We start from the raw sequence: 144,179 nt of genomic DNA, 5'->3' as shown, positions 1-144,179 counted from the left end.
CACAGAGGTTTCCTGTCCTATCAATCTTCTCATCAAAAAACCTTCCATAAACCTCACAGCAAGAAAATAAGTTACAGAAGAAGTGCTTTTTTCACTTCAGTTTTTTAGTCTTTGTTCTTTAAGTTGCATTTAGTCTTTGTTCTTTAAGTTGCATTAGAAGAAATATTAGACATAAAATTCAAACTATAATGACACAGCACATGATCATCTGTCTGTTTCAGCTATCCAACTGTCTTTTTTTCCTCTCAGATCTGCTAATATCAGTTAATTTACATACATTTTTGAAACATAAGTAATTACTTGCAGTGTTCGTTGTTATGTTGGGAACTAACTACCCAGACATTAAACATTTCACTTGTGGAATTTCCATATCATTCAATGGAAATACAAAGGCAACAATATCTACCTTCTACCTTTTTACACCACTAATATGAAGCTTAAATATATACATGACGAGGCAGACTTTGCCTTTCCCCTGGTATTTTCACTTCTTTTTTACATTATGAGGATTCATGAAATGCATGTAATAACATAATCTGTATCTCTGAAATACCTGAAAGAGGAGTAATTTTCTGAGTGGAAATCTCTAATCTTTCTGACTGTCACAGTCCTAACACAAAAGAAGCTGCTTTTCCCCTCCCCCACTCAATTAAATGAATACAACGTCTTTAAAGAATGCACAAGTAGGTTTGGGAAAATTGTATTAGTTTTAACTTTTATGAACTTTAAATTCATATTCTAGACAACACATTTTCAACCAAATAACTATTATTTTCAATCTTATTTTTAAAAAGTTCCTTTCAATTTTCCAGAGCTTGCAAAAGGAGAAGCAAAATTGAATGGTCAGAAGAGAGTCTACAGAAATTTTTCTTGAAGGAGGAAAAGAGCATCCAATGTCATAGAATTATAGAATGACCTGAGCTCGAAGAGACCTTAAAGATCATCTCGTTCCAAACCCCCTGCCATGGGCAGGTACACATTTCACCAGACCATGTTGCTCATAGCTCCATCCACCTGGCCTTAAACACTTCCAGGGGTAGGGCATTCACAATTTCTGTCCTTGGAACAGAGTTAATAATTTTAATTTTCTACTTTAAAAAAATAAATTCCAAAGCAGAAGTAGTAAAGGAGCTGAACAGCAAACTGAACTGAAAGGTTTCAACACAAGTCTGCCTACATTAGTGAGGGGGTTCAGCTCACCTTTGGAAGCTCCACTTGCTACTTCCCCTGCTCCTTATAGACAAACACTCAGAACAAACTCATCCCTAAATGGATCAAAGGCAGTGGCATAATGCCATACCGAGGCTGACCCTGCCTATTCCATACAGCCAGCCAGGCTGGACTTCTCACCCCATGAACATTTTCCATTCCTTGAAGCCAGTGAGAAGCCAGGAACAGTTCAGCCACTGAAAAAGCTGTATTACTGAACCTGCAAGCCCCACGTCACCCCAATATCATCTTCTGCAGCTCACCTCTCTTGCTGGCACTGGTGCCAGCCACAGCCCTTCCTCCTGCCACCACCACAGCCCATCACCTGATACAATTCCCCCACCTCAGAGGGGACCAGCAGGGATGGTTACAGCAGAATCTCAAGATGATGGAAGAAGGATGGAGCTGCTTAGTGGGACTGGAGACAAGGAGAAAGAAAGATCAAAGAACAATTTTGAGAGTGTCAAAACCACTTCATTCTGGAAAGAAATGTACTAATAACACAAGAAAGTATTACAGATGTATTATTCCAGGTGTTCTGTTGTCAAATTAACTCCCTAGCTGACATACAATGCTTGTATAGCGCACCAAGTGAGAGCTGGGTTTTTTTTAAACCACCATGAAGTGAAAATCTAAGGTATACAAATCAAAGTGCAGCAACCATCTTAACCATTCGCATTTTCAAACACAAAGAATAGTTAAGGAGCTGTTTTCTTAAGCAGTGCTCTTGATTGATGGGCTACATGGAATAAGAGTCTATTCTCTGTCTCTGGAAATAGAAATGTTTATTTTGCAGTTACTATGATTTCTAGCCTTCACAGCTGAAGTCTACAAGAGAAGCTTGCCCAAAATGAAATGTTTCTATCCTTCTCCTGAAATCTCTCATCTCACGGGCCTGTGAAATATTATTCCCTCCTGTATTAAGAAAATACAATGACAAAATATTGATTATATATACATTTTTATATATATATATATCCAGCTAATAAGAAGCATGACAAAGTGTAAACACAGGGACAAATCCAAATAATTTTTCCCTCTCTAAATCCTTTTTCTGCTACACTATAACATAGTCCACCACTCAGCAAAATATAAAATGCAACAAGCATTTTTAGTGAGTCAACATGCAATTTTACTTAGCGATCTAAACACACAGTCAGTAGTGACTTGAACCCTTCTAAGCTGCCACAAGTACATCTAGCTGCATAGAAGCCAAAACTTTCATATTCCTGGTCTTCAGCTATCCTATCCCAGCCAAAAAATTACACATATGATGTCGAATAAATATTCAGATAGAAATTTCCATTTTAGAAGGATAATTCTTTTTGGTAATTGATCCCGTGCAGAGCTATGGCTGACATACAAAATTCATTGCAAACCATTTACACACACTACCCCATTTTCATTTGGGAAAAAAAAATAGAAATATGGTGATAATGGACTATTTTAAGAAGCAGAATTGGGGGTAGGGAAGGAACACTTAGTTTAACTGGATTTAAAAAGCACTTTAAAGCTATATAACATGTAAAAACCAACCACTTTTTAATAATATCAGGTCTTTGATACAGGGTAAAGCATAAATAATATTTGTCAGAAAGATTCTCACTGCCTCCACTTTTTTCAAAATATTTTATTGTATCCGTGTTTTACAATTAACATTCCTGTGGTTGTGGGGGCACCTAGTGGCAAACTGAACACATTTATGTATAAAGTAGCTGATCATCAATTATCAGAAACCTGTTTTATTTTCAGGGAACTATTCTCTTACTTGAATAAAAAAAACACTCTTTGTGTAAGATCAACTTCAACACAAAGTGACATCAAGAAATAACAGCTGGACATAACACACTGGCAACTTCACTGACTCCCCCTCCCTTCCTTCTCCTGTCTGATATGTGTCTACAGGAGCTGAAAAATAGACTTTGAAAATAAAATCCCTTTTTATCCTATATGCCCTGTCAGAATTCATTACTCTCTGAGCAGCTTCTTTTAGACATTTCACATGAGAAGGGCTTAATGTTTAATGCTAAACTTACTTATTTGAAGGTATTTCATGCTACACTGGATTTGGATTTAGCAGAGGGATCTGACAGAGCAGTAAAATCACAATACAAGCAGAACATAGCAATTCAACATACAGCAGGATCAAAATGCAAATATCATTTATATCACTGGTCCTTATATGGTTGTTATGATGGCACTGGGTATCCCAACACACCAGGAGGGAATATTTATATTGAATCCAGCTGAAGCCTATTTCTGTCTAAGCCCATTCTATTGCCTGTGAGTTTTTATATTCTATTAGGAACTTACACCCTTCCTCCATGCTAGTCAGGCTAGCTCAGGAAAACTCTCACATTCTCCATTAACTTGGGAAGAAAATAAAATAAAATATTCAATTACACAACCAGTTGATCCACTCAACAGGTACAGTCAGCTGATCTAAACCAAAGTTCACCCTCCAGTCCTCCTCATGCTGACCTAAAATCAACTTTCTCTGAAATAGCTGTGGTCACTCCTTGCTTTCTTCCCTGAGCTACGTGAGCCAATTGCCTGCACCCACCTCATCTGAGTAGTCTTCCACAGCAGCATGATTGTTGTTCAGTGATGCCACCATCTCTTTTTCCTTGCCTCCATTAGGAGGGGACCATACAGGGGCAGATTGCCAATTATGTCAAAGCTGCACTCAGATACCGTGAGGAGATCATCTGAAAAAACAGTTTTCTCTTTCATCCCAAAATGAAACATAATTTACGCAATAGGTACAAAGTTCAGGAGCAGTTTTTCATTTGCAGGAGTTTCCTAAAATTAAAAAAGAGAGATATTTAAAAATATTTCCTCATTTCAAAAATTTTATATGAACAGTGAATGCCTCTCTGGAGGTTTCAAGGTTTGTTTCATCATATTCAAATTCTACATGCAGCTTTCCAATAAGCTTCTTCAGTTGTCTTCCTTAAGGCTTTCTCCCTAATCAGTTGAGCAGATTCGTCTGTCAAATTATTTTTCCCTTCCTCGTTTCTGACCAAAGCCCATATGAAAAAAAAACCAGTCAAGTAGTCTGGCTAAGTCTTCATTCTACAGAGCAAAATCCCAGTGCTCCCAGAGATGCACCATACAAGCATGTTTTACTTGCGCCTCACAGAATCCTTGGCACTAAGTTTTGTCCTGCACTTTATTTGATGGCACATTCTGGATGCCAAAGACACTGACATTTTGATTATTAATATTTTACTACTCAGAAGCCTCATGCTCTAGCCTTATCATTACAGCACTAATTCACAAATGCCAGCTCTAACTACATTTTTTGGGTTGGTTTGGGGTTTTTTTGCTTGTTTTTTTTACCTAGATATATCCAGCAGGAAGAAATATCTTCACACCATCCCCACTGGGCTGTGCAGATCCTGAACAGAGTCTTCAAGGCTAGTAGTAGGCAGTGCAGCTCCTCTCTAGAGAATTGGAGAAACAAACAAAGAAAGCAGATTTTTCCATGGGACTACAGCACAGTTTTATGATGCTTAGGAACAGAAAAGACAAGGTAAATTTGCAATCTAAATCCAAATAAAACTCTGTCTTTTGATCTTGTACTGGTGCCTCATGGGGTACACCTGCAGAAGTCAGATGCTTCCCTAGGAGTCAGTAATCACCTCCCAGCAGCCACAGAGCTCTGACCATTCAACCTGCTCCTCACAAGAAAGAAGAGACACTGATCCTACTACCCTCAATGACCTCATGTAGCTCAGTCACCAACATCATTTTGACTAACTCTTATCAGCTGGATCTCATTATCAGCTACAGAGAAAGTTCACTGAACTAATTATAGATAGCAGATAGGAATCACTTATTCATCTTTTTGTCAGGATACAGAAATGTTGTGCAACTCTGTTGCTGTAATGTAAGTTTCTCTCTCCACAGAACTGCACGTTTTGACATATCTCACTTAAGCCGGCAAAATTTTTTTTATGTACAGAAATGGAATCTTTTGTTCAAATTATTCTATCAAAACTATCTCTCACCAATACAATGAAGCACTAGAAACTTTATCTAGGACTTTTCCAGAAAAACTGACTACACTCAAGTGCTAAAAATCACAAAGTCAGTCTTCTCCAGCCCACATTAGGAGACCATAAGTGAGTAAACTTATTAACATAAACAAACACAGGAAGAGATTAGTCAATTAGTCAACCTGATTTTCAGTGTTTATACAGCTGTAAGGCAGTAATTTCCATGCATGGATGAAATAACTAAGATATGCTCAGCCAGAGAGGGATGGCCATAAATGTACAAAATACAAATATTTGAGTGAAAATTTTGCTATAGTTTATATATATAAAGACACTGCATTACCTCATCTGTGGCAATTAAACTGTTTTTGTGTCACTATTGCAGTGCTGAAAAGATAGCATTACTCTCAAAGTGACCTGAAAAATACCTGCTGTACAGTTAAAGTATTAGAATTAGCTCTTTCCCAGATTATTTGAATCAGAGGGATATCCTTTCACAATGGCAACAGAAAAGTGAAGTATTATTTTTACCTATTATGATGTACAAGTGCGGAAAACCACAGGAAATGAAAATTATAAAACAGATGGACAAATTTAGACAATTTACTGACATACCACAGAAATTTCAAATGTATCCACAGGGTCTCTATTCAGTATTACTAAAAAGTGTTTTGTCATTGTCATCTTTTCATCTTTATTTGTCCATATCTAGATCTATTTTCTCTGTTTAAGTGACGGATCTCTCTTATACCCTCTGCATTGTCCTCATGCTACAGTCTTATCATTTCAATACAGAAAGCATACAAGATAAAGTTGACTTTCATCATCCAAAACTAGGATACCATGATTTTTGAAGACCACAGATCAATAAGGCATTCTGGTAAGACTTATTTTCAGCACTGAGGAGTTATTCTGGAGCATTCATTCACACGTGGATCAGGTCATGTCCTAAAATGCCTTAAAAAAGGTTATAGAACTTCACTTTTCTCTCATGAACAGTCATCTGTATTTATTGTTACTCCAGAAAGTCCAGCTAAGTTCACCCATGTCAGAACATAATAAGTCCTCTCCAGGTTCAGGGAATTTGTGCATCTAGCACAATATTCTGTCTCAGAAAACAACAACAGGAGATTTCAGGGGAGGAGACAAGCCTGAAAACTTTCTTGTGTCTGCTTCCCCTCTACTTTCCCACAACTTTCCTGCAACTACTATATTTATAATACTAGAAGGTGCACCCTTATCTAGTCTCTTATTTTCCATTAGAATAACTCTTTTCTATAAATCTGCCTAATTTTTTTTAACTCATACCTTCTGCTTCTACAGCCTTCTGTGGTAGCAACATTCAGAAGCTTACTGCCTCATGTATAAAGAATTGCTTTCTTCTACCTGTTCAAATCAACCTTTTCTAGTTTAAGTGCCCTCTAATTCTTGTATTGTGGGTCTTGAAGAATAACATCTCCAAATTCAACTTCCTCCTAAGCCTTCTCTAAACTGAGAGGTCCCTGTCTTTCCTCATTGCCTTTTTCTAAATGTTCTTGACCCCTTACAGAACTTCAACTCTGTCTTGATCTTCATGTCTTCCTTGATACTCAATATCTTGCTGACCATTTTGGTTGCTGCTGCATTTTAAGACAATGATTTCAGATAACTTTAAAAATTACTCTAAGATATTTGTTCTTAATTGTAAATCTCAATTCAAAATTTGATACTGTGTCAACCTGTATGCGTTCCTTATATTACTTACCTTAAAGTAGTTCAAAGTGAACCTCAGCTGCCACATTTTGTCCAATCTCTGTTTTGTAACATCTTACTCGAAGCCCTTGCCACTGACACAGCATTTGGCTGTCCAGCGAAGTATCTGCTGCACTTTGTACAATAAATCTAGCAGCCTTCATTCTGCTGGCAGGACTTTTAACTGCTTACTGAGCTAAAAATTTATTAGGTTTTGGAACTCCTTATAAATTTCATTTCTCTTTAGAAGTTATGCTTAGGATTGTTATGCTCTTAGCCAGCTCTACACTGACTGGGTTAGCTACTAATACATGGGACATATCTGATCATATCAAGACAACAAGGATAGGCTGATCTGAGTTGTTCTGGACCTTCACCAATACATGCTTCCAGTGCAAACTGCCCATTTTGTTGACCTTTGTTCTTACCTGGGCATGGTAAGGCTTCATCCCTTTATAAAGGTCTTTCTAAGTCTGTTCACACCCTTTTTGCACAGCCTTGAGAGGCAGGCACACAGAAAACCTTCAGATATTTGCCTCTAGCAAACCTGCCAACTGCTCTTCCAACTTGTAGCACTGTATATACTCCTTGAGTTCTCCTGTACTTCAAGGAGTTCTTCCTTCTGTCCCTGCTGAGCAAAGCTACTGTGCAGACTGCCTGGCTAGCTATGGTTTCATCATCACTCAGCTACTGCTTTTTATCATTGTCTGAATAAGCTTAACATTTCCTCTTAGAGGGTTCCTTAACTCAGAGACAGGGGAGCCTAGTTCCAGCTATCACTCATCTTACCTAAACATCTGCCAAAAATTGGTCACAGCTTTGCCATTTAAATTAATTATCATTCAACAGTTAACATAATTAACAGAGATACAAGCAATCTACAGCCTGAAGATGAGCTGACATTTCAGCTTCTATACCTTCCTTCCTGGGCCGAGTTAAGCATTGCCCACAATCAGCCTGCCTCATTTTGAAATGTCTTTGAGACTAACATGGTTCACTCAGAAAGGTTTGTCTATGTGATCTTAAAATAAATGTTGACATTTTCTTCAGGATTTATGTCAACCAGGTGCCAGCCATCAGTTTCTGGCTTCCCTCTCCCATTGATACAGACCTTTTCTAATCAGCAAATATCTGAAGTCCATCAACCTACAAGTCTGTATGCCTGTGTGACACATTGTCTTCTTATAGCACCTTTTCCTTCTGGCACTGTACATGCGTGGAAAAGGCCAGGATCTAAGATGCAGAAAGTGAATGTGCAAATATAAAGGAGTATTATTTCAGGGAAGAAGTAGTGAATGTGAACTAAGATCCCTTTGATTTAAGCACATTGTGGGAGAATAGGTGGAATCACAGAAAACTACTCTCAGCCATGCAACCTGGGAGCAGAAAATGGAAACTCCTAGCAAAAGATGTTGTCTCAAGGAAGCTTTTGTAAATGCAGACAACTGACACAGACAGGTTTTACTAGAAGAGGATTAGAAATATCAGGTTGGCCAAAGCACATATTCATATCCAGAGGAGAAAAGTTTGCAGTCAGCCATTAAAGAGATGTGTATGTGTCAGACAGAGGAAGAACATGCTTCCAATTTCTTGCTTATAATCTGTTTCTGTCGAACACACAGATGGATCGTTACTGGGTTGCAACTGAAGACAAAAGGACAAGAGTTGCCTAAATTTGAAATCACCTGACATGTTCCTAGGGCACATTTTATAAAATTAATGTGACGTTTTCTGTTGACTAAATCTTCCAGCAAATTTTCTTGCCCCACTGAAAGGGAAATAATCTGCTACAAGAGAGTAAAGGTAAAATATTGATCCTTAGGTCCTCAACTTACTGACATTTAACTCCATCCCTATATGTTTTCCTAACTGTAGTACTGAGAGCTACCAAAAATGATAAACTTGTATGTGTGCAGGTAGTATTAGATTTTATGCCATTGTTTGAAACCTTTAAAGTCTAATTGAAATTATATTATTTGTAGATTTTAAAAGAGAAATACATAACCTTCATTTAAAACTGCCCTAGGAAAAAAGGTGTCATCTTAAGAACATATTTTTCACTAATTTAAGTAAAGAGGGAAGCAGGAAGTGAGGAAAAATAAGTGATTTTTTCCAGTAAACATTACATTTTCAAGGAAAAATAAACCAACCAGGTTTAAGTTTTTTAAAACATTAAAAAATAGATTAGTTCCTTTTGTTTTCAACTAATTTTGAAATTGATTTATTATCAAAGTCTTGTGGTTTATTTTGTTAAAATATATCATTTCATCATGAAACTTATTAACAAAGCCCTGAATCCTGCAAAGATTTATGTACATGCTTAGGGTTACAATATTTGGCTATTCTCATTGACTTTGATAAACCTTTTCAATATCCTCGATTTTCTGTGTCTACACGCAATATATATTTCAGTTTGTGAATGTAAACTTTCTCTTCTTACATTTTTAAATTTTCTGCCTCTCTCCAGTGTTAATCTTTCCAATTGTGAAGCTGGATAAGTCTATGCATCACTTTTTTTCTCCCCTCTAGAACCTTCCCAGAAGAACTAATGTAAATCAGAGAAGGAGCAGACAAATAAAGGATAATTTCTCTAACACTGACAATGATCTAAGAATACTGTCAGCAATACCTATAGGATTAAACAATGCCTTTGTGAGTAAATTCAGCAGCCCAATCATTCTGTCTCAGACCTAAAGCTGCAGCCTCCTTAGTTATTTATAAAACAAACACAAAACCAAACACAAAGATTTTTGTCCTCAATTTTTGCAGTAAGATATGGATCTATGGAAGTTAAAAATACATATAATATATACCTTATATTTCAGATATATTATATCTTTCTTTAAAAATTGATTTCATGTAACTCACATGGTGTTTTTGAGTAACAAAATAACTACTGTACTATTTCCAGGGGAAAAAGTACTACTATCCCCATTTGTCCGCTTAAACAAGATTATTTCACTTGCCACCTTTTGGTAAGATTGCTTCACTCAGAAAAAAAAAAAAAAAGAGAGAGAGAAAGAGAAGATACAGTCAGGTTCATAACTTTTGCAGGGAAGTAGAGACACTGTATCTTAGTACAGTCTTCCTACATCTTTATATTACCTCTTTAGCCATTGCTGTTTTCAATTTCAGGTTTATGGTTTATACTGGTTTTATATGGTTTTTGAGGTGGTACAAATGAAAGACATACCACACATAAGTAAACAAAAGAACATGCCAACATTTGAAAAAAAGCTTCAAGTTGAGACTAAAAACATAAGATGAAATAAAATTAGTAGCTTTTAGTTCAATTTAAGTCAAATCAATTAAGACTGGATTACAGGAAGATTGGATTTCCAGAAGTGTTTGAACAATGCTCTCAGGCACATGGTGTGATTGTTGGGGTGTCCTGTGCAGGGCCAGGAGCTGGACTCGATGATCCTGATGGGTCCCTTCCATCTCAGAGTATTCTATGACTCTACATTTCTATTTTTTTCTAATTATTGGTCTGACATGCAAATTCCTTATTTTGTATGCATAGTACACAGAACTCCTCATGTGAAACAGAAAATACAGACAAAAGATTCTCTCTTTAAATGTAGAAGATCAAAACTATAAAGGTTTAACAGGAAGAACATGAATTCTTTTTAAAGATTTCCTTAATGAAATTCTATTTAAAGACTTTTTACCATTTTTGTATTGAGAAGCCTGCTTTTGTCTAGTTTTTAAGTGGCCAACACAAAAAATACAAATATTTGAAAATAAAACCAGATTTTATAGTACAGTATCTCTTGTATTCTGTGCTATTCAAAGTATCATTCTGTAGCTTATCTTCTTAGCATTCAAACATCTTATACATAACAATAATAATGGCATCCTAAAAATCTACACAAACAGTTGGATTTGTCTTCTACTTGAAGACATTTTATTCTCTTTTTTTCATATTATATTTTATTTCATTCACACTGAGTGATTTCTGGCACACATCACCTTCTTTGAGACAGAAGGGATATCATGACTGAGTCATTTCTGCCAGTGAAAACTTTCTAAGAGAAGGTCTGTTCACTAGCCATTTGTTTTATTAACATTCTTTGTGGGTTACTTATAGATGAGGAAAGTCAGGCAGAATCGTGGATGTTATTGCAACAACCCTCAGCCACTGCAATGGATCTCATTACAGTATCAGTTAAACTAATTTTTAGGAATTTGCACAGCTGCAGTGAGTTTTGGGGGGCTACAACATAATAACTAGATGTTTATTTCAATCACTAGCTTCACATCCACAATGTGGGACCTGAGCACAAAATTACAGCTGAGTAAGAACAGTTGAAAGTCACTCCAACGTGGTGAGCAGTCATAGTATCTGTAGTCACAGTCGTATCAGTAGTTCTCCAGAGTCATGATTTATATATGTCTAATCATTTTCAGTAGATATTCAGGCCGAACGAAGTACAGCAAATTGAAATGAACTGACAGTTGTCTTGCTCTGTAAGTTGCCCTTTATATGCTTTGAACCTGGTCTCTGATGCCAATTAGAAAGTACTACTAACGCCTAAACAGGAAGACATCCAAAACAGTCAATGTTATTTCTCAGTATCATAGTTTGGACACCTTGGACATAATGAAGAGACTTAACTGCTAGGAAATTACGATTACTACTAGCATCTCTAGGGAAGAGACAAGAGTCATAGATCTTCATTTGCTGGATGAAAAATTGAAATGGTGTAAACACTGCTAAAATAGTAAATTTTTGCTTCTCTTTTTTTTTTTCAAATTGTATTGCAGTGACTTAGTGATATAAGAAATCACTCTGCTTCGGCATCCGTATAACTGTCTATTTTATCTGGAGTATTGTATCTGCACAGAAACTGTAAGAGAATAAAAGAGTAATAAAGGGGTGGAGGAGGTTTGCTTTCTTTTTATTTACTTCAGTAGTATTTGACTATTCACTGGGCTGCTTTTTATGTACTAAACTTTGCAGACCATGTCAAGGCAGCTTGCAAACATCTCATTTTTTATTTAGGCAATGTATGCTTAATGACTTTTGTGTCTGAAGTTTCATCTGAATTAAATTGTGTGTAATGCCAGCCTTGGTTTCATTTCATTTGGAATCTGGCAGAAAAGAAGTCACAGAGGGGAAAACAACAACAGCTCACATTCTTGGTTTATGTCCTTTCTCCCAGCCACATTTGAGGCAGACTATGAATTAATTATGAGTCCATATGAAGCCAATAACTTTGTGACTGAGGTTTTTACGTATTCTGATGTTTTATTACAATATTATACTCTGTGATTGTATTTCCCTTGTTTTTGCTTACATTCAGAGTTGCAAAGATCTACGTGCTTGTGTTTCTCAGGGTTTTTTTTAAACAGATGAGTTATTTGAACGTAGTTAATTTTAGTGCTAAATATGTTCATTTGGTACACATTCAAGCAGTTGCTCTGAAAAAACAAAATTAATAATACCAAAGGGGAATTCTGAATAGCTTATTTAGATCTAAAAATTGCTATTCCCCTGCAGGTCCAAATGAGCTATGGGAATTAATACTTTCTTTATCTCTGGAAATAAATAAAGACCTGTGACATTAATTATGGATATCTTTATGGAAAGTATAGATCAAAAGAGAGTATATACAAATAATTATACAGCAAATATATTCAATACCATCCCAGAAACAAATGTTAATCACATTGTAACTTCACAAGACAGCAATAAAAAATTAGAAAGTTATTGTTAAAAAAGAACATGAATCATTGAATAAATTATCACAGTGTTACAATGTTTGTTACAATACAGAGAAATACTGGAGACTTGTGTCCAAAATCTCAGAGGCAGGTTACGTGCTTAGTATGCAAGTCTATTTACTCAGAAGGGTTTCAACCCTTAGAAGTAATTTTCTCACAGCCCACCAAAACATCTTCATCTAAAAGAGGTAGCAATATCATTATAAAATCTAACAGAAAGAATATTGAGTTTACATGGGGTATCGCCGTGTCTCTGCAACATCAGGCCCTGCTCAGATTCTCTGCCTTGTCTCCCACAGTCAGCTCCTCCTCGGCGCACTCTGGTACCATGACTCTCTGCGCAGGGCTTCAGCGAGAGAGCACAGCTTTGCGGCCAAGGCTTAAACCTGACAAGAATACTGTTGTTAAGATGAAAGAAAGTTAGTGAGCTGAAGTCACTTCATATAATAAAATTAAAAAAGGAGTGGACCTGTTGAGATAGTGAGTGGCTCAAGGATTCAGGAGGAAAAATACTCACATGAAAGGATATAAAGCTCCTTAGCTGTGTTTCTCCTGTTTTCATTGTGCATAGTAAAAGACCTCAAACAAAAGTGACTTAGTGAGCCGGATTACAGATAAGATCCTACCATAACCTGCGTAGGATTTCAAGACTTGGCAAGCATTTGAGTTTGACATAAGCTAAATGTAACATTTGATATCCTGTCTTACTGAGGAGGTATGATTTAGACATCCTTTTTGAGCTTAGTTTCATAAATTTAAGTTCTGTCTCAAGGAAAGGATAGCTTTGATTTTTAAAGAGAAGCACTAATAACATTAGAATGCCACAATGCTAAAAACAGCATCTTGCCCAACCTGTCAAGGACCATATAGCAAAGGACAAAGAACAGCTTTGCAATAAGATGCCATGAAAACACAGGATTGTGCTTGAAGGTGGTATGGAAGAAAATTACACTGAAAAATGCCTTAACTGTCTGAAATAAAGAGGATTTTTTATCCAAGTTTAAAATATGCCTGTATATTATTTTCCAAAAGCTGAAATAACATGCCAGAAGATTCAACTCACAACCATAACAGCCTAGACAATGTTTAGGTGGCCCCATATAGTAGGATCGAAGGGGGCAAAATATTTCATATTTTGGCCAAAAAACCCTTCCTGGTTGATGTATTTGATTTTGTCAAGAAGCTTTGAAAGTGCAAATGAGCCACTGAAAAATTCAAAATCTCAAACCTTTGAATTCAAAAAGTGACTTAGAAGTGAGCTAGAAAAAAGTTCTTATGAAGGAATTTTCAGAAGTGCAGAGATGGGCCAGCAAGGAACTCAGCGATTTATGAGGAAAATACTGAGATAAAAGGGTAAAATCTTCAAGGGGAAAAAAAATGAATGCAGAGAATAAGACAGCAACTCAACAGCGTGAAGAATTAGCCTATGCAAAAGGGCCTCTACTTCCCCCACTTGAGAGGCAAGTGTTGGATTGGCAGACTTCTTCATTGGATGTGATGAGTATATTAATACTCAGCCTCCTAACCAATTAATCTTAGCTATCTAGCTCTCTGTCTTGCTGAACCACCAATAAGCAATTGCTGCACATCCTCTCTGTGACTGGTAAAAGATCCCAAAGTGACTCAAAGTGAGTGGAAAGAGAACTCTCAGCAGAGTGTGCTAGTGACCTGGCCAAAACTTATTTTCTCAGAAGTTATCTCTGCATTTAAAAAAACATGAAATAATAAAGCCATATTTTCCATATATATATTTTTTGCAGCTGTTGGGAAATAATCTGAGAAAGCAGTAGCACACTGTCACTACGTTATCCTCCTACAGCAGTCAGGCTTTGAAAATTGATTGATTAGCTCTTATCAGTCCGTTCAGAGAGTGCTGAAAAATGTTAGTGGATTATTTTCCAGATAAGATTCTACTTTCTGAAATTTAAACAGAATCATGTCTTTTGCTGAAGAATGGTCTGACTTCAGCACTGAAACTCCATGGAGTAAACAGAGATTAGATGTATTTTTTGTTTCCCACCATCTCTAGATCTGGGCTCCAACTAAACTTGGAATTTTTAAATTTACTCTCTAAAATTCTTAAGTTCCAAGTCTCCCAACATATGGTATAAAGATACTCATCAGCCTTCATAATCTACCCCAAGACAATGCACCCTATAGTTCAGGAGTTTGAGTGTGTGAAGTTACTGACATGTGCAGATTGGCTTAATGGGGCCTTGAGGGGGAGCCATAGGAGGAGTGGCTGAGGTCACTTGGTCTGTTCAGCCTGGAGGAGAGGAGACTGAGGGGACACCTCACTACAGTCTACAGTTTCCTCATGAGGGGAAGAGCAGGGGCAGGCACTGATCTCTTCTCTGTGGTGACAGTGACAGGACCCAAGGGAATGGCCTGAAGTTGTGTCAGGGGAGGTTTAGGTTGGATATTAGAAAAAGGCTCTTTACCCAGAGGGTGTTTGGGCACTGGAACAGCCTTCCCAGGGAAGTGGTCACAGCATCAAGCCTGACAGAGTTCAAGAAGGGTTTGAACAATAGCCTTGGACACATGGTGTGAATCTCGGGGATGGTCCTGTGCAGGGTCAGGAGGTGGACTCAAGGATCCTTGTGGGTCCCTTCCGACCTGGCATATTCTGCAATTCTGTGATTCTTTCAAACACAGAACAACTGATAGGTTTTGCTAATTTCAAGGACAAGCTACCAACACAAATATATATGATACGCATTAAAATACACATAGATAAAAATGTCTTCAGCAGTATTAAAAGTCTTCTTGCTTCAAATTACAAAATCATGAAGGTAAAATTAACAAACAAACAAACAAAAAATCCCCTGCAAACAAAAACAACAAGTCAACCCTCTTTATTTCATAGAAATCTTAAATATTTATTACAAATCAGTAGGATTGAATCACTTGGGGAATCAATAATTAATTAGTAGAAATATTTCAGATATCTTATAAATATCAAAGGCTCTTAATAATTACTTTACAAATTCAGATCAGCAGAAATCATGATGGCTTTAAACATAGTGGGAGGTGGAAACAAGCTAAGAAGTTGAGAACTATAAAAATTATCAAAAATGAAACAAACACTTTTTGATCTTATGCTGTAGTCTTGTTATGGTGCAGATTAATATTATAAGCATGATCCAGCATGGATCTTTTGATGCTCACTGCAATTAACAACAAAGCTTTTCCCAGCTTTAATGATCCAGAACCAGACCCATAGAAATGTCACAGTATCAATCATATACAATTCAAGTATCAATAAAGCACTTCAATGTGAGAGATTGGTTACGTGAAAAGGGACATATAGATTTGGGATATACAGATTCTTTGCAGCTTACTGATCTGAGAAGCTGGCTACGTGAGAACGGGCACATAGACCCTTGCAGCCAGCTGAGCAAGGTCTCATAAGACAATGCACCACACATCCTGTGTAACAACTGAAGTTACAGAATATTACATGTATCTTGCTCAATAACTGAACCACCATTGAGCCTTACTGCTGAACTATGGGTTTATTTGCAGAGCCAGCAAGGTTAGGTTTTGGCAGCAAAACAATGGACATCTGTGGTTAGAAGGCCAGAGAAAAAGGCAGAACTGCTGACCACAAAAGGGGGTCTAAGGAAGAGTTTAGAATCAGCTTAATAGACGTGAACCACTTAGAATGCGCCGTTACGAATATGCATAAAGCCTATTATTGTTAGTATATAAGGAGTTCTGGTACAATCAATAAATCGGATTCCTGCTGATCACTCATATTGAGCGTCTGGGTTTCCCCTCTATCACGACACTTCAAAGCAAGGAAGCCAGCAGTTGCCATAAGAAAGTAAACTTGCTTTTGAATCTTACAAGAAAACATATTAATGATTTCCAAAGCATCATTTTATGTGAGCAAATTAATAAAACTCTAGAGAACTAAGTTCAACTCTAAAAAACAAAACCCGCCCCACCCCATCCCAGGAGACAGAAAAAAAAAATCACAATAAGCCTCACCATGTATTCTTAAAGAAAAGGCCATTGTTTCAACTTTAGAGTCAATGTAGGCCCCTTGTAACTATGAAAAAAAAGCATTAAAAAGGCATTTAAATTAGACAATATTAATGATTTCCTAATTCTGACAGTTCTGCAAGTGCAGTGTTATCTACAAAGAGTTTAACTATATGCAAAAGTAGGAGTTTTCCTTTTAATTCGATTGCTGTATAAATGCCATGAAATTTTCTCTTACAGTTCTTGATACTGATGTTCCCATAATGAAAAATGCAAAAATCCTCAAACACTGGAGTAGAAAATCTTGTCCAAACTATAATCATCTTATTAAAAACTGAAACTTGATGAACCTTACGGTCCCCAACCCAAGCCATTCCTTGTTTCCCTGAAAAATAAGCATGTATAGTCCCATTATTCTCTCAGTGGCAGAAGACAGAGAACAAATTGCAAATAAACAGTTCATTGTCAAGTATGTGATTTCTTGTATAATATAGATATGAAAAAATTCCTGTGAAGCTGTAATGGCAGGAGTGGATAACACATTAATTTGCACCAGAACCAGATGAAAAAAACAGATCCTGAAGAACCAAAGGCATTATCATCAACTATCCCTCAGAAGACATTAAAATCCTATGCTCCATCCCAAGTGAAACAAAACAAAAGGATAGAATTTTCCTGCATTTTTTTCAGACATCCAACAGCATAAGCTATGAGACTTCTGAAAACACAAGTATTCCTCAGATAAATCATACATGGTAGTAAGTTCAGCACTAAGTTCACCTTTGATCTGTACATACTTAGCAAACCTGAAACATCAGACATACTCAGCATGCAATAAAGAATCTCTCAGAAACTGTGTAGTATGTCTATCCCAGCCTATAAACACCTCCAGTCAGTACCACAGGCAGTAGTCAGAAGGATTAAAATAGCTGGGGAAAGAGAAAGGAGCTGGTAACAAGTGCATAATCCTGTAGTGAGGTGCAGAGAATACAGAAGTCTGGACATTTATTCTAACATGGAAAATTCAGTCTACTTGTCACTTTATTCCATTGCCAAAAAACCTCTTTACTAGCAAAACATATCTTGCTACAAAAGCATGCAATTATATATTACTTCTTTGCTTGCAAGAGGAGAACGCAAAAGCATTTTTCTCTACCACATGCCATTACACCCCAGTAGTTTCAATTTACACCTAATATTTGGAATTTATCTACATTTCTTCATGCAAAATTTGTAAGATCTTAATAAATTGACAAATAATTTAGACTGCATGCTGTAGTCTGCCATGTTTAGTTAAGAAGTGAATGCAATTAACTGTAGTATCTAGCATAGATTCATCCTGTATATTTATTAGGAAAAAGAAGAAGAGAAAATAGAGCTAAACTAAAGCAACTGGATAGAAAGAAAAATCAGTCCTGGTCATATTACAGCAGTAGTTCAGGATGGCTCTAACTTTGATTATTCAGGAAAGCCACAGTCTGTGGCCCACCCTTATTCATCATCGAAACTGATGGAGAAAAGAGCGCACTAAGATGCTCACTGCATCAATGCATTTAAGAGGCAGCATTTGACAGTAGAGTTCCTGCTGGAGTCCCCCCACAGCTACTGTTTCCTATTTCTTGGTGAGAAAACGTCACTCTGTTGTAGAGCTACGTCCTGGTTCACAGGAATATGTGGGTTGTCCCTACCTGGTATAGAGTGAACTAAATCTTTTGCCTCAACTGTCTCTGTTTCACCAAAGAGGCTGTATTGTGTTGATTACCTATTCACTAGATAGTTTTGATTTCCTTCACTCTGAACAATTTACACTTCTATTTTCTCTCCATCTGTATTTTGCAAATGATCGAACACAATCATCCTACTTTTTTCTTTCCCCATAATTCATCAATGCTAACACTTTTATTTCCAGCACATTCCTTTGCCCACTGTGGATACCATGCAATGAAAATTAGTCTTAATCTTCTTAAACTCTAAAGCTGACATTATATAACAGCATTCTGCTCATGAGTGATTCATTCATAGAGCAAAGGCTGGCTGGACAGAAAGAAATATAATTGCAATGATTGCCTGTGAGACCTCAAGAGGCAGAACCTTGGGAGACCTGAGATTTTAAACTCATGAAAGATACAGCTGAGTCTCACAGGAAAAGATCAGGCAAGGCCAGAGAGGATTGGCCACATAAGAAATCTCCTGATTGTTGTTGAACGGTTTTCTTTTGGCAAAATGAAGATTATTTCTCATTTGTTAAGTTCTGATGTGATGGTGACAGCAGAAATTTGCCAAAAGTTGGGTACAATAACGCCTTCTCTACTTCAATACAGAGTATCAAGGGCAGAGGATAGTGAGAAGGAGTAAAACTTTGACCACTATTTAGCACCTCAAAGTAAGTGATTGTAATAGCAGGATTTGTTTGCATGCGATTACAAATTATAAATAAATAGTTATATTCTGTTTCATTTTATAGCTACTCTCTATGATTTGTTCTAGCTTTTAATCTTCTTTCAGAAAGAAACAGCTCCCAAAAGAAATGGACACATATAATTTTTTTGCTGTCATCTTGTGCAAAATAATGTTTTGACTGCCAAGAAACTTGTAGAACAAAGGAGGAACAAGAGTCTGAAAAAATACCAATAAATATAAATTTCCTATAAATACTAGGAAAAAGTAGGCAACCAACTACAAGGGAAAAAAGACCCAAACTCCTTTGTCTAATTCTGTGTCCTGTTCCTAAGTCACAGTAAGTACTTATTATCTTCAAAGAACCCACAGAGATCCTCAATCTCAGAATGCATTTCCAGGAAAAGCTCCTTAAAACCTCAAATTGATCAGAAAGTTGAATATAAAAGGTAATCCACAGTTCCAAAGAGAAGAATTACCAAGAAAGAGAAGATACTTCTAGCTTCTGTAATAGGTAAAGAAGCTCTGCTGCTTTCCTCACATTTCATGCCTAAGCAGATTCCCATCCAGCTGTTCCTGAGGACTTTCCCCAATATATTTTCACTGCACCTACATGACATCTCAGATGCCTATTCATGCTTGGGGTCTGTGTAAAGCAGAAATTGCCAAAGGGTCAGGTAGTACATAACTCAATACAATTTGAGTTATCCTGTGGATTTTTTCACCTAAGGTAAGTCTCCCTCAGCTATTTTGACTCCAGCACTTCCCAAATAACTTCTGTGCTTCATGCTTGGTCTCTACCTGGCCCACACCCAGCATTTTGGTTATCTTGTTTATACTTTGATTAACAGGACTATGTTGTGTTTTTGTTCCAGAAATGAGGTTGTATTTTCATGATTGCTAACTCCTCATAGTTTGTGGGAGGTTACACTGAGACCTCACTCCTTTCCCATCAGCCTGAGCAGTACTGTAGGGTACCTCCGAATCACCATCCTTGGATCATGCCTTGGAGAGTGACTGTAGGCTGCTGAAGCCTTTTTCCCTGCCCAGAGTTTTCTCTGTCTAATTTACAGCTCACACAGTAAAGAAAACTCTTAAGACCTGGATAAAATCCTCCCTGATGCCCCTGAGAGTGGTATAGCTGTTCTACAATGCTAAGGGAAATTCCTGGGGCCAGGTGAGAGAGAAGGAACCGGAGAGTAAAGCGTCACCTTACAGGGAAAGTACCATTTACCCTATCAGCTTCACATTTCTAAAGTTAAATTCCATTAGATACAGAAAACCTTATGCAAAATAAGAAAGTCTTGTGCATTTCCCCCCAACACAGCAGAGAGGCTGAGCAGGATGCTGCCAGTTCTCATGCTTCATTAACAAGTTTATTTTCTAAACTCTGCTAAGGTACACCTCAGCAAACCTGACTGTATGCCCTGGATTAGCCACAGTACTGCCAATAAATTAATCAGAAGAGCGGATTTTGCACAGGAGTAATAGAGAAGTTAATTTGATTCCTTCTCATTTTTGAATATTGATCATTCCTTGGGAAAGAAAAATAAAACCAAAAATTTTATATTTCTGGAGACCCGGCTGATATTTTAGTGCCAACAGCTCACAAGACAGGGGAGTGGGGATGGGGGGGAGGGCTGGGTTTGTTTTTTTAATGGGTTGACCATTTATATTACATTATTCAGAGGTAACAGTTATACTGTATTTACATCCTTTTGCAAGAGTAATCAGTAGGATGTGTAATCAGCAGGAAGAGTTTCTTGTGACACCTGCTTTTAATCATACTTATAGGGCATGACTGAGCAAGTTATGATGAGCAGGCTCTCTGCTGGACAGTACTCCTCCAGGAAGTAATTGAAAGTTAAATTGCAAATATTACTTGTGTTACTATTGAGTTATAAATGTATGCAAAGAACCATTCCTTCTTCAATGCTTTAGTAGCTGACAAATTTCTTTTATGAGCAAGCACTGGCAAGAAGTATTGAGCAGGGAACCTGACAGAAGACAGGTGCTTAATCTGCCAGAAAAAATGGATCTAGTTTAATCCTTGTTATTTGTTTTACAAGCAGCAAACTGTTACACTGCAAAAGCCCAAGAGGGTAAACTCATCTCTTAGCAGTTGCCTGCTAAAGGTAGAAAATCTTCATCCATGAAATCTAGATAATTTATCCATTTAAATATCTTTCCTTGCTGACTGTTCTAATATTAAAGTTTCTCTTCCTTTTGGTGGAAAACAAAAATTTAAAAATCTCCATGCTACCGTATATTTTGCATTTTATTTCCCTGTGTGTTATTTGCCCTTTGTGTTGGCCTGCACCTGACAGTCTGTGTTGGTTGTTTGGTGTGCTCAACTCACAGGATATTTTGCAGACAGGAAAGCCAATTAAAAGCTCATGTTAAAGAATAACAAGATCCCAAAACACTGAGCATTTTGACAATAGCTGTGAGGCTAGATTCTCAGGAAGCCTTCAGTTCCCTTAAAAATAGACTATTTAGACAATTTTATTGGACTGAGATTAGCAACTTAAATTAAGGCAGTTATCTTACCAGTTCTCACCCTAAATCAGAGTGCTGACCTATTCAGAGTACAGCTATTTATCTGATGATTTTTAGGGTAATCTATGAAGGAAGTTCTTCATACTTCATACAGTCTGCAGTAAAACCTAGGCATCTGAGGCACAATTCTTTGAGAGAACTAAGGACGTGTAACCTTCCCCTTAGTATTTTCTCCTCTGATAACCTGCAGCTGAAGTGAGTAACTGTGAGAGCAAGAAGGGGGTCACGCTGATGGTAAAGAGGACAGGTCTCTGTGGGGAAGACATTCTCTCCACGCCTGTGCTGGACAGCGGCTGGTGCAATGTGCTTGCAGAGTCCCAGACCAAATTTCAAACTGTGCTCCTTGGGGGGAAGCCTGATTGCAATACAACTGTCTGCCTGCCTTGCAGGGCTCAGAAAGAAAAGCTAATGATAGACATCGGGAAGAATAATCTGACCTACTAATGCACCTTAGAGGACTCTAAATTATCTGCAATTACAGAGGGGAAAAAAGGACTTGGATACTTCTGTGAACAAGTCAATAACAGTCTCCGCTCAATACATGGCATTGATCAAAAGAACAAATGTTAGGATGCAAATAGAGTGATGTTAAAAACAGTATTGAAAGTGAACACCATCATATAAATCAATGAGAGAGCTTCCTCTGAATCACTGTTCTGTGCTCACCACTTCATCAAAAAGGGATGGTGCAAACAGTTTACAAACAGACAACAAAGATGAAGAGATGCTTGGGTAAACATTGATTATGCGGAGAATTAAATGACTTACAGTTCAGCTTTGAGAGGTACTATTTCAGGTGCCATGAATAATACATTCACTAAATTGAACTTAGGGAGAGCTGGGAATTTTCTAACAGCCCAGTTCCAGTAGAAAATATGAATTTGTCAAAACAGAAGTATTCTGTCAGAATGTACCATTTCAAAAAATATTTCAAAGGAATAACAACCAAGGTTACTCCATGGACTTTTCTCCCTTTAGAAAACTGATTTGTTTCCTCCAAGTTGTCTCTGGGATCCCAACTTTCTGTGGCAGATGTGCATCACAGACCTCCTCAGACACAGAGCAAGTGATAATTTATCTTCAAAAGTCCAGGGCAAAGCCACTGCAGGAACAACCAAGAATGTCAAACTCAACATTTCCTGTGATCTGGGAGCTCTAGATCCAATAACACTGGGCTTGTAGAAAGGCAGAAAATCCTAAATCTCCTCAAGTTGAATTGTTCAGGATTTCACTAGTATGAGTTGATCACACAATAGCCTTCATTTTTAATTTAGCATGCTCCTCTTCATAAAGGAAATGAGACACAGAGACCTTAGACCATAATCCAAGGGGAACCAAAGTGTGCAAGCACTGGGCCACCATTCTGAACAGTTACTCCTGAAAAGCATCTCGGTTGAACAATGACAAAGTCATGGGGCTAGTTTTAGGCAGACTCCCACAGTGACATCTGTATTATTTGTTTGTCCCTTGATCCTTACCCAGAGTCTCTTAATTGTGCCACTGCCAACTGTGAGCTCCATAGATTCTATCCCTTCTATTACATACAAGGCCACCCCACACCTCTTCTGCCCTGCCTATCCCTCCTGAAGAGCCTTTAACCATCCAACAGGGCGCTTCAGTCACAGGACTTATCCCACCAGGTTTCAATTATGCCAATGATATCAAATCTCTGGGACTGGGCCAAAGCTTTGAGCTCATCCTGTTTTTTTTCTTCATGCCACCTGCATTATTGTATAAACATATCAGGTGTGCTACATTGTAGCCAACACCTCCTGAAGCAGATTGAGGTATCCCACTACAAGATGTTTCCTCAAGTTCTGACACACCATCTCATTGCTCATACCTGGAAAGAATGGCTTTCTCTTTCTCCCTTCCAAGATAGTTTAAATCTATCTCTATCAACAAATTTCAGTGGCTCCTGCATACACTTTAAAAAAATACATGCATACATATATATATATATATACACACACCATCAGGAAGAAATATTTTCAGGATATTAGCTCTTTGCTACCACCTGCCGGAAGTTTACATAGGAAAGAGAGGGTTTTCTCAAGACCAGTTCTGTTGAGAGATACATCTCAAATTCTTCAGAGAAGAATGATATCATCTGGTAAGCAAAAACCTATTTCCACTATGTAATCTAATAAAAGTGGTTGATAGTCTATTAAAATAAATCTTAGGTACTGCTATTCCTTGGCTTTTAAGTAGAGATAGTATGTACCATCCTAGGGACTTTAAAATAATGGCTTTAAAACAGCTTTTTCCAGCAAACGAAATGTTGGTTCACTCATGATAGAATAAGGGAGGAGAGTCTGCTGTGAAGCCCAGAGGTGTGTCACTTTAAAATAGTGCAGTGCACTCTAGGGCAAATAAAACAATAGTAAATCAAAAGAGTTCATCTATTGTGGCTCTTTATTCTATAGCAACTTCAGTTCAAGCCATGCTGGTAGTTTTTCTAGTGCCTTAAATCAAACAGCAGGTATCTGTGGCCTGAAGTTAAGAAATGCTAAACATCTGCCAGGTTCCAGACTTGAAACATATTTTACTGTTAGTGTACCAGGAACCTCAGTGCCACTGTCGTGTGGCATTTTCACGATGAAATATATCATTGTCATTTCACAAAATGTTAAACAATTCCCTCTCCCAAGGATCCAGTTTTAAGTAATTTACAAAATATTTTGAGTATAATATTTTTCAATTCCTTATATTGCACACAAAAATACAGCTCCACACAATTCAGTTTTATTTTTTAACAGACCCAAGACTTCTCTTGACAGCTGGCAGTATCAGTGTGCAGTTCAGCAGTCCATTCATCCAAACTGTACTGGCACTACTCTTGCTGACATGTGTTTTGGCCTATGAGAAAGACCTACAAATGTAAACATAATGGAATAAAAATAATAATCCCTCAAAACAAGTATTTAATTTCTGAATGTTAATGGTCTGGTACTTAGGAGCACAAACTATTTAAGACTTCCCTCTTCCTTCATCATCAGGTGCTCCCAATGCCAAACAGAACAAAGGTTTTGATTGGCACCGGACAACTGAAAGAGCTGGTGCAAACAATGTTTTATATAACTTTCAACTGATTGTTGCATTTCCATAATTTATTTTTCCTCCTACAATTCTCTACTATATTTGTCCAGTTTGCAAATTTTGCTTCCAAAGTTAGTCTTGAAGCATTTCACGTCCTCATCCATCTCCAAGAGCAATATCAATTTGGCAGGCTGCAACGCATATTGCAGTGAAAAGCTTGGAAGCCACTCTGTTGTGATCAATCAAAATACACTTGAATTTAAGAATATCAGTAATTGTGTGGAAGTCATAAGGATTACTGTGGGTCATGTTAGGTAATGTTGTGCTTGGTGCAGAGTGAGGCACTATAATCTTCAAAAGCTGCCCTGAAGATCATCCTGGGGCGCAGAATGAGTTGTGAAGAAGTAAGAAGCACATTCTATCCTTAGATCAGAAATTCATTAATAAAACTTGGACTCAATGATCTTGGTGGTCTTTTACAACCTTCATGATTCTACGATCATGGATGAACAGCAACAACAAGGATACCAATCTTTGAAGACATTACTTTTACCCAGGGCAAGCAAAATGTGCCAGAAAACCCCCAAATGTGTCTTTTTGTGTATGTTCTTAAACCAACTAAGGAGTCTTGGATGTTCACCTTACCTTCTCAGATGGCCCTGTCAATTTAATATTTAGTCTTACCAATAGCCTTTTCCTTAGGAAAAAAAAAAAAGAAAGAGGGAGCAGGATTTTAAGCATAGTAGTTCTACTCTCAGGTACATTACATACCACAATAGCATGTTTCTATCATTATTACCACCTGTAAAAAACCCCAGAATATTAAAAGCAAAGACATTTAAAAGCATCTAAAATGTTTCCAGACTGGAAAGATTAAAGGAGACTCTCAGTCTGGGAATATCTCTTTTCAAAGACTTCTCAGTTCCCCTGATAAGAAGTTGTGGTGAGAAGTGTCCAGAACAGGAGATAATAGAAAACGCCTTCTGGAAAGCGTGTAGAATGAGAGAGAAGTAGGGTTATATCACCACACTGTTTCATGAGAAAAAAAAATTGCTATTTAGAAATTTTGACTATAGGTCATTGTACTTCTCCCCCGAGCTGGCCATAACAAGACTCTTGTGGCCTTTCGCCTGAACGCAAAGCCTTTGCGGAACACCGTGGAGAGGCTTTCACTCCGGAGAGCGGGAATGAAGCGCGCGCGAGGGAAGGGTCCTGCTGGGCGTTGTTCAAACCCATTCCTGGGACTGCACCGCCCCCTGGTGGCAACAGGCAGTTAAATAATTGACAGACTCGGTTTCGGGGTTTTAAATAAATTTATATATTTACAAAATGTATTGCTGTACAAGGAAGCTTTTATCAGAAAAAATATCTTTATTAGGGGAAAATTGTCAAAATCTTTCTTTTTTTAAACAATGTCTACAATTCCCAGGGACATTCTGCTGCATTTTTATTTTACAACAACCAATGTTTTTCTTGTTCAGATGCTAACTTGAGATGGAATTTCCTACCTTAATTAATAAACAGCTTATTTAAAATATCAGTTCTGCTGAGATGCTGGGAGTTAATGGTTTTAATTTAGCCATATAGGTTTGCTAAAGAATGCAGGATCTCAGACTGGAAGCTTTGCAAACTTTTGTCAAAATACCGGTGGTAGCACTGTTATTGTTTACTAAGGAATATGATTCACCTAGATGAGATGTCTGATGTGCTTTTAGAAGTACCATCTGGAAAAACATTAGCATATTTTAACATGTATAGGGTGAAAGCAACATATCACTTATTTCCCCTGGGCCTTCCAAATCAGCAGCAGATTATGGCCATGCATACTTAATTCCAGGGCAAGTTCAACTCTGCTTCAGTGGCCTTCTGCCTCTTATCTTTAGCTCACTATCTCAGGGCTTATTTTCAACTACTGTAAGTGTAAATCAGTGGGGGGCTCTGTCATGCAGTGGTTATGTGAAAGTACAGAAATGCAATCAATCTTTAGGGCCTTACTGCATGAAGGCTGCATAGTCTCAGTTTCCTTGGGTCCCTCTCTGGGGCTTTAATGAGAGACACAACTAGGCAAGATAAAAAAGTGTAACAGGGAAATTGTCTGTGATCTGGAAAACAAACAGGTATTTTTATTCTTTTAAGAATCTTAGTGTCTGAAGCTGTGAAACAGAAATCTTAATTAAGGATTTGATCACATAAAGCACTTGATCCCTTTATGTTCCTCTGATTTCTGTCAAGAGCAGTTAACACCTTACAGGCACTGTAAATATCTTGTTGAGTCATATATTAATGTGCAATGTTGAGGTATGTTTTTGGTATCTGTGAATTCCTGGGTTGAGTAAGTGATGACTAAAAGAACAGTATTTGTAATTTCTCTACAAGAAGCTCCAGGGAAAAGAGATAATGTATTGAAGCTGTGATTCCACAACATTTGAGGATCAGCCCAGTATTACTCTCATGGCCACGTCCTTTTCCCCCTGCTTTCCTTGTCTTTCCCTTGAGCTGAGCCTGACACTTAGCCCAATGATCTGCTGGGATATTCTCATCTTAAGATGCTAGAAAATAATTTTCTTTTGGCTTTGGTTTGTTGGGTTGCTTCTTCAGGGTGGGGAGGTGGGTTAAATTGTATCAGGAGGTGCCTTGTTCTTCATGATCCCTGTCAAAAAGTGCTCAGATTCTATAAAGGACCTCTTAAGACTGATTTTTTGACACCACAGTAAAAGGAAGATAGTATGATAATCATACGACCCTTCAGATGCTGGGAGCCCCAAGCTGAACGGGCCTTTGACCACAGCCCAGCACACCCTGCAGATTCCATCCACGGGAACGCTACCCCATTTTGGTCACTGGAACTCTTGCAAGATTTTCCCAAAGAAGCCAACTATATTCCTCATTTCTACTGTCAAACAGAAAGGATGTCCACCTGAGAACTTGCTGCACTGTAAATAAAGGTGAGGCCAGGCAGGGAGTGTAATCACCTGTACCAAGCAGGAGCTGCCACTATTCCAAGGAGCTGGCTGATTTTCTCCTGTGGTAAGGGATCTGTGTGGCACAAACCAGCAGGCAGCACATACAGCACAGAACAGCCTGCACTTACACATAACGGAATGCTAGAATCAGACCAGAGTAACAGCATTTGCCCATGCCCATTTACGGTCTTATTAAATTTAATACTCTAAATTGTGGAGACATTGGACAAATAGCATATGTAAAATTTATATTTCTTTTATGGGAAAAAAAGTGAATTAAAAGCCTTTATCAAGATATTTAAAAATAACTTGATACAACAGCCTTCTGAACTGAGATTTTAAATTGCTTCAGGCAGGCAACACGTGAAATGTTGCTGCAAGGCATCATGTGCTAGAATTTGAAACACCAATGTCTAATTAGAGCTGGGGGAATATTTCCAACACAGCTAGTCTTTGATTTTAAAATGATGCTTCTAGTTTTGTACATTTTCACTTAGCTAAACCAGATCCTCTAGGTTTCTCTATTCTTCTCTTGGTTAAGAAAAGTGATACATAACTGCAAATGTCTATAATCAGTACATCATTTTCTAACTTGAATGATTAAAAATTAAATTTCAAAAGAAAATAAAAATTACAGCACTATTGAAATCATGTCAACAAAGTAGGGCAGAGAAATGTATGACTATGTTTCTCATAGAATAATAGAATAATTTCAGGTAGAAGTATCCTGGAATGTATCTGATCCAGCCTCATGTTATAAGCAGTCACAGAAAAAAAGGCTCCAAGGTGGAAAAATGCTCACAGTTACAGGTGTCACCAAGATAATTATTGGATCCTAGTGTTACAGAAATAAGTTTGAAGGGCTCTCTTCAAAAGCTGATTATGTTGTAAGAATGACCAAAGGTCAGGTAAATGCAAAACAACTGAAAAAACATCTGAGACAAAGATACGAAATCATGTATATGTAACACTTCAGTATGAGGTTTTTTTCCCCAGAACATAATATTGAAGTATCCTTCTTATCAGTCTTCCTCTCAGTCATTATACAACTCTTCACATTTTAGTTTAAAATGCATGTAAATACATATCTCAGCTAATTGTGAGAATTTCCTTGTGAAGTTCATTTAGTTCATAACACAGTTCTGCTGCTCTGCTAAAATTGCAAAATCTCAAGATCAAATTCAGACTGAGTCCCCAAACATCTGGCAAAACAGCTAAACCATCTAGGAATCTGGCTTTTGTACAGAAAACTACATTCTAGAATGCATTACACTATTGCTGTTTACATTAAAAGTCCTCTGAAACTGCTAAGTATAACTAATAGTATTTATTCGTATTAGGAATTATGCCTTAAACATCTGTCAAATAAAATAGGGGAAGACTCTACTTAGGGATTTTTTTCTCTATGTACTATTACTATCAGTCTTGTGGTGTAGAGCCGTAGTCTGTAAAAATAACTTCAATTGCCAAATTTTTATAGTAGATTAAATTTAGTGAATATAGATCTTTATATGTGACCATGCAGAGCATACTTTTAAGAAGTTTTAACCAGTTTTGAAACACTGTAGTGTATGTCCTTCCCGCACCTTCTTTTTGGAATGTGCAGTTTCCTTGTCTTTGGATATTCCAGTTGATAATTTTCTTATTTCCCTTTAGATGTTTCTTTTTCTCCTTTTCTATTCACTTCCGTGTCTTCTTTACTCTGCTGTCAAAATAGATACAAAATTCTGTGCATAATTTCTTAGAGTAAAACTACATGAACTTTCAGAAACATTTTAAGAAGTAAAATTTCAACATGAAACATGAGATAGAGGTTCTAATCTCAGCTTTCAAGACAGCCGTAAAATGCATGAATGGTCTTTAGAGTATCTTGCAAATGTTTTGTAGCCTGAGTCCTTTCATGAATTCAGACCTTGGCTAGTTATTGTCCAGTCTTTTCTGAAGCTTCATGAACAATACAGCAGAGAAACAAATAGATCAAACTCATATGATCTCTACTGTGTTCGTCTGGTGCTAGAAACCAAAACCTGCCTTTTGTAGCACCTTACTTTAAAGGCAGGTACACATATTGCTTTCACATAAGTATTATTGTAAAAAAATTAGAAGTCACAGGTTAGTTATGCAGGCAAAGGTACATGTCTGCAAACAAATAAAACTAATAACTGCTCTTTCAGCTACTCAGCATTAATCAGAATCTTGCAGGTTTTGACTGAGAAAGTTTTATAAGCACTTTTACATTTTCTAGGTGGGCAGAGACATGCCAATTTTCCTAAAAAGGCTGAATTGTAACCATTTCTATCAGTTACCTGAGTGGTTGTTTTAAATTTAGAGAACGATTTTGCTCGTGGATTTCTTTTCCTCCAAGTTGGTGAATTAGAAGATCCTGAAGTATATTTGCCTGTAGGAAAAACATACACACTGTTTCTTAATTTCAGCCACAATTTCAGGAAACACTCCCTTAGTCTGATATGTGAATTAAATATTACACTGGCTGAAGTTTCAATGAATGCATCAGATGAGTTAGACATCACCTCTGAAACACAAGCTAGTATTACAGGCAGACTCCCTCTAGAACTTTAGAGAAAATTTGTAATACTGCAGCATTTCTGTGAGGGTCGTGGGGACTTCCGAACGAGGAGATTCTGCTATGGACATCCTTGTTTTTAACAAAGGGAATGCTCCTGGGCTGAAGACCTTTCCAAAGGCATCAATAGCTTCTGTTTTATCCCTGCTTGTGAAAGCCCTGTATACAAGGCTATATCGTGTTTTTGTCCTAGACAGTTGATTGTGCCTCAGAATATGCTGATTCATCACAAACCATTTTCTAAAAAGTTTGATTTAAAATTAATATTATTAATATTCTTCTTTTAACTCCATCTTAATGCAATTAATTCAGATAATTAATTTCATAATAATCCCAAAATTTTCAGCTTATACACAATGTGTAAATATTACCATAGTTTTCTGTTGGTGTCCAAAATCTCCTATTGGTGTCAGGCTGATTCTTTTGTTTGGAGCCTTTCTGACCATAAGACTCAGGTACTGCTGGAAAGAAAGGCAGCAAAAATGTTAATGATTGTTCTTACAACAAAAATGCTGATTCCCTTTTTTTCAAAAATGACCTACCCTGTTTTAACCTGGAAATTTAATAAAATGTATTCTTCCATAAAGAATATTCTCTCTATAATCTCTATACCAGCTTGTTCACATTTAATGAAAGCAAAAGTTCAAAGGAAAAAGAAAAAAGACACAACTCTTTGTCCTCATGACAAAGCACTGACATTGGAATTTGTTTCACTTACCTTTATTCGCTTTAAAGTAGGCATTACTATGCCTGGAATAGGTCCCTGTTATTAGAAACTAAGACAGGGAGGCGCCTCAAAATGCAGGATCAACCCATCTTAAGAGAGATGACTGAAACTGGCAAGATAAAAATCACTTTCTTAACACTTCTGATTATTTAAATTATTTACCACTAAATCTGTTGACAAAGTGACAAATGAAAAAAAAACAATTATGCAGAGAAACCATGGACACAAAAGTGAAAATTCAAATAAACTCCAAATGAGGTACTAGATTGGGTGAGGCTATATATATTAGCAAGATAAAAATAAAGCAAAAGATGCAATAAATCTGAAGCAGATTGTCAGAAAGATGCAAGACTCAGAATCCCACTTGTAGGTTTCTTGTCAAATTAATGACATAGCATGTACCATCAAGCGGACAGTAGAGTAAGATGAAGGAAAGTGTCATCCTTTATGAACAGCAGAAAGAATAGATTCAGTCCTCTGTCCAACATAATTAATTTGAAAAAAATAATACTAATGTTAAACACAAAGGTTTACACTGCATTTAAATTGATAACAGAAGTGTGAATAAGACCCAAACCCTTGTTTATTCAAGACAAAAACCAATTCTAAATAACAAAAATAAATACAAACCCATAACAATGAAAACTCCAGTGAAATCCCAATTATGGAAATATATCCTGCAAAAAGGTTATGAATTTTCCTAGTTCATAACCTACTAGGAAAAATGAGGTTGAACAAGAAACATTTCTTGAGACACAACTGAAATTCTACTGCAAAAAATATTTCTACTATAAGTAGTTAGAATGAAATAAGAGCTTAAAGGTGGAGTTTTCAAGGTTTATTAAATATTTGAAAATAATAAGTCATATAAGATATGCTGTAAAAAGTGGGGATCATTATATTTGTGCACATCAGCACTTCATTGCAACCATGAATTCCTGCGGTAAAGACGGCTCAACTATTGTTCATGAATATTCTGTCTGAAAAATTGTAAAGCTTTATAAAATTTTACGTTTCTGTCTATGGATACAGCTGAAATCTAATTGTGAAAACTATGCTTGATCAAATTTACCCATGCCTGTATTTAGGCATAAATAACTTATTATTCACCTGCAGGGAGCCAGTTGAATCCAGCACAATATAGACAGGCATTTTAAGAATTCTGTGTAAGTAGGAACCCACCAGTAGGTCCATTGAATTTCGGTTTTTGAGTGACAGTCCGGTAGACTACATATGCTGATCGTCGAGGTTCTGGAGAATTTAAATGAGCGTATCTTCCAGTTTCTCTCCCATACGGACTGGTAGAAGCAGTCTCATCATACTTATTTACCTTTTGTTGGTAACTTGGTTTTACTTTGGGGTCCAAAGTGTACATTCCTAAAAGTGAAAATACAACCAAAAAGGTTGTGCTATTATTCAAAATTTCACATAGTGCAGGCAACTGGATGCTGGACAACAAGGTTTTAAAAACGTTCTTTGTAAATAGTCCAATCCACGTATGGGCTGTCCGTATTTGACACTAAGAACAGAAATTTACTAGATAGTGCTAAATCATCTCACAGTTTAGTAAATAGAAATGAATAAGATTTTTTGAAAATACCTTTGCCGGTTAGTGCATTAGCTGAATTTCTTCGTTCCTCAGAAATCCTTTTATTTTTCTTAACTTCCTTACAGTGGTGGCTCTTTACCAGTTCAATGTGGTTTGTTTCTGAGGGTTTAAAATAATACATATTCACTTTTTTTGAAAGCACAAAAAATGTTCATATCCAAAAATGTTGTGGTGTTTTGAAAACATAATCTCCTACTTTATATATAGGCCCCTTTGGGTGCAACATGGTTTCACATGTTAATTATTCCAAAAGCGTCATTCCTCAGAAGGAAAGCAAAAATGTCTGTATTTCCTCCAGCAGAAGATATCTTGAAAGCCAACTAAAAAATTAACTCTAAATGCAAAAATCAGATCATCCTTTCTCTACACTGCATAGGGGTCGACCTCTGGAACACCCATGGTTGAGCCTATGGAGACCAATCTATGCACTCCAAAGGATGCCTGGCTGAACTGTGAATGACTTCTGCCTGTAGCATCTGGATACATCCTGGACATGGGCAGTGCATGAGCATAACAAAATACTACAAATGATGAAGATAAATTTGCAACAGCACTGGCTGCACAGGTAAACCCCCTTCAAACTACAAACAGAACTTCACAGGGAAAGTTGCATTGTAAAGTAACCACGGTGCTCTTCTACTGTCCCCTGCTATCTTCAGGAAGATGTGGCTTCATTCTTCCTTTTCTCCTGCTAATGTAAATAAGCATTTTTGGCTCCTCTCATTTCCAGCCAAAGTGTGGCAGAAATTCTCTACTTCTGCTTCAGTTTATGGGGTAAAGACAAAAAAATGTCCTTTCTTTCCTTTTTACTCTAAAACTGCAAAGAAATAACTGGATAACAATCTACTTAAAATAACATTTTCTGCATTGACAAATATATTCTAGAATTCTCTTGTGAAAAGGATGAAACTTATCATCAAGGTACTTCAGTGTAGGTATTTTAATTTGCTGTATGTGACTAGTTTTTAATAAACACACTTTATCCCAAGTGTTATGTTCTTTCCTTAACTGTTTTTTTTACTGGTTTTATTAAGTCCTATGTTCTGTGAGATACCACCTACAATCAAATCTGTTTTACTTGGCGGAAGCGGAAAGTGCACAGCACTCAACATGATCTGACATGTGGGCATCAAAGACTTTAGTAACTCAGGGAGTTACTAAAGCCCACATTGAATCTATCAGAGGATGTAAACTGGCAGAAAGAAGCAGAATTAAATCACAACATATAACAACTGCTGTCATCTTGCAGTGAAAGAAATCAAGCTGTGAATGGAAATTTCACTTCAGATTGGTTTTAAACAAAATACATAATGTTCACCACACTTGCAGAGGAACAAAAGTAATCTAATCTAAAAATCTGGAAACAAATAATAATGAAGTACCTTTCACATTGGCATACTTTGATGTAATTCGTTCTTTTTCCCAAGGTTGCGCCTCAAATCTGTTCCTATCAACAAATATGTTCCTCTGCATCACAGAACCACCACTTCCTGTAGGAAAGGAGTCTCACAAAGTTATCTATACTCAAGAGCACCCTGAGAAAGGTGAGCAATGCAAACAGCCTGCTTTTTATATGACATCTTTTTAGCTGAAGTGGGTGAAAAAATACAATGAAGACAATGAAACCAAATAGCTGACTCAACAAGGCCCACAAAAATTAGAGAAAATAGTCTGTTAAAAAGAGTTGTTAAATAGTCTGTTAAAAGCTTTGAATACATATTATTGTGAACAGAGACTTAATTATTGAATTGTGGTAACTGTTTATACAGACATAAAGAATATCTAAAAAGAAAGATACTTTTATACATAAAGGTCACAGGAAAAGATGTAGAATGTAAGATACATTTCCACTGTGCAATACAGTTCTGGAGCTAGAAGACCCACACCAGTTTGCTCCAAGCTAGAGCAAGCAGCCCTTGCATGGTACTGCACTATTTTGCATTGACAAACTAAGGGGGAAAAGAGAATACTACAATTAATACTATTTTTATCATTCATAAATATTTATGAAGAAAAAAGGATTGAATACAACTAAGTATTAAGTAAAGTCAAGGAGAATGGAGCATTCTTCAACTTTAATGACATGATTCAATACTGAACTCAATTGGTCAAAACACTGTGTCTTCATTAAGGTCAAGCAAGTTTATGCAGAGGGATCAGATCCTGTTACACAAGCTGCAGGATTGCAGTGTTGTTATATTTCTATAGGATAACTGAAAAATACAAAGCTTATTCATCTTAACTATGGATAGTCTCACAAAAGTAACCGGTTTTGAAAGCATTTTAATTTGAATCACAGAATCACAGTCACAGAATATTCTGAGTTGGAAGGGACTCACAAGGATCATCAAGTCCAGCTCTAAAATGAATGGTCCATACAGGGATCAAACCCACGACCTCGGCATTGCTAGCACCAGGCTCTAACCAATTTGTCTGCATCTCTACACTTGCTTTTTCATAACTCCACAAATCCCTTTCTTTCCCAAAATCAACTGTAATCTGCATAAAGGATATTTTCAGTACAATCCTAAAATAAGCATAATATATAATCATAAACAATGAGTTTGATTGTTGTAATTAATAGTTCAGCATGAGAAAGAGTGTCTAAAACATAACATATAATAACTCAAAAGCAAAATAGTAAAGTTTAATGCATGCATATTCAGTTATTTTATTTACCACACGACGTTCAGCAATGAGAAGCTGATGCTACAGTATATTACCTCCATTGTCAAAGGATTTATGATCTGTTCTGGGAGTACTCTCTATCGTTAGTCTCCTTTCTGTACTCTCTTTTTCTTTTCTTGTATTAGTAAATCTTGTAGGAATTGTGTTACCGTCACCTGGAAAGGCAAAAGAAAGAATGTTTAGCTGTGTGTAAGCACAGGTAATGGCCCTGACATTCTCTTCCTCCCACCCCTATGAGCCATTAATTAGTTTAGTGCAATTTCTCTTAACCTCTCATTTCATAACCTTCTTTCTATTTTATTAGTTATTTGGATCCTGTCTAGAGTAACTGATGTCTAACTTTCATATTCTATAAGAAAATATCATAATTCATAGACTAAAGAAGATGATAGCTTCAAAGTAAAGACCCAGCTATAAATTACCTGCTTATTCACGAGCTTCTCACTATCCATGAATTATATTTATGAATCCTATCTGAATTTATGGCATTTTCAGGATGCATATCATCATAGTACCTGAAGCCTCAGAGAACTCAATTGAAAAACTGTTTTGGGGAAACATATCTATCCTTTTCTCTTAATGTATCTAATGATAAATAAAGACACTTCTTAAAAGGTGTGTTCATACATTTGTCACTGATTCCCTCATCTATAGATTAATATATCTATGTATATGTTAGAAATAGTTTATCAAAACTATTTTAATAACAAACATTTCAAATTTAGAAATTAGAAGAGAATAATGAATTAAGAATCATAAGAACTGGGGTAAATATTTATAAATTTGTATTCCTTTGACCCTAATTATGTTGGATAGTCCAGAATCCAAAACAAAATTGAACTCTTTTTGAGGAGGTATTTACTTAATCTAAATTTAGTTATAGAAAAGTCTGATGTATCACTGCATTTTGACATCAAGACACCCAAGACAGCCAGCAGAGATCATGGAGCACCTCTGGAAAAGTGGCTCATCTCACCCTTTGGCATTGTCTGATGATTCAATAAATAGGGGATCATTGGAGTTCCTGTCTCTTTCCACATACCTTAAAGAGCCTAGATGAGAAATTTAAACTACATTCCTAACCTTAGGATGGTTAAAATTAGACTACATAAATCTTTATCATGAAATTATATGAAATACCTGTGTTGTGTATGTCAGGAAAGTACACACTGTTAATAGCCCATTTCCAGCTTTTCTGTCCACATTTGATGCAGGTTGTCACCAAAAGTGTGACTAAATATATGGCAAAAAAGAATGCAGTGTTTTTGTAATATGCTGATAAATTCAAATATGTTTTCTTGTAATACTTTATTTTCACTACATTTAAAAAGTGAAGAGGAAGTGCAAACTATGTAATAGGTTCTCCCTGTTACAGCAATTTCAGAAGTGGTAAATACAGTCCAAAGAAATCAAAATACTTGCCTTTCTGCAAGTTTTGTTCAGTAGCTTCCAAGGGTAATAATTCCTCTTGCCATGGTGAAGACATGGATTTTGTTGATTGGTGTTTGTAAGGGTTCTGAATCCCATAATACTCTCCTACACATGCCCCAGGAGGGAAAAAAAAAACCAACCCTAGAGTTTACTGTATTGGAAGCACTGCTTTGAAGGAAAGAGTGACTAATTTCATATTTACCAGATTTATAGCATATATCCCTTATTGCTCTTTCCTCTTCAATATCTGTAACAGTCTTAGGCATCCAGTTAGAAACATCTGTAGGAAATATTTGTAAAAGATTACAAGATAACTATACAAAGACCTTCAATAATTCTTAATGATCAAATATGATAATGACTTTCATTTCTGTTATTTTTGTTTCTGACTGCAACCTGGGCTTCTGGACTGAAAAATGATCACTTAATATTAGGTATTTTAAAGTGCAATGGAATTGCAGTTAAAACACATTTTAAGAAGCAAATGTTGGTTGATTCAAAAGGATTCAAAAACACCTCCAATATTCATTTTCAAAATAATCCATCATTCATACCCACGAGGAGATCAGATTCAACATGTCACCAGGGAGTGCTTGTCACAAAACCTCTGCCCAAAGTTACTATCTTCTGGAAGAGCTGGTGAAGTGAGTGCTCTGGATCTCTCTTGGTTAAGGCCATGGAGATTAGCAAAGCCCTACTTTCTTTATTGTTTAAGTGGCATACTCAGACTGAAACCAAGTTAGGAAGCACTAACAGGCTGCTCTACCAGCCAGCCTGGTGGGCAGGGGGAAAGTGAAAAGTGGCTTGGGGCAGCACAGTAATTGGTTGAGTGCATGCCTAAAAGTAGATCATTCTCTCCCTTTTCACTCTCCAGGAATGTGTAATTTTTTTCCATCCCTATGAATCTCTTATCTCTAAGTGAGATACAATCAATGGTTTAACTGTATTAACATATATGTGTGTATATATATATATATCTATATATCTATATAAAAATATAAAAACATTCAATTCAACTGATGGAGAGTTTTGCATCATTCTCTTTACTAGATTTAAGAATAACTTTCTCTAAAAAATGACTGCCTACAGAGTTTGGTAAATCAGCTGAAAAAATTACTTAAGTTAAAGTCACACAACTATCTTTTGTAAAAAAGTTGTGACTTCACCTTCACTGACAAGTGCATACAGTCCTTGTTCAAAAATATGTTTCCCCAGAAGAAAAGTACCTCCTAAACTTATCATTTCATCCCACAGTTTTGAAGAGTTCTTGATGGCCATCTGAATTAGATTACAGGAGTTAGAAAATAACTGCCTTGCTCACATCTGGTGACTACCAGTTCCAAGATTTTAAAGATTAACTGAAAACTATTTCAAAAAACTTGTCAACAACTCTTTTCTAAAAATGCAATGGTTATTATAACAGATCAGTTGTGAAGTACATTGCAAGAGCTGGCAAACCCATTCAACTTGCTTATAAAATAAAAAAGTGTTTACAGTTGTCTTCCTCTTCATCATCCTCTTCATCGTCCTCTTCATCACTGAGGTTTATAATCAGTGGAGGGTGAATTGGCACTAAAACATTCTCTTGATTTCTGAGTGAGTCTTGACGATGGGCTGGATGCAGAATGCCTCCTTGGACATCCTGTTTCAATGGGACATCTGCAGACAGCATTAGATTTACTTTGTTAGGAGGAAACTAAAGTATCACATCCAGGTTTACACCAGCAGGCATACTTCTGAAACCATTATCAGGATTAGGCATTATCTTGTGCAGAGGTTGGCGAGAGAGCACCTCCCAACTCCAGAAAGTATGAGAAACACAGGTACCAGCTCCTCTGAATGGACACAGGCACTGCTGAATACAGAATTTGAAAAGAGAACATTTTCATCACTGCCCTATATTAAAAAGCTGCAAACATGCTGTATCACTTGCTACAGCATCCATTTTGAAGAATTTAGCAATGCTAAGCACAGGATTGCTCATTTTAAATTTGAAGACTTTTTGTATATCAAACTAAATCTCAACTGCCTTAACTAGGTACAAAATGTAGATTTGTGAAAGAATATGAAGTTCATGAAAATATCATACACTTAATCAGAAAACAAATCAGAAAATATATTATTTTCCTAAGGAATCTATCTCCACACATAATATTTTCAGCAAAATGACTTTAATACTGAGATAACATATTCCAAGAGCCAGGAAATGCAATGGACTGAAAAGAAAAATGATGAAAAATAGTGAGTCTATCTATATTATTCAAGCTGACTGATTTGCAACCATAGTATTCTGTGAATTAATAACCAATACTAAAAATACTGAAGTTTGATATATTTTCCAGTCTAAAAGAAAGTTTGGGCATTTTTCTATTATTCCAGTTGTTTTTATTCTTGTACAACTCTTGCTTGCCTATGAGCAGCATGTATATCATGTTAAACCCTTTCTCATAACATGATTGCAGATCAGATTTGTTGCATCTCATGTAAGAGATGTGTAAGATATAACACTCTAACGTGATAGAGCCTTTTTCACTGTTCAGAACAGGCTACTTTTAGCTCCAGGTAGAATAAGCCAAATCAAACTTAAATTAGTTTAACAAGATTTTTAAGTATTAGAAAAAATTGCAGGTTTAGTATTTGCAGTGCTATTGTGGAGCACAGAGACTTTGAATTTGTCCATATCGCAGGAAAAAGTGAAAGGGTTTGGTCTGTTTTCTAGTTGTGATTGCCAGAAATTGCTCTTACACAGGATACCCTTGCCCACAGTGTCTCTTGGGTACAGCCTCTGACTTGCACCACAGCCAAAAGCATGCCTGTGCTGTCTGTGTATGTGGGAGCTATGCCAAAGGCAGTATGGAGCACTCGAGGTCCTGCCTTGATCCTGTGTGCTTAGTTAGGCTCCACATGCCCAGGTATGACAGGCTACGTTTTTCTGCGGCAACTTCAGGAACACCAGGTTTCATGGTGACTTGCTCTCTTCACTCCTGCTTCTGACATCTGTCTTGGTTCTTTGCCCTGGACCCTTATCCTGTTCTGGGTTCCAACCGTCTACCAGGATGCCTGACAGTCAAGAGCTCCTCTTAGAAATGGATGAGAAAAAAGATCCAACTTGTAGTGGTGGGGTTTTCCAAAATAAGAGTGCTGCCTTACACACTATTACTGTACTTCAGTAAAATGCAACCAATGTTCAAGCCCGAAATTTTTATTCAAAACAATGAACTAGAAATATATCTGCACAAACAGCACTGTAATCTGATGTTATCTCTCCAAGGGGCATCTCATCCATATATGCTGTGCTCTATCAACAGATACTGGTGTCCCTACCAACCTCCTCCTCCCACCACACATACTACTTTTGATTTCTCTTAAATTATTACCTGCATACTAACCATTTGAACTACTAGAGAGATTAAATCTATTAAAAATTCAAGTTAAGCAAGATTTTTATTCTATGGATCTCAGCAACCTAAATGTGACTTCATCTTTTATATCACTAATAGGTGTGACATTTCATAATATGACAGCTAAAACAATTTGTGTGGCAATCTTATTCAAATTCCTTTCTTGCCCTTGAACTTACTGGGATAGCACATCATACCTCATTGATTCACCATGGTGCATTTCCTGACCTTACTATATGTTACATAAGCACTGGAAGGGCATTTTTGTCTATTTCATTACTCTAATGAACAAATTGTTGAGAAAATATTTTTACTCACTGTTACTAGGTGGCAAATAAAGTCCATTTATATTACGGGGTTTTCTGTGAAAGAAGTCACAGCTTATCCTCCTACAGCCTACGGGCTCTGTCTCCCAGAAACAGGAGAATTTGCTGTAGTTTTGCTGCAGGAGAAAACAGTTTTCAAGTGTTGGAAATACAACAATCAAAGTGGAATAAATGGATTAGTACATGCTGTGTGAACATAGGATTGAATATATGACAGTTCACACTGCTGTAAACATATGACCAAGACTTTGTGGGACCACATTCTTATAGTTTACAGCATCTCAAATTATCTTGAAGTTTATCATAAGCTCTAGACAGCTCTAAAGTTATCGAGTAAGGTCAATGGTGTTTGGTGATGTAAAATTGTTTCTAGATTAGAATAGGGGTAAGACAGTCTACTTAGTTTACTGCAGACTGTTCATGAGCTGATGGGAAAGGAAAAAAAAATCTCCTAAGTCATTTAACCGACGTGGCTGAGCTTCCTTTTCTGTACAATGGGAAAATCAGATCAACCTCCAATAAAATGTGCTGTACAAGTGCAAATCTTGCATTAGTATTGCCTTACTATTAAAGGACGTAGATCTATGAGAAAACATGGGGTAAGAAACACCAGAAAACTGTAAGAAAACCCAGAAAGATTCCCAACAAAAACTGAAAAAAATTGGGACTTGATGTTGAGACAGCTGCTATTACACTGCTCACACCACCTGTCAGCTGTTTTTAAAGATGACAAACAAAAACCTAATGGGAATAATAGACTGTCTACATGGATTTGTTTTTGTTTCTTTACTCATATATGTACTCATACTGCTGCTCTTTCTCTATTGATCAATGTGCCACCAGCTAAAAAGCCTGCACAATACTTCAGAGATAGTACTTCCACAACGAGTCAGTTCTCTTAGACATACATAAAATTATTGTTCTGCATCTCTGTCTTATCAGAGTTCGCAGTTTTTAGCATCATCTCTGATGATGCAATTCACTTATCCTTAAAACTTGGGGTATCTTCCTCAAACATATGATAAACTTGTAATTCCAAAGAGGCAAGTGCTCATGAGCTTTACCTTCAGTGTGTAAACTCGGGTTTATATCCTGGATGTGATTCAGTTCCCACCTGAGAACTGTAAATGCCAGGGTGGGGGTTATTTCTGAATAAGTTTTTGAGTAATTTCTTAAATGAAAACAAGGCCAGACTGGAAAATATTGGAATATTTGGAAGCAAATTTCTCTCAGTTCCAGACATTAACAGCTACATCTAGGAGCAGCATCTCCAAAAACTTTTGGATTGTAGTCAGTACGCTTGGGCCACCCCCTGAGACACAAAGCCCATCTCCCAGGCATTAACACCTAACTCCCTAGCCCTTAAAAATGGATGGAATAACCAAGAGCCCTAAAACCATCCCTGGATTTTTACCAGGTGGAATGTAAGTACTTCTTTGAATTAAAGCTATCAGCAGTCAGGCAAATCATAATCTTATCCTGAAAGCAGTTTTCTTCCAAATACCAGACCTTCAGATGAAACAAAACTCAGTGGATAGTGTAGCTAAAACAAAAAATTGTTGAATGAAACATGTGGTACCTTCTCCATGTGGTTGAACTGTTGAACTGAACTGAGAGCAGTTGTTAGCCAGGATGGAATGTTACATGTTAACAGTTGCCAACTGCTCCTCCAGCTTGGGACATCAGCATGATTCTGCTGCATAACCTGCCCAGGCTGAACATCTTCCTTTCTCTCTATTGCATCCAAGTAAAATATAGAATATCAGATTGTTTCAAAGAGTCACCCATTCTGGTGCTTTTTAATGTGAAATGGAACAAACTCATTTAGTGAAGCTTAAGTAAAATCCAACTTCTTGCTGATGGAACTGTGGCCTTAAAAACAAATCTTTGATACCACAATGATACCACAGCCTGCTGGGCAACAACAGTCAGAGGGAGAAGTGAGAATATGTGTGAGAGAAAGAACCCTCGGACACCAAGGTCAGGGAAGAAGGAGGAGGAGAAGGTGTTCCAGACGCCGGGGCAGAGACTGTCTCCTGCACCCCATGGTGAAGGCCATGGTGAGGCAGCTGTGCCCCTGCAGCCCACGAAGATCCGACGGGCAGAGATGCACCTGCAGCCTGCGGAGGGCCCCACGCCAGAGCAGGTGGATGCACCCAAAGTAGCCTGTGACCCCATGAGAAGCCGGCGCTGGAGGAGGTTCCCGGCAGGACCCATAGACCCAGGAGTCTATAGGAGTCTACTCTCGATGCGCCGGCGCTGGGGAAAGCGCAGCTGCCGCCGGGCCCCGCTCGGGCCGGGCCGAGAGGAGCCACCGCGCCGCTGGGCCTGATGGCGGCCCCGCCCCGCCCCGCGCAGCAGCAGCAGCAGCGCCCCCGGCAGCGGCGGACTCCATTTCCCATGGCGCAGCGCGGGCGCGCAGGCGCAGGCGCAGGCGCGGCGGCGGGCGCGGGCGGCCGGAGCCATGAGGCGGCGGGGCGCGGTGCAGCGCAAGGTGCCGTGTCTGTTCGTCACCGAGGTGAAGGACGAGCCCTCGGCCAAGCGGGAGCGACAGGTGGCCGGGGCGGCACCGGGACTGGCGGATTGGGGGCAGGCAGGTGGGGCTGGGCCCGTGCCCGAGCCCAGGGGAAATCGCTGAGCCGCGGGTTACAACAGCGCGGATCGTGTTAGAGCCCCTGGCCACAGCCGAGTGGCGAGAAGTGTGGCTGCAGATTTAAGGGAAACTCACGGGAGAGGTTTGCATAGGATTCTCCCCCTGAAATTCAGGGAAGAAGGGCCGTCTGAGTGCTGTGTCAGCTCAGCCCCACGCATTTCCTGGCAAGTGCATACAGGTGTTCACCCTGATGCTGTGTTTGCTTTTTCTAAGTGAAGGCCACTCCAGCATGACCGCACGGGGAGCCTGCGTAAAACCATGCTGCCATTCCCACCTGTGAGCCTCGTACGAAGAAAAATGAGCTTGTATCCCTTTTGGGTTTGGGTTTGTTTTTTTTTTTTTTCTTTGTGGTTGTTTTCTTTTTGGAATATTAGGCTTATGACAGAAGAATTCATTTGAGGCTGTGAGATGTGGACAGACTGGGGCGGCAGTCACCTGTCTGGCTGCAGACCTCCAGCTTGTGTTCCCTGATTTTAGTAGCAGCTGCGTAGTGAGCTTGAATTCAGCTCTGGGTGATCTTCCCCCATTGGTGATTGGCTTCTGGATGAAAGAGTTGAAATGGTTGCCAAAAGAACAGTAACATAATTGTTCAATTCAGAGTTAAACCATCTCATTAATGGTCATGTAAGAGTACATCCCTACACTGGTGATTCTTTGCACAGAAAAACCTAACAGGGTATTGGATCCGGAAAATGTGGAAGTTTTGAAGAAACAAGGGTGAATTGCAATAGTATTAGAAATCAGCTCTATAATAAGTGTAATACTTAACAAGTTGGATTTATAGAGGCCAGCTGTAAGGAGCAAGAATCTACATGAGAGCAAGGCAGTAACATAGCCACTTGTCTTCCTTTCAGCCATTTAAAGTTTTGGCAACTGACACTATAACTGGAAAGGCATTAGAGGCAGATGTACACAATGCAGTTCCTACTGAAAAGGTGGATGGAACCTGCTGTTATGTAACTACGTATAAAGGTAATAAGGAAGATCCATTTGCAGATTTCTCACGCTGACTAGAAGTCTTGTTTTACTTAGTTTTCACTTTTATTGTATGATTTATTTACAGCTGCTGTGAATTCAAGTGTCATTAAACATCCTGACCACAAAGTAATAGTTACCATAAACTTAGAAGGTGTTTCTAAAGTTCTTCTAGAATTTACTCTCTGAAATACATGAAGTGTGATTTAAGTGAATATGAACATCTAGGAACTATTCCAGTTTTTAAACTTCCTATTAGTAAGTCTTCCTTGCAAATTGGGTCATGTGTAATAGAGTGTCTAATTTCCTTGGGGAAGATCAATACAAGTACAGAGGTTGGGAGGAAATGAGAAGACTGTGGTTCATTGACTCACTGGGGTTCATGCCTTCACCTGAAATTGTAAGGAATGTATTACACTAGGCAAGACTGTCTATAGAATCTAAAATAGATTCGGAAATTCATATAGTGTAATTTGAATTTAAATTGTGGGTGGCTTTGCTTATAAAATTTCTCTAGTGGCAAATGAGAATTCCTATCTTGCCTGTTATGTAGTTGATTTTAGTACTGTGCTGGGTATGGTTACCTCAGTAAAATGATGCTTTTATCTCTGGAAACTCCTAGGACAGCCCTACCTATGGGCCAGGTTGGATCGAAAACCCACCAAACAAGGTGAAAAAAGGTTTAAACGATTCTTGTATTCATTGGAAGATTGCAAAGGTTGGTGAAGATTTCTTTCCTTCTTTTTGACAATGCAAGTTATCCAGTTGGAAAAATGACCAAGCTAACATGGGAAATATCTGATCCTGCTCCAGTTTTTTTAACATCACTCTTTACATTGAAGAGCTTTAAACTGGACTAGGTAGCTATTTTTTTAATCTTAAATTTTGAACCTTTAAACTTCTTAAAGCCTAAATGCATCTTTAAACTATCTTAATTGTAGACCACTCAAGTGTGACAAATGCTGGTGTTTGTACAAAGTAACTGGGACTACTGTCTGTAAAACAAGGTTTAGATCAATGGTATTTTGATGATTGCATTGAAAGACAACTAAAGCAAAGTTGGTTAACAGTTTGCCAAAAACTCAGTGTTGCATTTATATGTCTAGAATTTGTTTGGAATATTGAAGAGGATTTCAAGCCTGTTCCAGATACCTGGATTCCAGCAAAGGACATAGAGTTCTCTAATGGCAATCCTTTGCCTGATGAAAATGGACATATGCCAGGTACCTATGATGCAGCACAGGTAAAACTGGGGAAAGGTGTGTGTGAATTTCTGAAGTGAATCAGAATTAGTTCCAGAGTTAAAAATAGTAATTAACGTATTCAGAAAAAAAAAAAATTGGAATGTCATTCATTCACTGTCAAGAAAGGCTTTGTTCTTCTGACACATGGAAATAATTGCAGTTTTCTGTACAAACTTACAGGCCTTCAGCTGAAGGCATAATTGTCACGTTTGAATTCTTATGAGATACAACAGTTTTTACTCTTTCTGTTTGTACTTAACTGTAGGTTTTTCTAATGCATGCATTTAATAACTTCAGTTATTTACTTTGGTAAAATGCAGTGTTTTCTCATAGGTTGGGTGCCTGTGGAGAAACACAGTAAGCAGTACTGCTGGCACTCATCTGTTGTAAATTATGAGGCTGGAATAGCGCTGGTATTGAAACACCATGCTGACCCGGGGCTTCTGGAAATCAGTCCCGTGCCATTATCAGAAATCCTGGAACAAACATTGGAGCTTATTGGGACTAATATCAATGCAAATCCATATGGTAAGTTTATATGGTCTGGTTTTGTTTTTTTAGTTAAATACTTTCTTAATTTCGTGGTATTTTTGAGCTAAATAAATGCATTTTTTTCGTGTAAGTATTTTTTTAAAAGTTTTCCAGTAGCTACCTTTTTAGAAAGGAGAGAAGAGGGCTGGCTGAAGGAACTCTCACCCAAAAATACTCACCTTAGAAAGCTGAGTTGTCATGGGACTAGTTGTGTCTTATTAAACCTCAGTTACTATAAAAATGCGTTGCTTTAGTCTTTCAAAAAATATTTTGACTGGAAAAGCTGTTTTAAATATTACAATTAAAATACTAATAAAATTTTTTAAGATTGTTTCTTGGTGCCTTCATTTTTTTTCACTTGCTGTTTTGATGAGTTGAAGTAGAAAATTTTATTCAGCCATTTTTTTGGAGCCCCTAAAGTTAGTCACAAGTTGCAATTTTTAAATTATTAAATAGGATTTTTTTTTAAGGAAATTTAATTTAGGCTAAATTTTGGTTGTGGCTTCTTCCTTTAAAAGCCTTATAACAAAAAAAGTAATTGGGTATGAGCACAAGTGACTTCAAACTTCTGTGCTTTGCTGTTAGGATAACTTGCAAGGATGGATAGGAAAAATAGTCCTACCCAGTCTTAAGCATTTTCTCAATATGTACAAGAATTGCAACAAAAAGTTCTAATAGCTGTATTCTTAAATTAAGGTTTATGTTAACATGAAAAGGCAATGCATTTGTTAACAGCTCATTTTTAAGTATTCATGAGAAGATATGCCAGATTTTCAGGAACTAAGGTGTTTATGCTATTAATCATGATCTGAAGCATGAAGGATTTAGCTGGTACCTTTATGGTGACTGAGGAGGTGACCACAAGAAAAAAGCAGACAACTGTATAAATCTCTGTGTCATGTTTATTTTATACAAAGGAGGAGGGGATTTTAATAAATATAAACTAAAATGTAAGGAGAGACAGCTGCCTTTGGTACGTAAAAATATAACTAACTGTTCTGTAAAAGACGAGACAATCTTGTCGTATCTAATAGAAGTTTACCTTTACAGAATGCTTTTAAGATACCTGCAGTAAAAAACGTGAGGAAACACATTAACTAGGAGGAACGTATTTGTTTCCTTAAACACAGGATTAGGAAGCAAGAAGCACCCTGTACATCTTCTAGTACCACATGGAGCATTTGAAATAAAGAATCCACCTGCTTTGAAGCAAAATGACATACTGTCTTGGTTTGAAAGCTGCACTGAGGGTAAAGTTGAAGGAATTGTGTGGCACTGCCATGATGGGTGTTTAATCAAGGTACGTATATGGATGGACAGGTCAAAAGCACTATAATACATAAAATGTGAAGTACTGTATTAATTTTTTGTCTTTTTTTCCGAATTCTTTAATAGTAAATGTTCTCCAACAAATGAGATGACAGTAGAATTAGTAAAGCCACTGAATCACTACAATGACAACATGTTGAATTTTTTAATTCCCAACATTCTAATAACATAATTGGGAACATATTTTCTTGCCTCTCTGTATAGGGATCATTAGTTTTAAAACTTAATTCTTGTATTTAAAAAGTAAGTTCTTGTAATGTTGACTAATAGAACAAGCATTATTAATAAGAATGTGATTTTTTAGCAGTTTGTATTATTTCTGAAACTGGAGGACAGCTTGGTTCTGGTTTGCCTTTTGTGTTTTGTTGTTGTTCATGTTACAGAGATAACTGATTAATGGTTTTTAAGTGCCCTGATGCAGAGAATCCTAGAATCCACAAGCACCCACACACCTCCCAAGTTGGGAATTGTTGTGCTACTTTATCAAAAAGGCTGAACTGATCTTATCTTTCCTTTTCTTTTAGCTCCATCGCCATCATCTTGGTTTACCTTGGCCACTTGCAGAGACATACCTGAATTCTCAGCCTGTTGTAATTTCTTTTAATAGAATGAAATATGACTGTGACTTTGAACCAAAGAGTTTGTTTCACCATTTTTCAAAGTTGGATGGACAAAGATTTGACAGACTCAAAGATATCAAGTTTGATGCTTGAAACGATTGTTTTAAGTTAATGTATGTGCTGCATTCCTCTTACTTTTCTGTACCACAGAATTCTTCATGAATGCTCTTCTAGCTTAGGCAACAGCCCAGGTACTGTATCATTTTAATTTTATTCTAAATGACTAATTTTAAATAACAGAAATCTGCCAGCCAGAGCAGAGATCTAGCTTCCAGCATGTTTATTTTCTGAAAAATCCTTAACTTTTGAACCCACTCCTGGAAACTGCTAGCATTTAGTAGTGTAGGAAGTGTGTTGTCTACTGGCTGGTCTTAAAAGCTTTACTAATGAATGCAGTCAACTGGAAAAGTTACATAGGTTGCGCTTCTACAGATGTAATTATTATATGTACACTATTATATGTAGGTTTGAGATTTAGCATCAAGTTTCTTAACAGTAAAAGGACATATTTCACGTGGGACCAGAATTAGTCCTAAAATTTGACAATTTTTTTTACAGTTGTAACAGTTTCTTATGGGGAAAACTTCCTGGTATCATTTAACTGTTCATCTGCAGCATTATGCTATTATTTAAAAACCCAATTAACCTATATCCTACAGGGATTGCACTATTTTGGGAAAAAAGAGTAAATAATAGAAAATAAATGAGTTTTATTTTGGAGAACCTAGTAAGTGGAGAGAGAGACATGACTTGGCTTAAATCCCATTTACAACTGCATCTCAACAAGGAAACTTTGTCAAGGGCATACTAAGATAAGGTATACAAATAATAAAGTGAGACTGAATGATCATTTGAGTTGGCTTTATTTCATCTCTGCTATAAAAGTACACATCTAGCTCTATAAAATAAACAAAATGAAAAATGAATTATGTACAAAAATACCAGTGGTTTGGCTGAAACACTGTAACTTCATTTCCAGTTCTTTGCTCTTGGATTTTGTAACATAGAGGTAAAAATAACCAGGCATGTAAGAGCAGACATCCAGCACACTGACCCTGAGTTCAGAGTTAAACATTATGGCCACACAAGACAAGAGCAAATTACATACTCCTACTGATCTGGGACTTAGCATACTTAGTATGCTGACAGTTTAAAAAAATTTATTAACTTTTAGGATAAGCCCAAGGTTTCAACTTCACCTGACACCTTACTACCCAAATTAACTGTTCTGAATTAAAATATATTATTGCACAGGAGCTGGGAGAGGTAAAACTTGCTTTTATTTTGACTATTGTATATAAATACTGACCATGAACTGTTGAATAATCCAATTCTGCAATCTTAGGTGTGTGCAAACTAACATAACTTTGAGAGACTTGTATAATTCTAAGATAAACACAGACAATTTTATTTTTTGTATCAATTAGGAGGATACTGAACACAAGCCTAATCAACAGAAATGTTGCCTGGACTATCCTGAATGCCAGACTCTTCATAAAGCTGCTTCAATCTCTCTTCTAAGATGATATTTTTTTTTACTTCTTCATTGTAGTTATATTTTAGATCCTCAAGTTCTTCAAAAAAAGAAGGGTTATAGGTTTCTAGTTCTCTTCTCAGCTCTTTTGTCTCTTCCTATTGAAAAGAATAAAGGAGTACCACTTTTATCCAGGACTTTGTTAATACCACGCAACAGCTTTTTTTGCCTTTTTCTTGAGAGGTTATATGATAAGAGAATAAGGATGTTGTCTAGAGGCAAAAAACACTACCCATAAATAGCACCTTCCCAAGAAACCAAATAGGCTTTGTAAACAATATTTAGAGGTTGACTTTGTCATTTAATATTAATTTAGCTATTAAATGGCTCCTCCTAACTAACCATAATTTTGCTTATTATGTTGCCTAGGATGATCCTCACAGCTCACCTTTAATTGCTGTTTTTCGAGCTCTGAAGCTTCCAGCTGTGACTGGAGGTGAGCCATTTCTGACATTAGCTTGTCAATTTTAGCCTTCTCTACAATTGCATTATGTCCTGCAAAAACAAAGATCTTTTATGAAATTTTAAGTAGTGAAAACCCATGGCACAAATAATCTTGTTTCAGTAATTCTGCATCTCCTGAAAGCTGCAGCAGTTGAAGTGTATAAATCCAGTTGGGATCACCAAAAATTTAAGTCACCTGGGCTTCTCCGTAGTTCTTGTACAAATTAAGCAATGGTGACTAGTTCCTGTGGTTGAATGCAGAACTGTAGCCCCGTGGCCAGTCTGTTAGCACAGCTTTGACAAATACAACATGAACACTTCCTCTGAATTAAATGCAGGAAGTTTGGAACTATCATAAGGGTGTTGTTGCATATGTTCATAATTTCAATAGGGTTAGTTTTGGGGGTTTTTTCCAGTCATATGGCAATGTGCTGCTCCATAGTACTCTGCTTTTCCCATGGAACTGATGCCTGCTACATCTTAAATCATTCACAGAGCTGGTAAGTGGAAATAGACACTCATTCTCTAGCAGCTTGGAATCCAAAGCAAAATGCGTAGGAAAGAGGATTTCAATTAATGACTGACATCTTACAGTCTTTTGAGGTTAATGAATCAAGTTGGAGCAGATTTTTCCCACATACCTCATGAGCGAAAAATCATACAAAGTTTACAGCCTCTTGCTCAAAATAATTGATTAGGGAGATTTTTACTAAAAATTCTCTACAAAAAGGTTATATATGTACTCAAAAATCTGAGACTTTAATCTGCTCCAGTTTACACTACTTTGGCATTAATCTACTTCACATAATTCTGTAGATTTATTATCACTTTGCACACACATATTAAGTAAAAGCAGTTTTAGACCCTAAGTACAAGAAGATCTTTATTTTAGGTATTGAAAATTATTACCAGCTGCCGGACCTCCACTGGTAGAGGTGTGTCTTTCATGCTTATAATCCCCCATCTGGTGCACTAGTTCTGCTTTTTCTTTCTCTAATCGATCATTAGTTAATCTAGAATATAGAACAATTTTAGAATATTTTTTAAAAATTATTAAACATTTTAAAACATAAAATATTTAACTAAAAATTGCAGTGGCCATTTCTTGATCTTCTTATTTCATGTATATTGGCTGAGGTATTTAGTTAGTTATTTAGAAGTCCATTACCTTAAAAGCTGAAGCTCCTTGATGAGGTTTTGCTCTGTCCCTGCACCTTCAGGAAGATGTTTGAGATGCTCAATCTTAAAAGAAAAATTAAGAAAGTTTTATTCTTAAAAACAGTATCCATGGCAATGCAGTTCAGGTAAGAGTTCTCTTGGATACAAGATTTAAAAAAGAATGAAAATAATACTAAGGATGTAACCAAACATTAGGCTATCAGGAAAAAAAAAGCCTTCATGTACAGTTTCCAAACACAAAGCTAGTTCTTGACAGCCTTTCTGAAGTTAGTAAAGATTATTGCTACATATTTCATGAAAGGTGAAGAAAAAAGTATTTAGAAGTTAGATTTACAAAGAAAGTTGGATGCATAGCTACGTCAATGTCATGTATACATACGCTAAAGGAATTGATATACCTAAATCATTTAAATGCTTTAAAAATATTACTGATGTGCTTATTTGCATATCAGGGTGTCCCAGTTAATTTAGAAAGATAGTATGAAAACCCTATGATTTTGCAGTGACAACCCAAATGAGGGTACACTGAACCTGCAGTTAAGTTAGAAGAGGTCCTGATGAGAGGGGGAGGGAGTAAAATTCAGAAGCACAAGAGTGGTTTAAATATGTGATTATATACAGTTAAGGAATGCAGTGACAGTTCATGAACTCACATGAGAGGTTTTTGTTCTGTTACTACCTATCATGGTAAGGATTTGGGTTATTTTTTTTTACACAATGAGGCTCTTGTCTTTGCAATGCAGTTAACTTCAATCTCATCCCTTCATCAGTACTTGAGACATGAAAGAAACTGGAAAGTGTGTCGCTCCCAGAGTAGTATCACATAATGAAAGACTTCTATCTCTGTGTTAAATTTGCTGCTGCTATATACTTCATGTTAATAGAGGAAAAACAAGGAAAAACTAACAAAATAATTGTTTTACAGGAACCAATTCCAAGTTCTATTTATTGAACATGTCTACTTGCTTACATAATATATATATATATATATATATATATATATATATATATATGACTTCCCAAATTGAAAGTTTGTATTTGGTAACTTACACTGAGAAGGGCCAGTACAAGGTGTCTGGGGAAGAGAACCATCCACATATAAATAAATGAGAAGATGGGAGCTGATGCAGAGGCGTAGTTCTAGGACTGCACCTCTGCACTTAAAAGCCAAAATGTGATACATCTTTTCAAAGGCACTTGTGTTTAAAATTTATCAACTCTTCCACGTGTACAATAGTACTTGTAAGACTACTGAAGACTGCATGTAAGAGGCCATGTAAGACTGGAAACAGAAATGAGGATCCTGTTTAGGACGGCAAACTCAATACTCCCCTGCCCCCACTGCTAAAAAACCAAAGTGGAGGGAAGAGGGAGGTCTCTGCAGCAGCCTCACTCTGCAGAACCTTTTGAAGCATCTATCTACAGGCTTTCATGTGATCACTGAAACTGTAGTAAAAAAACCCTACAGAAGAACACAGTAGAAAAATAACAGTTTTCCTCAGCCTGCAAGTCAAGAATATATCTTGATAGTATGTGGTAAACCTCATTAATTCACTAAAATATGTAAATATAGCAACTATGACTGAAAAAAAAACCCTATAGAAGAAAGGCTTAGAGAAAAAACAAGTATTCTGCCACTACAGACATTACAAAGACCTAAATTAAGCATTCTATTTTCAGAGTTATCTGGCTAAATTTAACTCACTTGTTCTTTAAGATCTTGTAAACTTTTATCAGCGTTGTGTTCACGTTCTATTGCTTCCTGAAGCAGCCGTTGAAGGTTAGCAATGCTTTGGGTTTTTTTAGCAATATCCGTTTCCATTTTCTTCAGCTTAGTTTCCTGCATTCTGGCAGTATTTTTATTTAGAGAAAAATAAGAGCAGAAGTTAATACTTTTGCAGAAATAGTGATTAAATTACCTTTAGGGGTAAAATACACCCTGAAGTATGTTTGGGGCATTAGCCTTGAAATAAGCTCTGGCCTTATAAATACAATTTGCTGAAAGAAGCATAATGAGAAATACATCTTTAATCTTGCAATAAAGGCTTTTCTAGATATTATGCTTCTGTGGGGGTTTTTTTGTGTCAACACTTTATTGAAGGGGGACTGGAATCTTTTTATGCTATTGCACATGAAACCTAAGCACCTGCTGCTAAAAGGATGCATGTTACTGATGCAGTGTGTACACTAGTTGTATCTTAATTCAGTGTTATACCTTTCAAAGTATTTTTCTACTGATTTAATAATTTGTGGAAAATACTGTACTCAGAAAAGGGCGCTAATACAGATGCAGAAGATGAAAACTCCAAAGCCAAAACTATTCTGCAATCAATTGTTTACCCTGGAGGAACAGCAGTCAGACAAAGATTCCATTTTGCTTTGAGCTGTATAAGGCTACAAAAGGTTTGTGTAGAATCTGAAGTGCTGGAAGGTACCTCTGGAGATCCTGTAGCCCAGTTCTCCCATCTGAATCCATCTGGATTTTCAGATAGCAATACAATGTCCAACACCTTGCTACCTGCCAAAGAGTCTTCAGAAGGGTCACTGGGATGACACCCCTTTGCCCTATGAAACAATTTCTGTTACCACGTACATGCTTTGGTGGATGTGCTGGTGAAGTGGATTGCATGGTAAAGTTCCCCAAGCAGCTCCTCTGGGTTAGTAAGGTGTTCATGTTATTAACTTACTTAAAATTCATGTTAAAGTAAATGCAAATAGAAGGCTTTATTCACATGAGTTGAAATAGGCAAGTACAATTAAACATTGTATTTTGTATCTATATACAACTACATATATATCTTTGTCGACTAAATAGAACCAAGGATAAATGTTTTTCAAAAGAAGTGAAGAACTGGAAGAATAAATATATGAAAACTGCTGAGCCAATACACCAGCTGTTAAGCGTTACAGTGGGGATTCTATAACACAACTGTCTTCACTGTATGCTCCTATCCTCTTTCTCCTGTGGCCATCAGCCACTTTTGTCCAGTCCTGCAGTCATTTTTGCCCTCCTTCCTTAGACAAATTATGGTTGTTATCTTGCCTTGCATAGAGACATTTTACCTCACTGGATAGTTTGGGGGAAGGTTAAAAAAAACCAAATGGCTTTTTAAAGTCTCAGTGAAGTGAAATGGCTGAGCAACATGTCAGAGCAGGGGATCCTGTGGGAGTGCCAGACTGGGAATGGAGTAAAACCTTGGCCATCAACAGTGATCTGACCTAAGATGAAATCAGACAGGTCTCTCTTCTGTCCAGTGGATTTTCTGCCCTAATAAGTTTACTGTCACAGGTTCTGATTTTGTAGATACCTTCCATCTCTGTTTACCACTATTAAAGAGTACTTTTGCAACTCATTATCTTATTTCACCCTGAAGTCATCCAGGAGTCCAGGACTAAGTATTTCTTACCAAAAATCTGCTCTCTCCCATCCTTATGCAGGACACAGGTTATTTCTCATAATAGCATAAGCATTTGTTTCATTTTTCTGTCTTTTTATTACATTCTCAATTCCTACCTTGTTACAATGGACTTCCAGCTTCTGCTGTCAGCTCCATCAAGTTGGCTCTCTGCCATATTTAGCTTCTTAATGGTTTCTTCCAGCTGTACGTTTAACTTCTCATTTAATATGTCCAAGTTATTCTTCTCTATTCGTAGCTTCTCTCCACTGTCAGCTTCCTATTGTTCAATAAAAGCAAAACTTTATGGAATGCTTAACCTCACATGAAGCACAGCATTATCTCAAACAATGGTGCGATAGGGTCAGCGCTGATTTAGAGGAAAACTGCATCCAAGATTACTAGCACTACAACTTCCAAATTCGATCTTGGACTAGTCCTTGGATATCTCCTCTCCACATATAGTGAAAAAAATCTGTCATAGCAACATCAGTGCTATATTAACCACTAAAAAACCTAAAAACCATATACTTACCATAACCAGTACCTAAATGAAATAAAGGGATGCATTACAATGATCATACCTTTTTCAGTTCTTTACGCAGTCTCTCATTTTCAGTAATGAGCTTTTCCATTCCTTTGGTCTTAGATTCATAACGCATACTCAGCTGGCCCTCCAGATCAAGTTTCATTTTTTCCATTTCAGACTAAATATCAAATAGTTTGTTAAAACATATTTACATTGCTTTGTAGAAGATTTCAGATTTCCATTTTTAAATCACAGAAGAGTTATGGCTACTTAGCACAGTGAACATTTCATCACATAGTTAAATATATCCTTAAGGTACAAAGTACCTTAAATCATCCATTATGTTATGCTAAAATGAAGTTTTGCCTTTCTGTTCTGTATCATATCTGCCATTTTCAAAACAGTTTTGTGCCAATCAGTATCAACAGGCTTGCTACTCCATTTTGTTACTAACTTGCATATAAACTGTTATCTAAATACAGTTACTGGAGATAAATCTGTACCTTTAGCTTCTCATTTTCCTGCTCAAGACCAAGTAATTTCTCATTAGAAACCACAGCTGGAGCTTTTTTCAGTTCTTCATTTTCTCTTTGGACTCTCTCTACAACCTTTTTCATCAAGCCAATTGTTTTTTCCAGTTCTGGGATTGTCTTTCCGCTTCTACCAGCCTACAGAGAGGGGGGAAGGAAAAAGTGTAAGTAAACAATAGTTCATTTTGACATTCTGAGATACTCCAAATCTTACTTTATTGCTTATTTTCCCATTTCAATTCATATTTATAAAAAAAAAAGATGCTTTGTTTTGATATGACTTGAACCCTAGAATTTCCTGCATACTTACCTCTGCAAAACATCTAATGATATATTAACCCCTCAAGTCAACAAATCAACTCCTTCATTTTCTATGTTACCCAAAAGAGCTGCAGTTAAGTCTCAAAATCTGCTGTATTTCATGAACTAAACTGAAACATTAGGAAAATAAATCAAAGAACTACTTAATTTATTCAGCTTTTCTTGTAGAAAAATTCCCCAATCCAACAGACCATGCAATTGGGGGCATGGGGGAAAAATGGCTGGGAACTTGAGGGAAGAAAAGAGGGCCATTTTTTAGCATCCCTTCTTCTGCCGAATCAAAGTGACAGAAGAACTATATTTTAAAGCCTAAATAGATCTCCTGTTCCAAAGGCATATATTCTTCTTGCAGAATAATAAATAAATGTATGTGAGGGTAACATTGTAATTTCTCTATTTTTCTTCTTTCACTACATTAATTAATGAGTTAGAAAATCTGTTTAAGTCTTCAAATCCATTTATTTTCTCATCATCTTTGTAACAATTTCCTCATAGTTTTAAGATGCTGCTGATTCTACTTATGGGGCCATAAGGTACCTCCTTTTCTTTCTACGGAAGTAAGGAGCAAAGTAAGTGGAAAATGGGGAGGATTTTATTCCCTGGAGTTCTTCATAAATATATATAGCAACCAAATTTCAGAAGTAAAAACTACTTCTTTTTCTTCTCTAAAATAACTGGAGGGATTAGGAGGTTTGTGTTGGTACCCAGCAGAATTAAAGAAAAACCTGTCACATCTTGCTGCCTGTGAATGGAGAAAGATGCAGAATTTGCTGTCTCCTCAGAACTTTTGCATGAAACAGTTTTATAAACTGAATTTCCTTGTCCAAGTATACCACTGCATAAGAGACAGATACACAAGCAGTCCACACAAGGCATGAGTAAAGAATGAAAAATATCTGATCTTTTCCAGGTCCCCAGAAGCAGAACTCATTTACCTTGTATAGCGATCTACAAAGAGCTACAAAGGCACTTAGGAGCTTTTACTAACTCAGCTTTCTTTAGAAGGTCACACAAAGAGTTTGATAAGTGAGCAGCAAGAGACATACTGGGCACTGCTGAGTACTTTCTTCCCTTAAACTTCCGAAATACTGTTCTATTAAGGTAGTTGACAGTAGCTAGGGTAAAATTTAGCTGTGTCACCTTGCATAGTACAACAAAAACTTTCACTAACAGTAAAGTACCCTTTCTACATCTGCATCAAATCATTTACATAGACACATGAATATAATTTTCATTATTATGGCTGTAACTACGATTTATTGTACAAATATGCTTCTGAAGGTAACTAATCAAAATGACAAAATAAGGCCATGATAGTGTAAATATTTAATGGTTTAGCTCTAGTCCTTCTAATGGTCCTGTTAACTTAATGTCATTAATTTATTATAGCATTTTGTCAATAAAATAAGCAAGAACAATTCATGTTTGCTTTTGGTTGATTCCAAATAATTTAGCTTCAATAATACTTTGCTTTTTTTTGTATTTAATTTTCATTTAATTATGATGGAAAGTGCTGTTAGAATACTCACCCCTCTAACGCTGCCCAGCTTTCGTTCAGCTTCTGCTTTCTCTTTTTTGAGAAGTTCACACATTTCTTTTAAGTCATCTACTTGGTCCTACAAGTAAAAAAAAAAGTAATAAGCAACTTAGATCTCAAATTGAGGTGAACAACTGGTGAACAAAATTACAGTGTAGTTTTACTTTGAAAAATTTAAGAGAAACCAATTTCCCATCTCAGTGATATTTTCCATCATTTCTACCAGCTATTCAACCCTCTCATCTTCTGTAAAATCATGGAAAATTTACAGTATGTACAGAAGAAATATCTATTTTTAAACAAATCCCTGACCTGTGTGAGGGTAAAGGGGACTAAAGTAAAAAGATGTTACCTTTAGTCTTGGCAAATCTTTATTGGCCTGCTCTAGTTGGAATCTTAGCTCAATGTTTTCAGATGACAATCTTAAATTTTCCTTCAAAACAACTTGTTCTCTTCGATACTGATCACTTGATCCTATTCCTGATGTCTTGAGAAAAGAGGGGGAAAAACTGCTATTAAGTGGTAATGTACTAATTCAAAATTACAACTATCAGTTGTAGCTGATTAAGTGCAACAGATAACTAGTATTTCTCACAGAAATGAAACAAAACTTTATTATTACCAGTTTTGATCTAATCTGCTTTGATTTTAACACCTTCTCTTACATTACTTTAACTTGCTTAACCTTTAAGGGAAGTTTAAAAATCAGTATAAACTAGTAAAAATTTCATCAAACCAAAACTGACTCTCAAACTATTCTGTAGAAATAAATCTCAAAGACTAAAAGATAAAAAAGCTACTGAATGTAGTAAGCTGTGACACTGTACCTGGGAACAGCATCTAATTTTAAGGACATACTCTGATAGTTTTTTAAGTAGTACCATGTGTCATAAGAAATGCCATATATGTCAAATGGATCAGAAAGCAAGTCAGGAAGAGCAGTATGTAACTCTCATTTAATCTGTTAGTTCCCACAGTCTTAAGTCTTTATGCATGGAGGCTAGTAATTTATACTACACAAAGAGTGCTTTGCATACTTTATAGTGCCAATTCAAATCACAGTGATATGGTAAATTACTATGCCTGGCTAGTAAAGAGTAAAACCTTTTAATAATATAATAATCAGTGGTTTTTACTTATGTAATTTGGGAATTACTGTATGATTCATTACTTCATCACTAATTAGAGGAATCAAGTATTTGCTTCATTAAAGCATTTTTTTTTTCCTAAGTGTAAATAATAACATATCATAAGTCTCTTAAAGAATGAAGGACGTCAATTAGCTCCATGTATCTTTGGGGTTATTTGTAAACTCTCTGGATCAAAATTTTAGGATTGACAGTAGCTTACTTGTGAGCTGACATGCATGCCTATCATGAAAGTATAAGGTTTGCTTTATGGACCACTTGGCAAGTACTTCAATATCCCTGCAGACCATGGATAGGAAAGCAGTGCTTTATCAAGACCAAACTATTCTATTTCTACATTATTTATACTGAAGAAATGCTAGAGGGCCACTACAGTATCAAACCTCGGGCATTTCACAAAATTCTGGGGTAGTTTCAACCCCTTCTGTACAGCTTCGGTCATTTTCCTGTTTATTCTCTGCAGTGTGTGGATTCATTTCATTATTCATATTTATTTTGTCTGCTTCACAGCCATTAGCTTGATTAGGATGTTCCCCTGAATCAGACTGATTGCAGCTCATTCTGTCAGTATCAGAGTCTTCTACACATTCTTCATCCACATTTGATTGCTTGAAAATTTCTTGCTTCCTCTCTTTTTCTTCACATTTCTCATTAACTTTTCCATTTTCAGGCTGGGTTATATTTTCTTCTTTTTCACTGCAGTTCTCTTTACCTTCCCTAGAAATATCTGTGTCCTTGCATTTCTCACTATCTTCATGGTGCTGTTCAGGAGACACTTCCCTGCTTGCATCAGCAGCAGCCTCCTGCCCTTCATTATGCATGATGGATGTTTGCATGTCTGCATCCTCATCTACTTCACTGCCATCAGTAACACTATTATTAGTCTGATGTTTGATTTCATCCCTCTTTGAAAGGGATTTCTTGTGAAGGAAATTCAGATACTTTTGTTTACTGACAGTGATAGGAACAGACTTGGTCAGTTCAGTCTGGTCACATGTACTCTGATTCAAGTTGAAGATAGAGTGAAGCATGAAAGAAAAGCAGAACACAGTAAAAGAAAACAGGAAATAAAGGAAAATAGAATATACTGTAAAGTCTATTCTTGAAAGATTAAGAAAACTTAATAATGCAAAATTTGCAATATAATCAACCTTGTAAAAATCAAAGCACAACAAAAACACCTAATGTAACTGAAATGCAGCTCGGTATTTCCCCAAACTCCGTGCATCTTGAATTTTTAATCAATATATAATATAAAAGTAGTCTCTCAGTTGCAGACTCATATATTTTCAAATATTTTTTCCTTATTTCTCCACATATGCTAGGATGCTGAATATTCCAACTTCTACCTGTATGATACAGCGACTTTAAGTTTTGGGGATTTGGGGTTTTTTGTATTTGTTTTGTTGGGTTTTTTTAAAACCACTAAAAGCTGAGTATTTCATCTGCTGTAGAATACTGTCATTTGAATAAAACCAGCTAAGTGACATAGAATACCAAATAGAAAACAAATACTTTTCTTAAGTAGTATTCTACGTAATATGGTTACATTATTAACTTACCAAGGGTCTCAAAAATGTCTCTCTTGAACATTGTCTCTGTAATGCATGGAGCTTTTCCTGGAGATATTGATTTTTGAGATGTAGATCTTCTACAACAGAGTCTCGTGGGATTGCTTGCAGTGTTCTACATCAAAAAATGAATCAAGCCAAAACAAACAAATGGCTATTAATGCAGAAAAACACCCTTTAAGGTAAAAGCATCATGAACTTCTGGATTTCTAGACGTGATTTTCCAGTGTTTCTAAGCTAGTTATTCTAAATCAACGATGGCCACATTTCAACTAATCCCCATGAATGGAAGATACTCACTTTGGCAAAAGGAATCTGCTCTTTTCAGATGCGTACAGTCTATTATTCAGGTACATTATCCACTGTGGTAGTAGATACACTGGTTAAGAATGCACTTCCTATCTGCACTTAGCAGTTCCAGTAACTTTCACCAACTCTAAACTGTAGTTAAAATTTTCCACAATAGGAGTATGTTTTTCATATTCTTTAGCTTTTTAGAATAATGAACCAATGCTGCATATTCTCTGAACATGCACAACTGCTCCCCAATAGTTTTAAGTTTGCTTATATCAGAAATTATCAGAAATTTTAAAATTCCGGTTTCTTTTTTTCCTTCTTGAATTATAGTTCACCTATTAAAGTCTATCTCATTCCACAGATTTTTTACTAATTTAGATTTTTCAATTTTTATAGATTCATTTAAAAAGTCTCTCACCTCATGTGTGCAACTTCATTTTCTAATTCTAGATTCCGTTTTCTTAGTTCTTCCACTTCTTTTTCAGTTTCTGTTGCTCTTACTCCAATAACACGGTCAACAGTGACACCAGTAGTTTTCAGTTTCTTCTGCAGAGCAATTTTCTCTTTTTCAGTCCTGCAACATTCAGTAAATTTACATTTTAAAGCTTATTTGTTAACTTGCTTTCTTGAGGAGAAAATATCTTCTGTCTTAAAAGAATCCATGTTTGCATTTTATTTGCTCACTGAACCACACCCCCTTTTCTGTTTAATAAGGTTACTGTATAGATAGTAAAACCTTACCAAAATCCCAACTCAAACTCCAAAAAAAGCAATGGACAGTAAGTCATTATCATGCACATCATAAACCACTTGTTGGTCTTGCCTGTGTTCTATGTGAAATTCAGGCAAGGCTTGCTAAGAATAAATGCCATTTTGAAGCAGTTTCAAATCACAATTTAACAACGGCTACAATCAACACCACATCTTTTATCAGTAAAATCCTGCCATTACATCAACTGAAGTAAACGTAGTATCTGCAGAGAGTATGGACATACGATTGTTTGTTGAAATGGCTTCCAACTAATAATCCTAGAACTGTCATTACTGCAGTAACATTATAAGTATCCAGTCCTAGCAACCTAATTAAATAACAACACTGTGAGAAACAGCCTGTCTTCATAAAGCTGTTATTTGCTTTGTGTGAGTAACAGAATGCTAAGCCAGGAAGCATAATAAAGGACTTAAATTTCGAAACACTTTCTTCTAATAAAGTTTGTTGGCTTCTACAAGGGAAAGGATACTAGAGGAGTTAGCAGAGTAGCCTGCTGCTTCAAAATCAACTAATCCTTTTAGTCTCAACAGCAATGTCAAATTCTCACCATCAATCTTATAAACATAACAAACTGCAGTAATTACTATATATCAAACATATCTGTATTTCCGTTATGACATCATCTTGTAGCTGAATCAATTAAAACCAACTCACTTTGTATAAAATTCCTTCAGTGTATTCAACTGTTTGGATAAAGCATCTGCTTCTTTTTCCTTTTCCCTTAGTTTGTTCCGCAATCCTTCCATTTTGATTTGCCATTTTTTACCTTCATCCCATCTAATTATTTCCTCCTTGGAGGTCTGTGAAGAACATAAACAAATTATGTATTTCCTTTTGATTTCTTCTCTTAAAGCAAAACAAGCAAACATATTACAAAAGTAAGAATGATATATTTCTTCATTTATCAGTTCAAACCAAGAAGTATTATTTGCCATATCTAAGTAGCAGGTTCAACTGAATACACTGCTGTGACTGGTGTATAAAGCTAGTGCAGTTTAATGCTCCTACCAAATTCTTCCTTAGCTTTTAATATTCATTTTACAAAAAAATTTTATGAAATTAGAGGCTCTAGTGCAACGCGTCCTTTCACTTATGTAATCAATTTCACTGCTACCTAGAGAATCTTAGTTTTCTGAGATTTTGTAGGACAACAGATCCATTAGAAAAAGGCAGGAAAACATTAAGATAGCAGTACTAAGTAACAAGAGCAGTAACAAACAGCATGAGAAACATGAGAAGTTGCAGCCATGAAACTGCTTTTTTTCTAACCAAGTTTGGCTGGTAGGTTTTAGAAGAAATAGGGAGAGGTCAACAGCCTTGGCCTTGGCTGATGAGGTCTTTCAAAGCCATGATATAAATATCACATACCTTGTCTTCTCTTAGACGTTTTTTTTCTGTTTCTTCAGACTGTTTCTCAAGTTCACTTTCCAACTTTTTAAGTTTTTTCTGAAGCACATCTATCAGATTTTGTTCATCAGCTTTGCTCTGAAACATTACAAATTTTTACAACTTCAACTTTAGTGACTACTAAGATTTTTTCCTCCAATCAAAAAATAAGGATTTTAATTCCAAATTGGTAAACTTAGTTTAGAACCTAAATGATCTTTTAAAAGTTATCTTTAAATTAAGACAAAATACCATTTTTCCAAGAAGCTATGAAAGTGGTTATTCAACTCCTCAGACTCTTTCAAACATATTTCAAGAAGTATGTAATTATTTTTTTTTAGCTGAGGCAAGAAAGAAAGCTAGTATCTTATATGTAACCCAGATGATGAGGAAAAAATAATTTTTTTTATCAAGTGTAAGATACTTAAATCTTTCACCCCCCCAACCAGCTCATCTATACAGAAACTTGACGAAGATCAAACATAGTTTGAAAAGTCACTTCTACCTGAATGCTACTGTTTAGCCTCCTAATCCGGTTCTTCAGTTCTTCATTTTCTTTTTCAATTTCATTTTTTTCCCTCGATATTTTAGCAAATGCTTTTTCTTTCTTCTGAAGCTCTTGGTTTAACTCATCCCTTTCATCAGACAAAGAAGTTTCCTTGTTTTTACTTATTTTAAGGTTATCTGTAAGTTTTGTAATCTGATTATTCAATTCCTCTATCTGTGTCTAGAAGAAAAGAAAAAAGCCACCAAAGGCCCCAAATCAGGTTGATCAACAATACAACAAAGCAATACAATGATATTATCTAGTACTCACCGTAAGCCCCTTTGTTTGTCTGTCAACAATCTCCTGGACATTCATATATGCCTCTTTTTGTGATGCAGCAGAAATAATTTGCTGTTCAGCATTAGCAGTCATTTCTGCTCGGAGTTCTAGAAGTGCTTTACTCAAAGCCTGAAAATAATTAATTGAATTTTTTTTTGTAAGTGAAGATGCTGCTACAAAACAGGCAAAAGCAATAATTGTGTTTTACTTTGGCATGTTACACAATTATATTGTACCTCCTAGTCAGCTATATAAAGAATTCTTAAGCATTAAGAAACATTTAAGTGACGTAGAGATTAGTATTTGTTGACTAACTTTGTGCTGGTTCTCTTTTATGGCTAACTGGCTCTTCAGCTGTTCCACCAGGTTTTTCAGTGCTGCTGTGGGTGCTCTATTATTTGCTTCTTTTTGGACCTCTAGTTCAGCTTTTACATTTGCTAATTCCTTCTCCTTCTGAGATAAGGTGTTCCTCAATTCATTTGCTTCTTGTTTTATTTGTGCCACATCAACTGTGTGCTTTGCTTGAAGCCTAATATAAAATAAGCATTAATAGGGTACAGTGTAATAATTAAGTTAGCAAACTCCAAATAAATCACAAAGGACACAATAGTTTATTTTTTATTGTTATTAAAGAAAATGACACTTAGATTTGGAAACAGCAAAGAAAGACTGGCTCAAAAAAGGCAGTTTAGTAAGAGAGTAACTCATGAAGGCCAGCAAAATGAGATTAGAGCATTATTCATTTTCATTCCTGGTCCTCACAGGCAAAGAAAGCATCATATTTTTTCCTTTTAAACATGGGTTAAACTTTCATGAATTTAAACTCGTTCAGCAACAAACCCAAATGAATGTATCATGGGGAGAAAAATGACAAAGCACAAGCCAGCAAATAATACAGTAACTTAAAAACAACTTTCTTTTTCACTAAATGGCATAAAGCTAACAACTAAAAAGCATTTTTCCAAGCCACCATTTTTCAGTATTAGCCCCAGTGAAGGGCTACAGATTAAAAATAACTTGGAATTGCCAACTATACCAATGGTTTTGAGATTTTTTTTTTTCCAGCTGCATCTTAAATTCAGCAAAAACATGTCCAATTTGATAGATCAGTCCTGTAGCAGCAATACATAATTGACTTGAACCACTCTAATTGTGACTTATGTTAATAGTCTAAAAACTTACTGGGCTCTGATAGTCTCAAACTCATTGATTTTTGTTAGAGTAATTTGCTTCTGTTTCTCCAAATCAGATGATGTTTTCTTTAATTTTCCAACAAGTGAAGCAAGAGAATTATCCTGCTCTGCTACAGTTTTCTGTAAGTGGTGAAAATATTTCCTGTTGGACAGGGATATAGCGGTCTTTTTCCCTAACTCCTGTAAAACAGAAGAAACGCATGTGATAAACATTTTAAGTTTTAAGCAAAAGATAAGCACTACTGATGCATTTTTAACTCAATCCTAAATATAATCAAGCATTAAAAGCTACCATTTACTTACTGAGATATGCTTCTTAGTTGACAGAGAAACCAGTCAGGCTGGTTTGAAAAGAGCTTTGTACATCTAATGATCAACAGAATACAGCTGAATAAAGGTTTCACCTTATCATAAAGTGCAGAGAGAAATTTGGTATCAAAATGAGTTAGCTTAATATAACCATACACTGAATGAGAAGACCAGAAAGCAGTATGTAACTCTCTCCCCTAGAAGTCTCCATAAATTAGGATGATATGCAAATGTGGTAACTCTGTTTTTTACACTTGACTTCTAATCCCTCTCATGTGAATTCTCTCAACAATACAACAACTGTATATCAATCACCCAATTATTTTTCCAGTCATCAGTTATCCCTCACTTTTGACTGCAAAACTGTTATTTTCAGTAACAAAGTAAAAAATATAGGAGCAACTTCACTAATTCTACAAACACACGACTCACCAAAGCAGTCTCTTTGAATTTATTAAGGGAATTGTCAGTGTGCAAATCTAACTTCTGGTGTAGAACTCTTATGTCTTCCTCATGCTTCTTTGCTATTTCCTCTTGTTCCTGTTAGTTCAAAATAAAACTCTAGTGATGCACACTATCACAGAAAGTCATGACACTACAATGCCTTCAAGTTGTTGGTTCACCCATTGCTCAATATTACTCCCCAGATTTTCCTCTGATTCTGGAAGTTTTTAAAATTCTTTTCTTCTGGATATAATCAATGAATTTTTTTTTTCTTTTTAACGCTATTGGGAAAAAAAAATCAACTCTTGCAGTTTTAAGCTATGTAGCAAGTAGTATGGTGTAACAGCACAGAAGCTGGAGAACAAAACCCTTGGTGTTGGTCCTCACCAACTGTGACTGTAAGTATGGACAGGGATATCCATACTAGGTACATTTCAAGTTTATTTACTTTGGACTATAGTGTGATCCCAGTGGGAATGCTAGCCCACAGAGAACAACAGGCTCATTTTAAGACTGCATCTTCTGTTTTCTTCCCAAACAAAACCCCTTGATTTCTCCCAAGAGAAATAGCTACACATGTTAACCAAAGCACACTACGTGAAGATGATAGAAAGTCAGCTTTGGAAATGTGCTTCTGATCCAGACACACTAAAACTGATGGATGCTTGGCCTTGAAGTATCTCTTTGACAAAAGGTTTATGTTTTAAAATACGCTTTAAGGATATAAAGAAAAAAGAATATAAATTATGCTTATAAAATATAAAGCATGCTTGGATACACTGTTTATGCTTTAAATAACGCCTTAGTTTAAAATATGCTTAGAAATGTTATCTATAAATGTATGTCTTTCTTGTACCTTCACTACCAGATACAATCCAGAGATCTCTGTTGCAAATACTGAAAAATCCCAAAGAAACATACGAAGTATACTGAGACCACTTTGGCAGAATTTTAGTTTTCTTCTTGTCACACTACTTTAATTCCTAGACAGAAATTAAATACATAACCTCTTGACTAAGCAAGCCTCCTATTCTAAAAAGCTAAAATATTCTACATGAACTTTCCACATATGAAATAAATAATTGTCTCTGTTCTGTTATGTGTGAGTTCAGAAACCTGTTTTTTTTAGATTTCACTAGGAATAAGAAAACAAAGAATCAAATAAAACAACTTGAAAATGGAAGAAATTTCAGACAAAGAGTTTAAATACCTCTCTTGCTTTAGCAAGCATATGTTGGTATCTTTTTAACACTTCTTCCTTTTGATTTAATCTTGCTTGCATATTTGCAATGGTCTGATGAGCAATTTTAATGGCATGATGGTACTCTGAATCATCTTCTTGTTTGCTTAATTCAGCCATTATTTTCTCTCCTGACGTTGCAGGCAATCGAAGTCTTAATTCATTTATAACTTTGTCTCTTGATATAACATTTTGTTCAGCTTTCCACAGAGCCGTTTCCTTTTCTTTTAATTTCTACAACAAAAGGCAATTTCTTTGTTTCCAGAATTCAACCACTGCAAAAAGATCTTACTTTTCAAGAAATGTACCAGAAAGTTTTGTCTAAATGGACTTAAAAACACAAAACACTTTGCACTGGTTTCAGTCTATACAGGATTACTATTAGATGAAAATGACCCAGAATACCATTACTGTGTCTTTATGTATTATTTGCTTGGCACAAGACACTTAAACAATTCATTTTGTGCTACTAAATGACGAAGCTGGTGTTTTACAAATTATTTAAGAACCACAAAGTATCTTCTGTAGCAGAGTAGCACTGTAGCAACCCAAGATAAAAGTATTTTGTAACACTTGCTAAATTTAACTAGGTATAGTCAACTGAATTTTGTACAGCAAGAGCCATCTTATCCTACTGAATGGATTAATAAAAACATTAGAAAATTCTCCTCTTTGATTTGTTCCAATGGAAAAAAGATTTCATTTTATTCATGGTGTGATTATATTTTTTATTTACATTTTCTCTGTGTTAAATATGTCTAAATGACATTTTAAAAAGGATCTTTTTCATGGAAAAAGAAGTAAAAGAACGTGGAAACACAAACTTTGTCACTTTAAATTATAATTTATACATTAAATTACCTCCTCCAGTGATCTGCAGGTTGCCCTAGTTTCCAGGATTGTTCGAATATGCTCCTGAATCTTTCTTAAAGCCAACTCAAGTTGCTGTGGGATTGGCAAACTAGGGTCTGGAACTGAGCCTGTAGCCTCTTCTAACTGCACAGAAAGATTCATATTCATGTACTCTGACAGCTCTGAAAAACATGCTTATGAGTCTACTTTTAGTGCATGTACCTTTAAAGCTGTGCTAAGTATTTCAGTTTGTTGATGATCATACAGGTCTAACTGGCGCTGCAGTTCTACTTCTCTCTGATCCCAAGCCATTTGCCTTCCTTCATGAAACTGTAACAAAGGTTTGATAAAAGTAGTTTATTTATTGAAGGCAATTTGGGGAAATAAATGGGAATTTTATAGCCAACTTCAACTGAAAAAATAGTTACTGAAAAATAAACTACTCAGAAGAGCTATTAAAAAGAATTATGAAATCAAGATGCAAACACCTATGTTACAAACTTATTAGAAAACCATTTAGGAAAGGAAGGACTAGGATATTTTTTCAATAGCATGCAGAAATACATACCTTGTTCTGCTGCACAATTTCTTCTTCCAGGTTACTGATTGTACATTCATATTCAGAAATTATATTACGCAAATACTTCACCTCTTCCTTTTGCTTGACTAATTCTCGACTAAGTTTAAGTTCCTGCAGATGGAGTTCCTCCATCTTCATGTGCCACTCAATTACCTTGCAATGAATAACACACAGTACATTATAATTTACCACAGGCCAACAAGACGCGGCTTCACTCTTTGCCCTTGAGGCAGGATGGAACTTCTCAAGCTAACTGGAAGACAGATATTCTGCCTTTTTAAGCTTCTTCACTTTTCTTGAGTGAGGAAGCATGACGAGAGTATGAAACTGCAAGGGGAGTGACTGAGAAGTGCAGCACACAACTGGAGAGGCAACAGGTTTCCCTTACACTGACAAAAGTGCATTGCAAACAATTTTCACATGACTCAAGTTATACCCTATGTATCTGTCCAGACTGACAAAAAAAGTATGCAAAAAGTTTGGTTTGTCTTTTCTAAAAGAGCAAAAGAATTCAAAACCATTAAAAACTATAAGTATTCAAAAAAATGCACGTGTACTAAGAATAACAGAGATACTTAGATCAAAATGCTCTAGGAAAAATACTAGAAAACTGACTCAAAACTAAAATGTGCCCAGAGCATTACAACCATTGGTTGCTTACATGCAGACAACTTCAGTGATAACAGATACAATCATATTATATAATATACAGTGACCTTGAAGAGAAGTGAGAAAGCCTTCTTAAGATTTCAGGGCAACATTGCTTACAGTTGCAAAATAGCTTAAGCAGATTTACGTGAGCACAGGAACATTTCTAACCATGCTGCCAAAATTACTGCCCCTGGATTTATCTAAAAAGACATGGATCTTCAGTGAAGATTTTGCTGCAGGCTCATGGAACAGAACTTCAGAATGCTACTCTGTATTTAATTTAATTCATTATTTAATTAGATTCATAATATAATTCAATTTAATATAACTGCATTTATAGCTAGCCTCTAGTTCCTATGTGCCTTAATTGGGCACAAAAGATAATTAGTAAATATAACTGCACTGACTTTTACAGAAAACAAAATATAATTGCTGTCATATTCTACCAGTGTATTTTGAAATCAGTAAGTTTCACATTAAAACATATTTAAACCTATAAACATAAAACATATTAAAACAAAGTGAACATAATTTAAATGCAGATCAGATAAGCAAAGCTATTCAAAGCTGTAAAATCACAAACCTTTTGAGCTCCTCTTGCATCCTTCAATGCACTTAATAATTCTTCTAGATTTTTTAGTTTTAACTCCAGCTCTAATGCTCTGTTTTCTGCATTTCCACGCTCCTGCTGGGCATGCTGAACTTCTTCCAGGATCTTCAGTTTGTCATTCTGTAGCTGAATCATTGTTTTAGAGAATTTTTCTTGCTGCGCTAAAGGCAGAGCACCACTAAACTGTCGCCACAAAGACTGAACCGTCTGTTGTAGATGTTTGGCTCTATTTCTTCCTTCGAGTCGGGCAAAATATAAGGCTTGATCTCTCTCATCAAGCTTCTGCTCTAAACGTAGATTATGGATCTCCATCTTCTGCAGTTTCAATTTGAACTTCTCCAATTTGCCTACAGCAAGAGATTCACTACCTTGAAGGGCTGTGATATCTTGATGGAGTTTTGCAATAATTGCTTTTTCATCTGACTGTGCCTAAGAACAAAATTGATAGAACAAATTTATTTTTCATTTCGATTAACACAGTTTATATGTAAATATAAACAAGCTATTTTTTTAATATATTATATATTGCATGTATTTTATTCCACAGAGAAGAGTAAGAATTAGCCTCTAACAGGCTTTTATTTTTCCACTGTTGTTTCTATGGCCACATTTTAGAAGTACACCTTTTCAGATACTGATCTTAAAAATGGTCTCTTTCTAAAATACCACAAATGGAGGAAGAAATGTATACCTAAACTTAGAAAATATGGTAACGTAAAAGCTGACACGTGTTGGATTTAAGGACTCAAACCCTTCTACAACATGAAACCAAATCCCAATAAATTGTTTTAGCTAATAACAAAACAAAATAGTAAACCTATTGCAAATCTTCAATATTTGCAAGTAATTTCTTGCCTTGTAAAAAATGATCAAATTTTCCTGAACATGAGTTTTTCCTTGACCGTGAGTTATTAATGATAAAAGAATTAATGTTATGTAAACAACATGGAAAAAGGTCAGGATCTGTAATAGTTGCACAGCTAGAAATGGAATAAATGGAGAAGGGAATAATTAATGTAATATAGAACTTTTGAAAGGGTATGGCCACTACAAGGACCAGTTTGCTAAGATCCTTCTGAAATACTTCTGCAGTTTTCTGATTCATTGCAAAATTACTTCATTTCTTCTCACTCCAGGGAAAAAAAGGATCCAAACTGCAATTTTAAGACAGGCTGAATTTTACCTGATAATGTAAAATTTGCATTCTAAGAGATTCCACTTCTTTATCTCTGTATTGTTGGCGTGCCTCCAGAGCTTCAACTTGTGTTTGTGCTACATCAGATAGTTCTCTTAACCTTCCAGGACAAACAAGAGTATTGTGTCACTTGAAAGCACTGAGTAACCTATTAAGTTTTTCTACACAGAAGATGCTAAGGAAAGATACTTAGTATGTTTCATCATATCGAAACATTTGGACTTCATTCTTTTCAGCATATTCTTCTCTACTACTCAGCTCTGGTTAAGGAAATTCTTGTTCTGTATTGCCTCTCAAATTTTTCACAGGAGACTTTGCCATACATTATACAGAAGTTTGCTAGCAGTAACCTACTCCAGGAAAACAATGCCATGGTTTTTTTTACCTAAACTAAGCATCTCTGTCCTGTATTTCTCTCCCACTTTAGGATATTAATACTCAACATTTTCTAAATGCTCAAAACGTTTCATTCTCAATTCCCTTCTCTGCTTCCCCAAGTCTAATAACTTATTTGCAGTGCTGAATATCACTGCAAGTGTCCCTATAGACTTTACTGGTTTAGGAATATAACATGATTGTATTAATTACTCAAAGACAAATGTCCATATCAACATATCTAAAAAGCTCAGTTTTCCAATTTATGCAGTTAATCTCTTTTAAGTAAATGGCAAACCTCCCTCCTACTGTAACTTAATCTTTGAGATACGAGTCTTTCAAAGTAAGAACTGCTTTCCAGTTAGTTATATGAGATTTTCATACACATAAAGAGGGGTGGTGGCACAGAAACAAAATCAACCTTAATTAGTGTAAAAATAGTACTGTAAGTATCTAATTGCACACTTACGTATCTAGCCAGGCCAGCACTCAATTCCTTGTTCAAATTAAAATGAAACAAATTGCATTTTTTATAGTCAGGAATTAAATGCTTCAATTTCAATGCCAAATTTGGCATATATAAATGCTCAAAAGAACAGGCACAGAAAATTGGATGTCAGTGATACATAAGTAGTGTATTACATAAGACTAATAGCCTAAATTTTCACACCTTTCCAAAGATACTGCATTCAAAATTTGTTACTTCAGCACTTACTTTGATACTTCAATCTTGAGCTCCATCTCACGCTTCTCTAGGTCCATAATTTGTCGTCTATCAGCATCACTTACTGCCTTACTTACACTCTTTGACAGTTCATCTCTTAATTCCTGTTCCACTTTCTGTGCCTCAAGATTGATTTTGGTGAGCTTAAAAAAATCAAAACCAGAAACAAACAAACAAAATGGTATCCTAAGCACGTAACTGCTCAAACTCTGCAATGAAAATAGCAGTGCCAAAAGTACTTTTCATTTGTCACTCATTGCAATACACAGTTCAGCTGTGATGAGGTTGTCTTCAAAAACCAGTTTCCCTTACTCTCTGCCTAAACATCTTTTTGTTTGCAGGGTTGCATGCACATAGGAATGAATACACGATTTGGCACAGAAAAGAAATCTAAACTAAACACAATTTTTATTAATGAATTTTCTTAAAAGCATTACCGCAATAACTTGCTCCTAAAATAAAATCAAAAATAAAAACACATTTAAAAAAGACTGTAAACACTTCAGGAAATGAACAGTCTTACATATTTATATACTGCCTATTATATTGGCATTGGTAACACAAATAGAGGTTATAAATAATAATATATAATATTATTAACATATATAACAATTAATATAAACAATAATATTGTTCTTTTGTTCTTTCTAAAAAAACCTTTCTTAATTAAGTGATATTCTTTCAAGCAGCCTGATTTCTCAAGTTGATTATCAAATATGGAGTAACCAATATTTCAATTCAAACCAAAGAGCATTAAGATAGATAATCTGAAAACCTTTAGACAACACAGAGAAGTCTCAGGACTTAACTAGTACATACAGTTGTGGCCCATTATTCTGATACCACTTCTTCTTAATAAAATAACTGATTTCCTAAACAAACAAAAAGAAGTGCAGGGCATCCTCACGTATCTGGAAAACTAAAAGTAGAATGCTGACGTTGATTTATGAGTTAAAAAGATGTATAGAAGACTTCTGGTTATCAGTTCTTAAACTGATGTCACTTACAACTGTCATTAATTACATCTGCACACAATCTTGTTGTCTCTTTCTCAAACAAAAAAAGAGCTATTACATCAGATTAGGAGGTACTGACTACAGGAGTATATGAAACAGAAAGTGTATGTACTGGAGGTACAGAAATGAGGAAAAACGGATACAGAGGAACTAGAAAGAAAAAATTATGGCATTAGGAGTTCATCAACTCAGAATAAAGGAAGACCATCAGACCTAAAAGTAGACAAGACAAATAAAATATGCAAAAAAAGAGAATATGAAAAATGTGACACTAGGGTGCATCACCTAAAGCATTTCTTAAAGAAATAAAAGAAACTATCCCATCAAAAAAGGCTTTAACAGTACTGCTGCTGAAAAGCTTTATACACTTTCAGTTACGCCCTCTTGGAGATTAAATCAAATCAAAACAATGTAACACACATTACTAAAACATCAGAGAAACAGGGAGTCACACAATAGCAATCTAAAATAGTTAGGCTACACTAGCAAAAGACAAGGAGTGGAAATGAAATCAGCACTCCTATCAATTATTCTTTTTCTTCCTTTGTGCTTAAATAGTAGACCAGTAATGGCACGAGAACAAATCTGTACAATTCCTATTAATAAATTTATTCTAGAAACTATAATAAAGTCTCCTGCTAGTAAAAAATAAATTTCTATTAAAAATCCAGATACGAATAGTGTGGACAAAAAAACCTAACAAGGTTAAGACTAATAGAATAGGAATATTAAGGTTCATGAGCTTCAATGGCACATAACTTCTATTCCTGTACTATAGACAATGTGTGGCACAGGACATAGCCAATCTGTAACAGAATCACAACACTATCAGTAGCCCAAGGGATGTAAAGTTCTAACCTTTTTTTGAATAATTGGTAATTATAAGAAAAAAATAAATGAAAAGAGATCATATGGATTAGCCAAAAGAAATAACAAGTCTGGAAGAGACTTTTTTCTTGCAGTCTGGTGACAAAACTAGGAAACTATCTGTCAAGATGCTCATCATGTGTTTTACAGCTATTAACTAACTTTTAAAATAAACTACTGACAAATTAATTAGTTATATTTTTACCAATGTCCTGCACATGCAAAATTGCAGCTCTTAAAGGCTGCAAAACTATTTTTTGCATCATAAGCTTATTTATACACTTATTTATTGATACAAATTGATATTATTGATATAAATAATTTTTGAAAAGCTCAAAAATATGCTTTTAGGATGTATCAAATTAGGCTGTTAAATCTCAGCAGATTTACCTCAGCAAATTTTGTTTCCAATTCAAAATTACGTTCTTCTATTTGCTTTACAGTACTCCTTAAATGTTCATACATTCGTTGTGAATGTTCTGCTCTCTGTCTTTCATTTAGTTCCTTCATTTCTAACATTGTGATTTTCTTAGAAATGGACAAAATCTCACTGTTGGTTATTGCTTTTGTGGCTTTGTCCATTGCACTGTCATCCCCTACAAGAAAAAAATACTGAATTAGGAAATACACAAGCTGATTCAACTATGAAAATTATTTCCACCATGAAACTGAACATGAGTTTTTCTTTATATATGTCACATAAACTTTATCATAACAGCTATATTATTTTTTTTAAACTGGAGGCATGGTTATCTTGCCTTATTACAGATTTGAAAGTTACGTAATTTGAATAATATATTACTATGAATTATGAATGCCTGTATCTGCAACCATGGTTATTGACACTGATAACTATTTTCAGTGTAGCCTTTCACTTTATCCTTAATATACCTGGTCAAGCCTGGTCTGTAAAACAAACAGGGTGAGTGAGTTCTTCTTGAATAACGGGAATGTACGCTGTACGAAGAAACCCCAGCTATCAAGAAAAAATACTTTGCTACAAAGCATGAAACCAGCAAAAAGAAATCACTTTCTTGACAACCTCTGAAGCACTATGACTGAGAATCAAGTTAGAACACATTAAGAAAATCTAATTCACATGACATTGCTTTAAAAGCTTTTAAACCCTTGACCCAGTAACCCAAAAAAAGTCAAAGTGGAAGCGTTTCCAGAGAAAAATAACAAACTTGGTTTTAGTCAAATGAAGCATACAAACAAAAATATTCAGCACAAAAATTAAGATTGTTACTGAAAGACATGAAATAGTTTTGATTTTTCTGATTTTGGTTATTTTAAGACATGTCTGTTTTAAAATATTTTCAAATATTACTTTTATACAGGATATACCATTTGGTGCTTAATGTTACAATATAACTTTCATACTTGCCCAGTTTAGTCATCTGTTCCCAAGCCTGTTCTACAGTATGAAGTTTCTCTTTTGTGATCTCCAGCTCCTTATTCAATGAATTTATCTGTGCTTTCAAGGATTCATTCTCACGCTGTAGGACAGAAAAGTTGCAACATAACAGCAAACTATTTACTTGTAGCAGATTTCATGCTTAGTATCTATGAAAATTTTCAGATTAAAACTTTATCTGTGTGTGACCCATAACCTACATATATGGCAACAGAAGAGTATATGTTTCCTACTAAGTGTAAAAATGTAAGTCTTTGTCCTCTGTTTCTTACTATCACAGCTAGTAATACTGTGAACATTTATGACCAGCAACTGTGATTCCTACGGTGTCTAGAATTAGATTAGAAGTACTTCTGGAGGATATTTCATCCCACACAGAGTACTTCATCTTGCACATAAAAATCTATTTAAGACAGACCATACATTTCTTTTAGTTCTGCTAGTCACCTAATATGATGCCAAATGTTACCTTTGTAAATGTTCCTTCACTCCTCCAAATACAAACACGAATTTCTACATTAACCAATAAAACAAACTGAATGCTTCATATTAATTTGCAATTTTTAGTTTTCTGGACACGTTTTTAGTTGATAAATGATTCTCTAGCTCTATGAAGCTGTTGAAATAGGCAATGCAAGTTCTCATACACACAAAATTCCATAAAATAGATGTAGGCACCATTCATTCTTTACCACCCCTGAAAAGTGGGAGGTAGTAACATATCTCTGAAGCCAACTTCACAGTGCTTGAGAAGAAACTCCCTTCTACTTCAGAAAAAGAGTTCACAGAAGGAGTTAAAAATTTGCAGTCCCTACAATATTTTGCAAACACATTATGAACAATCTTTGGGGTTTTTGGGTTCTTTTATGGAAGTAAAATTCCAAAGCTTTACTCTTTTTGGAATTAAACATTTCATTTCTGTAAAAGCTGGGAATTAGTAAGAGCACATACTTTGAGAGAAAGCCTTGGAAGTGTTTACATTCAATTTTCCTTATGACCTCCAAAACTGAAGATGACAGCAAATATTCCTTCTGCCAGCCTTGTTTCAGTAATCAATGAACTAAAAATATTTTCTGAAGGAACATATCCAAAGCTTAAAGAGCAAACAAACAAAAACCCAAAGAACCAAAACAAAATGCTTTTCTGTCTGCCCATTGAAATAAAACCTGGAATTCTGTGTATGTGTCTTAATCCACTAAGAATACCAGGAAAGCAAATTAAAATTCAACAGCAACAGTCACACTGGCTCAAACATCTCATACTCACTATGAAACTGTTCTAACCAGCAATTTCAGTGCTGGAACTTCTGTTCTATCATTCTATTAAGTGAGGAAAAAAAGCAAAGCTGAATTAATATATAGTAATTTTCTTTCCCCTAGGGTTAAAAAGTAACATAAATTACCTCCATGTGTTCCATGTTTGTTGTCCGTTGGACAAGCAAATTATCTTTTTGTAACATCTCTCTGTATTTAGCAGTTAATGCATTGTACTGCTTATTGGCCACTTCTAGCTCAGACAATGGCACACTACCATCCAGCACTTTTTGCAGAGCTGCAATCTTAAAGCAAGCCATTTCCTATGAAAATAATCAACACAATAGGTTACTAAGGTCAGCTAGAAATTTAAATATAAAATTACTCCGCGTAAAAAGAATAATACTTAATATAGTGCTTTAGGTAATTGGTTTGTTTTTCTAAATTACTGTTCACCTTTAAAAATCTCCTGCAAGAAACACTGACAAAACTTCTCTGATTTTCCAATTCACAGGGTAATTTTACCAATAGTTGCCTCTCAAGGCACTGTCAAAACATATTTTATAAAACTAATACAGGCCCTAGCAACCTGCAAGGCCAGAAGGTAAGATACGACGATCATAGAATCACAGAATGGTTTGGGTTGGAAGGGCACTTGGAAAATCATCTAGATCCAAAGCACCCTGCCATGGGCAGGGACAACTTCCACTAGACCATGTTGTTCAGAGCCCTGTCCTTGAACACTTCCAGGGACAGGGTATCCACAACTTCTGTGGGCAACCTGTGCCAGTGCTTCACCACCCTCATAGCAAAGAATTTCTTCCTAATATTTAATCTAAAGCTACTCTCTTTTGGTTTGAAGCCCTTCCCCCTTGTCCTGTCACTACATCCCCTTATCAAAAGTCTCTCTCCATATTTCTTGTAGGCTCCCTCCAGATACTGGAAGGCCAGAATCAGGCCACCCCAAAGGCTTCCTCTTTTCCAGTCTGAGCAATCCCAGTTATCTCAACCCTTCCTCATAACAGCCACAGTGCTTTGGATGCAGCCCAGGACACGTTTGGCTTTCTGGGTTGTGAGTGCACGTGGCTGGGTCATGTCCAGCCTCTCACCCACCAGCACCCCCAGGTCCTCCTCAGCAGGGCTGCTCTCCATCTGTTCGCCCTCCAGCCTGGATTAGTACCAGGGGTTACCCTGACTCAGGTGCAGCACCTTGCACTTGGTCTTGTTAAACCATGTGAGGTTCCCACTGACCCACTTCTTGAGCTTGTCCAGGTCACAGTGCTTATTTAAACACAAAGGATATTTCTACAAAATTTATAACAGCAATTAGCAAGCTTTTGGGTAATGCATTCAAGAAACTAGTACCAACTCAATTTAAAAACAAAGGGTATTTCTTTCCAAATAGTAAAAATAAAAATGTGTGCTATTACTACTATAAACTATACCTTGAATCGTTGCAAGTTTCCAATCTTCCCTGTAACTGCAGTCTCCATATGTGTTATTTCACCCTTTAGTTTCTCATTTTCTTTTCTGAGGTGTCGTTCCATTTCAAGTAAAGTGGTACACTGCCTTGTTAGTGATTTTTCATTAACTCGTAAAACAGTTATTTTTCTATTATTTTCTGCAAGTACTTTCTTTGTTTCATCAGGATCCATCTGAAGTGCATCGAGTAAATTCTGTAAAACATTTTTTTAACAAAGAACCTTGTTCAGAAATATGGTAAAGTACAACTATATACACAAGCTTTCTTGCATACTTTTTAATCTAGGTGGAAAAATTCCATTAATTTGTCTGAAATAATTTCTTTTTGCTAATAATATATATACACACACTCAACATATGCCCAGGTATACAATATTCTAAGAAAAAGACGAATCTTCAAAACCAGAAGCTAGTACCTTGTACTGATTAACTGGAATTTTAATTAATGCTGACATTTTCAAAATTTATAAGAATGGTTCTCTGCATTCCCTGTCATCAGTCTTCCCATTTATAGTAGAATAAAAAAAAAAATGCATTGGAACAATTTTCTAAACAAAAGAGAAGTCCTGTGGCTCCAAACAAACCCTAATAACGTCCTACTTTGAAGACCAAACCTTTATTTGTAAAGTAAGCTCAGGATCCCTGCTATAGTAACATTTGTGTGTCTGTGTGCACACATGTGCTTGCATGCAAGTATAAATCCCAGGTGGGGCAGCGGTGGGGAGAGCAAACTATGGCAACTCAGGTCACAGAAGTCATGTGAGCTTTAGCTCTGCTGTCACACACATCAGCTTGCCAAGGAGACAGGTAGTAGAAATTGGAGCTGCTGTCTTCTAAACATTCCTAGTTACTTTCAACACCCTGTGATATCCTTGCTCTGTGTCTGCTTCTCTGTAAGGCCAATATGCCTTTGGTTAAATTTTGCAGTTTGGTGCCCAAAGACAACTGTAGCCATCTAAAATTGCACTATGTGATTAGACACCTGCATGAATTCCAGGAACTTCTAAATACCACCAATACTTTTCAGTTTTCTTAATGGAATATTGAATTCAAACTTGGTGGAAGTAAATCAAAATAGAAAGATGAATTCTGTTTCCTGTTTTTCTGAAAAACTGATTCATTTACATTAACAGTTACTTATAATAAGATGCAATTAAAAGTAGTAACCTTAATTCTTAGTGTAAACTAATGTGTTTTCCAAGGGGTTGCTTGCATGCTCCCCCTCCCAATCAAACAGCCGGGGTAACAACTATTGTTAAGAGAGCAGTGTGAGTGTAAATAGTGTGTGTGAACAGTACACGTGAGACTGCCTTAGAAGGCATTTGCTCAAAACTGATAATCTTAAAGATCACCATTAACCAGACTGAATAGTAACCATAAAATTAGAGACTTGAAATAAAGAAGTTGTCAGCTTGAAAACTGGTATAAAAAAAGCATAAAAGCTTCTAACAACAGAGGCAGAAAGGGTTACAATACAGCACTCATAACCTAGTTCAGCTTCAGAGGCTTCTCCACTGCATCTTCTGCGCATTTGTGAGCGATTCTTCCCTGCTGGACACCACTCCTCAGCACTCCAGATAATGGTCTGGAGGTACTAAGTGCAACAATTAGGGACCCACACCCCAGGTGTGTGATGTGACCTCCTGGGGTGGCTTCTCCCCAGTGCAAGGTTAGCAGCCTGCAGGAAGGACAACGGGCACACACAACACTGGAGCACCCCCACACATACACAGCACCCTGGGGCACGCACAAGAGGTGTGTGTACACATTTTCCCATCTAACAAACCAGAGCAGTGTATTAAAACCTCTGTTCTATGTCCTAAAGTCCTTTTGAAAAATGAAAGCAACAAAAATTACTTACAGAATATGCCTTTATTTTCATAGCATCCTGTTCTTTTTGCTCTTCTAGCTTTTTCATTTCCTCTTTAATATTTTCTGATTCTTTCTGCCAGCTCTCCTTTTGACTAAAACAGTAAGGAATTTTCATTTATTATGATGAAAGACTTGATAATGTTTAAAACTGTAGCTTCAACAGCAACTCTGAAATATTGCAAACCAAGGTACTTACTTTTAGCAGTAATATAATTTGAAAAGCACATGATAAATTGTAGACGGATTACTGAAAAACAATACCCTCTCTTTAGGCTACAGCTTCTTAAATGATGAAAATAACTCTTCAGTGTCTTATCTGTTCTTATGTATATTATAATGCAGAGATATATATGCCTTACTTTCCTACTTTTTTGCCTGCAAATCTTTCCTTCCATTACATTTATTTTTATTTCAGCTGCATAAAGGACGTAACTTCCTGCTACAGAAATTAACAAGTTCCCACCCTTGTTTTGTTATTTCAGTGAAAAACACATTGAAAACATAAAAAGATTCAGCTCACACAGCTTCACTCGGCCCAAACTACTCTCCTCTACCCATTTTTATTTATTCATTTGAGAAAAAAAAAAAGACTGTGAACTTTCATACATGTCTAATAAGGAAGTTCCTATAGACTGTATGGGATAGTTTAGGCTTGTTTAAACAATGGTAAATCAAGGGTATTTTAGAAGTGGTATTCTCTCCTCAAAGAAGGTATCTTAGCTTCTTACATAATGGAGTAAAATGGAGAATGGAAGAAAATTCTTTGAAAGTGACTTTTAATGGGATGCCAAGTCAAAGAATCTCCTCAGGTAACTTCAATCTCTACCAGGTTTAGAGGAAGGAGCCTTGAATCATCATTTTTTCCCTGTCATTGGAGATATCTCACCTAGTAGTAAATGAGGCAGTATATTAGAGCCTTCAATAAAAAAGCTGTATCTTTAATGCTTTAAAAAGAGATAACATTGTCTGGGAATCTTAACTGATTCAAAGAACAGACAAAGGTTTCTGAGAGGTTAAACCCTTATTCTAGAAGCCACCTGGGTGACTGTTCGTTCCAATCCAAAGAAAGAGAGTATTCAAATAACAGTTTGTTAATTGAAAAATCCAAATCATTATATTTATCCCTATCCTCCAAACAGATGAAAACACTTTCTTAATTTTTTAACCATAAGAATAATTTTATAGAATTTAGGTTCACTGAAGCATATAAAAGAACTAAAGAGCCTGAAAGAAAACCAGCCACAAAATCCTGACAACCTGAAATTTTCAGAGATCTCTGACTGTATTTGTACAGTAGTTTGCTTTTTTCCCCCTCCCCTCCTCTCCACTTCCAAAAACCTATTACAACCCATACTTGAAAGCAAAAGAAAATGAGGCTGAAGAGTCCATCACACCAGGTTCCAGTAAAATGCAAGATATCCGATGTAGAAAGCACAATGAAATCCTCATAAAATATGCAACATGAGAAGAGTCCAGCAGAAAATGGTTTTGTAGGAGTTGTCTGAATCTTTACAGGACTGAAAAAAATGTATGGAGTCCCTATCCAAACATGGCAGCACTTATGACATTAACCAAAGGACTACTTCAACACAGCAGCAAATCTTGTTTCAAGATTGTTAAATACTTAGATAATTGAACTTTCATCATTCAGAAAAGAGAGCAATACCTTTGATATTCTTTATACAGCAAGCCTTGTTGATGACGAATTACTGCAAATTTTCGCTTGTAGTCCTCTACTGCATCTTCTAATTGTTTAAGTAACTTTTCTTTGTTTTCCAGTTCCTAATTGTTATTTTCAAAATAAAAATACAGAAGTTATTAATATAGGTTTTAAACACAAAACTATTAATCTAATCAAAATGGCAGTCCTTTGTGTTTTCATGATAGATGCTTCTGTCATGAACTATGTGAACTACGGATATGAAATATGTATTTTCTTTAGAAGCAACAGATGAAAAAAACCAGTGAGCTTCGGCATTCACATTAACAGGTGTGAAATAGAGCACAATTGCACTGCAGGTTACAGGCCTTCAAGTTCAAAACACCAGGACCCGTTGCTAGCCTACAAAGAATACTAATTGAATGTCTAACTGGGAAGTGGCATTTTCTTCTCATTTTCCCAAATACTATTCTACTTTACAAGCATATAGAGTTGAAAAAATATTCTCTAATGAAAAAAAAAAATATCAACGACAGAAAAAGATAATGTAATAATAATAAAAAAGGTAACTTTTTTTTTTACTCCAATTCTGAAATAGTCAATTCTTCATTAATATAATCCTGTTTGCTATGCTTCCCATGGGAATCACTGGAATCTGTTTCAATGTATTTATGCCTCTATTTACAATTGTTGATGTATTTTTGACAAATAATGGAATGAAAATTCATATAATAAATTAATAGAGACCTTGGCTCTATAGGGAAAAACTGTTCAAGTAGGATTTGCACATGCAGACTCAGGTGTGGAATCCAGACAGCAGTAAGAGAGAATTTCTCATAGAAAGAGTGCAACTGTGGAAGTAGAAGGAAGAGTGGGCAAATATTTAGATCAAAATTCAGATTTAAAACAAAAAAAATCTGAACTGCTGTTCCAAAAGTTAGGTAACTATTACCTTTCAGGTTTACAGCACAGCAAAATACTTACAGCTTTAAATTACAGAAGAGCCCAAAATGCTTAGTAGATGTTAGAACACCAAAATAATTTTGGAGAGATCTCTTGTTTCCACACACGGCATACTACTGGATTTTGGAGGAATTAGATACATGTTATGAATACTCTTTATTTCAAGGAATATATGAGTTACCTGTGTAAGATGTATTAAATATTCATTCAGAGAATTAATCGTACTAACACTTGAAGGAGCCATTCCTTCTGGAAGATTCACTGTTTGGAAGACAATATTGGCACCTTCTGACTGATGTAGTAAGCAAATTTCATTTTTCATTTGTTCAATCTAAAGAAAGGACACAAAACCATAAAGCAGTAGCTCTTGCTATTCGATTTAAAAACAAATTATGAAAAATATATTGCTACATCAGTTGTGATTAATAACTTAATTAATTTTCACTTATATTCTAAAACATTCTAATACTCCTTAAAATAACCTTTTAAAAGTGCTATGATTTCATAAATCATTAAATGCATAATAAATTCATCCAAATTTATCAAATTACCCCAGCAATCAGGGTAACTACACATACCACCACAGTTTTATTCCCAATTGTTTAAAACACAGTGCATTCTACTCCTTTAGTAAGATTAAGTTTTGGAAAGAATTATTGCAGTGGTTATTTGGCAGTTTTTTCTAAACAAAACTTTCCCTTTTCATTTAATTTAAAAGCTCTCTGGTTCTCTAACAGTATGTAAAAAACTATTCTAGAAGATTAGTTTCTGGCAAATCTTTTTGCATCACCAAAGCTGTCATAAAAAGCAAATTTAAATTTGGCTTCTTGTAAGATAATAATCCATTCCTCATTCCTTCCCTGGAAGAAGCATTCTACAGAATGAACTGTACGACTTAAAACAAGATATAGGACTTTGGAGAATGATTCATAATTTCAAACACTTAATTTCTGTGACATATTTATCAATAAAAAATTGAAGACTCCTGGCTTTTTTGAAGAAACAGATCACTGAGCTTTTTTGGGCACAGCTCTCCCCAGAAGACAGGCATGCTTGGTGTTTAACATGAGGGAATATTCCAAGGATAAAGTAACATTAAGAGTAAGATCCAAAGTTAAAACGGAATTAGTAGGTCCACTACATATATTTCAGTAAGATTTGTACAATTACACTGTTTTCATAAGCTAAATTCAGTGTCTTATAGATTGTGTGGATTGTTCTATATTATCAGAACAGTCACTTTTGAAGTACAAAATAAATTATATAAAATAAATTATATACCTTTTCATTGGCACTTGCCAGCTGATTAGACAAACTTGTTGCCTCCTTCTGAGTCTCTCTTAGCTCCTGTCTCAATTCCTCATTTCGTCCTGTAAGCTGGTCAACCTGAGCTTTCAAGTGCACACTAGCATCAAAGATCCCCTCTGAATTCTTTGACTCCATTGCCTAATGCAGTAAACATTTAATTAACAAAACAAAGAAAAAGTGCAGAAAAGCTTTAACTTTTTTCAGAGTCAACTGGAGCCCTCAAGTTTAGACTACATGAAACTAGCAAAAAGCATGACATTTTAACATTGTAACATCTATTTAACAATTTCTTGACAGTATATTTGCATAGACTATGACTTATATGGTTACACTTTCCTGGAAAACCCCTTGTTTTTTGTAAGATGTTTGAATAAAGTGTTTTTTAAAAACATTTCCTGCAAGTCCCATAGAGATAAAAAGGCAAATGAACTTTTAATAAAGCTTTATGAGTGGGACAACAAATTTGCCAAGGACAGTTTTATTATAGCCAGCTGAAACTAGGGGCTTTTTTAATTTTAATGGCAATCCCTTCTCCTGTATATTTTAATTTACCTTTTTAAAGGGGAATCACACTAAGAAAGCATATGTACAAAGAAACCACTATTAAATTTTACATTAAACTAATAACTGAGGAGGACAAAAATACCCTGTAATTCCTATAAAGCTAAATAATACTTTAAAAAGCAATCTTACATGAACTAAACGATCCAGACTAGGGATTATCAAGGCTGTTTCTCCTCCCTTCATACTAGAATCCTTCTGCATTTCCTTGATGGCTTGCAATATTTCTTTCATTCCTTGTTCAAGTTGCTTATTCTCTTCTGATAACTCTTTTACTGTAATAAAAGTTGTAAATATGTTTAAAAGCACTGAAAAAAAAAGAGTTAACGTTTCCTAGGACATTTCATCATGATACCTGTTGATTTGATTAAATTAAAAGAATGAACATACATAGGCATAACCAATTATGAAATTAAAATCAGAGCTGCTAGGAATATGTGGGAGGTGTACCTTACTGATGAAATACCAAGAAAAAACATAATTAAATGCTTCATGGGAATGCAATTGACTTCACTGAACCTTCCAGTCTTCAATGTTTACTTCACTTTAAAGTTCTGTAATAGCCGGACTTTTACCGGTCCAGAAACACGGCTATCTTGGAAATGTCTGGGTGTAACAATGACGTATCTAGGAATTGCCTGAATTCCTTCCGCAGACTGAGAAAAAAAGGGCATTTAAAATTATGTGGCTTTCAAGGACTCTCAAGACCCCTACCATCAATAGTTTCTCAATGAAACTCTGATTTCCAGCACAAAGCAAATAGTCTGAAAACTTTAAAAAACTGAAAACACCTGTCAGGACATTCTTTGCATTCAAACAATATGGCTAATCATCCTGAACACCCAGGAGTGAACTGCAACAACTTGAGCAGTTTCACCAAGTCTATTTCGAAAAGTCAGAAAGAATTTTAAGAATTCACATTCTCTGGGGAAAAAAAATAAGCTTCTTGTCCAAAGAAATTAGAATTATTTTTATTTTTGAGTTTTCAAGCAGTGTACTTCAGCTAACATACATATGTAAGTAAGCAGCAAGTGGCTCCAATTCCCCAGTACTTCCTTTGAGCCAGAAAAGCTCTACAATTACACAAGTTATACAATTGTTACAACTGGGATTACTCCCACACTTACAGCCCTTACTAGGCCTGAATCAAGAAGGAAAAACATGAGAGGTAATAGTTTAATGTATTTAGTGTGAATAAACTATGTTTCAGCTACTATCACTGATTTAGTAACACTACATATGTATATTTACACACACATGCAAAGATACACACAGTAATATGAACATAAGATTTTTTTTTACAAGTCAGATATCTATGATCAGAATTATAGAAACAGAAAAACCGAATAAGCTAACTATCTGCAGGTAGCTCATAATATTCCCTAGTTTTAAAACAGGTTGCAACTTACATTTAGATTGAAATTTGGCCATTACAGTCCTGTTCTTCTCCAAATCTCTCTCTCTCTCACGTAATTCAGTTGCAAGATACTCATTCTAAAGAAAAAAACATAAAGTCTCTCCTAGACAAGAAAATACACAGAATCTAGTTTTAGCAATTTAATATTTTAGTCACAGACTTCTTCAAATCTGAAGTATGCATTCACGAAAATTTCTCTGTCCATGTACTGATTTCTTGCCTAAATAGGAACAGCAATGGATTCACTGGAATAATTACATGAGGTGTATCCCATATAATACTGTCCATAGCGAAGTATGTACTCTTGGGTCATGCAGCAGCTGGAATAGTGGTCTGGTACACACCAGAAGTCTGAGAGGGTGTGTAAGTTGTTGCTCTGAAACACTGAGAGCTTCAAAATTGCACTTGTGTTTTAAGTAGTTGTCACTTTATCACTTGTTCAGAACCAAAATGAACTGAAAAAGTACTTCTGCTTTTTTCCAAGTGATCTGAATTCTCATGTATGCCAGAAGATCTTCTAAGTAGATTTCCCACAGCCTTTCTGTTTTCAGCTATATTCTTCTCTGATTTCAGAATTTCAACTGGTGCTACTCTATCTGCAAGTGTGTTTCTCCATTCTATATTACATGAGCTGCTAGGCTGTTATTTACAAAACATACAGAATATTCACTAGTCTTCTAGAAAGTATTACAAACTGTTCATTCTGGGATTTTTTAAAAAGCAGTTAATAAAAGCCCCTAGATAAATATTTTAACAAATATTTACAAAATAGGGGCTTTTAATTTTTGCAAGAGAAATACAAGGAATGTTCATAAACTTGCTTTATGAACCAACCTTTGCTTTTACTTCAGCAATGTCATGTCTGCTCAAGAAATCCAACTTCCTCATATTCTTTCCCTTCTCTTCGGTAAAGCTATCAGTCATCTGTATATTATCAGCATCCAATCCTAAGGTGCAAGTAGATGTACAAGTAATAAATTATTATGAAATTTTAATTGGTCTCCAAGCCAAAGAATAGATTCCATTTATTATATCTGAGTTCTAGTTTTCTACCTTTCCATCTGAGCACATTATGCTATCCTGGGTAGCACGGAATCAAAATTCTAAGAATTTCAAAACACATGAATTAAGTAGATTTACTGGAAATTTTGGGGAGATCACCCTGCACTCATTGCAAGGCAATGACAGAAGTCTCAGTGATGCATTACAAGTCATCACAACTCAGAAAGATACTGGGCTGTAAGACTAGGAAATCCAAAACCACTCACCTCTTCCTACAGATTCAATGCAATCTACTTAGCCTTTTAATTTAAATAAATGAGTAAATATAACATAGCTACACTAAGTACAAACACAATATTTATACTTAAGTATAAACAGAATAAGTTCTGTTTATAAGTATAAACAGAATGTTTTTGAAAGGACAGTTTAGAATAAAAACATCCTACCTGTTGTCGCAACTCTTCTTCCTTTCTCCTGAACCAACTTACGAATGTGTTTTTTCAGTTCAATCCTTTCCTCTTCCAGTCTTTCAATCTGCATATTATTATTCACAGATCAGTATTCCATTTTGTTTCAATATATTTTTATTATATAGCTCTTACACAAAAATAGCATTTATCACTCACCTCTTGCAAAAGGATCTGGTTTTCAGCTCTATATTGCTGCTGCTTCAGTGCTTTGCTGTTTCTGAATTCATTTAAATCAATCATTGTCTTTGGCTCAAGACCTAAAACAAAATATATCACAGTTACTCATTAAGGAGGAACATTAACGTTAGTTAATGCAGGTAATTTATGTAAGAACATAACTAGACAGAGTTAAAAAAATAGTTTGTTGATAGTTGAATATATTTCAACTATTTATAAAAATATATAACTATCTATATAACATATACACACATCTTACACTCCATGTATTAAGACAAGAAGAATGCTTAATTTTACCTCAGTTACTCAAAACCCAAAGTGCAATAAAGTGGCCTTATTTACATTTAAATTCTTCTATTTAAAAATAAGCCTGCTGAAGTCTTCTCTGTGTTTTTCATCTAGCATTATAACTTCAGGATGCTGTGGTTTCCAAATACCATATTAGGAATTTTATTATGCAGTGTGTGGTCAAAGAGGAATCAAAACCGAAAAAGAGTACAGAACCTATTCTCCTACTTTCTTCAGTCAAAGGAATCTGTAAGCCAAGTTCATTCATGCAGTTTTCCAAACTAATTAAAACTACTTGGAAATATTAGCAGAATATAACAAATTATTTCCAGTGACTTGGTATTATAAAAAATTTCCATAATAAAATCCTATTTCAATTTTTACCCAACAAATAATTGAACATGTACTGGATACAGCATACCTAAGCGTTCTCTGAGTTCTTCATTTTCATCAAGAAAGTCATTTATTTTAAGTTCAAGTTTATTGACTTCCTTAATTAACGTCTCGATCTCATGTTCTCGTATTTTGACTTGCTTTCTTAAATCTTTGATTTCAGCAACAGCTTCTTCCAAACCATATATTCCCTGTAAAAACCCCACATGGGAAGTAAGAACAAAACAACCAATAGAAGACTTACTAGATTATGAATCTTTCTTGCATCATTACACAGACAAGAAAAACGTTTTTCAGCCTCTATCACTTTTCTGCACTATGCTTAGTGAAAAAAGTTACTCAACAAAAAGCAGATCCTATAAATCTGTCCTTGAATACAGAGGAGTCTGCATATTTCAAAAGTGAGTCCTCCAACTACATGATCCTTTGAAGAATCATATCTTGAGTGTTCAATTACTGTTCAAAAGGGGAGGGAAGAGAAAGGGGAATACCATCAAAGTCATTTATTTAATTTTTAATTAGAACAATTAAATAAATATGGAAGGACAAAATGCTCTCTTAAAAATATGATGAATACCCTCTGCACTCTGAAAAGCTGTTTACCAGTTCATAGTCTCTCATTCTTTTCAAAGTCTCAACAAGTTCTTTGTCCTTTTCTCTAGCATGTGCTTCTGCCAATTCTGCTGATTTTTCAGCCTCCAAAGTTCTCTCTTCCAGCATTTTTAACTTTTCTTGCATATCCCCAATTTGATTCCGTGGAGCAAGAGAGGAGTGACCTGGAAATAAAAACCTTGGTGTTTACAATTCAACTAGGAATTCTTGCTATCTGCCATTAATCAAGACAGAAACACTTCAGAAAACATTAAAAAGGACATATTCATTTCCTGCTCTTTTTAATTGGGAAATTAAAGACACTACATATAAGAGGTCGGGTTTTCTTTCCCACAACAGTTCCTTCAAACAGTATTTATCATAAGTGAGGGCACAGAAGGGAAATCAGAATTTATTTGGAATTGCGTGCTACTACTCCTTTTCAATTCTTGATGGAGCTGAGACCTGGTATGTTATGCTCTAACTTTTACAGAACAGGTATAATTTTATTACCCATAAAACCCACTGAGGTAATCTGGATAAATGTAAACTCTTCATGAATGTTTAATAAAAGAAAATGAAGAAAATAGATTAGAGACTAAAATTACTCAAATACTGCAATTATTTTTTCCTGTATTTCTAAAAAATAAAGAATGCACAGTAAATTTGTGGTTTCTGATTTTCCTAATTTTGACATGAATATAAAATAGTCATGTTACCTTTATCTTTTTGGAGATCATCTTTTAATTTCTCAATAACGAATGCATTTTTCTCCATTTCTTTGGTATACTGTTCAACTTGCTCAGTAAGCAATCTTATCTGAGCATCTCGCTCTTGCACACCCTACACTTACAAAAAAAAAAAAAAGAAATTCCATTAAAGGATCCTTCTTTACTGACAGGCAAACTACCAATACAGAACACCACATGGTAAATGAAGAAATTACACGTAGCTAATACAAAACAATTTACAGAACATCAAATATACTATACTTACAACGGAGAGTTCAGGTATTATCTAGAAGTTTGGTATATAAATGCAAAGTGGGAAAAATAAGATTTTAAAAATAAAGCACTCAAACAGAAAAAAAAGCAGAATTTTAGTATAATGATTTTAAATGGTAACAGTACTCTCAGAGTTTGCCAATGTTAGATGAAAAGTTCCAGATGATACAGGTTTCTTGCAGCTTCCTCATAAACAATTGCCACTGGGAACTGAGAAATACAAGTTCAAGATTGCAAGGACTAACAATCCATCCTACATGACACCTGAATTGCAGACAGCCTTTCAGCAACCCATCTAACTTTTAAAAATTGGTATCACATCTTGTTTTGCATCCACATACATTCCGAAGTACACGCAGACTGTGGAAGTGACTTCTATTTATACTATGCTACTTCTGTACTTGCACATGAACTTTAGAGACAACATAGAAAGCTTAACGTCACTTTTTCTGCGATGAATAAACACGTGGTAAAAGATAAAAAAGGCTTTAAAAAAGTTACAAGCATGAATAATACTAATAAAATGTAAAATAATAATAAAACGTAATAATAAAAACATAAAAATCTCAAGGTTCTTACTCTATACCACTGTTCTGAAAAACAACTTTCAGGCTTTCTTAAAAATATAACCACATTCAGAATCTAAAAGTACAGAACTTAGCAAAGTTGTAAAGACTTAAATATAACTCTTCAGAATATAAACATACATTGAAGGATAGAAAGCTCAGTCCATTTTGAGTAAAAAACCTGAGCAGTAGCTTGATTTAGTTTTTAAATGTCTGCTTAAAATACAGCTTATTTCCACAAAACATTTCAAAATGCCATGCTAGTAATGCCCCCTCCCTCCCCTCACCCCCCCAAAAAAGCAATCTCTACAGCCATCTATTCAGATAAAACCAAACAACTGCTTATCAAAGTTACTTTCAGCTGCTTTCCTCTTCTGATACCTAAGGCTGATTTGTATTTAAGTGTTTTTTTCTCTTGAGAAGCTATCTGTCACTAGGTCTGGAAGACTGCGTAAATATATCTCACCATACTGCTCAGTCTACAAGAACGCAAAATGTTACATAAATGTCAATACACATTTACTTAAAAAACTTCCAGCAAGGCTCTAGAAAATCATCCTGGAATCAGAGTGTATGCTTTCCATAATGACTATTTCAGGATTCCTAATGGACCACATTATTTTGGGGGGACGGGGAGGGGGTTATGTTTTTTAAGAAAGTGGAGACATTCAAATTCATGAAGAACTATGTAATTTTACGTGAATATGAGAGATACACAAATTCAGCTAGCTCTATCATACAATGAACCACAGAGTTAATCAGATGAGACAAATGAACACAGAAAATTAAGTACTAGGTAAGATTGTTCCTTAACTAACAAATTTAGTGCACAGAAACTAAGCTATATTTTAGAAACACTAAGTACGTGTTTCTTAGAAATATATATAGCTAGAAAAGATAAACGTGAAAGTAACAGAACTAACTACCAAGAGTTCAGGTCATGCATAGATACATACATGCCTACATAGAAGTTTTCTTTGTACATTGTCTATTAAGCTAACTTTACAGTCGAATGAATCGACCTGTCTCATAATTCTCAAACTTAAGTATTTTGTATTTGCAAACTATGAAAGACTAAATATATATTTGGTCATGAGCATATTTAGTGAATGGTCATTTCTATGTGTGCAATGCCTCACATGGACTGTACCTGCTGAAGGGATAGTATACTGTTTCTGTCTACATCAAGTTGGACCATTTTCATTTTCTCTTCCAAGTTAAACAACATTTGCTGATACTCTAGGAGTTCATCATCTTTTGAAGCTAAGATTTTCTGAAAAGAAGATAAAATACCATCAGAACACCTGAAGTAATTTCTAAAAATGATTTTAAAAGTACTAAAACATACCTTCCATTCTTCAACTTTTGCATTTACAGCTGCCATGAGTGGATCATCTTCCTCGTTCTTTGCTTTCAGTTGGTCTGAAAGATCCTGAACCTAGACATGCCATTTGCATGAACATCACATTACAAAAAGTTTTGGGCTTAACCAGTATTTATGTACAAACACACTACATCGAGTACATAACATTTAATAGATTAGTATTACAGCAGCAAGGGAATGACTTTTGAGTACAGTACATGACTAACATTTTATACAAAAAAAAAGTTTGTGATCTGCAGTCAAATTTTAAAATCTGTACCACATTCAAATATCACACCACTTTGAAAGAGTGTTACTTTAGAGAAGTATGTGGTTTTAACTGCATAGATAGAATGTTTTAACTTAAGCTAAAATATGAAAACAGAGTAGAAACCTAAAAAAAAATTATACTAAATAATGAGTCAGCTCTTACTTGAAATTTGTAGCGATCTTTCTCTTTTCTTAATTCATCCATAATAATATCAGATTGCTGCACAATTAGCTTCATTTTGCTATATTCATCAGTCATCTTCTCCATTTCTTGCACTGATTCCTCAAGATTTTTCCTCATTTCTTGGTTTTGAATCTCTAACTTCTCATTAGCTTCAGTCAAATTCTGCAAAAATAAAGAAAAAACAGCTTTTAGAAAGTGCCCATCTTAATATCTGAATAAGAACTTGAAAGTTTTACATGAAATTAGCACAGAATAACATATTTCACCTCTAGGTTACCAATATCAATGAATCCAAACAGCAAATGAAAGACATAATATGTCATAATACTAAGTTAATAACTTCATTACTTCTGCCAGATTCATAGATGCAGACCATATGCATGACAGAACCATACCATATTATGAATTCCCTTACTCCAGGTGACTTTATCTCTAAATTGACATGGTGTCATGAAAAACACTACGGTCAGTAAAACTCCAATATATACTCAACAGAGTGAATAGATTTTTACCTGAATTTCATCCAAATACTGGACAAGCTCAGAGCTTCTTTTGGACAACTGTGATGTGTAATCAGAAACCTCTCCTCTTCGTAATGGAATAGTTTCTTTTTGAGAATCTAATTGCCTCTGATAGTCAACTACATCCTGATGCAATTGTTCATTCTGCACAGAAAGCAATCCAAACTTAAATCCATTTCTAAGAGTTGAAGACAAAGTCATTGCATTTCTAACAAGCTAACACAAACAGCTAAGACACTCAAAACCCATCCAAATTCCTACAGTCTGTTTTAAAAGTCTCAGAAGCCTCACCTTTTTCTTTATGCGCTTTTTCTTCATATTAAAAAGGAGAAAACAAGACCAAGAGAACAAAGCATGAAAAATATTAGAAATAAGTTTTGCTTTAGGAAGACTAAATATTAATCAATATAGAGACAAAAAAAAATAGCTTTCTTTATACCTGTGCATGCATATACATACATACACACACCCATGTAGAGGGACATTTTGACAAATGATTCTCAAGGTTTTACCCCAGGACAATAATTAAACAAATCTACTTGGCAATAATATTTAAGAAAAATACTAAAAATTCAAAACCCAAAATCCAGGCCAAACTAATACACAGTAGGACTATGCAAATAGAAATGTAAAGAATTGCTGACCTCAAATAACCAAGTTTCATTGGAGCAGATGTACCACATATTTACTTTGCACTACTAAACAGGAAATGTTCCAAAATTAAACATCACAACAAAAATTATAAATACAGAAAGACAATAATACATCTATAAACAAATATTAAAAATACAGTAAATCAGCAATAATTTTTGCTAACCTCTCTCCTGAATCTGATGTTCTCATTTTCGGCATCTTCAACTCGAAGAGCAAGCTACAAGATAGAAAACCTTTATATGCATCACTGACACCACAAAGAACTCCAGAAACAGAAAAAAGAAAACAAATGCACAGCAATCCTGTTCCATCAATGGTTTCATTTTTTTTTTTTAAATTTCAGAGGCTTTTTTCAGAACCTCAACTTTTCAAAATATTTGACAAAACAGCTTCTAGAGATGTCAAGCTCAAGTCCTTCTTACCTGTTCATTCACTTTCTTCTCCTTTTCCAATTCTTTTTCTATATCTGTTAACTGTCTCTCTTTTTGTTCCAATTGTTTTTCCAGCTGGTGGATCTCATCACGCAAAAAACGAGTATCACGACCACCAGCAGATCTTTGTGCCATCTTATAAGCATAATAATAACATTATAAATACAGTAGATATTCAAAGTAGAAAGAACTAAAAACACCAAAGCAGATGCTAAGACTAAAATAAATGGGATTTTTCAAGTATAAAAAAGTCAAATAATTATTCACCCAAGACTGGTGCATATTCAAAAAACAATAAAAAGCATTTGCTAGAATGTAGGGCTAGTTCATCACTTTACAAGATTAAATACTAGCCTAAAATGAAATAATTAAAAAACTCCAGCAGAGCACCCTATACACTAGCAAAATTTTAAAACATACCTCTAATTCATTCTGAAGTTTCATCAGCTTTGTTTTAAAATTATTTTCTGGTAAAACAGAACAGATACAGTGAATTACCAAACAAGGTAAAAAACACATAAAACAACAATGGTAAACCTTAGACTTTAAATATTTGGCTTCATTGAAGCAATTAACTTCAGAGCAGTTAGTATTTTGTCCAGTTCTCTAAATCCAAGAAAAGCCACAAAACAAGAACAACAAAAACCTAAAATCCACATTTAACAAATGTCAATTTGTTAGGAACAGCACAAAAAAGGAACAGCATATAGGAACAGCATAAAAAAGCTTGCTTACCACATTTGGCTTGCTCTTCCCCAGCTTTTTCAACTTCTTCTAGTGCCAGTTCTATCTCTTGAGTTTTCATCTGAGAAAAGAAGCATAGTAAGCAAAGAAGAAATATTTACTACTAAAAGAAATTAAAAGATTTGTCCATAGACCTCATGTTTAAGACATACTTACTTTGAGAAATTTGTTTGCATTTTCCATCTATATAACTATGTTAGTTCAATTCACTTCACTTTCCACTACTAAATTCCAACAGCTACAAGCAGGTACTCTGGTGCAAGCACACTTTTAGCATATAAATTACCTTAGGAGTGAGCAGTGTTTTCAGGAACAGGGGAAAAAAAGAAAAACTATGTTTCCATTTAAACAAAAAAAAAAAAGCATCTGCAGAATTGTAGAAAGTAAGCATTAGTACAAACCTTTAGAAGCGATTGAGTAATTTTAAAAAGGTGTATCAGTTTTTCTGGAATTTCAGTTTTTAAGTCTTTCCCATCAACCTAAGGAAAGAGACAAAAGTGGTTTTACACTAATATCAGTGAAATCCACAAAATAAAGCTTTCATGTATGTGAAGGACCAGAGACAGTTTAGTGAAGAAGGTATAACAAAATCCTCATGTTCCCTTTTTCTCAAGCACCTTGAACAAGATATCCAGCAACCTGTCTGCTAGTTCCTCTTGACGAGGCAGAGTATCTGGATCAATTTTCATGAGCTTCTTCCAATCTAAAATGGGTGCCATATCGAAGTAATAATTTTTTTTCCTGGAACAAAGATTAAAACAACAGTTATCAGGTATTATCAGTGCATATCAGTTTTAGGTCAAATGATTTAATGGAGGCTGGCCACTGAACCACACCATAGGATTCTAACTGTATCCATTTGTAACACTGAATAACATTCTGTTCACATTTTGATCTATTGCAAACTAGCAGGCTATAATAAAACCATTTTTCTTTAAGTTAAAAATTACACCATACACAGTCAATGAATTTTTAAAACTATCCGTGAAGATCAAGACACACATGAAACCTGTATTTTAACTTCAATATCCTTGTTTTCTTCACCATCTTCTAATCTGGTATTTTTATGCCAATGAACAAACACAAAAATCATTATTTCTAATATTTAAAACACGACCAATACCTTCTTTAGTTTGATACTGTGAGCACCAACTTCTCAACATTGTATTAAACATCACTCCTTTTGGATTAGAATACTTGAATTGACAAAGTACATTAATCAACCTGGAAACTGAGAAAAATCTCATCAGAAAGTGGTGGAAAGTTTTCTTCTACTGCTTACCTTCTGGTTGCTGTGGGCCACCGTGATTTCTCACACACCTAAAAGTCAATGCAGTATCTGAAAAAGGCAGAAGGGATTGGAAATCTTGGATTATTCTGTTCTCTGGAGCTGTCTCTAGACTTTCTGATCAATATTTCAAAAAGTAAATTCTGTCAAGTTTAAACCAGAACATTTTTAACCTACTTATTGCCCTAAGTTATGAATATAGCATAAATGGTTAAGAAAAACTAAGAAAGAAATAAAGCTAACTAGAATACTAAATGCAGTATTATTCAAGAAAATTAATGACACAACAGGGGTATGTATTTTATAGAAAAAAATCAATCTCAATTAATAACTTCAACAATGCTGTATTCTGAGCACAATATTTTGAGATCTGATCCATCACGCATCCTGTTCCTCATTCAGCAGTTTAAAGACTCAACAACTGAAACCTCCTTCCTTAATAAAAGCCTGAAACTGGTATTACTTTCCAAAACAAATATGCCTAAGCATTCTGAAAGAAGAGCTGTAAGACTCAGAAATCCAGCTGTATGTTTAAGGGAGGATAAAAACGACCCTTTCTTCATCTTTTCTGAATATGTGAAACACTTGAGAGCTCCCCTATATTTACTATATTTCTTCAATGTTTGCTAAACATAAAACATGCATTACATTCAATCCATGACTTCACAAGGATGACACCTTATATGCATTTTTGCTTTACTGTTTTGTTGTAGATGACAAAGGATAATACAAGGAGCATACTTGCACTTCTACTTATTCAGTTAACTGAATACTACTTGATCTCAATAACATACTTGTCTGAGGATCAGAGTTCTTAAACATGTTCATTTTTTCCTTAAACAATGGGATGTAGAAGTTAGGAGTCTGAAATGCTCAACAATCAAAATTATTCTGAAAGAAAATACACAACCTTACTACTGTCAATCCTCTCCTACCTTCCAACTCTCATATATCTTTTTCCCTTAACTTACAAAATGTCGTAAGAAACTATCAGTCCTAAAATTTTATCCAAAAGGAGAGATATCCGTACATAAACAGCAGAATCTAACTTGTTGGGAGACCAGCTATAGTAAGGTATGGGGGCACAACCTATGCAGAGTATTTTCCACAGTATATACATACTGTGAGATAATTTATTTAAATGACGAGTTTTTCATCATTTTGCTCGTCCATTGTCCTCAACTAAAACCTGTGGTTTTAGTAAACAGATGATCCGTATGGTGAGACACTGAGATCATGGGTCTACAAAACGTGTGAAATAGATGGGGATTTTATATTACTTTCCACAAGATTTTCTGGACTTACTCAGGAGATCAAGCATACATAAAAGGGCCACATGTTGCAAAGTTCAGCAAACTCAGATAGAAAAGGAGGTCTGGGTAGAAGAAGAGGGTATGTTCAAGTACTACCAGAACAATACTGCCCTGGTCTGAGTACAGGAAACCACGCAGAGGCAGCCAAGCTCGCATGGTGATACCTTACTGAATCGGGGGGATGGGGAAGCAGAGATTAAATGATTTACTAAGAAGTGGTCTGTTAAAAGCAATGCATACCACTTGCCCAACACTTATTGTGCCTACCAAAGCAGGATGAGAAGATACGAGACTATTGATAAAGGGAAGGAATCTTGAACGAAGATCCTGTTTTTAACCTAAAACTAACTCAAACCAGTCTTGAAGTTTGGACTTAGCCCAGGGGCATAAAGAGCATGCGCAGGGAGGAAAGGTGAAACGTTCAGGATGAGGAAGACCCTTTACTTCATCTGAGGAAGACTCTTATCTCGGACACCCCTGCCCACGACCACCAGACAACACTGCGCAAGCGCAACACCGATGCAAATGACTTTTGGGCTCATTATAATACGAAGCGAGGCTAGGCGATGAATATGTATAGACGTACTGGGAAACTCAATGAATATGGAACTCATAACCCGATCTATACCAAGCTGAATGCAGCTGTCGGCACGCATGACTTTGGAGGAGGTATCCCCCATGCGTCCCAGCGCTGGAATAAACATGCCTACTTTACTACTTATTCTAGTGGTGGAGTCTTTCCCGCTCATCATTACCATCACATTGAAATCAAGCACTTGTAGGAAAACCTATTCTTCTCCCACCAAGGTGTGTATAATGGGCAGCACAGAGTCATGTTCACTCGAGGGGGACTAAGTATCAAGAAGCACCACAGTCACGCAGGAGATGCGCTCTGCTAACTCTGTATTTGTTTACCTTGGGTAACACAGTTTAAGCTACTTTTGACTTTCAAATTGCATCTACGCGGAGTAGCTCTGCGAAGCACTAGATCTTAATTACAAAGCCCCAACCAAGACAGGATCTTTGCAGGGTTCCCATTCTCTCCTACTTGGCATATCCCAGCCCCGGGAGTGATGGAGTGGCAGCCCAGGATCCCCCCACGACGCTGCTGAGACAATTTTGTCCCCGTTTCATTCCAGCTCTGCCGAATGAACAAATTGCCTTATTTTGTGGCCGCCTTCGCAACGAGGCGCAGCACAGGCAGCAGCCGAGAGCACACACAGCGGGACGCTCCTTTCCCGGGCTCAGCCTGCGCCGCCGCCTGCGCCCGGACGCGCCTGCCCGGGACCGCGGCCGGCCCGCAGGAGCGAAGCAGCTCCGCCACTGCCCCCGGCCCGGCTGCTCCCGGGGGATAGCGCGGGCCGCTCCGGCCGGCGGCAGCTTTTGGTCTCTTCGCCCGGAGCACCCCCGCCCCGTGGCCTCACCGTTCCCGGAGGATGACGGTGGCTGCTGCCAGGCGACGCCATCAGACTCTGCCGCGGACCCGGATACTCGTGGGCGCAGGGAAAGTCAGCGCTCCCACAGCACTCACGGACAAGCCCCACGGTGCCAAGCGGGCTCTCCCAATCCCGAGGGGCAGCCGGGCGGGCAGGACGCGATGCCGCGCGGGCACGCCACTTCGCCGAGGCAACCGCCCCAGGCACCACCCCGGACCGGGCGGGCTCCCCGCGACTACAGCTCCCGGCACGCCTCCGGGCCGGCCGCACCGCCCACCTTTTCCCCGACAGCCTCTGCAGGGCGGAGAGCGGGCCGGTGCGCGTGCGCCGTGTGCGGCGGCGGCGGAGCGCGCGGTGGGTGGCGGCTCCGGTGGCGGGGCTGCGGCCCCGGTGTTTGCCCCGGCCTCAGGTAGGGCGGGCACGGCGCGCTGCGGCCGCGCCCCCGGGCTGGGCCTTGCCGGGGGGTGTTGGGGGGGGAGGGAGGCATGAGTCTGGCGTAGGTGCTGCCCGCGGTAGTTTCGGTCCGCTGGCCGTGGCTGCCGTGCCGTGCTGCGCTGTGTCGGTGAGCCCTCCGCGCCTGCCGGGCTGCGGTGCGGCCTCGATCGCTGAACACGAACACGCCGCTTGAGCGGTGTACGGAACCGCGCCCTAGCTCGGCCGGCTCCGCCGCCCAGGCTGCCCTTACCTTGCCTGCCTCGCCCCAGGGCTGCGGGCAGCATGCTGGTTCCTGCCCGGCCGGCGGGAGGGCTGCGGGACTACCCGGGTACGCGTGTGCTTTGGGGGTAGGCATGGAATAGTGGGGAGCCAGGAGACAGCTTGGGGAGTGGTGCAGGGCACGGGAAAAGTCACACCTGTAAACTACTCGGATTCACTGGGTGCTTGGGTCTATTGTTGGCCAGCAAGTCTGAGTTTTGGTGGAGGTCTGACAGCTTAGAAAGTTTGGGATCCTGTGTTTTAGTTAAATGGGTGTGAAGACATCTTTTCAAATAAAAATAGAAAACTAGTAACCATTCCAGGAGCGTTTATCTCTTTGTATTTGTTTATTCAACAGCTATGGAGAGCTGAAGTGGATTTGTTTTGTTTTGGGTTTTTTTAATGGTAAGAGAAAGGTGATCATAATCTTATCTTTGTACTTTTGCCCTTTTTTGGGTTAATAATTGTTTTCAATTTTTTGCTATCTCTTCATCAGTGTTGATATTTAATGAAGACTGACAAGATGCAAGATGCCTTGCACTCCTTATAGTTATGCAGCTTGTTCCAGTCACAACACAAATCCAAAGACTTCTATATCTCAGCCAGGGGTTGGTTAATTATAGTTCCATATTGGGTGCAAAAAGCAACCTGTGTAGTTAGGGAAGGGAGGGAGACTGGATCATATTTAATGAATGGATAGTGTTACTAAAAATAATGATGGTTAAATGTAAAACAATGATTTCTTAGTAGCAGAGACTTTTACTGGTGTAGGAAGTGACACAGAAAATAATGACACCTTAGCCACAAAATAAGCCTTCAGGAAATGAATCCTCCTGTGGTAGAGAAAATAATCCATTGATGTTAGAATGCTTCTGTATAGGAGCTTTTTTTTCTATCATCTTCATCATCTTTACAACCTGTTCATGGCAGTATAGCTATCTAATGTGCTCTATTTAATATGCATCAGCATTTTCGAGTGTTCTGTTGCAGAATCAACAGAAAACACACTATTATGTTTACTGGTGGTGAAACCATACCTAGACTGTAATTGCGTAGTGCAGCTAGTAAAGACCATTGGTGCAGAAGTAAAAGGTATTTGGATTTGAGGTGGGCATAAAAACTGCAAAAGTTAAAAAAGAATAAAAAGAATTGAAGTATCAATCCCACACAAAATGAGAAAACATTTAAAACACAGCATGGCTTGGACCAAGTAAATTAGTTTTTCTTCTGTTTTGCATCACCTCACATGATGAACTTTGTGTGAATGGATCTTCTTTTTAGTGGGAATAGATACTTACAGTTCTGGAGCCAAGAAATCATTTTAGCTCCATAGTGCCTGGTTTCACCTACTCTGATAGAAGAGTTAGGCATACATGTTAAATCACTGCTTTGATAGCAGTGTGCCATTGCAAAAACCTAGTAGAAAAACTGCACTATGAAAAACCTAATGGAATGTTATTTAAAATACCACAAGAAATCGTATACAGACCCAGCATACTAAGTAAGGACAGAGTAGCAGAGTCTAAAGGCTGTGTTTTCAGCTTATACCTCACATGTAGCTTTTGTTCGTTTATTCTTTGGTGTAAACAAGCATGCAGTTTCTGCTGTTGCATTTCTGGAACACTGAGAGCAGTGTTAAGTGTTATTATAGAGACATTATTTTTGCATAAGTGTCCTGTGAGGCAGCAAAAGATCTTTTACGTTTCTAAATAGAACAGGTATTATTTTGTTACTGTTTGAATGTAGCGCAAAAAAAAAACCCCAAAAAAACGACCAAACCTAAAACCCCTAAAGGTTTGACATTGAAATGTGAGATTCTGTTAATGGTTTAAGTTATAAAGTACAAGTTAGACCTGTGTGGTTTGTGTTTCAACTGACTTGTACCAGTTGCATTGAACCAATTGAAGCTAAACCAGTATCTTCATCTCACCCATTTTAAATTGTGTTCCATTTTGATCCTTGTTTATACCAGAGTAACCTAAAATGTCTGGAGCGTTAGTTCAGCTGCTTGGTTGCCAGCAAGCTCTTTCTGTTTGGGAGGTCTTTCATCTGGTCTGCAACATGTGTTCTGACTTTGTATCAGAACTGCCAGTCCTCTTCTAGTTAATCCTTCAGAACCATATGAAGAGAAGGCTGGAGGCCGTTGCCTTCCTGGGTAGTAAAGAGTATTTCCTAGTAGTCCCATGCCTCTTGATCTGGTAGTATTTGCAGAAGGTGGTTTTGACAATAAAACTTTTCTTCTTATATTTATCCTGTTTTAGGATCTCAGCAAGATGAAAGGGGAATCCAGGCATGTTCTGTATTATTTCTCCTTTCATCTTCCCAAATACTTCTTGCCTTCTAGATCAGATTCAAGCCCGATCATTTAAATCAGCTGTTCATTTAAGTTATTTCATATTGGAGATCTATCTTGGAGTGGCATTTTTAAGAGAAGATAAAGTTAATGGCTTTGTTGGAAAGGCACAACGTAAACAAAATTGTGATCTCTCTGTCAGTAAACACTTGTAGTAAATCAGCGGAAAGAATGTTCAGTTTAACTCAAAATAAAAATAAAGGTTAGCAAGTAGGTGGTATAGATTAGGACATTAACAGAGCCTCAGAAGATAAATTAATATCTTACTTTTAAGTGACTGTACTACTGGTTTGTATGTATCTCTGCTGATATTCATCTGTTCATCTACAAGCTCTTAGATGAACTAGTTGCTCACCTGTTTAAAAATAAAAATAACCCTAGGAGTGGTTTTAACAGCTCTTTGTTTTCTTCCACCTTTGATACTTCGGAGGTTTTCTGTGTGAACTGTAAATATGTTCTAAAAAGTTCAGGACCTTCAGTGGTTAGTAAAGTTTATGTCTCTAGAGTAAATAAATCTCCAGAAATGCTTGATTATTTTTTAGCAAATAGGCGTAACTCATGTTGTTATTAACACCTTTCAATCTGTAAAAATACCATTACTCAGTAGAAGAAAAAAATTTAAGTGTATGTTTAAGTTTCTAAAGTTTGATAGTCAGATGTGTCTAATGGACAAAAACATATTTGTTCCTCCAAGGGTCTTTTAATGTTAGGTGGCAGATAGCTAATTATGGGGTGCGAAATAGCTTTTGCATGTTTTGGGATTGCAGCTGTATTCTTGCCAAGATACGCACTTGCCAATTTTTTCTAAATTCTAATGGACAGAAAATGGCTTCTGGACTCTCCAATTTCCCAACTGAGGATACTCTTAGAACATAATTACACATTTTTTATTTGCAACAGAGGTTTTTTTATGCAGTCTACCGCATCTTGCAGCATGTGGTGTGCTAAACCATCTGTAGTGTCATGGATTTAGTAGCAATTGTTGAGAAAGATTTTGTTTTCTTACTTTCTAAAAGTGCTTTGGCTTTTGGTGGTTGTTACTTGTTTTTTTGTCAGTGTATTTTTTCAGTTTTGTGGGACTTTCTTATGCTTTGCTCCTGTCTGTAATTCTTGAAGACTGGATGAGCTATTAGAGGGATCTCAAGATGTTGGAAGAAGAAAACTATGTGCCTTATGAGCCAAACGGGCTTGAGAGTTCTGGTTCTCTTCTGTCCTTTCCACTTAATGTCTCTGTACAAATGTTAAAATGGTGCAGTGCAAAGTGCAGATTTCTGTGCCAAACAGCTTGAGAAGTTTAGTCCAATGATAGGGTGTTTTGCACAGCTTGGGTATTCTTTTTTTTACAGTGGGCTGTCATGACTACTGTGCAGTTTCTGACTATCAAGGCTTATCTTGTTGTTTATTGTTTTCAGCTGTGTATTCTTCATGATATGGTCAGATACTGTTGTAAATTAAAGCATCCAACAGAAGTCTTTGTAATAAAGTATGTGAAGTACATGTCTGTCCTGTTTTCATCCAGTCAAATGGTAGCTCTGTCTGTGGCCGTGCACTAGACCATGAGCTGGCAGTCATACAGCCCAAGGGGTAGTTAAGGTATCTGAGGGGCAGTCTTAGAAGCTGTGAAAGTAGCAGGTAGGTGGGATGAAAAAGTAACTTGAAGGATGGTCTGTCTGTTTGTATGTGTAGGACTAGGCAGTGATGTGGTTCTCCCTCGCAGCAAGTCTGTGTTAATAAAGAAGTTGTTAGGCAGCATTTTGCAGGTGTTTATCAAATACATCCATTGCTGCAAGTGAAGTACTGGCACTTGCAAGACCATACTTGGGTTGATCAACATGTCAGTTGGGTAAGAAGGGAAATATATCCACTCACATGAGCAGCCCAGTCATACCAAGGTTTCAGCAGCCTCTTGCACATCTGTGATTTACGAGGTTCTCAGTCTTATGTACTCCTTACATGGCTTCTTACTTTCCGACATCAAACTGATAACAGATTAGTTGGCATGAAAGTAGTTTTGGTTGCCAAGAAGCAGTTGCTGTTTTCCACTGAGTTTAATGGCAGGCATACTTTTTGCCTGGCTTACTAAGTAGAGATGATCTTTTATAAACCTCTGCTTTAGTTTTGCATTCTCAACATGTTGATGATTGTTGCAGGTTTGGAACTTGGAGTGTGAGGGTGGACCCAGCTACAGTAGCAGATAGGAAGTAGTAGTTCTGATGGTGAGCCTTCCTCGAAATCTGTGTTGTTACACTAACATAAAGGACTGCAAAAACTTTTTTTTTCCATATTTATGCTTTAATTCAGCAAGAACATTAAAAGTACCTTGTGATCAGGCCAGGTGGAAAAGAGTAATTTTCTTTACTCTGTGTATCTTTAGAGTACATTTCAGGAAAATAAGACCTTAGAAGGCTAGAATGCCATTCAGAAGTAGTAAAGTACCTGTGCTACAGTTTTTGTGTAATCTACAGGTTGTACGTGACCTTACATTCCCCATTCCTTTCTTTGTACTTAGCCTGGAAGCAGATTGCTTGAATATGGGGGCTTGCCAGATTTCCATTATGCCTCTCTGTTTTCAAGACCTAGTGTTTTGGCACACAACAAAAATTTTAGAGGAGTATGGTATGATGCTTTAGAGGTTACCAAGTTTGGCACAGTTCAAGCAGTATGTTGTGTGACTTGCTGCTAAAACCGGAACTGCATTTTGTAGTGTGTATTTGTTGCTTACAGTAAATTTAGTAAAACTGTTCAGGATTGCCTGGAGTGTCTGTGACTCAAGTATTTGTCTTGAAAGACCAAAGTACAGCCATTGTATCTGTAATTGAAATGTGCCTGTAAAGGAGGAGGTGAATTGGAATTAAAAAATTTCAGTGTTAAATGTGAGTATTTTCTGGAATTCTCTGAAAGGTTTCTCTGATGGTGAGCTAGCCACTGAAACATGAACTTTGGATTTATCTAAAATCTGAATTTATTTATGCTTAAGAGTTCCCTTTCATTCAAATGAAAACAATATTTTCCCTACAGCTGGCATGTAGGTAAGTGGAGCTCTGTCAGGGAACAGCATAGTCAATAGTGGTGTACAGTGTGAAGTTCTGAGTAGAAAGAATACTAGAAATTCAGAGCAAAAAGAAAAGGTTGTAAAAGCATTAGAATCACCTAGGATTAACAGATAAGTAAAGTACGTGTTTTGACATACTTTTTCATGTGTGGAAATGTGAAAACATACTAAAAGTTGACAGAGCTAATAATTAAGGTTGGTTAAGCTTTTCATTTTGGTAAGACGCAATACTTAAGAATCAGTTTTGGTTTTTTGCTAGTTGGGTAACAGTAGCTGTTTCTGAAGTAGTGTTAAAGGATTACAAGTCACCAAAACCCTACTGACCTTACAATGTCTTTTCTTAAAGGTTGAATTTAAATAAATCTTACAGTTGGTTCTGTGTGGCAATATTACCTTGTAACAGTCTTTAAAGTAATAAAGGCTTGTATGTTGGAAAATCCTGACGTGTTCATTGTAGGTCCTTTTCAGATGTCACTGCTTTTCAGTAGAGTTAGCGAACTTCAAGAAGTAGGAAGTGCAGTGTTCAGAAGCTGTTGCAAAAAAGGAATTTCAGATTCTGGCAGGGTAGAAGCATCCATTTCATATCTACCTTCTTTGAAGAGGGAACTAAAAAAGTGGTGAGTTGAAGTTTAAAAGTGGGCTGTCTTTCATGTGTTTCTGCAGCATGCTTTGTTTTCTTTTTTTAATAAGATTTCTCTGGCTGCCAAGAAGACCATAGATATGTTCAGTTGTAAACTTGACTTAATGTTTTAAAGTACTCTGATCAAGCCCATGGCAGGATGCTTTGGAACTAGATGATCTTTGAGGTCCATTCCAACCCAAACCGTTGTATGATTCTGTGAGAAAGATGTGGCAACATCCTTTAACATTGTTGTGGGTTTTTTTAACTTATTTTTGTTAATTACAAAGGTGGTGGCAGCTTTGAAAAAAAGGCTTATTGGTTGAAGTAACATCAATAGCCAGTGCTCCAAGTACTACAAAAGTAAAAAAAGCCCTTGCCATTGTGTGAGGAACACCAAATGGTTTGGTTTGATTTCTTTGAAATGATCTGTGTCCTGGTTTTTAGTTCAGCTGCACCTGATCTGGTTGCACATGTATTCCTTCCTGTACCCCTCTGCTCCTTTACCACTAGTTGTGGTGATGAGGGATTGCTATGCTCTCAGGTCCAGGCTGCAAACCACAACCAGGATCACCTATCTAGATCTCTGTGGCCTGGTTTTAGAGTTCAAGAAGCATTTGGACAATGCTTTCAGGCACATGGTGTGATTCTTGAGGTTGTCCTGTGCAGGGCCAGAAGTTGGACTCAGCGATCCTTGTGAGTCCCTTCCAGCTCAGCATGTTTTATGATAAATGAACAATTTTTAAAAAGACCAGGAGACCAAAGGAAAAAAAAAAAAATCACCAGGATTTCAGGGTTTAGGACGATAAAGCAGATTGTAGCTTTCAAATAGCTCATTAGCTTTGATGTGTGAACTGTGATAAACATAAGGCTGCAGTCTTTACATATTCATGGTCTGCATTATCTGGCTAATATTAGCTGCTCTGTGTCCTTACAAATGTTCCCCCTCTACAGTTTGGGGGAAAATACTCTTGTTCGGTCATGTCCTTTTTCTCTATAATAAAGTCAAGTGTTCAACTCTCTGTAGCTTTTCAGTATCTTTTGTCCCAGCAGTTGGCAGTGGTCTATGCTGTGTCAACCAGTGGTCAAAAGAAATGCCTTTTACCTGTAGTTACCTTCTTATTCTTCCTAGGCAGAACAGTATTTTCAAACAACTCCAATACACAGTAATTTCATGTTTTGATCAGTTCACCCATATAATATGTTGTAAATAATCATAAAACTACTGATTAATAATTTCTAGGGTTTAGGAAGTTTATGCAAGATGAGAGAAAACAATGTAAGATAAAGTTTATTTTGTCTTTTTTTGCATGCTATTTTTTAGACAGTATTCTCATGAACAGTCAGTGACATCAGAGCAATTGGCAGAGTTGCGGAAAAAAAATGACCTTTTCATGAACTTCTACAAAGAATGCAAATGAGCCTAGTGTGACCTTCAATGGTAAGTTTAACTTTTTATTATTGTTGATGTCCTATACCTGTTCTTGAATCCCCATATTTGTGGAGTTCTACGAGTGTCCTGCTTGTTCATCAGAATGTTTGAAGTTTTGTTTTAGTTTTGATTGCTTTTGAAATATTTTGAGTAACACCTTTAAACTTAAACCCCATAAATAATTGATACACTGTCTGCCTCTTTGATAACTTAGAATTTTGTGTATGTTAAACTACTCAGGATTCCAGAGAACTTATTTTTCATAGTTTATCAGTTTGCAGCACTTGAACTGCATAGCTGTCTGCAAAAAACTACATCAAAATTTATTATCAATGCTTTTTCCACCCCTCTATCCCCCGCCCCCCCCCAAGTAAAACATGAAAATTAGCAGTGTACCCACTTTATGTAAGCCTTTTTAAGGGTAAGATACTTCAATGAGAGTATTTATTTTAAACACTAAACCATGTTACATGCGTGAGACGTGAGGAAATTTTTCTATATTACTGATTTTTAGGTATGGAGTTTCATTAACTTCTAAAGTATTTGATGTCTTAATTTGACTTTCTTTATCAAGTTTAGTAAGTAAAACTACTCAAGTGTCTTTACATATGTTTCAGCTTTTGTCCATGAGAACTCCTAGAGAAGATGGCTGATGTAAGCCTGAAGGAAGCAGCACTAATAGTTGGTGTGGTGGCAGCTTGCTACTGGAACAGTCTCTTTTGTGGGTTTGTTTTTGATGACGTTTCCGCGATTTTGGACAATAAAGATTTGCATCCTTCTACTCCGTTAAAAAATCTGTTTCAGAATGACTTTTGGGGCACTCCAATGTCTGAGGTAAATGGTTTATGAAACACTTTGAAACATTTAGGAAATTGAAAAAAAACCTTGCCGAGTGTTTTTACGCTTCTTTTCCCTAATGTGGTTTTAACAGAATAGCTTGGATTTGATGGAATTTAGTGGTGTTAGTGTTTTGTACTATAATATCAGGAACACATGTAGCTTATATTCTTTGCCTTTGTTCAATAAGAGAACTGGTAGGAAAATGGAGTTGTACCGAAAGCACACAGCTGCAAGATGCTATTTGCTGTGTAATCCCAATACCAAAATTGAACAATGCTGACCAATTTATTTTCTCCTGCAAAAGTCAGATATTGACATACAAGGGTATTTATTTCTAAATGCAGTCTGGAAGGAAAGGTAACACTTAAACAACAAAGCTTGGAATTGGGATATTGAATCCTTTAAATTAAATTAAGTGTATATGTATATAAATCCAGAGTTTCTGATTTGTAGCCCATGTAGAGTGGCTATGTTTTATCTGAAAAGCTGCATTGGCATTGAAGTTGTTGATAAACATTTTTAAATAGCAATGGCTAAAGGGTTTTGATACAGTTTTTAAAGTCACACATGGTGTTATTGCTGAGAGAATGAATAAAAATTTTCTCCTATTCATACATTTTCTGCCAATCAAGGCATTCCACTTTATAATCTTTTCTTATGGTCATAATGTACCGGGTCCGTTCCTTGTGAGATGTTATTTTCTAGCTCTACAAATAGACTGATACATAATTTTCATATAACCCTGTAACCAAAGATTCCAGATGCCATTTAGTTCTGTATTCATTGAGGGTTAAGTAGGTTCCTAAACTCCCCCAGTAAAATTTCAAGTAGTACTTTTTAACATGTTTTTACTCAAAAATCGTGTCTAGTGGAAATAAGCCATTTTTTGGGGGGGGTGCTACTGATTTTCGTATCTTTATTTTGAAGGTAGGTGCCTGACAGTAGAAGGGGATTCACATTTGCCTAGGTGTTTAGAAAGGTATTTTGGAGTGAAAGTCACTTTGTAAGTTCATGGACTGATTTATTTATTTATTTTCTTTCAGGAGCGGAGTCATAAATCTTATCGTCCCCTCACAGTTCTAACATTTCGCTTAAACTACTTGTTCAGCGAGTTAAATGCAGTTTCTTACCACTTTCTAAATCTGGTCTTTCATGTGGTGGTTTGCATAGTCTTCCTCAAGGTCTGTAAGCTCTTCCTGGACAACAGGAGCAGCATAGTTGCATCCTTGCTCTTCGCAGTGCACCCAATACATACTGAAGCGGTAGGTACAGCTGTGATGTGCTTAACCTGTTTGAGCTGTGTTAATGAAACTTAAATTTCATGGTGGTTTTATCTGCTTATATGTATATAACTACAGAAAGTGTGATTTTACTCATACTGACTCTTCCCTTTGCAGTGAGTGATGGAAGTGACAAATTTTCATGCTCAGAGTTGTTTCATACTACATGCAGCCACTGGAAAGTAATTAAAGACACATTAGTTACTAAGTAACTTAAGCCTCTGCTATGCACATTGGTTTTTATGACTTCAGCTTACGTAGACATTGTGTTGTGTGATGATTCATTCTGTAGCCTATTTTGCAAATACTATGGATGCCTATTAATTAATTTCCAGAATCCCTTGTGGCTAATCACCTTGTCTATTCTGTCTACTTTCTTTTCTGTCAGTATGTGTGTCTCAGTGGGACATTCTGCTAGGATTTTTGTTGCTATGCTATAGCCAGCTTAGGCCTATTCTGTTTGAACTGTCCACTTTTTAAACATATAGTATATAAGGAAGAAGAAATACATTCCTCTCCTCTCACATTTACCTTTTCTTTGATTCTGAAGGAATTCTTCACTTCTATTAAAAAAATTTTAAAAAAGCTTTATTTGTACAAGTTTTCTGATTATATACTTTTTAGTGGCCAACCAGGCTTGCAATGTTGTGGAGGAAATGAAATCTTGTGATCACCATACATTAGATTTGTTTCTGCCAGAAAATATGATAAAGCAGATTTGTGGCATTTTCTGCTGTTCATTGTGCACCCCTTCAATCTGCTTTCCTGGATTTCAGTACACAGGTGTTGCAAAGCCCTTTCTCCATCTCCTTTTTCTTATAGTATTAGTTTATTTTCAGAAAACTGAAAATGCTTGAATCTTTTGCTGCTTTGGAGGTGGTACCACTTTCTTGTGTGAAGGGGTTTTTTTGGGTGGGGAAGGGAGGGAGTAGAATCTTTTGATTTTAATAAAATGAGAGGGGTTTGCCCTTACTTTGTTGTAATTTTTTTGGTTCTGATTTGTTGGATAAAGAGTTTGCATCTCTCTTATTCACTAATAGTATAAATCCCTTTAGGCAGTATTTCAGAAGCCTGCATCCATGTATTTTGAGCAAATTTTGCAGGAATTGAGTAGATAAAGTTGGCTGCTACTTGAGCTACTAATATGTCCTTGCTAGAAGTTAGTGGAATGTTTAAAAGTGCAGAAGTTAAGCACCTAAGAAGTTCTGCTTACTCCAAAGCACAAACCCCCATAAAAACTTGGATAAAATACAGGTTAAAAAAAAAATTCATTTGGTTTTCTGGTTCTTTGAAAAAATACGCTTTAAATTGCAAAATTTGGCTTTGCTTCTTTGTAGTAAATGCCATAGCATCTTTGGAGGAGTATTAACAAGTTGCTGGTGACTTAACGTTAGTTGCTCACAGGTTAGATCAACCAGTGTAATTTGTCACTTTCATTCCAAATTTCAGTGAGTCTTTATTGTGCCTGAACTTTAAGATTCTGCCTGAACTATCAAGTAACACAGATGCTTTTATTACTGTGCATCAGAGTTAGTAAGAAGTGCTGTACAAATCCTGCCGCGCATTGTGTAACAAAAGCCAATTATGTAAGGCAACGTTGCGTAGTTCTGAAGCGATTTGGCAAAGGGTGTGTAAGGCCTGGCATCGGCCACATGAGGGCACTGTAACACAAGGATGGTACAACTTGGTGCTGGCCTGGAAACACTGAGAAACTGCAATTCTAGTTTAATCCCTTCGCTGCTGTACTTAGGTACTCAATGAGGAGTCAGATAAGGGCTTTTTTCCTTCCTATCCCCATCTTTTTCAGTGTATGAAAAGCAGAACAACTGGTAGTTTCCTTACACAGAAAAGAGGCGATGTATGTTAGGAATGGGGATTTTTGTCTTTTTATAATTGAAAGGTATCTGGCTTTCATTCATTTACATTCATTTCCTTCAAATTAATCTCCTACTTATTAGTCACCTGCAAAAGAGTTTGAAACAGCAGGTGCAATACATAAGTATTTCAACCCTTTACCTATCTTAGGATAAACAGATTTTTCCTCTAAAAATTATCAGAGCAGGATAAACTTAAGATAATTTTCTGCTTGAGTTCAGAGAGAAGGTAGGCTCTTGCAGTGGTAATACCTGTTATTCTGAGGAAGAAGTTTTTAGGAAATGGGTTGAATAAAAGCATCATAGTTTTGTTTGTCTTTGTACAATTCCAGTTCAGCTTCCTAGCTACTTTGCTACTGTTTTGGCCAGAAGTATGTAAACCACCTTTCTAACTACAGGATGTCAACTAACCTTCTGAGTGCTGGAATTTTATGTCAGAAGTCACATTTGTATCCAGAAATAGAACCTCTCTTTTGTTGGCAGTCAACTGTGGAGGCACACCAACATGCTTTATCAATGTTCTCTTTCAACTGATCTACAGATAAAGTTCTCTTTAATGTCTTAATGCCAGACAATTTTGCAATCCAGACCAGGAATCTTTGAAACATCTTAAGATATTTTGGAAACAAATTCTTATATACTCTTCAAAATACTAACACAAACTATGGTGTCTTACCAGTCATTAAACATGCTTTATCTGTGTGTGATTCACTGTCTCCTTTGGTAAACATACAGTAGTCCCAAGAGAAATACTGGAGTATGATTTCAGATTCAGATTAGAATGCTTTTCTTTATGCTGTGACCTTGGGTACTGAGTTACTTTCTCATTTTGTGCTGTGCTGGATCAATCATGCTTGACCAAGAATGTACATAGCAATAAAACTTTCTAGCTGGGTCTGGTTGGTAGAAAGTCAGTTTTCAGCATCATCAAAGTTAAATCATGAGCTATGAGGTTTCCTTAGCTAAATATGACCATCTGCCTCAGGATAGCATGCCATTTTTTATCCATGTTACTTGCAAAATTGGGAAACAGTCAGAGGCATTAGAGAGGAGGACAAGTGAGGAAGAATGGTAGTCCTAGGAGGTACAGTTGTCAACACAGTGGCTACTGCAGTAACCATTAACATAATGACCAGTCTTCCACGTCTGGTTGTTGGTTTCATCTTAGCATTTTTTGAAAACAGGTCTTGAAATGGGAATGAATCTGTATTTCATTGGGGATTCTGAAACAACCTTCTGCCCTATGCATTTTAGTGCTTCTCTGAATTTCATAAAATCCACTCCTCTCTGTCTCATCAAGGGGGCATTACCTGCAATTTTCGTATTGCCAACCAAATTGTCATTCTGAAAATTGCCAGACCTGTAGTAAAGCCTGAGTCATTCTTTATCTGTTGCACTGAGCTTCCCATCCATTTATTTGTAACTGTTGACTGCTCACCTTAGAGCTGCCATAGCACCAGTCAAAGAAGTGCTCCTTTCAGATTCAGATCTGTTCAACCAGTCAGAAAAGGTATGAACAAAACAACAATCATAGCTTCTGTGTGCTGGTGTCTGCAGAATATGTATGTGGAACAGCCCTTGTGAGTCTTCTGTTAGAACTCCTATTGCTGAAAGCTGATGTCATCCAAGTATTATGGAGACAGCAGTTGTTACCATGCCCAAATTCTGTCCCAAAGAATATTTGTGGCTAAAGAGAAAGTTCATCATTTTTCAGTTGTCTCAATGGTTAGAGCAATATCAGCCGCAGTTGGGCACCAGCCACCTGTATGATTCTTGTTTTGAATGATTGGACTGAAAGCAGCCTTTCTTGCCTGAGTCATTTTTTGCTTGGTTTATCAATCTTACTTATGCATATCCTAGTAGTGTATCAGTCATGCACTATTCTAGTACTAGAATAGTTGCTAGAATAGAAACATACAATGCTTTGGGTTGGAAGGGACCTTAAAGATCATCTAGTTCCAACCCCCCTGCCATGGGCAGGGACACCTTCCACTAGACCAGGTTACTCAAAGTCCCCTCCCACCTGGCCTTAAACACATCCAGGGATGGGGCATCCACAACTTCTCTGGCCAAGCTGTGCCAATGCCTCATCACTCTCTCACGGTAAAGAATTTTTTCTTAATATCTAATCTAAACCTACTCTATTTCGGTTTGAAGCCATTCCCCCTTGTCCTGTCACGTTGAAAATAGTCTCTCTCATTCCTTGTAGGCTCCTTTCAGGTAGTGGAAGGCCAAAATTAGATCACCCTGAAGCTGCCTTCTTGTCCAGGCTGAACAATCCAATTTTCTCAGCCTTTCCTTGTAGGAGAGCTGCTCCATCCCTGTGATCATCTTGGTGGCCTCCTCTGGACTCACTCTAACATGTCCATGTCCTTCCTGTGCTGAGTACCCCAGAGCTGGATGCAGCACTGCAGGTGGGGTCTCACAGGAAGAGAGGGACAGAATCCCCTCCCTGGCCCTGCTGCCCACGCTGCTTTGGATGCAGCCCAGGACACGTTTGGCTCTCTAAGGCTGTGGGTGCACATGGCTGAGTCATGTCCAGCCTCTCACCCACCAGCACCCCCAAGTCCTGGGCAGGGCTGCTCTCCATCTGTTCATTCCCCTGTCTGGATTGCTACCAGGAGTTGCCCCAACCCAGGTGCGGCACCAGCACTTGGTCTTGTTACACCTCATGAGATTCCCAAGGACCCACTTCTTGAACTCGTCCAGGTCCCTCTGGATGGCATCCCATCCTTCAGATGGTTCAGCCATATCACTCAGCTTGGTGTCATCATAAACTTGCTGAGGGTGCACTCAATCCTTTTGTCTATGATATTAATGAAGATATTAAGTAACACTGGTCCCAGTATGGACCCCTGAGGGAGCCAGTGATCACTATCGTCTGGATGCAACCATCCAACCAATTCCTTATCCATTCAGCAGTCCACCCATCTAATCAATCTCTTTCCATATTGTGGGGAACCATGTCCAATACTTTAGAGAAAACAAAATACATTTTAACTGTAGCCCTTCCCTTGTCCGCTGATGGAGTCACTCCATCAAAGAAGATCACTAGGTTGAACAGGCGGGTGTCCTTGTTGCCCTTGGTGAAGCCATACTGGCTGTCTTGAATCACTTCCCTGTTCTCCATGTGCCTTAGCATAGCTTCTAGGAGGATCTGTTCCATGGTATTCCCAGGCACAGAGCTGAGGGTGACAGGTTGTAGGTTGCAGGGTCTTCCTGTCTACTCCTTTTAAAGATAGGTATAGTATTTCCCGTTTTACAGTCACCTGGGCTTCACCTGACTGCCGTGACTTCGCAAATATGGAGATAGGCAACTACATCCCTTAGTTCCTTCAGGACTTTGGGATGCATGTCATCCAGTCCCATAGACTTAATGCATGTTCGGGTTCCTCAGGTGTTCATGAACCCTGACCCTTACTTACAGCAGGAAGCATTTTGCTCTCCCAGTCCCAATCCTACTGCCATCCACTGGAGAGATGTGGAAAGAGAGGTTACCATTGAACACTAAGGTAGAAATGTTGTTGAGTACCTCAGCCTTGTCCTTGTCCATTTTTACTAGTTTTTCAGCTTTGTTGGTGTGGGGGGCTACACCTTTGACCTTCCTTTCCTGGTTAACATACCTGTAGAAGCCTTTCTTGTTATTCTTTGTCCCTTGACACATTCAGTTCCAGCTTTGCCTTGGCCTTCCTCACCCCATCTCTGCACAACTGAACTTTGTCCCTTCCCAGGTTTCCTGCCCTTGTTTCCACTGCCTGGGTGTTTGCTGCTTTCACTTTAGTTTCACGAGCAGTTCTCTACTCAGCAATGCCAACCTCTTGCTTTCCTTGCCCAATTTATTGCTGCTGGGGATTGGTAACTCCTGGAATACTTCCTTAAAGATCTGCTAGCTTTGTATAATAATAAATATCTAGTATAAATAGCGTACTTAGATTACTAATAATATCTCAACAAGTGCTATCTTAAAATGTCAAATAATAATAAATATTTCATGATAATTAAGGTTTTTTTTTTTCTTTTATTTTTCAGGTGACTGGAGTTGTGGGCAGAGCAGAGCTTTTATCATCTATTTTTTTCCTAGCTGCTTTTTTGTCATACACAAAGTCTAAAGGGCCAGATAATACCATAGGTAAATGATTGGCAAAGAGAGATATAATTAAATTCCTTTATCACTGATAAAAATGCTCTTAAAACTGTAATAGAGGTGTACTAGTTATTCAGCAAGTGTGTTCCAAAACCCCTTGAGCCCCAAGATACCCATGTAATACTACATTCCATTATATAAATTGCATTTTTTTTCCCCAAGACTTAAGCATTTCTTAATTAGCTTTATAACACCTACTGCAGGGGATTCCTGCACTGACTTTTATTATTGCAATTTAAGTGGAAGTGTGCTGCGGTGCCTCAGCTGTTCAGTCACAAGTAAGCTGCAAAGTTTCAGTGAAGATGAAGGAGGCTTGCCTCTTTGCCAGATTGACATAGTGAAAAGTTATGACTCCCTATAAAGTATTCCATTTGAAAAAGTGCTTTGGTGATTTAGGAAATACTGAGATATTTTGTTTTACTTACTATAAACTAGTCTTTTACCCTTCATTTAGTTCTTTTGATTTAAGGGAGGCAGTTCTAACACTGATGCTTGTGTATTATTTTCTGTAGAGGAAAACTGGTCATCTTTCATAAGAAATTACATACTAAACAAGTTTACAGAACGTAGCATATTCAAACATGAAGAGCCAAAGTCTTCACTTTTTAGGTTAATTTACTTGATTAAATGTTTGTGTTTTTTGTAAGACAGAACACTTTCAATAATGTCTTCTTTATTTGCAGTGTGGACTCCAATTGCAGTGACTGTGTTTCTAGTAGCTGTTGCAACACTATGTAAAGAACAAGGAATAACAGTGGTGGGGATATGCTGTGTGTATGAAGTATTTATTGCTCAAGGGGTAAGCTGTTGAAAAATAAAGTGAATTTCTGTTATGAGACATTAAGTACTTTAAAGCATCGTATTTCAGCAGTGATCTTTCTCAGTTCAGGTTAGCTCAATAGTTCTGTTACATTTTTCAGATTTTTTTGAGTCAGTTCATGTTTGACATAAATGGTTCATGTTGAGGGACTCAAATGACATCCAGGCTGTCCTTTACATGCCATACAGAGATGTTAGCAAATATACTCAGTAAGGACTTGACAGGTCTTAATGGAAGCCTACAGTTTTGGTTCACTGAGATTTGCAAATCCTAACATGTTAACAGTCTTGATTAAAGTATGAGGTGTATAAAGGTGAGGGATTATTTGGTTTTAATCCCTGTAGTAAAAGTAGAGAATATATCATATACAAATGCATTTCATCATTTTCTATTGAGTAACCAGACATTTTGGAGTAGTTCTATTTGAATAAGTAATATGCTTAAGAAATTTGTTGTTCTAAGAATACCATTCTCTGATAGATTTCATTTTAAGCATTGATAAGCCTTTAAATTAATAGTGACTTTTCCTTAAAGAAACTAGATTTTCCTGCAATTAAATAATTCGTAGGTTTTTAATAATCAAAATAAATGCAATTAAAAATGTATCATTGCATATTTTAAGAAAATTTTCAAGTTATTATTCCTTAATTACTTGCAGGAATATTTTGCAAAAAATGCACCAATAAAAGCCAAAAGATTGTCTATCCTGGGGATACATAATCAAGGCCAAAATAACAAAATCACATAGATATTTTTGTAACTACTGCCTTTGCAGGTCTAGTGAATAAACACAGAATTTTCAAGCTGCATTTTTAAGGAAATCACCAGTACGTGACTTGCTTTCAGCCCACTCTTCCTTTCTTTTAATAACTTTTTGATCTGATCTTCAATTTCATTAAAGTTTAACAAAATTGTGTGAGTCAATTGAGTAGAAAAGATAAAATGCAAACTGAGGCTTCTTCTGAAAGCACAGGTGTCACATGAAGTTAGAGTTTTACCGGTCCTCAAAAACCTTTCCATTTCTGTAGTTTAGCTAACCAGTGTGTGTGAACCAATAAATCATCACCAGCAGAAGTGATGAAGACAAAGGGAAAGAGGTACAGAAAAGAAATTAGGTTATGTAATGGGAAACTGCACGATCATGATGTTCATGAGGCAAGGACTAATGACTTACTGCAGTAGAGGCATAAAATAGAAAGCCAGGGCTAATCAGGAAGCAAATAGTATTTCTATCATTCGTAAGGAATTTTGTTTATAGGGCAAGTTTTCAGAGGGGCTGATAATTCTGAAAATAGTGATTTTTCTTCTTGAAAGTTTATTTCATGGCTATGATTCATTTGTTCAAGTCTCTGAAGATGGTAGAGTTTTTTGATCTGTCAGTGCAAAATAGACAGCTACAGGCATACAGGTTCAGCTGTGATAGTGTTAGCAAGAATACCTGAATAGTTTATTAGGATGGAGACCTTATTTTGGGGACTTGTCATGAAAGCACTAAGTAGCTGAACTAAGTAACTGTTGGGAGCAGACGTTTAGAGAAAGCCAAGGAAAAAAGAACTAGGTAGCTGTTTATCTAAGGGGAGTAATGAGTACTCTGATGATAAACAATTTTTTAATTTGCAGTATACCTTGCCAGCATTGTTGGACACAGCTGTACAGATTCTTCGAGGGAAGGGCAGTATTCCTTTCTCTATGCTCCAAACACTGTTGAAGCTCATAGTCCTAATGTTCAGTACGTTGCTGCTTGTAGTTGTCAGAGTCCAGATTATCCAGTCTCAGCTTCCAGTGTTTACAAGGTAATAGTAAAGTGTTTCTTATTTACAATTGTTTATAAATAAGATGTGGCTTAATGAAGTCAAATGAAATGGCCAAAAATATATGGATTTAAGTGTTACTCACTTATTTTAATATCGGTATTCAGTGTCTGTACAATATTGCATTTTTTGTGAAATTGCTATATGATACTATTCCAGCAAGTGCTGACTAAAATGTCCAAAATATTGAGGTATCTGAGCAGACAGCCATTTAAAAAAAATTTGCAGTTTATAGTGCATCTTAGTAATTCAGAAATTAAATGTCTTATTGGTTAAGTATTTTTTATTGTCTCTGTATTTGAACCTTAGCTGAACACTCCCAACCTCTTAAGTTTTTTCCTCTTCTACAAACAGAATATATTTTGTATTTTAGGTATGTACTATGTGGAAAACATGGTTGTCTTCAGATAGACTACTTGAAGATAAGTGTATATGAATGACATCAGAACTGACAAACTAATTTATCTTAAGTTTGAGCAATGTAGAAATACGAGAATCTAAAACTGTCCCTGAAAAAATGAGACAAACTATTGAAACTATTACAAACATGAGCAAGGACCACTTTAGGTCCCAGCTTTAGGTGTAAATCATTCTGTTTCTTCAAACTTACGTTGATTATATCCCAAAACAGTTTCATAAACATGGAGGAGGCTCTGTGCCTCTCTACAATGTGTCATTGTGCATGGTTTCACACCTGACAAATGCAGGAAGATTAGGCTATTTTACATGTCTGTAAGTAGTAGTTCTAGCTATGACTCTAAAGTTTGCCACAAAGGGAATCAAGACCATATCTTTCTTCATTAAAAGCTCCTTTTTCTCCTTTCTTTTGCTTTAGGTTTGATAACCCAGCTGCTGTTAGTCCATCTCCAGCAAGACAGCTGACTTTCAACTACCTCCTTCCTGTAAATGCTTGGCTTCTTCTCAATCCCTCAGAATTATGCTGTGACTGGACAATGGGAACTATTCCTCTTGTGGAGTCTTTGTTAGATGTTAGAAATGTTGCCACCCTTACCTTCTTTTGCTTTCTGGGATCTTTGATGGTCTTCAGTCTCCGATACCCTGGGGATTCCTCCAAGACAGTATTGATGGTATGAATGATGCATTGGTTTTGTCCTTTTGTTAAGAGTAAATGGCCCAGGTTGGTCACATGTGTAATCTATTGTGACCTAGGGAGCATCTCTATGTGCATCTAGACCTATGTGCATCTCCTTTTGGGCTAAAATGAACACATAAGGGGAAAATTGTCTAGCAACAAAACTGCTAAATTGCAGTTCAGTATGTGATTCTGTCAGAGATGAGGATAAATATGCCTCTTGTTATGTGTTTGCAAATTGTATTGCAGCCTTTCTCAGATATTCGGAGCTCAACTGGCAAATGGGGGCTTTCAGTAGAATTTAAATGTGTTTCAAGGACCAGAATGCATTTTCATCCTGCAAGCTGTCTACCTTATTTAAATGTCAGTAGTCATGATGTGTATTTAGCAAGAGACTTGATTTTCTTTCTCATAGGTATGAAAGAAAGGACATATTTTTGCATTTAGGAAAAGGGTTTCCACTTTTTCTATTGTTTTGTTGTTCTTCTGTGAGTTGTTTTCATATTGTAATGAAAAACTAATTTTGTCAAACTGTAAGATCAGTTCCTGTCTGTCTATTCACTATTATATATTATCTCAAAACTGAGATGGATTAACAGGAAAGAATATTTTGGAAGAAGTGGAAAGGATCAAAGGAGCTAGTATTTTTGAAAAATAAAACAGTCATCAATTATTGATTCCATTGCAGATTTTTGCAAGGTTAATGGTAACCTGATACCATACTTTTTATTAATTCAGTGGTGCAATTCTGTGTACAACAAACCTGCATGCATTTATCTTAGTCTGCTTCAGAAATAATGGGGTTTTTTTCGTATGTTAATCAGCCAACAAAAGTTTCAGATGGGTGGGAATATTTATGCATAACCTAAGGTGTAAGTAGTTCTTTGCTAAGCAGCTGACAAATTTTGATTCACTTCTAAAAGACCTAGCATTATAGTTCTGACTCATATGGGTTTTCTTGTCTTGTCACTGGAGCAAGGTAATATATTTCACTCGAAAATCAGTGAAAATGATATCTAGTATTGCTGATGAAATCTCTTGTCCTGAGTTTGGAAACTGTGTATGAAGAGAAGAACTTTAGATAGCTTATTAATATGATAAATATGCAAGGTGACATGCTTGGAAAATAAGTTTCACAGCACTTCGAATATGCAAAGGAGTAGTTTGATTTTCCTCCTTACATAAGCTGAGGCATAAGTTTTTCTCCAGTGCACTGTTAGCAGTAGAAATGTGTGTGGGGAGTGGTTCACTTTTTTTATAGGTCAGCTCTTGAATTTTAAGGCTGTTTATTTCCCTGCCTTTATGTTTATTCCCTACCTGGTGAAGCTTACATAGGAAAGGGTTAGTAGGTTTGTCAGCATGTGTTGGTGTTAGTTAGTTTTTGTTTGATGGTGGTATTTTTACATGTGTTTTTATTATTCCAAGTGCCTTTTATAGAAAGGATTTTCTGAGATCATTCACTCCAGCATGCAAGCCTCAATGTCACCTGACAGTATAATCCTGGTTTAATGCAAGTTGTTTTCCTTCAATCTGTACCTATGTTGTATACATAACTTTCAATATGATGCTGATTTTCTTCAGACTTAATATCGAAGTGCCTGGAAGCTAACTTCTTAGGAAATGGGAGCGCAATATTTTATATTAAATATTAATTGTTATGTACTACAAAATGAAACACTATGGTAGGCCAAAGCCTATTGCTGCAATCCAGTAAGCCATTAATATCCTCAAGTAATCAATGTATTCTGTATATTGTGAGGCTCAGTTGTGTTTTTGTCTTCGTAGAGCTAAATGAAGTGCTATGGATCAGCAGCTGAGCTGTGTTAATGATCCATGTGCATATTCTTGAAATATCCTTGAAATATGCAAGAAAATCTTAGTTGAAGTTTTAAATCAGTGTTGTATTTTTATGTGTGTAATCCTAGGTTGATTTTCAAACTGGATTATTTTACAGTTTTAGCATGGAAGAGGCAGTTAATGTCATGCTTAAATCTAGACAGCCAGTTGTACTGAAAGTTTCTAGAAAATTCCTCTTTCTTCAAAGAAACATTCCATTTCTGTAGGTTTGCTTTTGTGGGCTTTTTTTTTTTTTTGTAACTTGGAGGCCAGATATTTTGAAATAATTATTCATGTCTTTTCTGGAACCAGAGAATGGAAAGCCACTATTTAACAATCACCCAGGACTTAAGGCAAATGGTCACGTCCACTTTCTTTGCAGCAGATGGATTTCTTTGCCTTTTAATAAACACAGTTTTTGATGAGAAGTCTGTCCCTGACCTAAGAACTGCAATTGTGTGGTTCTTAAGTTCATTGTCATTTCAGATACTTTGGGGTACTCTTAGCGCTCTGTCCAAACACTGATGTTTATTCAGTGACTGATTCTGATTTTTGTTATTCACATTTTTTACAGAAACTCAAACCAGATTCTATTGTACTGTAAAAATAGCTGCTTTATGCTTCAAATAAGCTGATACAAATTTTTAATTATTAGATAATGTCCAAGGTTCTTACACTGTCTTGTTTCTTTATCTGGACCTCTTACTAAAGCATTGTTTTGAATTTAATTAATCCTTTGATCCTATTGATTTGTCCTCTTTCTGTAGTACAGAAATGCAAACAGACTTGCAAGCCCTTAAGTAAGGAATAGAGTCATTTGCAGGTTACTAGTTGCCATATTCAGACCGGTCTCAATGTAAAACAGATCTGAGTATTTAAAAAAAAAAAAAGGCAAGACCAAATATCTACTATGTATGTCTGGTTTTATGGGATTCTTTTTGTAATTTGTAAATTGTTTCTTGGATACAATTTATCACTGCCTAATCTTGATTACTAATGTTACTTGTATTTCTTTTCTAGGCACTCTGCTTAATAGTGTTACCATTCATTCCTGCGTCAAACCTGTTTTTTCCTGTTGGATTCGTAGTAGCAGAACGAGTGTTGTATGTTCCTAGCATGGGATTCTGCATTTTAGTAGCACATGGATGGAAGAAATTATCAACTAAAAGGTAAATAAATTCATACTGATAAAAACCCCTAACAGGAAAGCTTGCATAACCATAAATATGGTTATCTTCTATGAAAATAAGAGATGAGTGTAAGTCAGACTGGTTTAACTTTATTCAGAGTTGATTACTGACTGAAATTTATACAATGGATGTGTGTCAGCAAATTAAAGTTTCTGAAAATTTAATCAGTAACAGATTAAATTTTCAGAAATGTCATACTACGAATGGGTATCAGAGCCATTCAGTATTTGTTAAACTAAAAAATTCTTTGGTTAACAATTTCACCTTAAAAACTGTGCTCTAAAAGCATGTTTTGAACACATTTTTGTTTTGTGATATCTTCTACATTGATCTGGACATACTTCCCACTGATGTGGATGCTTTACCCTTCTTAGCCCAGTGGCATCCTGATGCCAGTTCAGACAAATGGGAAGGCAGCAATTTGCAGTCTGTGTTGTCTGCTATTGTTAGAGATGAGGCCCTGCAGTAAAATTTACGCTAACTGGTGCTGCTGAAGCTGACAGCATCTGGATAATGAGAAATTAGTGATACCTTGTGGGAGTATGGAGAAAAAATTCTCACAAATCCCACTACGAGGCAATAAAAATAGAAGTGATGTGGAAGAAAGCAAGGAACCAGGAGAGGATGGCTGGGGAGAAAAATTAGGCACATAGTGTCATTTACTACAAAAATATTGGAAACCAGCTCTCTAAAATGAGAAAGAGAAGGCTCCTTGCTTTAGAAATATGTGGAAAGAAAAAACTTTCATATAAGCCTGATAGGCATAAAGATTACTGTATATGCCAGTTCTCATTGATTACTTTGATAGTGTTTTAGAATTACTCTCTTAATTTTACAGTTCCACTTCTTTAATATTTTAAAATCAAAGAATAGTAGTCAAAAGATGCATTTTTTATCTTAGAAGTGGAGAGGGTAAAAACCTTTCAGTTTTTAGTAAACCCCTGTGAAGTAGGTAGCAGAGTGAACAACTGTTCCATAAGTCAAGTGTAAGAAATAGCTGTTAATGGTGAACACCTGTATGTCCACTCAAGAATGAGATTTTTTTAGAAACAAAATTACATTCATAATTGTAGGAAAGCTATAGAATGTTTGACATCTTTTTATAATTGAATTAGAATTCAGAAACCAAATGATCAGCATTTTAAAGTGTATGTTTTATATCTGTCCTGTTTAAACTCCAGAAAAATAAACTGCACAAAATGAAGATTATTCCTGACAAGCTTGTCACAGAGTGTGATATTTGCCACAGTTTGCTGCTCTAAAAACAAAATTGCTGGAAAGACACTAAACCTTTCTCCTATTTAGATATTACAGTAGCACTAGGATTACATCTGCTTGTGGAAGATGGGGTAGTCTGCACAGACCTCTCCATTTGGGTGTGTTCTACGGTGTGGGAAAGATTGATGATGTGTGCAGTAAAGAATATGTGTGGAATTTTCTGGTATGAAACAAAAGTACGAGGTGATATTTAAGTTGCCTTTTGCATTTTGTAACATTTTGTGTAGTGTTTTGGAGAACCTCACTTTTGGCATCATATATTGTCTTAAATTACAGATAAGTCTTAAGAGAAGTATAATTTTTGTATACATGGTATACAAATTCTATTATGTGAATGGGCTTGTTCTTATTAAGGGAGTTGCATAGTCATAACAACAAAATCAGGTAAAAAACAAAACTAGTTTGAACATTATTTCCTTTCAAACTCTGGAGTGTGCTAGTCACAAATGTGGTCCTTTGTTTGCCTTTTAGCATATGAGATACTTATTCTAATAAAAATTAGAATTCTTGGTGTGCTTACAACAAGTCTTTGTTTGTTTTATTTAATAGCGTGCTAAGAAAAATTTCTTGGGTTTGTTTGGCTGCGGTGCTATTCACTCATGCCTTAAAAACACTGCACAGAAACTGGGATTGGGAGTCGGAGTACACTTTGTTTATGTCTGCTTTAAAGGTACTGTATTCTGTTTGGAAAGGATAACGGGAAGTTCCTGTTGCTGTTCTTAAAAAGCTGCAGGGGAACATGATAAAAATGGACAAAAATTATGCTTGTTTTGGCACATTAATTTCTATATTGACAATATTGGCATCTAATTAGTTACTTCTGGGAATGCTTTAAAAGCAGTGTGATGCACACATAGAAATTCATGTGCACAAAATAGATGATAATTCTTCTTGTGTCAAAGCAGTTGAATTTATTCTCTTGTCTGGATGAAAGCAGGATATGTTTCAGTACAAAAATCTACAAAAAGTTTGATGCATAGGATAATTTCTTCTAAGTTCATATGGCATGATAAGACAGTTTGCAAAGTATCCCATATCAGTTACATTGAATTTTAAGATGTTTGTTGTTTCTATGGGTAAATAACTAAAACAGATTGATGTCGCACAACAAGGTCAATGTAATCATTCTGTATGTAGTGACTTCTTATTCTTTACGTATAGAAGCTTGATGAAATCTGTCATTTGCTGTACATTTTTATGTCTTAAGATATTGTTAAGAGAAAGTCAATTGTTAAGTAATTTCAGCTTAATAACCTATGCTTTTGTATCTTTTTCTGGTTTTAGGTAAATAAGAACAATGCAAAACTATGGAACAACGTGGGGCATGCATTAGAAAATGAAAAAAATTTTGAAAGAGCCCTGCAGTTTTTCATACAGGCCACACAAGTGCAACCAGGTAAAGCTTTGACTAGTTGCCATCTCTGCACTCCTGGTAGTTCAGTATACTTAGCTTACTTAACAGCTTCTCAATGGACTGTTTTGCTTCAACTGAACATCAGTGTCATACAGTAAGTTAATTGATCCAGGGTTTTTGGAAATAAACTAAAAAAGTCCTCCAGAAAAGGCTTCTATCTATAAAAAGCTGCAAATAGTTTTAAAACTATTCCTTGCATGACATTCTTTATGAATTAACTTAAACTGTGATTTCTTATGGAGTATAAATATTACTTCATTTTTTTGTTAAAACTAAGGAAGTGTGTAAGAAAATAAAAAAATCTAGATAATATCAAAATGCACATTTAATCCGTTTTACATATTGTTGCAAAAGAAGTTCTAGGTAGTACTGGACAGCCTTTCCTTTTAGAAGATTAATAAATAACCTTCAATTTATGTGCCTCTATTATAGCAAGAAACTAAAGATAGATACATGGAAATATGATAGGACCTCAAACTTTTTACGGTTTCCCACGTAATTTTATAGTCCCTCTTTAGTTCATGGTTAAATTATTAGCTTCGTAATTAAGATGAAAAATGATAGAATTACTTTGTTCTTTTGGTGATGGGGATGTTCTATCAGAGTACCTGTACTTCATGCTACTCTGAATGCAGAGGTGTTTAATTTCATGATACTCAGTGCATGGAAATAATTTAAATTTCATTCTTTTCTTTATTAAGATGATATTGGTGCCCACATGAATGTAGGAAGAACTTACAAGAACCTAAACAAAACTAAAGAAGCTGAAGAATCATATATGATTGCTAAATCATTGATGCCACAGGTAATTAGTAACTTTATTTTACCTACCACCACAGGACGGAACCTATATTCAAGATACATTTTTTGTATTTTTCCTGTAGCTCTGTGTGGCTGTATAATTTAAAGTTTGTCAGTGTTCTTTTAAAACCTGTCTATGAACAAAATAGGCTGTATACAATAATGGCTGTTAAAAAAATGCTGACTTAGAACTCTGCTACAACTGTTTTAATTTACTTTTTATACTGCTGTGTTGTGTTTTGGGGTTTTTTTATGGAATTGAGGGTATAAAAGAAAGCAGCAGCCAAAACCTACAGTTTCTAGTCACAGTTGGTTTATTTTCACTTACAGCTAATACATTGATGGTGACTGAGTTTCTGAGCCCTTCAGAGAAGGCTTAAATACAACATTGGAGGTTGGAGAAGATAGCCACAGCAGCAACAAAAAAATCCTTGCCTGAACATGCTTTTAATATGTGCTTTGTTACCTTTCCCATACATTAAGTTATATTTATACCTAGGAAATTGTACTTGTTCAAGCTCTTTAGAGAAAAAGAGAGTAGTATTTTGGAGAATGTATGAAGGTAATAAAAGCTGTGGTTAAAATGAGACTGGCAACAAAAATAAATGAGCAGCCCTTTGAGTAGAAGCATGGCTTCAAAAGTTTGCATTGTGAAACAGTATGAAGATTCTAAATGGATAAAGTATAAACATTACAGCAGTTGCAATGTCATAGCATTTTCATCTTTCCTGACTACTTTTCATTTGCTATATCAGTTGGCAAATCATTGGTTTACATTAGGCTGAAGGGTAATAAAAAAGGAATGAAAATGTATGACAGAATGTCAGTTTAGGCTTTAGGAAATACTTTTGTCTAAATGGAGAAAGTTTTTCAAGGTCTGGTTGGTTTCCAGTAGCTATCTAGATAAGCCAAATTAAGTAGTAGCAGAGCTTAATTAAGTAGTATCTTAAATATTGTACAAGTTACCTATGTTTTCATAGAAATAAAGAATAAAAAATATCCTGTTTATTTTTGGATATGATTTTTCTGGAAAAGAATTACTGTTCTTTGTCATTATCAAGAGCCTGCACACTAATGTCCAGTAGTACCTTAAACAAATGGGGCCAGAGAGAAAAGGAGTTCTGTACTGGTCATCTCTCATATTTTTGCTCATCTGTGTTTGGTACATGTATTGTCTTTGACAGATTATTCCAGGGAAAAAGTATGCAGCAAGAGTTGCTCCTAACCATCTAAATGTTTATATCAATCTCGCAAACTTAATTCGAGCAAACGAATCTCGCCTTGAAGAAGCGGATCAGTTATATCGACAAGCAATTAGTATGAGGCCAGATTTCAAGCAGGCTTACATCAGCAGGTATGTTTTCTAATTTTAGAGATACATATTCTTGAATAAACATTTTTGTGCTTGCAGTACTCTGAACAGTATTTAGTTCGTACAGTTCAATTAGCTGCTGAAATGGTTTCATTTCCAAGTGAGAAGATGAAGATTTGGAACAATAATCAGTTTTCATTACAAGTCCTGTTCTTTTAAATTCCTGCTTCAAATGGCATATCTCCATGTAGGTTCTGTATTCAAACATTGTATAGAAAGACACTTCCATTAGATTTCTTTATGAATCTCTAACTCAAATTTCTAATCTCTTAGTTTAGTCTTGAACTGAAAAGCTTTTGGCTAGTGTGAGTCATGGAGCTTTCTTTAAACTTTTTTGTTAAAGATGGTCCAGAAAATGCAAGTCTTAATTTAGTTGACATTAATTGCATTTTAGTTGAGCAATGTAGATGTGGCTATTGAGGCATCTGTCCAGTGTTTTGTTTGTTGTAATTCCCACTGGGACTTAGGGAGGTTCAAAGATGCCTGAACTATAGCTGTTGCAGTGTAATTACAGAGCCAAGTCAGGAACCCTTGATAACTTCTTTTTTTGTTCTTGTCCTACTTATGCATTTGTTGTGTATTTGTTGTGTACAGATTTTTGAGAGCTGAAAGCTTTATGTAAAAGAGGGTCTTGTATTGTTTTGTGCTTAAAACTAACAAAATTTAAAAAAAACCACTGTTAGATGACATCTACTGTCTGTAGGAAGGCAAACTTTCAAAAAACCTGTCAATTATTTTCATATGGGTAACAATAAAAGTTGAAGGTTAAATCTGGTTCTTCAACAGGGGAGAATTACTTCTAAAAATGAACAAACCTCTGAAAGCTAAGGAAGCTTACCTTAGAGCTCTAGAACTAGACAGAACCAATGCAGACCTGTGGTACAACTTGGCAATTGTTTACATTGAACTGAAAGATCCAACAGAAGCCCTGAAAAATTTCAACCGAGCACTAGAACTCAACCCAACACATAAACTGGCGTTATTCAACTCAGCACTGCTAATGCAGGAATCTGGTATGTTTATTGTCCCTTTTATACATATTGCGTATTTGCATTTATAGGATCCATACTACTTAATTATTTTTTTATTAACTGTTTTGTTTTTGGAAAGGTCATAGCATCGTCAAAAAATAAACTGTTTATTTATTATAGCTTTGTAATTTGTAGTGTATGGAATTTGTGCAAAGTGTATGTACAACCTTAGCTGATCAGCATCTTTAATACAAGTGCTATTTTACAATATAGTATCTTACACGTATAAAGAATAGTGTTACACAAACATCTTCAAAACTATGCCTATATGATCTTTAAAGATAATATTTAGTAAAATATGTGTACTACCTGATTTGCATTTATAGTGATTGATTTAATTTTTGACTCAAAATTCCAGCTTAAGTCTCTGGTCTTATATCAAGCTGTAGAAATATGAATGTTTTCATAGGTTCCTCTGTCATGCTGCTAATTAGGATGAATTCAGGTGGATTTTCATGAGGTTTTTTTTTCATACGTATAGCTCTGTAGGTAAGGGTGAGCCCTTAGTGAATTAAGGCTGTTGGAAAGAGTATTTGGCAAGTGAACTGCTAAGATTTGTTTCTCTCTTGTTGAGATGGTAAACTGCCCCTAAGAAAGGTAAAACAGTTGATTGAAGCTGAAGACACTTGATAATTTTCCATCTCTTCTCACATTGTAAGTTAGTAGTTCAACACATGCTCTGTTCCTTGTCTGTAGAAGTACAAGCAGCTTCAAACAAGCAGAAACATTAACTATTTAGTATTCAGTTCCTCATGCTGGACAGTGCAACACTGTTTCAGGGGGTGAAAGAGGGCAGATGAAAGCAGCTCCCCTATCCTTCAGTAAGTCTGTGTCCGGAATTTGTTACTAAAATATGTTCACTGTATTATTCAGTAAAATAGCACAGATCACAAGCTCATCTAGATAATCCTGGTATTGGCAGATAAAATTGTTTTGCTAAATCTTTTTTAAACTTTGTTGCAAATTAAAATATGGGGATTTCATTGTTTTGGTGTTCGACGGTATCTTAGTCTGGCTACAGTAGAAGTTACCTATCTCTGTTGAAACTTTTTCAGTCTATCTAAATGATATCTAAAATGAGATCTTCCACTCAAAGTTTGCCTCTGTAAGAGCTGGTTTGTCAGAACTGACGTCTTCTCTGGATTCCATTTGCTCAACTGTGCATGATAATAACTACTTTTAAGCTTGTAGAGACATCTTTTGTATCTGTTATACAAAACCTAAATATCATTCAGTAGCTAATAGAGTAATGATGCTGACTCTGGCAACAAGTCAACTGTATGTAGTTTCATTCTATAAAGAAAATAAATATCATTGACTTTTGCTGTTACACAGCTATGATAAAAAGTAGCATTTTAAACCCTTTCCCTTTTACAGTTGCATTTTAATTTGTATAAAGATTAGCATTTTAAAAATCCTTCAGAATAAATGCTTCAGGAAATACCTTGAGAATTAAATGCATTTTCTGTCATTTAGGTGATGCTCGACTTAGACCTGAAGCTAAACAAAGACTACTACATTATGTGAAAGAAGAACCACAGGATTCAAATGGGTACTTCAATTTGGGTATGCTAGCAATGGATGACAAAAAAGACATGGAAGCAGAGGCATGGATGAAGAAGGCCATAAGGTTACAGCCAAACTTCCGAAGTGCTTTGTTCAATTTGGCCCTGCTTTATTCTCAGACAGGAAAAGAATTGATGGCTTTGCCCGTCTTGGAAGACCTACTGAGATACTACCCTGATCATACCAAAGGTCTAATTTTGAAAGGAGATATCCTTATGAACCAAAAGAAGGATATTGTTGGAGCAAAAATGTGTTTTGAAAAAATTTTGGAACTGGATCCCAACAATGTGCAAGGAAAACATAATCTTTGTGTGGTTTATTTTGAAGAAAGAGATTTAATAAAGGCAGAAAAATGTCTGGTTGAAACACTAGCACTGGCACCTCATGAAGAGTATATTCAGCGTCATCTAAACATAGTTAGAAGTAAAATTGCATCACTCAGTGCTATGGAACAGTCATCACTTCCATCAGATGGGAATGCAGCTACAGAAGTAAAAAAAAGTTCATTTCAGAATTTGAAAGAAGCAAAAAGTGAGAAGACAACCACCCAATCAACAGCTGATAACAAGAGCGAGCGCTCAAAAAATAAGAAACCAACAGAGAAAAGCAGTGTGGACAAAGAGACTCCCAAAAAATCTACAAAAGAAATCAAAGACATTGAGAAAAAAAGAGTTGCTGCATTGAAAAGACTAGAAGAAATTGAACGTATATTAAATGGTGAATAGTCTTTACCAAGTCACAAAAGAATAAGGGGAGAATACTATTTTTAGTTATTGTTTAATTTGTGAGCCAACTGGAAAGTGTTCTCAGTGCTCTGAAAATAGAAATAATGTTGACTGCATATCACTTATCAAGCAGCAAAAGGCATTACAATGCTGTATGTGAGAAAACCACAACTTTTAAATATGATGGAGGTATGGGTGGGAACTGAAGGATAAAAGGTTGAGAAAAATCTTCTGTGCAGAATCCTAAATAGTGAGAAACTAGCACTCATAAAAATCGTTGGTAGTCAGGGATATTAATGCTACTTTCAAAGACTCAGTGGAAAAACTGAATGGTGAATTACTGGGATAAGCCAGACACTGTTTCTTTCCCCCAGCAAATCTGTATTGTCATTATCTACATTTCAGTTTACACATCAGCTGAAATTTTTCTAGACCTCTGCTATACAAGAAAAACAGTTTGTATTTGCATTATTTGTTTCCAGAACTTAACAAAGTCATCAAAATGCCACTGGATGTAGTATAGGGGGATGCAACTACACACTAAAATTTTCAGTTGCATTCTAAATATGGAATGATACTAACTTTTAGATGTTCTTTACTTACAATGCTAATGGTTTGTACTCTTTTACCTGGTAAGAAATCTTGCGGTGCTCTTAAGATCTTTAGACTCTGCTTTTTATTTTTAAGGAAATGTGTGGGGTTTCTTCAACTGTCAATCATCTGGTTGTTCTTAAAAATTGTATTAAAAAGGGTGGTTTTGTCACTTCCTCCCCAGTTCATTGAATGCTGAGAAATGCACTTTGGTACAGTAACCAGTATGCTATGCAGTAGTCTTTGTTGACTTTATGTCAACGGCTGTGGATTGACTCCTTGGTGTAGTGAATTCTTCCTTGTTTATAGCAATCTGGTTTTACTATTTCTGTCATTGAAACAGTATTTCTATTCTCGTTACTTTTTACAATACTAATATAAGCAATGTTTGCTCAAGGCAGTGCGATAATAATTAAGCCACTGAATTTAGTCGTGTTTAACACAAGGCAATGTAGGTAGTATCCTTTCAAATACTAAGTTCTGTTGTTTTGATACTTTGTCTTGGGTGTGTGGTTTTTATTAAATATTTATTTTGACTACTAAAATATTCCCATTTACACTTTTTCACTAATGCATCATTTTAATTTCTTACAGGAAATGAAAATCTTTGCAATTTCAGTATTGCTTTTATCCTTGTGCAATGCATATATTTTTGTTTAAATATGCTACCAATTACCTAAACCTGATTTTTTCCTTAATTCTGAGAAAGAAAAGAAGTGTAAGAGCTGGGTTCAGTCATAATTTTCACTGATCATTAAATCTCTTACTCTTCATGTTTTGTCTTATTTCATTATGTGGAAGTATTCCTTAACAGCTCTGCCATTCAAACTTAGTCCTTTCTGTACCTGCTCAACTTGCTGTCTTAGGCAGTAATCCAGCTGTAAGATGTAATAATTATCTCTGTGGGAGAGATCTTAAATAGGTAATGGGCTTCCTTGCACAGACCTTTTCTTTATTATGTTTCATTCTTAATGTTAGCACAACAATTGCTTACATGGTAATAACTTGGTGGGGAGGGGAAGTGTGTTTTAGAAAGCATGATTTACAAGCAGCTGACAGAACAAGTATGTGGTGTGCAGCTATTCTTCATAGAAAAAATATTTAAGTGCTACTTGCAGAGAAGTGCTCACAGGAATCTGTTGACCACACCTTGAAAATCACTTGTCTGTCAATAACTCAGATACTTGTACCTAAAATAGCTGGTATGTTGTCTTTTATAGAAACTTTAACTTGCATATTAAGTCTTCCTCCAAACCTTTGCTTTACAAAAGGATTAACCATTGTTCTGGGCAAGATGAAGGAACATTCATTTGAAAGTGGCAGGAACTAGGTAGTATGAAAAGGTACTTTCTGATAGAGAAGGTCAGGATTCTTCTCTCTTCTGTATGAAGAGCTCTTTAATTGCCATTGCCACACCATTTTTATTTGGTCTGTAAATTGAAGAGGCGAGTAAAGGCGCAGTCTCGATCTCTGCATCTGAGCCTCTGTCATGTCTTATCTTGACCGTCCAAGCAGCTCTTCACGGACTACCAAGAACTGTTAGATTTATTGATGCTAAGAAGTGCCGTCTGGTTTAACTAAAATCATCAGACAAATGTAAACTGAAGGTTGCTGGATGTCTTTCAGTCTGTTCTATTCCCCTTTTGTCTCTCTTAAAGAAAATTTAGTAAAAAACAAGTATTTTGACTAACAAGTTCTATTTATCCTGTTAGGATGTGTCAGCCATTTTAACCTTTAACAAAAATGGTTTAGTAAATGGAAGTGACATAACGTGAAAAATTATCAAAATAGCATTTGCGTATAGGAAAACTATCAAAAAGAGAATAATTTTGGTTTTGTCTGCTTGCAGATAGAACAAAATAATTGACAGGTATTTTCCCACTTCCAGTTTAACTTATCTTTTCTCTTCTTCCTGCCATCGTCATGTGCAAAACACATTAATATCCCCTTTCAGAATTCCCTAATTTCACTAACATGCAAGAACTAGGAATTTCTGAGAGTGGGACAGGCATACTAAAATAATTTTTAGCCCTCTAATCATACAGTGCAATTGCTGTGATTGCTGAAAAAATGTGAACAGATGTGTTATATCATCTTTGCATCCATACACAAAATTTTTTCCAGCTTACACATACAGCTGCAGAGTAAGCATTTTAAGTATGACATGTATTTGTGCATGTGATTTCAGTACAGTCTCATGCATTTGTCAGATTGTTCTTCAGATCTTTTGCAGGGGAGTATATGCATAGAGAGACTCATAAACATACAGATTAATTGGATATGCATGCATATAGTTGGAACACTTGGATACCTAGAGGTAGTGCAGTTGCAGAGGGACAACATGTGTAATTGTAGACTAAACTTAGAATATACAATCTTTTTGTCTGTTTTGCACAGAAACCTAGGATTTAATTGCAAGTATTCTTTATTTTCAAAGTATTCTTTGCATTACAACCAGTTAAAAACATGATCAGTCATATCTCATTTCTTTTTTTGTCTGTTGTTTCTTACCAGCTGGCAGTGAAGTAATCTAGTATTGTGAAGGTTAGGAAAATTTTCCTACAAGTAGGCATGTATGTAGAAAATGTTGGAAATTGGGGTGGAAAGGATTGAGTGGGACAGAAATCCCTTTCAGGGTGCAGTGCAGTTTGTACCTTGATTAGTCAACACTGAAAGTCAAGCTAGAGTGAACATACAGGAAGATTGCTGTGAAGGGAGGGCCTGGGAATAGGCAACCTCATGTTTACTGGCACCTCAGAGCAAAGCACTGTCCTGTGAGAAATACCAATATTCTGGGAGAGGAGTAAGCACTCAATAAGCAACAACTCCTGAAACATTATGGCACTGTGCGTGTAGGTTGTCCAGCACATCTCAGCAGCTTTCTCTTTCTCACAGCTGTTGGGCAATCCAAGCCCAGGGGGCATTGAGGGCGGCTCTTCAAGCAGCTACCACTTTGTTGTCAGAGGAGGCTTTTGCACAACCCAGCTGTGCCTTGTAGTTCACATACCGTTTTCAGGGTCATGGACCTTTGGGCTGAAAATGCAGGCATCTGTCCCTGAAGTTTCTAATGGAAACTCTATGAAGATCAAAGCAGTTCCAGGAAGTTTTTCAGCCATCCCAGTCTCTTGCAAACTTTGCATTGCACAGAAGCTCCAGGAAGGGTCCCAGTTTTGAGTGTACATGTCTGAGCTTTTCCTTGCAAATTCTATAAATCACTTCTGCCTGACACAATGTCTGGAACTGCAGCAGAACCTGCTGCTCCAGGAAAGTCCTGCCATGTAACCAAAACTATGCTTCAACTTTGAGCCTAAGAATCCTGCTTTGCTTAGAAACCTTGAGAATGGAAAGGCTGTAAGATACCTTCCATCCATCCTTTGCCTCACTTTCTCTGTGCAGTGTTTCAACTACAGCAAGAACCTGTCCTCCAGACCTCCAACATAGCTTATGAGAACATAACACATTCCTTCTTGAAATCAACATAGCTTAGGATGTTACATACATTACACTGCTACTTTTTGTTTTAAATAATCTTAGATTATGACACTATCTTAGAATATGACATAATTTTTATAGCACTGAGTGAATGGTAGTGTAGTTAATATTCTTAGAAAAACTTAAAAAACTGCTTTCTACGGTCTATTGCCTGTCTACAAACTAGTGGTTCTGCATGTGGGATGTGTGGCCCTTGCAAACAGCCAGAAGAAATCACATACGCATATCAACGAACAAAAGGCAACAATGACAAAACCAAACCAAAACAGGAAAAGAAAAAAACAACCAAACAAATCTGAGAACTTTATGCATAATTATCCTGGTTTGGGAAGAAAATAATAAACTATATAATTTTCCTGGGCTAGGAAATCATCCCAGAAAAACACATTTAACCTTCTCTCCACAGTCATAATTTAAAAGATTGCTGGAAAGAGAATTGGGCTTCATGAATACCATCTACTGTGAGCTAAGGAATTCTGTTTAGAATAAAATATTAGTATGTTATTACTCCAGCATAATGCAAACAACTATTAGCTGCTACATCTTTACTGGTGTCAGAAAGAGGCTACCAAAAAAAAAAAGCAAGTAAAAAAATCCTTGTTCACCTTGTGTCTTCACCAGTGCTTACAGAACTGTAAATGTCTTTTGCTAAATATCCATACAGAGACACTATGTTTACAGCAAATTTAGGGGTTATTTGCTTGCATGGGTGAGCTCAGTCTTTTGTGGTTACGGACAGAAACAAAGAAATGAAAAGCTTGGCTTGGTGGGGTGTTGCATGCAAGACTACACCTTGGCATTGTGGAAAAATGTATATATACTTACCAAAATTTTAGTTACTGATACATCACTGTAGCAGGCAAGTTGGTGTATTTGATACAGTTTTGGAGGGCGATCTAACATACAAGATTTATATGAGGCTATGAATAATGTGTCTCTTCTACACTGTAACTGTAGTGAATGTGAAGCTTTGAAGGACTCCACATAGAGTAGAAGAGAGCATTGGAATAAAGCACGTTCAGATACCCTACGCCTGTTTAGCATATATGTTTGTTCCTTACATGTAGTTATCAGGGTATTGTCTTTTTAAATAGGCATGGAAAGGTATTTTTAATTATATGAGTATTCATCTACACACAATGAGAGTAGGTGGAGGAGGAAAATACAACAATTACAGGATGTCTTACCAAAAGCAGAAGTCATAAATCTTGATTTTTAAAATACCGTCTAGAACATGCACTCACCTTGATTTCATTTGCAGTTGTTAACCCAGCCCTACACTTCAGTTGTACGTGAGCATCATTTGAGCACGATCTGTAGCGCCAGCTCCCCAGTACTGAGAGGTGGAAGGAGATCATGACAACGGGAGCTGACAGAATGGGGGATTAGTTATCACTCCTCAACCTCAAGCTGAATAATCAAGGTTTACTTGTTTGGGTGCACTGCTCGTTTCATCTGCAGGAATTATGGATGATTATCTCAGTTTGCAAGATACAGTGATTTCTCTGTTGATAAAAGAAGCTTAAAGGGAGTTTCTGAACACCCTTTCTACCCCTTGGACAGATTTTAAACAGATCTGGAATGCTGGGTTTCCTTCAACTCCATGCATGTACATTTATCAATTTTCCAGTATAAATAGCTGCAGACAAATAAATAGAATGGAAAGGTATGTGAAAGCTTAAATCTCATGAAACTCAAATACTGGGCAAAACCATAAAAGAAGCTGCATTCTGTACTACTTCTTTAGTTAGTTTTCATGAAGTTACAGTATGATCTGTAATGCTGACTCTTATTTGTATAAGTCACACTGTATTTCTACCCTTACTTGGGTGAATATAGTCAAAGTTTTAGTACAAATATTTAGGTTTAAATTTACCTTTCCAAGGATAATCCTTCAGATTAGGACCTAATTTGCATGTTCAGGAAAAGCAAAAATAAGAAACAGAATTAAGTTTTGGAACTTTTTTCCCTCTGATCAATATACATGAAAAATTATATATTTGACCAAAACCCAGATGTATTGCATAAGGATAAAAGCACCACTGAAATTACAAAGATGCATGAAGATTTTTCAAAGATGTTCCAGTAATCTTCAGTGGTTTATCTTATACTAAACTGTACTTTCTTTCCATTCATTTCCTTTATATTTTGATTATTTTTACTGACTGTAAGACCTTTTCCCCTAAATAACAGCTTTTAAAAAAAATTTGAGTATAAAATTGACTGATGATCTTTCATCTTACAAACACAAAACATACTGTGACTGTAGAAAAAGAGAAAACCACATAAAACAGAAAGCAACTGAAAAGCAAGAAAGCGAGTAGGGAGGTTTATTTTAAAAATTAATAACAAAATAGCAAACACTGTTATCTTACGTTGTTTTGTGTCTGGGTGTCCTAAGAGCCTTCTGGCTTATGAGGAAATAAAGCAAACTTTTAACTCATCAATTACTGACAATCTCAACTTCAGAGTCTAAAAGGCATGTCATATGCCTGTTTTTACTACTATGCTGTTCCTTCTTCAGCTCTAGATAAACTTACATAAAGGGATTGGGGGTGAGACTGAATTTCAGTAGCACAGTCTCTGTATTATTTTTAATATCTTTAGGTTCTCTTTCCTTTGTTCTCTTGTCTTTGTTTTTGTGGCAGTGATACTTTCTCACACTGCCAGTGTTCCAGGACAGAGGGCTGAAAAGAGGAGCTAACTGAAGGATTAAAGTCTTTATATGTAACTGATAAGCATCTTCAGTGTTCCGCTCTTTGCTTTTGATTAAATACATGTGGATACGGTATATATGTATATAAATTGCATAAGTAAGTCTTTGCTAAAAAAGTGGAGCACAGTTATTTCAACATTCACTATGAAAAGTGCTCATTTTGCTTTATTATTCAAAACTTTGGAACAGCAATGCAGAAAAATGCCTATGGGGACCGATGACCAAGTAACTGCTGCAGGTCATTACTCATTGAGAGGCAGCTGCACAAGTCACACAAATGATCAGCTAAGAGTAGAGACTTACATAAATAAATCAGTATAGTTGTATAATACATAGAGCATAACACCGTATGACTGATTTTTGCTGTTGTGTATCGTGATTGGATTTCTTTTACTCGTGATCTGGCAGGGTGTTGAGAAGGTGGGAGTTTTCTGCTTCCAGGGACTACAGCTGTTCAAACTGTTGTTATCTGCTGTTCATTATCACTTCAGAGGTGAAGGCTGCTATCTTTGTCTTGACCTCTTGGTAAGTATCTCATTAAAACGTGAAGCAGAGGGTTCATTCAACAGGCTAAACTAGAACACGATTTCCGGAAGATCGTGATTGTATCAATCTACAGATGAGGACAAAATTAGCTAGAATTGTTCTGTATTTCTGTCCTGCATGCAGCTATTTACAGAATGTTTTCTGCCTAGTCCTGGTAGCAATTCTGGTGTACCTTAGGCCAGTAACTACAAATCTTAAGCAACAATCCAACCCATGTTCTCCATGTGACAGGATAAATTGCAGTGCTCTAAATAACACCACTGGAAGATGTGGCCTCTGACCTGAGAAGCTTATCATCATGGAAGAATGTGATGATCTAAACTAGGAAATAAATAAAAATGGCATTTTTATTATATATTTGGGGCTAGCAAAATAGTGTCTAGGGTTTTACAAAGCTGCTTAATTCCACTGAAATATGACAGTCATGGTATTGTTTGGTAACCTTCCTCCAAGCCTGCGATTTTCTTCTTAAGAATTTACTGCTTTTCTGCAGCCGCATAATTAAAGAAAAAATACTAATTTGCTTTTAAATGTTACTGTCAAATCCCATATCAAAATTTTTTAGTTTTAATTCAACATAGATCCTGAAGCACATGTACATAGATTTGCACCAATAGAGAAACTGCTGTGAAGACCATGTTTGGAATATTGTAGGTACAACATGACTGGAAAGGCTTGAGGGGAATACTAAAAGATAAAAAAGATTTTTTACCACAAAGGTACCACAAGTGAGTCAAGACATGTTTACTCCACAGATTACTGGATGCTTGAGTATACACTAGATCAGTATCGCTTCCAACTTGCTTTACGCTTTTTCTGAGCATTCACTTTCAGATACTGAAAGATTGATTGCACAGACTGTGATTTCATTTGGTGTGGCTGCTCTGAGAAGGGATTCTGGAGTGTACCCAAGGGGGCCAGGGGCTGTAGCATATGATGTGCGAAGAGAGGCTGAAGCAGCTGGTTCATTTTTGCCTGAAGAGACGGGACTAGAGGGGCTTCTTACTGCCATCTTCAACTCTGGGAAGGTATTTGCACAGAAACAAATAATGCAAAAGGTAATGAACACAACCTGCAGCAAGGGAAGTTCTAAATAAATGCAAGAAAATAATTGTCCTCAGCATTCCCATATGCAGGTGATCCTGCTGTTCAGTGGTTCATCACCCACTTGGCATATTGCCTGCTTCAAGCTCTTCAGAAGTCACGGCCTGGTGAGGACAGGACTGTACTGGCCAACCACTTCAGCAGAGCCAGAATGAGACATTTTTTATGATAGGTGCCACTGGGGCTAACTCCAGGCAGATGTGTTAGAATTCAAAAATGTTCAGAAAAGGATAACAGCAACTAAATTAATGCAGAGATATCACAAAGTTACTTATGCAAGGATTTTCCAGGGAAGAATCACAGAACTTACAGTAAAGGTGAACAGGAAGTGACATTTCTTTATTTCTCTTAACACCAGGCTGAATGACTTAAGTGGGTGAAAATTTTGTTGTTAAAAATAATATCTTCACAGAACACATAATTAAATTTTGTTGTTCATTGCAAGGTGTTAGGGTTGCTGAGGTATAAAAGATCACAAGAAGCAAATAGCTACATTCATGAAAGTGGAGATCTGTGAAATGCCATGCAACTTTTGATTTAGGAAGGTATTTGTGTGCAAACTCCCAAAACCTCATAGGACATACCAAGAGAAGAATCTACCATGCACGGTTCCAAAACTTGTTTCTAAACTCTTCCCTAACCATTTGGCAGTAGAAACAGTCAGAGACTCCATAGCAAGCTAAATGGACTTTCGGTCTGACCCATGCCATAAAAAATATTATTGTTAACTTTAAAACCATTAGAGAAAAAAAGTAGAAAGGTTTTGCTTGGAGTAACTTAGAATAAACAATTATCTATTGCAACCCAGCTTTGACTATATAAATATAAATGAAGATCTTGTCGGTAATGTTTTTGGACGGAGGAATGTGTGGGGAACTTCAGCTTTGCAGATACAGACTGGGGAAAAATGTCAAGGATATGGTAAGATCTGGGTATTTGTATGCATACTGACCAGCCAGTGTTTAGTTAGATAGGTTGAGAACCTGCAGAAAGTAGCACTATTTAAAATGAGTTTTGATAAAGAGTGGAGTATTTACAAGGTTATGGCTGTAAAAAACCCAGCATACCAAAACCAGGCTTTCATGGGAAAAAAAAAAAAAAATTATTTAATATTAAATGGAATTAAAAGGCTGTAATCCATGTCTGGTTCTGCAAAAGGGAGATTTTATGTACAGATATACTAAAACAGTTCAATGGACTACAGAAAAAGATGGAAGTAAAATACCATAAAGTTCTTACTCTATGTAAGTTGAGATGCTATTTTCTAGTTGATTTCTCACACAAATAAAACACTTGATACAGTATTTCTGAAATTCAGTGCAGGAGAAACTAATAGTTAAACTACAAATGACAAGAATTAATGGAATTATTGGAGAATGGATAAAAGCTTTCCAATGGGAAAAGAGCAACAGAGAGTTCTGCAATATCTGGTGGCACAGTAGCTACTAGCGATGTTCCTAAAATAACTTGGCACTGAGCTTCTTTAATAATGTCAGTCATGACTGTGGTAGAAATACTGTAAAAATACTGATTGTATTTATTGACAATACAAATATGTAAGCATTGTCAATGCAGGGTAGGGTATTGTATAAAAATTGCTTATTTCAACTGGATTAGTAGAAATCTGATTAAATTCAATAGTAGATAATACAAAGTGATGCACCCTTCCCCTATATGGTGGGTCATCACAATCCTGGTTAAAAGCTAGAATTTAGCAAAGAAATAAGGTGGAAATGTACTTGGCTGTCCTACATAACAGCAGGATTGCAAATTAGTGAAATCATTTAGCCAGAAAATGATATGACTCTGTTGAAAAGGCAACTCCAGTAGAAATAAAGACACTGGTGATGCTTATCTGGACTACTCGCTTAGTTTTGATTGCCTATGTGCAGGATCAATAAATTAAAACAATTACACAAAATCTCCGCTGGATGGATAAGTAAAGCAGGAGGGTTGTCTTCTGCAAAGAGCCAGAGCTTGTTATCTGAGGCTAAACAAGTCAAAAGGGCATGTCTTTGTTGCGATATTCAGGAGGAGGGTTAAAACTGGAAGAAATATTGCCATTTAGGCTGAAAGCCAATGTTTGTACGAGAACAAAAAGGGAGAAAACAATTATAAATACACTCAAGCTGGAAATGAGGCAAAAGGCCCGGTCTACTGGAACAATATATTTTGGAACTGTCTTTGAAGGAGAATGGTGAGGGGAGGAAAAAAGTTATTTTAAGCTAAGGCTATGACCGGTTTTGAAAGTGAATGCATTAAATGCTACCTGTAATAATAAATAACTAAATTTTGTGATCCAGGAAGTTTATTCTAATTTTGTGCTTCCTTAAAGCACTCTAAGCTAAGAAATTGTAGGAATTTACATCCCATCCTCTGTTTATTTTAGAGCATATGTTTGAACTGGAGGTACTCTTGTGAAAGCAACAATGCCTGTTGCAAACTGATGTATTTGACATGTGAAGTCGTTCTGCACAGAACAATACAGAAATAGATCACATTAAATGTCCTGCTTTCAGTGCTTATAATTTTACTGAAATCTTAATGGAGCAGTGAAAAGTTGTCCAAACTTGTATGTTTATTTTCTTCCTGAATTATTTTGCCATCTTACTCCTTTGTACTGAGAAGCTCCCACTATAGGTTAAATAAGTGAGCTTTTAAAGAGCCAACTCAATGATGTTAAGAAAAATCCCTTGATGTTCAAGTCCTACATTGTGTGTGCCAAGTTACTGGTGCAGTTCATGGGGTAGTACATGAAGTTAACTGAAAGTTTGCAGTAGAATTCAGTTTTTCTAAAGATGCAAATAATTGCCTTTTTATATGTATTGGAGATGGTAGTGAAAGTCTTAAAAAACATTGGAGTGAATCAGTGCTGGGAAGGTAGAGAAGAATACGCAGTTCTCTGCCTTCCTTTGTTTTTCTTCCATGCCTGCTACCTGGTAGGCCAGTTTGCTACAAAAATTTATATAATTAAAGTTATTTATTCTAATTAATAATAATAATATGAAAATCTGGTTGTAAATTTAAAAAATTAATTGAAAATATATTACTAGTACCAGACTATATTCTTGGTTTTTTATATAATATATAATTCTGACTTTGTATATATATGAAAAGTAAGTTGTAGGCACAGAATTGTTTCCCCAAAACATTTTAACTAGTTAAGGTAATAAAGAATTACAATGCAATAGTAGACCTTACTATATTCTTTTATTCAGGAAATATGGGGAAAAAATGGTTGCTGAGGTAATTTGTTAAATTTCAAAGCCAAAAAAAAAAAAAACAGAGGAAGAAAAAGAGCAGTGGAAACAAGTCTAAGTTCAGAAGTCAGGAATGACAATACCAAAGAACATAGAGAATGTATCCTTAAATATAAAATATTGTGCCTAATTTAAGATAATCTTCCTGAGCAGCAGAGGTTTAAACCAAAACCTAGGAATGTGTCCCAGTATTTATCCCTCAGTGCCTTCTTGGTGGATAAAAACCTCTTTTCTGGAGTTTACTTCCCTCTGGGCATAGGTAGACACTGTGTGTCTCTACCTGGTGTGCTGGTGTCCTGGTGGAGTCAAATCCTTGTGTGTCTGTATTCTAAAAAGAGGATACAGGCAGTTTGTCATCCATCCCTATTCAGCAAACTCTTAAAAGTAAATATCGATTCATTTCAGATTTATATTACGCAAAACCAGTTAACTACACAGTTAATTTAACAATCCAAAGAGATTTTTTTTCTGTTTACTATGATGTTATAGCTTTTCCCACATTTTTCCTCCCTTAAGGATCATATTCTTCCCTTACCTGCAATCTTTCCAGAAAGTCTTAGCTGCCTTCAAAACTTTTATATCCTAGAAGATGTATGGTTTCACCTGTTTCTGTACAATCTGGACATTCATGTTCTAGACCTGTGAGGTGCTTAAATGTCTGATATGAGGGATACAAGGCTGGTACAAGTGCCAGTCCCCAGTAACCCTGCTCTGCTGCCGTGCAGAGGTTTCCTTGTGCACGCACCTCAGAAGCACCCTCAGCTCCTGCTTGTCAAAGATCTCGTGGGGTGAAGTTCCTGTCACTACATGTTTGTGTGTTCCCAAGCCATTAAGGCCCCCAAGTGCTCGGTTCTCAGCCTTCAGGAGGTGGAAACACACGAGCTTATGCTCCTATGGACACTTACTCCCTTGGCCCTTCTTAAAATGCATTGGGAAGATTCAGCCTTGAACCTTCATAATATTAAATACATAAATTAAGGAAAAAACATTTAATTTTTTTATGGTTTAGGGGCTTTTGGTTTGTTTGTTTCTTTGGTTGGGTTTTGGGTTTTTTTCGTTGTATTTTTTTGGGGTGGGCAGTTGGTTTTTTTGTATCTAGCAACTGTTAGTACATGTTGGCTTTGTATGCAGATGTTTGGGGTATGAAGGTAGCCTCTTGATTTGAGACTGCCCTCAGTCTGCACAGGGGCTACATTCTACAGCAAGCTTCCTGTACTCTCTTCCTGAGAATATTCCTTTGGGAGCAATAGGGATTTAGTTTAGTTCTTCATTAGGACACAAGCTGTTAGGAGTCAGGAATTCCCCTGACACTTGACCTATTCACATTCCATCTGAGAACTTGCATCATCTTTCATACTGCTTTATCTCATCGTTATTGAAAATGACAGTCTGGGGTTTCTTATTTAATTCTCTCCTGTATTCATAGAGAAGAGCTTGTTTGTGTGGATTTTTTTTTCTGTCTGGAATGATGTATTTTGTAAAGGAAAAAAAAGTAATTTTTAAACAATATAACAGAAAACTATGAGGATTTTGCTTTTCAAATATCTCTGAGTTCTGGTCTAAAGCAACTAGGTGCTTAATTTTTCTGTTTTGAACTCAGACCCCAGATATGTCTCATACATGAAAAGAATCTTGATTAGATTTTTCCCAAATGTGGTAATAAATTATGCTAGATGTGGAAAAAATGTTTCCTTCTCCTCCTCTTGTCACTTGTATTCCAGAATAGGATATTTTTGGTTTCTTTGTTCTGTACTATGATTCTGGTGAATAAAAACTCTTTTGCTTTAATTTTCTTTTTGGGAAAAATGTCTGTTTAAATAAGTGCTCGTAAGTCATCTCATAAAGTAGAAGACATACTCACTCAATTAATCCAGGAAAAAAAATGATCAGATTTGTGAAGATCTTGCGTTCTTCTATAATTACAGAAAAACATATGAGGTAGAGAGAGAGATAGATTGCATATAGGCAGCCATAGTCATTGAACACATTTTATTAAAGTTAGCAACGATGTGAAATGTTAGAGGTAATACCACGGTAATGATAATAGGGCAAATAAGTGTCAGGCAAAAGCAACTCTCATTAATCTGTTGAGTCATTTTCACTTTCAAAATATCAGTGGAGTGTAATTCAAAAGGAATATGATGAAAAAAACCCATAGAGAGTAAGGAAGAGGGGAAGTTATACATATATACCTATATATTTTGTATGTATATGCAATTTTTCATATGCACCTACTTACATTATTACATATTAGTATATAATATTGTCTACTAGAGATTATATATTATATAATGTACATATATATAAAAGTTTTCTGGCTGTTTTACCACATTGTTATTTATACATTTTAATGAGTTTCTTAGGGGATTCTGTATCTGTATGTTATTTTTCATAACTCTACTAGTTTATCTCTTCCTTTTCTGTATTCTTTTCTTTTAAGGCAAAAAACACATTTGATCAGATCCTGTGGGGGGTTGAAATTTTCAGAAAGCTTTGTATTGGCCACATGGATAAGCTATTGTATGACTGAAGTAGGAACTCAAATGTGACAGAAGGTAAGAAATTTTGCAGTTTATTCACTGCATCCTAATTGATGGTGCCTATGTTTTCATTCCACACTAAATGAAAGGAATGTAACACTAAGCTGAATGTGGCAGTTTCCAATCAACTAATTCATTACAGATTCATAGCCTGCCTTTTTCTCACAATAAGGGAATTAGAGCCATGTAACAGTATTGGTTACAGTATTCTCAGCCTGCCATGTCACTCAAATTAGTAAGTAAATAAACTACGAAAAATGTTGCCCGAATATTTTAGTAGATAAGTGTTATGCAAGATATGGCTTTGATCAAGTGGAACTTTGTATAATGAATGTGGATTTTTCACTGTATTCCACATTCAAATAGTATTTCCAAAAAGATTTCTTAAGTCGTGATCACAGCTATTCTCACAGATTTTTTTTACTTTGTAAACACATCAAAAACATTCAAAACGGAAATTGTGCTTCTACTTACACTTTGGTTGCTCTTTTATTCCTCTTGAGTAACTACAGTTAGAAATAATGCTATTCAAATAGAAGAACTCCATTAATAATAGAAATTTTTACTTACATTTTCAGGTAACCTGTGTAAGTATATCACACAGAGAGATAAATGAAATCAGACGAGGAAGAAAACTGTGTGGGATCTAGAGCAAGAAGACTTGAAAGGAAAGGAGGTCCTGGGGTTAAATCTCTTTCATACCTCTCACATGCATATAAACTGCTCTTAAATCATAGTGTTTGGATTTTTTAATCTCTAAGGAATTATAAACTTGAAAAAACACATTAACTCCAAAGAAATTAATGTGGATTTATTACACTC

At 36.3% G+C, this 144,179-nt stretch overlaps 4 protein-coding genes across 18 annotated transcripts; 2 read left to right on the top strand and 2 right to left on the bottom strand.

Annotated features, from left to right (window-relative positions):
- Positions 1-28,818: 28,818 nt before the first annotated feature.
- On the bottom strand, positions 28,819-40,504 carry C4H12orf50 (chromosome 4 C12orf50 homolog; the record flags this gene model as incomplete). Its single annotated transcript, XM_032107004.1, has 11 exons — positions 28,819-29,318; positions 29,920-30,011; positions 30,569-30,658; positions 32,107-32,301; positions 32,525-32,632; positions 33,916-34,023; positions 35,257-35,376; positions 36,644-36,757; positions 36,855-36,932; positions 38,147-38,311; positions 40,372-40,504. Coding segments are annotated over 11 exons (1,266 nt in total), but the record flags the coding sequence as incomplete, so codon positions are not given.
- A 2,297-nt stretch (positions 40,505-42,801) lies between these two features.
- Positions 42,802-48,581, top strand: C4H12orf29 (chromosome 4 C12orf29 homolog). Of its 8 annotated transcripts, XM_032107252.1 has the most exons (8): positions 42,888-42,976; positions 43,887-44,004; positions 44,096-44,265; positions 44,630-44,725; positions 45,114-45,266; positions 45,585-45,779; positions 46,913-47,082; positions 47,636-48,581. In XM_032107252.1, exons 3-8 carry the CDS (start codon positions 44,202-44,204, stop codon positions 47,822-47,824), a joined length of 867 nt encoding a protein of 288 aa, XP_031963143.1. In that variant the 5' UTR covers positions 42,888-42,976; positions 43,887-44,004; positions 44,096-44,201; the 3' UTR covers positions 47,825-48,581. The 8 variants fall into 8 exon arrangements, with proteins under 8 accessions (XP_031963140.1, XP_031963141.1, XP_031963138.1 ...); XM_032107249.1 differs by lacking the exon at positions 44,096-44,265 and having other exon boundaries at positions 42,802-42,933; positions 45,114-45,230; XM_032107250.1 differs by lacking the exon at positions 44,096-44,265 and having other exon boundaries at positions 42,807-42,897.
- Positions 48,578-98,126, bottom strand: CEP290 (centrosomal protein 290). 7 transcript variants are annotated; one of them, XM_032107234.1, is made up of 56 exons: positions 97,873-98,126; positions 95,130-95,186; positions 94,465-94,588; positions 94,249-94,326; positions 93,839-93,908; positions 93,524-93,570; positions 93,095-93,238; positions 92,836-92,889; positions 92,310-92,330; positions 92,010-92,162; positions 91,477-91,659; positions 91,029-91,118; positions 90,831-90,953; positions 88,830-88,953; positions 88,123-88,295; positions 87,548-87,710; positions 86,818-86,918; positions 86,638-86,725; positions 86,024-86,136; positions 85,182-85,266; positions 83,905-84,047; positions 83,185-83,349; positions 82,085-82,234; positions 80,947-81,062; positions 79,270-79,372; positions 77,372-77,602; positions 76,076-76,249; positions 74,644-74,755; positions 73,647-73,852; positions 71,365-71,516; positions 70,263-70,374; positions 69,053-69,508; positions 67,807-67,971; positions 67,461-67,568; positions 67,248-67,382; positions 66,357-66,620; positions 65,135-65,242; positions 64,383-64,573; positions 63,516-63,729; positions 63,192-63,329; positions 62,880-63,101; positions 62,357-62,473; positions 61,643-61,788; positions 60,635-60,790; positions 59,911-60,034; positions 58,732-59,349; positions 57,553-57,687; positions 57,193-57,279; positions 55,316-55,480; positions 54,868-54,990; positions 54,403-54,563; positions 52,594-52,735; positions 50,878-50,951; positions 50,619-50,722; positions 49,654-49,760; positions 48,578-49,363 (listed from the first exon to the last, which is right to left on the bottom strand). In XM_032107234.1, the coding sequence occupies exons 3-56, from the start codon at positions 94,564-94,566 to the stop codon at positions 49,178-49,180; spliced, it is 8,022 nt and encodes a 2,673-aa protein (XP_031963125.1). In that variant the 5' UTR covers positions 94,567-94,588; positions 95,130-95,186; positions 97,873-98,126; the 3' UTR covers positions 48,578-49,177. The 7 variants fall into 7 exon arrangements, with proteins under 7 accessions (XP_031963125.1, XP_031963127.1, XP_031963129.1 ...); XM_032107236.1 differs by having other exon boundaries at positions 50,631-50,722; XM_032107238.1 differs by lacking the exon at positions 58,732-59,349.
- Positions 98,127-98,187: 61 nt separating this feature from the next.
- Positions 98,188-135,638, top strand: TMTC3 (transmembrane O-mannosyltransferase targeting cadherins 3). Of its 2 annotated transcripts, none has more exons than XM_032107242.1 (15): positions 98,188-98,293; positions 105,926-106,042; positions 106,651-106,867; positions 107,917-108,135; positions 114,057-114,156; positions 114,855-114,970; positions 116,612-116,784; positions 117,638-117,890; positions 120,752-120,900; positions 122,749-122,869; positions 123,484-123,595; positions 124,315-124,418; positions 125,599-125,768; positions 126,573-126,799; positions 128,294-135,638. In XM_032107242.1, the coding sequence occupies exons 3-15, from the start codon at positions 106,679-106,681 to the stop codon at positions 129,106-129,108; spliced, it is 2,748 nt and encodes a 915-aa protein (XP_031963133.1). In that variant the 5' UTR covers positions 98,188-98,293; positions 105,926-106,042; positions 106,651-106,678; the 3' UTR covers positions 129,109-135,638. The 2 variants fall into 2 exon arrangements, with proteins under 2 accessions (XP_031963133.1, XP_031963134.1); XM_032107243.1 differs by having other exon boundaries at positions 98,218-98,293; positions 105,930-106,042.
- The last annotated feature ends 8,541 nt before the right edge of the window (positions 135,639-144,179 follow it).

This window comes from Corvus moneduloides, chromosome 4, assembly GCF_009650955.1.
Source record: "Corvus moneduloides isolate bCorMon1 chromosome 4, bCorMon1.pri, whole genome shotgun sequence".
Classification (NCBI taxonomy): Eukaryota; Metazoa; Chordata; class Aves; order Passeriformes; family Corvidae; genus Corvus; species Corvus moneduloides.
The sequence above is the reverse complement of the archived record's forward strand: the minus strand, read 5'-3'. Positions and strand labels throughout refer to the sequence as shown.

Bases quoted from the DNA above. Each gene is read 5' to 3' on its own strand.
- C4H12orf29 (XM_032107244.1), top strand. From the start codon at position 42,844: ATGAGGCGGCGGGGCGCGGTGCAGCGCAAGGTGCCGTGTCTGTTCGTC. The intron at 44,726-45,113 runs GTTGGTGAAGAT...TTATATGTCTAG, and splicing joins TTCATTGGAAGATTGCAAAG to AATTTGTTTGGAATATTGAA. The intron at 45,267-45,584 runs GTGTGTGTGAAT...GTTTTCTCATAG, and splicing joins ACAGGTAAAACTGGGGAAAG to GTTGGGTGCCTGTGGAGAAA.
- CEP290 (XM_032107234.1), bottom strand. From the start codon at position 94,566: ATGGCACCCATTTTAGATTGGAAGAAGCTCATGAAAATTGATCCAGAT. The intron at 92,890-93,094 runs GTAAGAAGGACT...TCTATCTTGTAG, and splicing joins AGAAGAAAGTGAATGAACAG to CTTGCTCTTCGAGTTGAAGA. The intron at 67,569-67,806 runs GTATGTATTTCT...CCTTTGTTACAG, and splicing joins AAATTGTGCAGCAGAACAAG to TTTCATGAAGGAAGGCAAAT.
- TMTC3 (XM_032107242.1), top strand. From the start codon at position 106,679: ATGGCTGATGTAAGCCTGAAGGAAGCAGCACTAATAGTTGGTGTGGTG. The intron at 114,971-116,611 runs GTAAGCTGTTGA...TTTAATTTGCAG, and splicing joins AAGTATTTATTGCTCAAGGG to TATACCTTGCCAGCATTGTT. The intron at 126,800-128,293 runs GTATGTTTATTG...TCTGTCATTTAG, and splicing joins ACTGCTAATGCAGGAATCTG to GTGATGCTCGACTTAGACCT.